This window comes from Oryzias latipes, chromosome 16, assembly GCF_002234675.1.
Source record: "Oryzias latipes chromosome 16, ASM223467v1".
Lineage (NCBI taxonomy): Eukaryota > Metazoa > Chordata > Actinopteri > Beloniformes > Adrianichthyidae > Oryzias > Oryzias latipes.
Window position 1 is genome coordinate 24,042,533 of NC_019874.2, and position 141,999 is coordinate 24,184,531.

Below are 141,999 nucleotides of genomic sequence, written 5' to 3' on the forward strand. Positions count from 1 at the left end.
CGCCGGCGAAATTCGTCCCGGTGTGAACAGGCCTTTAGATTTGAAAACATTTAGCATTTAGGACACGTTATCAATACTGCATGATAGTCATAGAGGCATTAGGCGAGTCCGACAGCTAAGTGTTCAGTGTTGGTCAAGGACACTTTGGACAACTGTCTCTACAGTGAGGAGGCAAAGGCTCTACCTCCTATCCACAGTACTAACACAGATGATATGATTAGTGTGAACAAAGCATGTATATGTGTATAAAAATGTATAAAATATTTTTAAAAAAACAGTTAAAAGTGTTAAAAAGAACAACAAAATCCTTCCTGAGTTAAAAGAACAAGAGTGGATTCTCAGAAATTGTCTGGTTAGACTCCAGTGCTGCACAAAAACGCCTGTAGGCAACCAGATTATGTCAATTCTACATTTACAAAGTCCCTGATTTAAAAAAAATAACAATACCCTGAAAACACAGTTTAGTTTCCTGAGTGGCAGAAAGTTCTAGGCAGCAGTTCCTACGGCGCTGGGGAGATGAAAATGTTGTAGACGACAGCAAAGAAGAGGAAGACTATGTAGCCCGCAATGCAGACCCAGAAACGGAAGTCCTTCAGCAACTTCTGATTGTAAGCACTGAAGAAGACGAAGCCAATGGTCATACCGGCCGCAATTCCTCCCAAGTGAGCCACAAATGACACCTAGAGAATAAAAAAGACGAAAAATGAACATTCACAGGTTTGAGTTTGTTCACTTGAAATGTATCACTGAACACTAATTGTAATTGGTTATGCAACAACATACACCAGGTATTGATGCGCATTCAAGAACACGCTAAGCTGGCACTCTAAAATGCGTTTTTATGAAACGACTTTCAAACTTGATTATAGGAACCCGATACTAGCACATGTACTCACAGTTGGAAGGTGGGAAATGTCTGAGAGTGCAAGTCTCGCGGTTGGTAGTACTGTGTTTTGAAAAAAGAAGCTACCAATACATCTCAACCAAATCCAATTCCCTCATTGGTCAACGTTCAACTGCTTTCACTTTTGATGCGTGCTCAACGGCCACACGCTTGGTACGCAGAGCCCAAAAATGGACTTAAAAACTTGGGTAGTCACGCGTGAACGTACTGAACGCGAAAGCCTGAAACACACATTTACATAGACTTTTCACTTGAAGCGGTCGCTTGAACGCACAATTTTCCAAGCCTGGTGTGAACGTAGCACAACAGTGGGGACTGTGACTCAGCAATATGCGATCAAGTAACCACTTCCAGTGAAATGTCAATGTACATACAAAACGTGCAACCATTAAACGCACGTTGCAAGATTAGATAGTGACGAATGCATCGTTCATACATCGGAATAACAAGAATAAAGAACTAAAAACTGATGTAATATTTATTTCTTTTGTAAGTGACCATGGTTCAGGCAGGACAGTGGCAGACAAAGTGTGCATCATCAGAAATTTATGCATGGCGTGCCCGGCGCATGGTATAACAGAAATGAACGCACTTTCCAGAAGCAACCGTCCTCTGCTTCGTGTAGGACGTTTCAGGCTTCTGTTCATTTCTGATAATGCACAATTCGTTGGCAATCTTCCCACTCATACCTTGGTCATTTATCAAAAAAAAAAAATTCAATCAGTTTTTATCCTTTTATTTTTGTTATTTTTTCAGTTTAGATGGCGTTTTTCACAAAAAGCTGACTATTTGTTATGTGGTGCGGCGAATTGACACGGTAACATGACTAGGCGCCACTGACCCGGCACCGACCTTGACTGCAGCGTCAAATGAAAGCGATATATATGTTGATTGTCAATATGGATTAAATAACGCATCAGTTCAGAGAGAAAGTTCACCTCTTACCGCTTGTTTTTGTCCAAATGATGAAGCCAGTGCAGTGATACAAAACATTAAGGCTTTGTGACTGGAACTTTTTTTTGGGTGTAAATTATCACTGTGGATTATCACTTTTTAATCCACACCCAGCAGCCAATCAGAATCGAGTATTTACCCGAACCGTGGGTAAGTGCTAGAAAACAGTAGAAAAAGAAAAAGAAGAAGCCCCTCCCTGCTTGTCCAATGTGAATACCATGGGCTGTACATGGTCTATACCAGATATATATATATGTGTATATGGCCATACAGGCTATGTGCCGTACACTCTTGCGTGCATCTGCAGTGTCCACTCAAACAAAGACCTGATCTGATTGTTGCGCCTCATCACTAAACACTCAGCAAAAGTGAAACAACAGTTCCCCCCCAAGGCCCCCCATACCTGCAAATTGTCGTGTGCAACAAATCTTCTGTAGAGAGCAAACCCAAAGTCTCCGCCCACTATGGAAAGAAAATGAAGTTTGATGGAACAGAATTGGATACAACCCCCTAAACTGCGGCACAAAAGCAAAACTCACCTATGAAGACTATGATGACGATTCGAAAAACTCGAAAAATAGGATTCATCTCTCTAAAATTCTGGTAAAAAAAATACAAAAGAAGGATGTCAATTTAAAAACAAAAGAGGCTTGGGTTTTTTTTGCACAACTTTAGATTGGTAGTTTCAAAGTCTTTCTAAGATGTCCTACTAAAATCATTTTTATTGTATATTTTTTTGTCAGCAAACAATAGATTTAGAACAACCTTCAATATCTCTGGTTTTTCTCTGTTTTCAAATCAGCCTGTGGAACCTTTTGAATACTTACCACTATTGCGTTCATGAAATAGCCTCCTAACAGGGCATAAACACCCCCAGAAGCCCCCACCAGGCCACTGAAAGGATCAAAGATGGAACTCGCCAAAGAGCCTGAAAAAAACGGTTTTATAGTCAAGCTTCTTATTCTGAATCAGACTAAAGGAAAAACACTTTCTCTTTGAAACAAATAAAAATATTGTTTTTTACTGATAGAGATCAACTCCACTTATTATAGCTGAGCCGTTTCTTCTCATGAAAAAATATTTATATGTCTTTAACCCTAAAGACCCTCTCCAATCATATTTTGATCTATAGTAAAAGTGTTCCCAGTGGTCTTTTAATTATGATTTAGCCATTTTTATCCAAACTTTAAAAAAACCTGTGTTTCTAGGGCGTAGTTTCTGCAGAGCTGACTCAGAGTTGTGGGCGGGACCGTTGGCACAGAGCAACCTCCCCCTTACTTCCCACCACCCATAACTGAGAGCTCTCTGTTTACATGCTATCCTGCCGGCTTACAGTCCCTCACACACCCAACCTAACATTACAGTTGCAACAAAATTGACGAGCAATATGGGAGCGATCCAGGGGTACAGTTTGGAGACAGATTCCAGCTCAGATGAGGAAATTGAATATTTTCAGAATGCACTTTGAAGCTTCATTTTCTGTTACAAACACTAAAAACACCATTTTCATTGGAGTGTGTCTTTAAGAAAAACCAGGAGAGAAAGAAACTCAGGAAGCCAAACAATTCTGACTCCAGAAATGTTTAATTTATAAGGAATTCAGAAGCACAGGTGAGATTCAAAGAGCAGAGAAATGACGCTCACCTGCAATAACGCCAGCCATGTAAACCATTCCCACCTCGAAGCCTTTGTGCACCATTTCCAATGGAATGCCCACCAACAGCTGCATCAACAAGTTCCCCACAATGTGCTCCACACTGGAAAGAGAAGAGCAGAGAAACAGGGTGTGTCTGTGCTACAGTGGTAGAATTCTGTAGGGAGTAGCCCCAGGCTATATGACTGTTTGCCTTCGCTGTCTCACTGTTTAGTGGAATCATTTTTCAGTGCAATCTTGCATGCTTTAAAAAAAAAAGAATCCCCGTCCGCTGTGTTCTGCGTCCTGATTGGCTGTCATCCTTGTCTTCGAAGCCCATCGAGACGACTGTTGTTGTGATTTTGGGCTATACAAATAAAATTGAATTGAATTGAATTGAATTGTCAATCAACCTCCTCGGTTTTCTGTCTCCTGTAGAGAATGCGTTCAGTTTGCAACATTTCCATAAATCTGCAATCGCGAACAGATCTTTGTTTTCCTTCTATAATACTGGACTTATATTTCTATGAAGGTTTGAACTTTGAGAGTTTAAGCAAGACAGAAGAGAGTGAAAATGTTTGTGTCTGTCTGAGGAAAGTGTATAAAGTGTGTAGAGAGGAGTTTTACAGCCTTAAAACATCTATAATCCTGGATTTCACCTATCGCAGGTTTTTTTTGTGTATCCCCCGGAATAAACAAGGGAACTATGTAATCTGATGATTCAATAGAATGCTTATATAAATGTAGAAACCATACCATAATCAGATAATTAAATTACATTTTTTAATATGGAATATGTTTTGTTTTAGTATTCAATTCAGTTTTATTTGTATAGTTTAAAATCACAACAACAGTCGTCTCAATAGACTTCGTAGTATCTGTGATATACTTTAAATTAAAACATTAAAGTTGTGAAGAGACAAATCTTTGCTATAATTGTTGTCCTGCTGGAGCAGTTACACACGTGATGAACCTAACATTTAAACTGGGATCCACCCGCAGCAACCACAGGGTTGAATCAGCACGAAAAACCCACAAAAATGACAGGAAGCAGCAAACTGAGCTGTAACTTCAGGGCTGTGGTGCCTTCCTTTTTTCCCTGTCTGGAGTTCTCATCATGCAGCTGAAGAGTTGGACCGACAGCACGGCTCTTACCCAGCGTGGACAAACATGTAGGAGACAAAACGCCACGCTTCCTGTCTGTGATCAGGTCGGTATGTCAGAGGGCTGTTCCAGATCCCTTCATCCAGGGTCACCCACTGCTTCTGAGGTTTCCAAACAGCGTAGTAGATGAACACTGCCAGCTGAAAGACAGAGGAGACAAACCCAGACTCTGATCATCTTTGGATCCATTTTCAAAGCATTCCAGAGTTTTTTTTAATTATGATTATGCCGTTCTAAGCCAAAATTTAAATAAATGAAAAATCTGTGTTGTTTTCTAGGACATAGTCTCTGCAGAGCGGCAGTAGTTCATTGGAAATTCACCTCAGAGTAAGCCCGCCCCCACTTCCTGTCACTCATCTGTTTACTGCTAGCTTACACCCCCTCATCACCCCAACTTAACAGGGAACAAAAACGGCGAACAGTATCGGAGCTATCCAGCCGTAAAGTTTTGAGGAAAACGAAGATGTACATAGATCTATTTATCTGCAAGAGGATGAAGAGCAGGGAGCTAGTGACCCTCACATCAATTGTATTTTCCACTACCGTTACACAAATACACTCTTTTTTTAAACTGCATTTTTTTCATCTGCTCCTGATTCACGATTCATTTGGTAATACTCAGATGCAATTTTAGGCTTGCTTTTCAGTATGTCCACCATCATCAGAGAAAAAAACCCGCAAACAATTTTCACTGGAGTGGTCTTTAAGGGCGAGGAGCTAAATCCAAACCAGCTGTAAAAGTAGAAGGAAGAAAATGAGTGCAGGAATTCTGCAGGAATAGCATTTAACTACAAAGCTGCACAGCGACATCATTTTTTTTAAAGTCATCTTTTTCTTTTCTTCTTTTAGTAGATGGGTTTTTTTCATCACATTTCCCAAAAACTGATAATCTGCCTCAATAAGTACAAATAAAGAAAAATATAAATCCATATAATTTTACAATTAAAGTTGAACATCCAGGTCTATTCAGCTGGGAAAGCCAACATTTTTCTCCGCGTCAATGATTCCGTTCTCATGGCGTTCAGCATTTCTGGTCCCACTAAACATGATCGCAATAAATCCATGAAGTAATTATCGCGAGCAAGCCACATGTAGGCTGCCGGTTTTAGAATCAGGTCAGAGGATCCATACCGATTGTCCCAGAGGTCCTACAGAGTGGGAGTAAAACGCAGGGCTACCTCAGCAATGCTGATGAGGATGATGAAGATGGGGGGTGGGAAGCAGTTGGCCTTCTCCAGATAAACGCTGTGCAATTCTTTTGGAAGCATGTACTGAGGAACCGACTGGTGAAGCTTTTCCCAACATCCCGTCTTTGTCTGGGTGTCCCTGGCTCTACTGCCTGGCTCGTCGTTCCGTTCTGCATTGAGGGGGTTCCGCTGCTCTATGCTGATGATATCCATCGCTGCGTTAAAAGTCCTACACAAGACAGACACGGTCAGAAAAGCAGCAGGATTCACATCACCAGCTACACTCACACTTTATTTAATGCTTCTCCGCTACACACCAGTATTTACTGCACTGCAAAACTGGATCTTAAGAAAGAGAAAAGACCTTGTTTCAAGAAAAACTGGCTTGCCGTGCAAGAAATATAATCTCATCAAGAAAGTTTTTCAATAGAATAGTCGTAGTTTGAGAAAACATGCCTTTGTGGCTAGAATGTTTTTCTTTTTTTTTTAAATTTATTGGTCTTCTTTCTGATTCCTGTGCTCTATGTTGGGAATAACTCATTTTTAAAGTAACATATTACAGCAGCATGACTTTTTGATACAACTCAATCATAACTGACGAGTTTTGAGTCATATTTGACTCATTTTATGTCTAATAACTTTGACAGATTTTGAAGCCAAAATGTGATTTGAGAATCACTTTTAGTTTCTATCTTGATTCATGTGGACTTCTGAGCAATCAGAGTGACTTTTGCTTTCAGTCTCAGTATGACTCGCTAGTTTACTTTGATGGTATTTAGTCCTGTTTATGTCAGAGTTGTTTGTTTTTTTAGCAGTGTGCATTCACTTGAAACTATTTTCATCATAAAGCTCCATTCACAGCTGATTCACTGAGGCAACCCCTCTATTATGGCTCTTTGGTTTAAAAGAAAATGCAAACAATTTGAATAAATACTGAATTTATAGTTTGATTTTTTTACTTCAGTTTTGCCAACTATGTTTAAATTTTTAACATATTTAACTGAGGAAAATGATGGTCAAAGGTTTAATCTACTGTCAAAGTGGTGTTTATTGAGAATAAGCATAAAGCATCTTATATATTCTGCTGACCAAGTTGCTCAGAGTATAAAAGTATGACATACATTTACATTTTAACCCTTTAAAACCTCAGTGACTGTTCGCCTCTCGTAAAGCTGCTTGTACTTGTGCTGAAAAACATTTCTGTCTAATGATTTTTCCAACTTGTCTCAACTGAACTCGACAGTTTTGCCAAAGCACGGAGGGATCATGGGGGCGCATGCGCAGACGTGCTTCCTCTGTCGAGGTTTTTAGTCATTGTCTGTCCTGTTGGTGGAACTTTAAATGTAGCTTGATAAATCTTTTTAAGGGTTCATAAATAAATTTGACCCACTTACCCGAATTTTCACCGACAGGAAGAATCCAGAGCGCAAACAGATGTTTTTCTCTCACGGATAAAAACTCGTTGACGCGCGACTACAGTGCAATAAAAGACTATAAAATACAAGACACATTATTTACTAAACTGTCTGTGTTTTCAGAGGATGAGCCTGCTTTAACCCGTGACAGTAAGCCTCGTTGTGTTCAGCGCTTTGATTATTCTTTCCAGATAAACACCGCCTTCCTTCCTTCCTTGGAGCAAACAAACCACCGACAACATCGACTTCCTGTTTGTGAAGCGCGAGGGGTCTCCAGCTCTTGAGGTCGTTCACAAACGCAGCAGCGCACTGTCTACCTGATGCAAATAACCACACCTGTAGGTCGTGACGTCACATGCAGGGTTCTACCTCCACAGGTGGTAGTGGAACTCTATAAGCCCTTCCTACTACATAACATACATCTACAAATATGAGTAAAGAAAAAAGTCGTGTTTTTATGACAAACACACGTTGAGACCGTGTCCAGCAGATCAAAGTGCGTTAGAGACAAACTTGATGCTGCAGTTACATGGAGGCACCACAAGGTGGCAGCAGATGCTCATAAAAAATGTCAGCGGCTGGTCCTGAAGAAAAGGCAGAATACTTAAAATGTTGCAACAAAAAGGACAATTTGGTATTGTTCGTTTCCATTTTTCCAAATGTCAATAGAAATCATGTTTATTTTTATTTTATATTGAAGTATAAGAAGCATACATTTATGGACTGATGCAACCGTTTCCCTGAGTTTGCATGTTCCATCTACCACACATGGATGTTCTCTAAAAGAAAGGCCCACCCGCAATTCCAACACTAGAATAACAAATATACCTGCTTAGTGGGTGTTTAGAAATATATTGCATGTAAAAAAAATTATTAAAGTATGAACTTAAATATGTACTTTCTATAGACCTGTAATAATTGCTTCTTTTAACTGTTTATCTTTCATGTAAAGTATAAAAAAAAGTTTGTGAAATACACATTTTAGTCACAGAAGTTTTATTTATTTTTCTTCAAAAGGGAGAAAAATCCACATTCTCGGGTTAAGAGCTGTGAGGAATAAGGTGGGGTGTGGGACATGGTACGAGGGGAAAAGCACAAGCTCCATTAAATAGAGCGGTTGGGGGGGTTATATTAGGATGATCACAAGCCAAAAAAAAAGAAAGAAAGAAATAGAAAAGAAAAGAAAAATAAAAAGCGTTTTTCTACAGCGCCAGCAAAAAATTTAAAACATCTGATTTTTTTTCAGTAGAGCTGGAATGAACCTATTGACAAGAAAAAAGAAAAAGTGGGTTTCATCAATAGTTTTCTTTTAAGATTCCTCTGATTTTGGCCAGCAGCAAAAGTGTGGAAAATTGAAAAAAAAAGGATACAAGTAGTTAAACCATGGCACCCAAACAAAAAAAGGAGAGGAGATGCATTAGGGGAATAAAATGTAAATCAACTCTGGAGGAGGAGGCAGTAGAAGAGTACCCATCTTGGAGAGGAAGCTGGGATCACGTTGTTGTTGTTTTGAGCTCAGGAGACATCTGTGATGAAGAAGACGACGCATCAGCATTAAAGTCAGACATTAGACCAACAGCAAACAAACGCATAGAACCTGCCCAACAGCACAGACTTGAAGGAAACACATTACTTACAACTCGCAGGCCGAGCTCCGTATCTTCGCATTATCTGGTCTTGTGTGAATTTCACAAAAGATTCATATTGTTCTAAAAAGAAAAAAGAAAAGACATTAAAAGGGTTTCTTTGCATTAGCGAGGTAAAGGGATTTTTAATTTTCATTTCGTTTAAAAGAGCTCATTTTACTGCCAATTTTATGCCACAATTCTTTTTGCCTCATTTTCCAATTCAATTACATTTTATTTTATTTATTACTTACGGTGTTGTGATTTATCTGCAAAAAAATTGGCAATTATTCAGAACCAGTTTGATTTCATTCTTCCTTTAAACTGAAATTTGGTGTAATTATTCAGACAGTGAAATAGAGCAGGGACAGCAATGCCTGGACTACATGAAGTGAAGCCAGCCCACTGAATCCCTGTCATGACATGTTCCCCCACATTTCCCTTCAGATACATTTTTCTAAGAGGAGCAGCTGTCTATAGGAAATAGGAGCTGGACAACAAATACCAGCAGTCCCATCAACAATCAGTTTTCTCCAAATCCACTAAAGATCTCACTCTTTGACAGGACGCTCATCATTACTAGACCAGAGGTTCCTATCGATGCGGTCCTGAATGCTTTCAAACTGCCCACACACAGACTCAGTCTTGTTTGTCACCTGCAAGTTTTGTGTTTAGGATTTGTTCGTATTCCTCCCGGATCTTCTCCTCGTGGTCTTTGAGGAGGCGCTCGCACAGGAGGCTAACCTGCCTCAGGGTAAACGACGGCTGGTCCTTCCTTGAGGCACCTGCGAGAACAGAGAAATGCAGAAATGCGGTGGAACCGTGATTAATGGACAGAGAGAAACTCGCCTTTTTAAAAGTTTATTCACGGCCTTTACGATTTTCCATCAGCCAAGAAGATGAACTGATAAAGGTCATACTGGTGGAAGGAGACGTAAGCATGAAAGCTCAGCGGCAGGTCCAGCAGATTTGAAATGTTGGGTTTGACTAATTTTAACGGAGGTGCTTTTTTGGCCCTCCAGTTTAATTCAATGCAGCCGCTGGTACGTTTTTGTACAGAATTCATTACAAAGACAAAAACGTGCAAAACTGATGAATTACAGATAAGCCAAGCACTAAATGAAGATTTGTGATGTCACTGATGGTCTTAAATCATACCATGGGACTTTTTAACATCATTTTCTTTCAAATAAATTTAGTCTTTTGATTGATTCTGGATACGTTTAACACCCTTTTTAATTTATGCACACTTTAACATCTAAAATGTCAACTAATTAAATTGAGCATAGAAATCTTGTTAGGAGAGAGTCAAATATTTTGGATAATGTCACCTGGTGGGGAGCTGGGAGCGGTGAGGGAGGAGCTGGGACTGGGGGCGTCACTGGAGCTGCAGGCCTCAGCCTGGTTGAAGGCTCCTTCCAGCTGCCGCCGCCTCTGGATTCGACTGTACTCCTGACGGAGGTTCTGGAAGATTTGCTCTGCAGGAGGCAACCAAAGAGCAAACAGAGAAACATTAGAACGTTGTATGTTTAAACTGATATTTGTGGAAATATGCTTAATGGAGCCAAATGACCAAACCTACAGATGCACAGAGACCTGGCAAGGCTGCAGAACCAACCAAAAAAATAAATAAAAGCTACCCAAAAATCAGATGATAGTTCTACATGGAGATTATCATGTCGTGGTGAATGGCCCCTCCCTACCCTCTTAATTCTGGATATTGTCCAGACTGAACAGCATTTTAAACCAGTCAGCTGTTTACAAAACAAAAAGAACCTTTCATTGTCAATGTTCCTCCTCATCCAAAAGCAAAAAACTTAAATGCAAGCACTAAAGATGTGAATTTAGGTAGAAGTTAGTTTAAAAAAAAAAAAAGCACAACCACACATGTAAATCATGTGATTGTATCACTTTCACTTCTTTCAAACTTTTCATTTTCCTTACAAAGCATAAATGAAATGTAATACTTTATGTAAACAACGCCACAAAACGATTCTGTGGGGGCGCGGTGCCTCATTTATCTTGGGTGGGGAGAGGCTGAGCAGCCATGCTGCCACATTAGTCTGACAGTGTCGAACATCTAAAATAAAATAATAAAAAAAAGGACTGGGATAGAGCTGGGTGATATGATCACAACTAAAATCTCAGATTTGTTCAGAACAAATTCCATCTCCAATTTTAATTGATTTTTTTCTCCCTCCTTTTATTTTGTCTAACAGAAATGACAAATGATAAAATATATTAACAAAAACGTTTATTTGAACATTTCATTCGGAAAATTAGCTGGAAAACAAAGTTCAGCAGTGAAATGTTTGTAAAATAAAGCAGTAGGCGTTTTGTGCGCTCCTGCTAGCATGAGCATCTTGTACAGAGGAACCGTCCTCACACTCGACAGAGTGTCTCTGTTTTAGGTGGAGAAACAAATGTGTCGGACTCCCACCTTCAAACGGGAGCGTGTGGTTTCATGCTCCAGTTTGAAGTCAACCCCAGAGGCCAAAATCCCATTTTTGACTCACATGCCAAGTTAGCCAGTAAGTTAAAAACCAAAACAGAACAAAAATCAACCAAAAACATATATTTTACCAGTAAAATTATCACCATAGCTGTTATTTTATAAATATATTTATTGAATGTAAACAGAAAGGAAGTCAACACAAAATTATTTTTTTCTAACTTTTATTGATTTCTAATCATTTTTGCTCTCCAAGAAAGAGTGCAGAGAAATTAAAATCCAGATTTAGTCAAAAATAAATCTTCTGAAAAGAACAAATTCAAATGAATAGATCTATTGCCCAACCGTAATAAAAAAATCTGAATTAGAGGTGCAGTTACAAATCTGCATCCAACACTTCAGTATTTGACAATTCCTTTTTTTTACAATATCTTAATTAAACATATCTGCTAGGACACAGATTGAATCTGCTCAGCCTGGTTGGTTTGTGTACGTTAGGTGTTGTTGTTGAATAAAACTGTACAACATAAATGACTCGAATGTTTTCCTGTGAGTCATTAACCTGAAAGCCTGCATAATGCAGAACAGCAGGTCACATCCACACAATCAGAGGGTAAACCCGTTTCTTCAGGTTGATGCTCCAGATTCTATGTGTGGCTGTAAAAATCCTCATTTCCTAAAGCAGAGGTTTCCAGATGTCCAACCAGTTCCAGTAGATTTGTACTTGTGTGAATATTTGACATTTCTATGTATATCTGTCCTTGATGTGTGCTGAAAATACCATAGAGACAAAAGTGGCTTTAAATAGATGCAGACTGAGCCGGCACTTCCTGGTTCATTTCAACATAATGACGAATTTAAAGCAACACTAGGGGGGATGTGGATACTGCTGCATCTACGAGACCGAAAGCCCAAACAAATGATGCCGGATCGTCTCCTCCAGCTCTCCTGTCTACAGCACTTCATCAGCAGGGGAGTCAACTAAGCCAAGCAATCAATCACAAGCCTCTTTATCATGCAGCTTCTCTCCACCTTGAGAAGTCTTTTACATCCTTTGTTCACTAAGAAAAAAACACCTTATAGTTAGCTCAGGTTCCAAAATGTAGTGAGAAACAATGCGACAGGCAGAAACGTTGCAGTTTGAGAGGGAAAGTGCTGCTGCAGAGAGTTGATGCCGTCACCATTTTCAGTTCTTTTTTTTTTTTTTTTTTTTAAAAGGTATTGAAGAGATTCCCTGATTTAGTGTCATCTATTTTTTCTCCTGTGTGAACAACTGCAGGTGAGCATTTTACAGACAAAGTCTGGCTGATCCTGCTTCAGTATTTTCCTCAAAAGCAGACTCAGGTGCTCGTCTCCACGTCGAGATCAAATAATCCAGAAGGTTCAATCATCGACATTCAAACGAGATGAAGAAAGAACCGGGTCTTTCCAGTATTAAGCTAATGTTAACCCAGAAAACCCAACACTCCCAGCCTTTTTGCTCTTCTGCCTCCTGCATAAAAGTCCCCTCCTCCCTACTAAATTCTGCAACAGTGTAACCCATGATGAATTGGTAAACAAGAGCAGGACACTTATGCCCCCAGGGGGGTCAATGTGAATCCAACAGGGAAAGAGCAAAGATGCAACTTGGTTGTGCTTTTTCAAAGGAGAGAACTGAAACTAAAAGCAAATATTAAAACAATAACAGAAAATAAAGCTTTGAAAGGGGATTAAAATAAAAAACAGTTTTTATTCCATCCTTCCTTGGTGAGAAAAATGATCATAATAATTAAAAGACATGGATTTCAAGTCTGCCCAAAGTTAGTGATGTGTGTTTTTCAGTTTAAATTACTCTTATCAATAATTTTTCATTACTATCAAGATGAGCACGAGTAATAAGACATCCAAATAACCTGACACAAGTATCAGATCTGAACTACAACTCTTTAAGGTAACATGTCAAGAAAACAAGACAAGCACTGCCTGAAAGGAACTGGTCAGACATTTCCCCTTCACTTAATATACGACGTTTCATAAGCAAACCTGAGGCATGTAAGGGTAGAACAGAGTGGACGCAGACATTGCACTAAATGAAACGGGCCGTCCTGCAGAACCACACCTGCCTGACAAGTCCGGTTCCAAAGAAGGTGAGCCAAACGCGCGTTACCATGAGCAGGTATTAGCACACAAAATCCTCAAATCTTCAACCATTATGTTGCCATTCAGCTTCACGGGCTGAAATGGAAGACATTAGGGTTCACCGATTCTTGACATGACATAACACGGACCAGACAATCAGGGATCCACCCGGGGTTCTGTAAAACCAACAGACTTAAAGAAAATCTGTTCTATTCCGTAAAACATTTAACACCATCAAAACAAGAACGGCACAAACAATAAGCACTTACCACTCACGCAAACTCATTTGTTGTAGTAAGCAAACAATTTTCCAGATTTTTCATATCCAGGTGCAATCAGATTATTGGTGTTAAAGGAAATTAATAAGAATGACAAAAATGGTTTTAGTCATGGTTTCTGATCAATTTAGAGAAAACTTAAACCTGACCTTTTTTCCATGTATAGCACATAACTTAATTTTAGTTGTGAGGTCTCAAACTCCAACACCTACATTTAAATGAAATTCAAGAGAAAAACAGGAAAATAGGTACTTAAGTATTTTATAATATAACGTATGCATGTGACAATCCAAATAAATTAGAACCATTTGCCATTTTGTCAGTGGCAAAGTGTAAAACCCTTTTTCTTTTGTCAAAACAATGTTTAAGCGCTCTTCAAAACATTTTACAGGTTTATATTCAAACTCCAGAGTGAACATAAATGATCTTCTCAAAATTTGGTTAAAACCCCTCCAAATATGTTGGTAGTAATCTACATAAACCAAAGCAATGATAAGCTTGTTCTCTGATGTGTAATCTGTATGTAAATACATCAACTGGTTCAAGTCAGACCTTATTTATTGCTATCTAGTGCTGTTTATTTTGGGTTGTATTTTCAAAGACAAAAAGGGGGAAACAGAAAAAAAGCACTCTTGCAAAGTCTAAAATAAAAACAAAATTTTAAAAAATGAACTGTTTTAAATACCAGATGTAAGGTTTAAAAAAAAAAAAACTGCACCACAACTGGACATTTGGGTTTTTCAACCCTCAACAGACCGTATTCAAACATTGTTGTTTCACAAAAGCAACTACTGAAATGAAAGAGAACGGAGTGTTTGACCTCACACGTTAAGAAAAGCAAAAACTATTTACAAAAAACTATAAAAATCAAACGATCATGTTAAAAACCATTTTTTTAAATAAGAAAAATAAAGTCCTAAATAATAATGAATGAAAATTTTGTGCAATATATGTGCAATGTATGGCTGCTGCTTTTATCAATGCAGCAGCTATATAAAAAAAAGAAAACATGAAAAACTGAAATGGGGATTCTTTTTTACATCAATGATCAAGTTTTGGTGAACTTTGGTAGACTCATACAAATGTATGAGCATTAAATGACAGGGCCCCCACCCTAACCACCATGCAATAATGTTTGTTTTTTTCATTTTCATTTTGCTTTTCTTTCTGTGCCAAAAAAAAAAAAAGAAAAATCAGGATTTCTGACCAAAACAGTAAAAGAGAAATAATCATGATCTGATAGTTCTGAGGTAGCACTGGACTGTGACAAAAAAAAAGAGAAATCCCGACTGCAAGACTCCTTTAGTATGTTTGCACAATACAATATTTTAAATAGTATTGTTGACTGAGTGTGATTTAAAGAAAAAAAAACACAAAAAGAGACAAATCAGACAGTCAGTTACTCTGTCTTGGGTAAAAATCTTGAATTGGAACAGCATTAAGATTCACTCCGGCCAGATTTCAATGATAATGAGATGGACTGCAGAGGAGTCCTCAAACTAATTATGCTTTTCCTTGGGGTCCCCACACCCATCCAACACATGCAGTGGAGCTGCATTTCATGCCAACGGGGGAACAAGAACTGAAGATAAAGACAAAGAACAACACATAATGATCAGAAAAGGGGGAAATGGTAAAGGTGCAACAAAGTGGACCCCTCCATTCCAGACTAAGACAATTGTAGCACAGGAGCTACAGATATCACCCCGGGGATTGATTCAATTCACCGCAATGGTGTGCCCTCTGCTGTGATACCATTTGGCTCCTGGAGAGTCAGCAGATAAAGCCTATAAATTATATGAATGCTCGTTTGGTTTCATTATGCCTGATGGGAAATTTGAAAAAAGTATGTAAGGCCATGATCGAAAACCATTGCTCTAAGAGAGTTTTCTTTGATAAGAAATCACGTTTATTCGACGATCATCATGAGGGTAAAAAAGGGGGGTTACACAAATAAAATCCTGCGTGGTGGTTATTTAGTACCTCGAGAAATCAACATGATTAGCCAGAGAGCAAACAGACACACTACGTACGAGGTTCAGGTTGTACGCAGACTTAAAAAGATCACGCTAACGTAACGGCTCTTCGCAGACTCGCTTTTACTTTACTACGTACAGTCAAATTGGGAAGACAGAAAAAAAAAAAAATCAACAATAAAAAATGTCGATGGCAAGAAGAAGCGACGATAATTCTTAGTCCTGCCGATAGCTAAGGGGCTAACATTAGCCTCCAACCCCCATTATGATTCTCTCAAGTTGCTAGCTATTGAATCCACTCCACCCAAACCCCCTCCCCCATAACACCCACCCTAAAACACAGAAAAATACGTCAAAATGGAGTCAAACGCATACCTGGAGTGAGCCTGTGTTCCCCTCCAATGGGCTGGGGTGACATAGAATGTGTTGGGCTGTCGATTGGGGGTCGGAGATTGCATCTTTGCGGGGATGGAGTACTCGGAGTCCCCGGTAGTGGATTGCACCTTCTCCGCTTAGGGGACTGAGGGCTGAGAAGGGCCTCAAACTCCATCGACCGCTTTAACGTAGCTCCACAAGCCATGTTAGCTAAACCACACGACAAAAAAGAGCTGGAAATACAAATACCCACAATATTAGGGGTTGACTCTGCTTTTAATAAACGATTACGTCCCTTAAATTTCTTGTTCGCCTTTCTTCCTCCCCACAACAACGGATTTTCTTCTCGCAGTAGTAAGCCAACTGCCGACAGCGCCTGCTGAATTTTTAAAACGTCACAATGGTGGACCGTGCCATTACATCAAATGGGGGGTTTTCAAATCTAAACAACACTTAATTTCCCAAAAACTTTAAATACAATGTCCAAAGACAAAACTTTTTTCAAATTTAAAATCATATTTAACTAGTTTGGAATATTAATATAGTTTATATTCCACTTTCGTCCCTTGTATATTTAGATTTTTAGTTGTTCCCCCCTACCGTAATTGTTGATAGCCTCTTGTTGAACTCAAAGTGGGAGTTCACGAGACGTCTGCTAAAAGGTAATTAACTACAAATAAATGGATAAATCCAAACAACACATGTATATATAAATTATTTTTGTGGTTAGATTATATTTTCTGATGTTTAACTGTAGTTATAGTGTTAAGCTAATACCTGGTCTTTGTAATTAAATCGGCCATCTAATAGTAACCAGATGAACAAATCATTTAAAATGACCTATAATGTAAAATAAATTGAAAACAAAAATAACACAAATATAACCACCTTACGTTAAAACAGAATTGCGAAATGCAGCTTAATATACTGAGGTAGTTTTAACACTTTCTCCTCTTATTAATTAATTATTTAAGAAAAATGTAATGTATATATTATTTTATGTATAATACTCCTAACTTTTTTGCCAGCAGTGAATGAACAAAAAGAAATTTTCTATCAATTTGAGACAACAACAAAAAAAAGTGGATTTTCTCAAATTTACGATGTGTTGATTTAACTTGATTTAACTTGATCGAATAAGGGGAACTTTAGGGCACGGACTAAGGAGTTAAAGTAAAAGATATATAACTAAACAAATAAATCAACCAGAAACCACTGGGCTGAATGCATTTGGTTTGTCTTTTGGGAAGAAAAGGTCATGTTTATCCTTTAGGATTAACTATAAGCTAAATGCAGAAGCTATCAACTGTTTTATTTTTATTTTTTCAAATTAATATACACTCATGTGTTTGTCATTATTCCCTTTTTGAAATGGGCAAAGAACAACTACAGGAAACACACAGGTTTCCCCATTTGTATCAGTAGTTGCTATGGCAACACTTGTTTATTTTGTTTGTTTGGTTATGCAGGACTGTTTAGCCTTAGATGCCAATGCTTTTTATTGACTTTTTCCAGTTCATAGCCACATGTCTGTGCAAGTCAAGAGCAGCAGTTTCTGTTGCAAAAGAAAGTTCTGGCCCCTGTGACAGCACTGTCCCAAACATGAGCCCCATTCCTGTTAGTCCACTGCTTTAATTCTTTGTGTGACTCGGGACAGGCAAAAGACTTTTGTGCCATTAGCATTGTTGACCCATACATCCTTTTTCACCCGCACACGTTCACATATATTTTTAAAAAAATAAATGTGTGAACAGATTATATACCTGCGTATTTGGTCAAATCTAAGGTTCTGCTCACTGGATATAACATTTTTTTATGTGTGAAATCATTACAACTATCATGAGAGGCAGAACAATGTTTTTTCTGTTGTTTCTTTCTATCTCTGGGGGCCAGGCAGAATTTTTTTCAGATGATCTGAGAAACTTCTGGGTTTTTGACAAAAGATCAATAGGATGCTTTAGTTAAATGTCCCTCAGTGCTCTTCTAAAACAGAAATGTTTTGGATTTTTTTGTCTCTTCTCTGAGATTCAGGAAGCCAGAGTAGATGCTTCAAGGATATATGATCAATGATTATGTTTTTGTGGCAGCATTTTGAACAACTACAGCTTTTTTAATGACAAATGTGGATAGTTATAAAAACAAAAGTCAATAAAATCCCTTTTATCCATTTTATAATGATACTGATTTGTGGTGATAAGAAAATGTTTAGCAGTCATGCAAATTTTTATTTACATATCAAATGTATATGACATGATAACAATTACTTTATTCTCATAATTGATGTCTACACCTAAAATATTTCAAGTGTAAGTAAAAAGTAGCTTATTTCTATATTTCCATCATTTTCTATTATTTTTAATTTACTCAAGCTAAAAAAATGACTCATGCAAACACATTTTCTCTATCAAATAAGCAGGAAGACACTAAGAACACTACATGTGTTGATGGCAAACACTGTTTATGTAATGTAAATAAATACATTGTAGAATCTTTTTGACATTAATCTTTACATTGTGCAGAAAAGATGGTATAAAAAGCATGTAATTTTTAAACATTTAACTTTGATGACGGTAGTTTTAGCAGTGCATTCATAAGGTTTTTTTTAAGTCCATAGTTACATAATTTATGCTCAAATCTTCATTTCAAAAGTCAGCAATATCTTCAATTTTTCCCATCCTGCTGACTTTCCACTATTTTGGAGATGGAGTCGAGCTCTGTTGCTTCTGCATTTGTCATCTTATTTTCGGAGAATTCCGAACAGTTGTCTCCAGCTGCGGTAACTCCTGTCCTTTGAGACTTCCTACACCTTCCAATCTCGCAAAGTCTCTGCAGAGAACGCAGCAGTGCCAGCCTTAGCTCTTTGCAGCGCAGTCCATAGAGGAGTGGGTTGACTGTAGAGTTGAGTAAACAGAAGGTGCTACAAAAAGCAAAAGCCCTCTGACCAGAATGGGTCAATTCCCTGGAGACATCGACTAACATGAAGGAGAGCGCAGGGAGCCAGCACACCACCAGGATGAGCAGGATCAGGCCAAAGGTGCGAGCCAGTCTGATGTCCATCCTCATGCGGGCCTGACCTTTCCCCGCTACCCCCTGGAGGCTGGCCATGGAGGATTCATGGCGGTGGGCCTTCCACAGGATGAGAGTGTAAGCGCCTAAAATGATGGCCAGAAGCATCAGTATGAAGCTGGTCCAACAAGCCAAATAAGCCCGGTTGATGTACGGGAACAAGCGAGAGCAGGGTGGGGTGAGGCCTGTGGGGCACCGCCACCCCATCAGAGGCAGAAAGGAAATGAAGATGGTGGTGCTCCAGAGAATCAGGAGACTTAGCAGAGCTCTACGGCGAGTCAGCACCACTTTGTAGCTGGAAGCCTGGTGTATGCAGATGTAACGGTCCAGAGCGGTAAGCAGCAAGCTACCAACTGAGGCGGTGAAGGCCACGGTGACTCCGCCCAGCTTAAACAGGTAGGCAGTTGGGCCATCGCTGCGGCGGAAGAGATGAAAGTCCAGGAAGCTGATGGTGAAAAAGCAACTGGCAAAGACATCAGCCAGAGCGATGCTGGCAATAAACAGATAAGAAGGGCGCTGCCGTAAACTGATCGAGCTGGCGATGACTCCCAGAATAAGAACATTTTCCATCAGGGTGATGGGACCTGCCAGGAAGCAGATGGAGCCGATGGCTCTCTTCTCCGGCTCTAGAAGAACCATGTAGCACTCCAGATTCTTACAAGACCCGTTTGCTGTGAGACACAGAAAAACACATTTTAGTGAAACGAAACCAAAGTTGAAGCCTCAAAATTGTGTAACCACGTTTCAGTGGTGCGTGCCTGTTGGGGATGAGGTTTCCTCATTGGCCGATCCAGAACTGGGGTCCATTTATTCAGCTGCCTATAACAGATCAGGAAAAGGAGATCAAAACATTCTTCTGCATTTATATTAAAAATATATCGTTTCATCCTTAATTGAATAAATACACCTTATTTTTTAAAAATGTAAGAACTCAAAAAGATTTTATCACAGTTTGAACTGAAGACAATGTAACCACAACTTCCATTGATGAGGTATTTCTAACACGTAACCTTGTAAAGCCTACATCAGTGAATTGATAGAAAATTCAAACTTTTTTTTGGAATGAACATGTTTATAAACCTTTTGACGGAACCCACAAAAAGGTTTAGCAATATCATTGTTATGACAGTATTAATTAGGATGCGTAGGGGGATTTAGTGCGTTTTTGCATATTTGTCAACATTCTCAAATATGTCACACATCTTTTTAACATGCTGTAACTGTATTATAAAGCAGTGTTTTTCAACCTTTTTTGAGCCACGGCACACTTTAACCTTGACAAAAATCCCGCGGCACACCAGCATCCCAAAAAAAATAAAAAAGCAGAAATTCATGGTCTGTATTGATCGACAGCCCCCCCCCCCCCCCCCCCCCCCCCCCCCCGCCTCCGCCACAATCTCACATGGATTTTTGTGATAATTGTGGTAGAAAAAGCAGGAAGTTGCTGCTGTTTTTTCTAAGAGATGAAATAAAAGTTAAATTAGAAAATTTAGAAACTGTTTGTTTGTTGTGGTTTCAAGACGTTTCACAAGGTCGACTCATTAGGCGCTGTCCCTTTAAGCCAATGCATCATGGGAGATGTAGTGTGAAAACGGTCGAAAAAGGGCAGAAGGACTCGCGTCTCTGAGCTTCATTGTTTTGTTCACTTGTTCCACGGTCTGACACCGGACTCTGTGGAAACCTACACCGCTAAAGACGAGCCGTAGCTGGTATTTTTGTTAGAACTGAGCGACTTTTCAGCAGAATTAAGAACAAGGAAGTGAAGACTTTAAGCACTTCTGATTGGTCAGACTGATGACATGTGATTAAGCCTTCAAAAATGATTGGCGGAGACAGTTAAAGGGGCGGGATTTTTCCGCAAACTGCTATAGCTGGAGGGTAATCGCGATACCGTCATTCTTATCAAAATGTCTTTAATAGAATTAAATAAACACAAAGAAAAAGTAATTTTAAGATCTTTTATATTCCTAATTACTCAGTGTTTTCTCAATGCCTGTTTGGATGAACAAAGAGCTGATCTCCTGGAGATGGAAAATGTTGTTAGAGCAGTTAATGAGGGCAATTTCCCACGGCACACTTGACCATCTCCCAGTGTGCCGCGGCACACTGGTTGAAAAACACTGTTATAAAGAATTAATTATCAACAGCTTTTGCTATCCTTCAATACGCAAAGTACGTAGTCTAAAGAAAATGAAGAGCAATAAATGAGTTAATCTCACCATAAGGTATTGAAAATTAGATAATTTTTCCCGCCAAAAGTGTTTCATGGACCAGGTTTTCTACAATGGGGTTTTAAGAAAAAATTGGATCAGGCTAATGAGGTAGGTCTCAGAAAAGTCAAAATTATTTATTCAATTCTGTTAAATTCAACTTTATATGTAAAGCACTTGTCCTGCGTCTCAAAGTGCTTCCCATAATAAAATAGATAACAGTAAGATATAAAAATAGTAGTTAAAATAGCAATCATATTAAAAATACAATAAAATAAATAAATAAAAACACATACACATCCCACAAGTACAATCAAAACAAAATGATTTAATTGTTAATAAGATTCCTAAAATCAAATGAAACCATGTGGACAAGTAAAAAGTACATGAAGGCTTTACTAAAAGGATGCGTTTAAGTTTTTTCTTAGAAGCCCTCACATCCTCTGGCAGACTGTTCCACAGGCGAGGCCCACAGCACTGAAATGAGGCCTCGCCGTGGGTTTTTGTTCAAGTGTTAAGTGAGCACAAAAGGCCATTAGGCTGAACGGGCAAAAACATGGAGTACAAGGTGAGGAAAGCACTGAGGGGACGGTTTCCTGAACCGAATTTGAAAATAATTAAACTGCTTTTTGTTGAAGAAACAATGCTCTCAATACTCTGATGGTTTGACTTAAACAGATGTTGTAACCATTTTAATAGACATTTATTTATTTTGTTTTACAAAAACTGTTTGACTCTGTGAAACCCATTGCAGTCCTGCATAGGACATCAGCTATGCAATACAAATCTGAAAGGAAGTTACTGTAAAAAACAAAAAAACATGAAACCGATTCAGTGAAGCTTTAAGACATGTTTTCTTTTCGGGTTTACTGCTATCTTTTATTCTACTCTTTTCCATCACTCTCCTTTTGGGAGAAAATAATGTGATTTTCCTCTTCATCTCCAAAACTAAAGTATTCATAGAATTATCATTTGTAGCTATTATTAAGTGTTGTTTGCAAATTGTTTTAACTGTAATTATTCCTTTGGTTTGTTTGCGTGCAGTTATGTTGTGGTTTTCTCGTCTGTCTTACCCCCTTCCTGTGGTTCTAAGTGGAGCAGTTATAGCTGACTGCACTGTGGTGCCACTAGATCCTCAGTGTCAGTGCATTTTATGTGTTTCCTCTTAAGCTTTGCCCCAGCACCAACAATAAAGAATTTCTAGTTTTCTTGAATTGTTTTGTCTTCTAGATTTTTGTCCCAAACCTGCGGTGATAATTGTCTAACCTACTTTCCCGTTTGGAATCTGGTTCTTCTTGCACTAACCTGCCTTTCCTTCTACCACCTAGGAGGACCACAAACAGGCAGATGACATAAAAAACAAAAAAGTCTTTTTTAAAAACATTTCTCAATTTGCCCACTGCTTACAGATTGCAAAACCTTTTTCCTGCCTCATGCTGAAATCTTCCAAACTGCAATAATTTGTTTTAACTTGTCGAAGTATTCAAGAAAGTTCCAGCAAGGGTAGTTTGTGATTCAAACTGTTTCTAACATCCAGCATTAAAAATGATTGCTTTCTGGTCAAAAGTAAGCTGAGAAGAAAAAAAATAAACGGTGTGACAATCACCCCATTGAGACACTGTTGCACTTTGCCACATTTCAAAATAGCACAAACACTAAAAAGAAAAAAAAGAGGTTCAATAGCTACAAACATATAAATTACATTAGTGCCATTAAATAAAAATGAACAGTACACGTACCATCAAGCTGAAGACGCAAACAGAATAAAACTAAAAATCAAAACGTTACTTTTTGTCAGCGTAGTTGTGTCTTACCTTAAAAGAAAAGGGGGAAATATACTTCCAACGGCTCACCTTAAATCAAATCTGTTGCTTGGCTTGACAGAGGCTGAGATGATGTGATTTACTTTTGTTCCCAGTGGCACAACAACTGCAGTGAAATCGCACAGACCTCCAGACCTGAGCGGTGACAGCGTGTGAGTGAACAAATGAGATAAGACGAAAGGATGTGACGCCAGAAGAAGGAGGGAGGAGATGAAATGCACTGAACAAAACAAAAAAAAGATATTTGAATTGCTTAGTGTAACATTGTAGTTGTCATTAAAAGTGCACCTGGTATATTTGCACATTTCCCTAGTGGATTCCAAATTATTTCAAGCAAACTGTTGATTTGAGAGATGCTTTCATCACTGTTAGTTATGTCAATAGTCTGAGCTCAGGGCTCATTTCTAAGATTTTGCATTAGTTAAAAAGTTGAGCTATAGCTGCGATACAAAAAAAAACATATCAAACAAACATAAAGATATCAGCTTTTTGAGTTCATTATATTTGATTATATATTATTTTGTTGTTTCTCATGTTTTCTTGCTTTATTTTGTTTTAAGATTTTTTTTTAACAAATAACACCTCCAATCATAAGTTCACCCCTTTTTTTTGGCTAACCATCTTGCTTGAAGTATTTAAAAAAAAATAAAAAACCACTCCTTATTATGGCTGTTCCAGAGGAGACTGGTTTGTTAGTCATATGCGTTTACAAAAACACTCTTGGATTTTCCGTTTTTATGCTTTGCACTGACATGTTTGGCTTGGCTTGGAATGAATTGTTCAGTTTTACTACTACATACCTAAACTATATGCAGTGACACTGACACACGTGCCACAGTTTCCCACATCCATTGGCATGTCTAAACCTGCTCCAGTAAAACGTGTTCTGGTTTCCAGTGAAACCCAACGGTAGGTCTGCGTGTAATACTGCTGTAGCAACAGCAGGGGGCAACAGTGTGCCCTGTACTTAAACACTGAACATCACACATTGATTATGATATAAAAACTTGAATAGTTTGTCAGAAGAAGGACTTTACTTTTTATTTTAGGTAATTTAATTTGGATTTAACGCCTTCAGGGGAAATCAAATATGCTTCTTCAATAACAATTTTAATGAAGTCACAAAGTCATGTATACCTAGGCGCTAAAAAGAATTAGCATGCTATTTTAGCCTCTTAATTTAGAGAAAAGTGTGTTCAGTAATTCAGTATTGGTCTTTGGGACAAAAAAACATTATTCAAGGGGAAGATTATAATACAAAAGGATTTTTGTTTTTGTTTTAACAAAATGGGATTCAATTATACTTATGATAAAACAGAAACAAGACCTTGCATAAACTCGATGATATCTGGTCCGCATGGGTGTGTCTTTTCCTCTTTAATAGATTAAACAGGCCAGAAAACAGGAAATGGAATTAGGGGCTGACTGTGCAGCTGCAACAAGACGCCCCTTCTGTCACTGGCTCTGCAGGTGCAGCCTAAAGAGAAAAGGCAACAGGCCGGGCTAAAAGCAGAAATGTTCAATTATTCCAGAGATTACATCATGGTGGTGCACAACATCTTTAGAAACCACAAAGGAGAGGAGTACAGCAGCTGCTCCAGACTGACTCCGCTGAAATCCATTAAGGACATTTTCTGCCCTCATTTCCAGGTAACCAGATCTTCCCAAAGCAGATTTAGATCATTAATGTAGAAGAAAAGAGCAAGTTATGTTGAACAAAAAAAACAACTGTTTTGTGATTAAAAACTAATCAGCTTTTAATTTTGTAGAAAGAGATAAATAAAAAAAGTAAAATAAAAGTAATATTTGCATTTGCTTTGAGGTAAATCTCTGTCATTCTTCTTCTCTGCCACATAAAAACAGAAACTAGCTTTCTGATGATCTTCCTGTAAGAGCACAGTTGTTTAAAAGACTTTGGACACTTAACACAGAACAAAGTCTAATGGGGAGATAATTTGCATGAGATAATGAGTGGAGAAACTCTGTAACAGCTTTGCATGAGGATGTTTAGACCGATTTCTTTAGTAGATCATTTTCTTTCTGAGTTACATAAGTACACCGTTTTTAATCACCAGTAAAATCTGTTTAATTGGTCCAAATTATTCTCTCTATGTTTTTTCTTCATCTGTTTCTGTATTTAAACATATTGCTGTTTGAAGAATCTCATTTTTCAAATTTAACTCTTTACCATAATTCCATATGTGATAGCAAACATATAACTTTTTTTTATTGTTGCAAATCTAAAATATTTCAGATTATTTCAAAATAACTTATATTTTTTGTTGATGTTAACAAGGTCACTTAGATTTTAGGTTTGTATTCCTGATGGTGCCACTCTAGTGATTCTTATTTTAGGCAAATTTTATGTTGATAGATGGTGTTTGAAGGCTCAGATTAATTGGCTGGTTGATGTTTTTTTTTAAATATGACATTTTCACGTAATATCTATCTACAAAAATACCACAAATTAATACTGCAAACTAGAAAGCAAAACAAAAAAACAAGTAATGGAGATAAAATTTGAGTTATGTGTGTGTCAGGAATGTTTTTTTGTTGGAACAAACTGTGAGGCAAAGCAAAAAAGTTTCAGTGCAAATACAAAAGCAGAAAAAACAAAACAAATGACGGAATTTAAAATTCAAGCAGAGAAAGAGAAAACCGATCAGATAAACAAAGAAAGTACAAAAACAATGTGTACAGAATTAGGTAAAAGACATAGAAGTAACTAAATACTGAGTGTAAATGATAAAAAAATAGAAATGTGCTTTAGTTATTATCAAAACACTTTGCAGAATCAAAAATGTTATCTGAAAGCAAAAAAACAACAACTATGACTTTAAATATGAATTCGAACAAAAAAAGAAATGGGTTGTATGTGTGATCGATGTATAATAAAAAGGAAAAGAGGCAGCTCTTATTCCTCCCAGCCTTTCTGCAACATGTTTACACGGATACCCTTTCCAAACAGTTGACATGTGGCCCACAGAAGCCTCCTAGTGACCTACTTTCCGTACAGAGATCACTGTACGGGCACGGCCCCCTCGACCTTTTTTTATCCTTGCATGGTCTGCCATCTGTGAAGATCATTGCGCAACAGTAAATTCCAGTCCATTTTAAAGGGTAACAGCCATTTATATAATAGTGAACATATATTAGTTTAACAGTCATGCTGGTTGTCTCCTTCTTTGAAGTTTCAACCTCTTCAAAGAGCTCTCTACCTTTTAACCAACTGGGACTTTTTTCTAGTAAGTGATGTGGTAAATGTCCTTCCACAGGACAATTAAAAAGTAGTAATTTTGGGAACATGCAAAACTATTGTGTTAACATAAGTATAAGACAAAAAGAAGAAAAAGAAAAGATGAAACTGTACGTGTTTAAAGTGGAGTGAGCTGTGTTAGAAAAAATAAATAATAAAAGGACCAAAATCTATTTATTATATACATATTTAAAAAGTAGCCTTCTTTTTAACCCTTGTGCTATCTTAAATAACCCCACCCTTACATTGACGTGTAATTCCTACCATGACAAAGGTGGATAAAGGTGGAAAGATTTCATGTAATCCATGGACACCAGTGAAGATCACAAATTGTTGAAGAAAAAAGGTTCAGAGCACTGTCTAGTGGGTCTAGATGACCCAACTCCCAATGTTAAATTGCCTAGGATAGCACAAGGGTTACATAAACTTTTGTCTTTGTTAATTGTACAATACGTAAAACTTTCCAAAGATTACGAGATAGAGGAAAGTTCAGTAATTCTAGAAAATGTTTTCCTACTTTAAACAAAAGCAAGACAAACAAAAAATCGAAATCAATGTGACCTGTCCTTAGCTTCCTCAGAGTAAAAACACAGACACGAACTTCTTTGTTTGGCTTTTAACTGCCTCTTTGTGTGGTATTTCCCCCTGTGTTTGTAAAAAAAAAAGAAAACGTACAGGTTACTGTTTTGGTCAAAACTGTGGCAGTGTTACCACGTGCACTTTGTTGACAAACATGCTAAAGTGAGGATTTTCAGTAAAAGAACAGCAGCTTGTTTTGTGACCACGCAACACAGATGGGGGATGGGCTACGTGATGGTGAAACAAAAGCTGAAACGCCTAGTTTCAGTTAATAAAGCAGCGTAAAAGCGAAACGTTTTTCAGAAATGGGCATGTTGTGACCTGTAGACATTAGAATCTCCCTGAGAAAAAACAAATAAATGGAAAGTATTACGCCACAACACACAGCATTACATAACATACATGTCGACTCGATATAATGTTATGCTGATTGTCATGCTGTGCATTTTTTCAGGACTCTTTCTTAAAAATACAGAGTGAAAACAAATTAATTTATCGGAAGCGTTTGTTTAGTTTAATTCCTCACTTCTCTCAGGAAATACCCGAACCATCTCCACCAAAGGAAATGGGAGGAAGTGTGGTTGACGTCACCCGTCTGGCAACAGGCATGACTGCGTAGGTTTGCCTACACGCTGATTGGTCACCTAACTCGTACTCGAGAGGTGATTGGTTCGATTTCTGCGAGAACAGACTACTTATCTCCTTGGCAGAGTCCATTTTGTTGCAATCGAGTGTCGGGAGGAGAAGTGGCGGTTATACGCCTCATGATAAAACCACCTTAGCCTCGACGGTGATGGGTTTGTAGGAAAAATAGCTTGCTTTGCTTCCTACATTGTCCGCCGAAGGATTCCAGAGGCTAAACTTGTATATTTTTTGACAAAAGGCTTTTCAACAACCAAGCCTTAAAGAAGTCGGTAAGGATAAAACTCAGATTCTAGTACCTCGGCTCGTCGCCATATTGAGTAGCTTCTTTGTTTTGGTTCGATGCCAAAGAGTGACACAGTATCGTAAAAGTACTTTTCTAGTCGTCTCGATGAAACAAGTATGTTATCTAATAACGTTTACATTTTTTTGTTATGTTATCGAATAAAACCATTTAAGCTTATGTTAAAATACATATACCGTTGTGACTATTATGTAATATGTGTGTAATGGAAAATGGATTTTATGGTTTATAAATGAGTTCAAAGCTAATTATAAGCTAGTTTTGGTAGTTTGTGTGTTGTGTAATGACGCAGTTTCTTACACGCCCATCCCCCGTCATTTTTTTCAAATCGAGTAAGACAGAAAATAATTTTAAAGTATTCTCATAGTCGCTTTCATTAGCACATTGTATCGTTACTCACTAATCCGCTTTTGTTTTCGCTTTTAGGAGCTCGACTTCGCGGAACAATCGTGTGCCGGGGTGAATTGATGTTCAGCTCGGCTTCACGGGAAAACATCGCTCATCATTGGCACATGAAAACCTCAGACCTTGCTGGACATAAATGTGCAGCGAGAAGTAGGCAGAAAACTACTTCGAGGACCTGGGGACCGACTGGTGGAGAGAGATTAAAGAAGGATCTCTGCTTCGTCAACATACTACCAGCAAAGAGGTGAGCTGGGTCTGTTTTTCTGCCGAGTGGGGGAGGGGCGTCGCTGCCCTGTCTGGCTGTTGTTTCTGCACGTAGCGCCTCAGCTTGTTTTTGTTCGAACTGAGCATGCGCAGTAGGCGCTTGTCATTGCACGAATATTTTTTCCTGAGTTAAGACTTAAATATGTTTACTCCTGTAGGTGACACATAGTACAGAAACATGGGAGGTGGCGAGAGGTACAACATTCCAATTTCCCACCCTGAAAGGCAAAAGAAGAACCAGCTTGTCAAGGCCAAACAGAGAAGCCGTGACCAGAATGGAGTCGCTGTCTCAGCAGGAGGATTAGGGGGCCTTCACAATCATGGCCACCGTAGGAGCGACAAAGGCGCAGCCTACCACAGGTCTCCGGAGGCGCGGCAGGCCGTGTCTGCAGACAAAAATGCCTCCATGCGTTTTGGCACCAACTACGATCAGAACTGGGAGGGTGCAGTGTCTCACCTCAACACACTCCTGGCCGCCCAGGGCAGCCCCAGCTATGCAGGGCCCAAGTTCAGTGAGCCACCATCACCCAGTGTGCTGCCCAAGCCCCCAAGCCACTGGGTTTCTTTTCCGTCAAGCTCCTTTGATCACAGGGAGATGATGGCTTTCCAGCTCAAGAGTCTACTGAAAGTGCAGGCCTGAGCTACGTCCACACTTCACTTAAAGAGCCAATATACAGACTGCGACCCTATTGAGGTGCTCATCTGCTTGGAATGCTTCAGAGCTGTAATACATTTGGATTTTTGGCTGAAATATTTGCAAAAGAGGCTTACTCGTGTTTAAATTTTTAATGGAATTTTTAATTACAGCTCTGCTGCCTTACTTGTCGGTGCAGTCCTTAATGGAGTCCATTTCTGTAATCTGTTAACTGGATTAAATGTACTTTTAGTTTTGTTGTTAGTGTTTGCTGTAAAAGCCAACAGAGTGAACCTTTTTCCACATAAGAAAACAGGGCTTGTAACATCCGTTAAGTAACAGTCCATTACTTTTATAGTCCATTTCTGTGGACAGACGCCTTTCATTCGTACAGGTTTTAACGACGAACATTTGGAGTGAACTCAAACGCTTCAGGTGCTAAATAACATGAACATTTGTAGCATTTTTTTTAAAGGGCCCCGTAATTTTCTTGATGGTTACATTCCTTGTTTGGAATAAAGACACTCAATAGTTCTGCAGGAGAAAAAAAAGCTATTTTGAGATAAGTGAGGAAGGAAGAGGTGGCCTCAAAGGGTAAGAGACAATGGCACATGGGCCGTAGACCCCAAACTCCTGTATCCTTTCTTTACTGCGCTGTGCGCACATGCACTATGGGAGTTTGGCGTGCCTAAGGTCTGCAACACTCTTATCAAAGCATTATTTTACTTTTGTTTTGGTTGAAAACCGTTTTAATCTCTGTAACCAAAGCAATGTGTTGCTGTATTTCGTTCTTTATCAACAACCTTGTGGCTTTTTTTCCTCCTAACTTCTTGTTTTTTGCCAGCCCCGTTGGTGAATGAGATACAGTCACTTGGCTACTTTCTGTTCCAATCAGTACTGTTACTGCCTTTAAGCTTCAGGTCTTGTCAGCGCAAGGCATGCTTCTAAACCTGCGGAAGAGGACCATGTCATTGACTTGTCCTGTTTGGCTGCATGCCTTAGCTTGGGACGAGGTGAGCTAAGGAGGTTTATTTTGGAGAAGTGGCTTCAGGGGTCCAACGTTAGACGGTCTTTGTGTTTACAAATTCTGCCTCAGAGACTGACTGTTCATGGAAGTGTTGTTGCCTGTCTTTTGTCTAACCCCTTGCACTGCAATCAGACTCTTACCCACAAGCAGCAGAGACGATTTTGTTGACTTTGTGATGCAAAAGGACTTTGATTCTTGTTTTTTTGTGCTTCGGACCTCACTTTAGGATCTTTTTTCCTTTGCAGAATGGAAGGTTTTTACAGCCAACATAAATAAGACAAAACAAAGAGTTGGTATTGAAGAGCCATGTAAATAATGTGTAAAGTACTTGTAGCATATGTACATTTACAGGCTGTTTTGATGCCTGTCTGGCAAAAGTATTTTTAGTATTAACACTGAATGTATAAGACATGCTGAAGATGTCTTATCTTCAATGCTGAAGAATATTTTTGTTAAAAAAAATGTTAAAAATACGGTCTTTACCATATGTCAGTACCCTCTGCACTGTCATCTTCACAGAGGTCTTGCACACATTTTTTATTGTTTTGTATTACAGTTTAAGGTGATCAGATGTTGAGTGCCAATCAAGAAAAAACTGTAACAAATCATGAATTGGATAAAAAAAATGAATTGGATAAGAAGGATCTACATTCATTCAAATTTAAATTATGAATGCGTCTAGCCTAAAAACCAAACAAACCCCTGTCTAAATGGAACAAAGATGGTGCCTGAGTAAAACCCATGCTGGAATAACTTAAATCCAGGTAAAGATCACACAAACAAACAGCACACTTCAGCTATTCTTCCGCTAGCTGATGGTTCAGTGCTGCTTGTTTCTTGATCCTCTCCAAAGCCATGCATGGTAAAGTAACCCAAATTTAAGAATTGGCTGGTTTCCCCTTTTAAAATATGTCACTTAATATGAAAAAAATGTGCCCTTTTTAAAGATTCGTGTCAATTAGAGTTGAATAAATTTAGAAAAATGTTCTTGAATTGACTTTTCAAAAGTATAAAAAATAAAATAAAATTCCCTCCCCTCCCCCTAATTGTGTGTTTGGTGATTTTCTTTGAAAGTAATGGTGAAGCTGTTCATATTTAGCAAGGAAGAAATGGTGTTTATATGATAATGATCCACTAAGTTATTTAGTCAAAAATTTACTAAAGTTAAAAAAGATTTCCTGATTTTTTTTTTTTTTTTCCAGTTAATTTTTAATTCAGGTTAACTTTAATTTAACTAGAAAAAAATGAAATCTGGTTGAAGCAGCACTTCCTGTCAAAATAGTGCTTTTACTCTGAATTTATTTTTCTTTTAACCCTCCAGTAAACTGAGCAGATGTTTTCCTTTTATTTATTTCTGAAAACCACAACCAGACATTTGGCTTCAAATCAAAGCTGTCGGAGCGCTTATAACATTTGGGTTTCTGTTCCAGTTTTTCATGCTCTGTCAGCCTTCCTGGAGAAACTGGATTTTAGTCTGGCTGCTTACTAGATTGTGAGGAACTTTTTTCTCTCATTCTAATCTTTATTTACATTTTGTTTGCAGATCAATGACACCAATCGTCTGTCTTTTAGCTTTATCATCGGAGATAGAGTTTAGCCGATTGCACGTAAAACGCAGAAAAGTCATTCTAACAATGTGCTCAAATGAGAGGTGTGTCATCTTAAAGAATATAGACAAGTTGTGCAGAAATATGTTTAGATATATCAATTCACATTTCACCTTCTCAAAGAGCTATCATACATGGAGTATAGGACTGCAGTAGCTTATTGTTTCAATAAAGCAACAAGCACTAAACCTTTGAGGTCATTAACTTTTGTGGCCCTGGAATAATTTCAGACGTCATAAAACTTTTGATTACAACAATCATCTATTTGTTGTACTTTTAAATCTCTTGAAATCATTTGCAACCCCAAAACAGTTCAAGGATGCATGACATCATTCTTCAAAAGAAATGGCTAAATAGCAAATATGGATAAAATAAATATTTGTCAAAAATTGAAGTTAAGGTAAATTAAGCACAATTTTAAAACTGCATTTCTGAGTCTATTTAGAAAACAAAAACTGTTGACAAGTTAAATAATAGAGACAACAATTACAGAATAAAAACACTCGTGTTTTGACAGGAAGTGCTGCTCCAACCACAAGTCTTACTTACAATTCGACCTGACCTGTTTAGAAAAACATTTGCCTTAAAGAGAAGATATTTTGTTTAACTTTTATTAAACGTGTTATAGATTTGGTTCAGTTTTTCAGATTAACCCTTGTGCTATCCTATGACCTCACCCCTGCATTGACGTGTTCTCCCTACCATGATTAAGGTGGAGAGGATTTCATGTAATCCATGGACACCAGTGAAGATCACAAATCATTGAAGTAAAAAGGTTCAGTGCACCGTCTTGGGCCAACTCCCAATGGTAAAGTGCCTAGGATAGCACAAGGGTTAACGGATCTTTGTGGATGTTGCTCAGTCATCCATAAAAACCAGAGTCAGAATGTTTGGTAAGCACATTTTTTATTAAATAGACATGGTGTTCTTTTGTTGTCAAATTCACATCTTCTTGCTTTTCCTGATGAGTGTTGTTGAGCCAACGGTCATAGTCTGGGAGGAATAATAAAAAAAAAGGTTGTAAAAAGGTTATAAAGTTAGCTTGTATTCAATACCAGTGTTTTTTTAATATTTGATTTAAAAACATGTTTGCTTGTGTGACATTTTGGAGCATGCTTTGTACCTCAACCATTTCTCCTCCTTTGATCTCTTGCACGTGGCAAAATTTGCCAGTTTTGCAGACCAGTTTGCCACCCTCCATGTTGACAACACACTGGTGGGGAAGAGATGCATTAAAGACACAGATTAAAAAGAAAGGCTATTTATGGAGCTTCATTATCTTTGGTGTAGTTTAAATTTGAATGGGAATTAAAAAAATTAGTTAAAACATTTGCATAAAGAACAGATAATGTACTTTACAGCCCAGCAGGGTATCAATGTCTCCCACAACTTATTTCATAATGTTTGCAAATCATTTTTTTTCTCAAAAAGGAGAGGATGAATGAAAATCGTGAACCTTCAGCTTCTTGCCATCCATGGTGGAGATTTCAGCCTCCTTGCCGATGGTGAAGGAGTTGGTCACTGTTCTTCCAGGTGTCTTGGAGGTGATGACGAAGTCGTTGCCCGTCTGTTTGATCTCAGTAACTGGCTTAACATCCTTGGCCAGCTTGATGATATCTTCTGACAACTCTGTTGAGCAAAACATCTGTATTATTTTAGACACTTTCGATGTTTTGAAGACAGAAGCGATGGTTAATGAAGGTAAATCTTCACAGGTAAACTCTTATTCTTACCCAAAGCCCTGAGGAACTCCTCGTAGTTTTCCTGGGAGTACACCTGCCAAGTTCCATTGAAGTCCATTTTTCTTAAAGAGTCTGGGCTTTTCCTTCACCACGGCAGCGAGAGGCTGAGACAGCTGTGTGAGGCGCAACACAACGTGGGGAACAAGCACATCCACCCACACCCTTTTATACCTACAAGCAGGGAGTTCAGCGCCCTGTCTAATGAGTAACAAAGTCCCCGAAGCAAACCACTGTTGTTTGAACAACCGAAAGTTCACTTACTTCTGTTTGGCCAAACCTCAGCATCCACTGACAGGAGTTAAAAGAAGTCTAAAATGGATTTGCTAAAAACATACATCCCACTTTCCCCATCCAAGACACCTGCAACCATTTCCATTCATGCTGATGAGGAGACGATGCAGGTGATGGAGTGGCAGGACCAGACCAACGGGGTTTAACGTTCAACAACGTCAGTGAGATTTGAGAATTGCAGGATTTAAAAGAAAACAGGAAGCCGAGCTGATCCACAGATAAGTCAGTTAATGTCTCAGCAAAATCTAGTCTTTATAAAGCGGTCAGTTAAGCCGACTTTTACTTGACCTTTCCTCTTCATAGTGTGAACATGGTGGACATGGTGCTAAGGTCACTGACACACAGGACTGTGTGCTTTTAAAGAGGAAGGCAAAAAGCACTCGTTGCAAAAGGGAAAAGTTACCAAACGCTCACATTTGTCACAAGACTTGATAATAAAATGATAGGAAGAGAAAAAGCAAGGATAATTATTAACCGGTTGGATTTTTCCTTTACTTAACCAATAAACCAGAATAAAAAAAAGCGCAGCAATTTAAAAACACGTGATTGAAATAAAAAACAGAGAGAAATGACCAAGAATGTCTTTTATTCACAGCACGCAGTTGACAGTTTTAGCCATCTTTGGTTTGCAACAGGAAGCACCTGAAGTTAGACCATGTTGCTGAAGAATCAAATACAGACACTTCATGCAATAGCGGCATTTCAAGAACTTTATATGTCAATACGCCTTTTTAGAGCGAACCTTTTGCTAAAAGTACGCTTGAAGTATACTTAAGTATGTATTGTTAGACCATGTATGTATTGTGTGGAAAGTATACCAACTGAATACTTCAGACAAAACATTTGAGGTTTTCAGTGTATAGATAGTATATAAAAAGTTAACTTTAAGTATACTGCCTCACTTTTAGTATAGAATAAGTATACATGTGGAACACTGTAATAGACTAATTTTGCTAAGGGAGTATTGCAGCTAATGCTTATATTAGACTGGCTAGTTTATCCATACTTATGTGAGCAAACATCCAGTTACACAACTACTTCTGTTTCTAACAAACGATTTCAAATCCCAGAACAATTTGAAATTTTATTGTATAACTAAATAAATTAAACTAAGGACTATGTAGAGTAATATATTTATTTCAAGCAAAAACTGATTTCTTATTTTAATATTTCACTTTTAATAGTGAGTCATGTCTCAGACACTCCCACTCTGCTGTCTTAACCCATCTCCACAGCATTGGCTGGAGGCTTATCCCCATGTCTGTATACACTCACGGTTACGTCAACCGTTTCCGATCCATACTGGTTGCGCACAAAAATGCTGTACTTTCCAGAATCTTCCATGTGGACCTCGTTGACTGTGATGGAGCTGCGTTTGGGCTCCTTGGTGATGGTAAACTGGGTCTGGTCCAAGATTTCCCGATCGTTTCGGAGCCAGAAGATCTCTGGAGCCGGTTCTCCATCGATGAAGCACGTGAGGCACAGAGACTGAGCCAAACAGACGTCCAGAAGACAATCAGCCTCAGAGATGGTTAATCATGATGTTTTAATGAGCTGATCAAGTCTCACCTTCCCCTCCATGATGGCTACCACATCAGGAAGACCTTTGGTCACTTTGGCTCGATCTGAGAAAACAAGGAAACAACAAATGAGCTAAAATCCAGGCAAGACTCTTCGTCACAAAGAAACTTTTAAAAGATTTGAACCAAATCTTACTTTTCTCAACAACGACCAGTTGCCTAAAACAAAAAACAAAAAGGTCACATTAATGATTTGTAAGAATAAACATATGATAAACTAGAAGTTTATTTACTATTTTTGATCTCTTATGCCTCTATAGTCCTTATTACATTGCTTGTGTGGCTTGTTGATGCTCTTATTGACCTGCTTTTGTTCCACTTTAGTGCACATTGTACGTCTAGCAAGTTAGCAGCAATTCAGCCAAATAATACAAGTAGTGGGGCGGCAGTGGCTCAGGCGGTTGAGCAGGTCGTCCAAAGATCGAAGAGTCGGCGGTTCCATCCCCGCTCCCCCCAGCCAACTGTTGTTGTGTCCTTGGGCAAGACACTTCACCCTCCCTGCCTCCAGTGCGGCTCCACTGGTGTGTGAATGTGCATGTATGATCCCGGTGATGGTCAGACGGGCCGTAGGCGCTAACTGGCAGCCACGCCACTGTCAGTCTGCCCCAGGGCAGCTGTGTCTACAACAGTAGATACCATCACCAAGTATGAATGAGGAGTGAATGAATAATGGACACAATGTAAGCGCTTTGAGCATCTGGAAAAGCACAGATAAATCTAATCCAATCATTATAAGTAAAAGAGGCATCTTGAGCGAAAAACCATTCCCCAGGCTCCTGCACGAAACGGATGTTTCAATCCCCATCTTTGTTGAAAAAGAATGTCCACACAGATTAGTTAGTGACACAGAAAGCCATGCAGGACGCCACCTTCAGTGCAAGCCTTACTTCAACCTCTGGTGTTCCCGCAGGGCTTCAGCAAAAGCTGAAACAGTTGGACATTTACAACATTATTAAATGCACTTTATGTTGTTTAAAAACTGTCAACGCTTTTTCCACATACCATCTTCTGAAAGTTCCAGCGTTCGTTTGTGCGTCTCTTTTCCGTCAAACATTTCTAAGGTGTATTTGCCTTTATCTTTCTCTGTTGGGTTCAGGATTTCAATCCAGACACTCTTCATGCTGCTGCCAGGCTTGGATCTGGTTTCCTGGTCAATATTCGTTTCACTGAGAAAAAAAAAAGAGCTAACTTATTTTTTTCAAAAACATATTTCTTCTATTTAAACATATTTTTTGGAAAACATCCAATAAGATAGAAAGATTTGGATGTGTCTGTCGTAGAAGATTTTTTTAGAGTGATTTCCTTAAAAGCTCCACTAGGGGGTGCTGTAAGCCTTTTTGTTCAAACCTTTTCCACATTATTCACTCATTTTATTAACTAATAACGTTACTGTGCATACACACACCTTAAGAGTGTATATTGATAAGCTTTGATATAAATTTAAGTTCCAAGATCCTGAAAAAAAAGGTGTACACAGCAGTACATGATGGTTTTTTATGTACTGTACTTTTTTTGATTAAAACATATCAATCTGGTGTTTACATCAATGCAGTAAAGGTTACATTTTAAAACAAAAACTAATAAACACAAAACCTTAACTTTTTTAAGGGACACTCAAATGAAAACAAAAAAACAATCAGAAAGTAAATGTATAGTATTCTCAGGAATGTTTTGCAGTTTTCTTTGCTTTTGAACAAATAGTAAACTTTGAAATCAATAAAACAACCCCTTCATACATGAACAACGTTCCCGTTCAATTTATTAAATACAGAGCTTGGACGATGATGTGAAATCTCTAGCAGATCAAGGTTTTTTTTTATTGACAGGTTGTTTGTGAACAGTTTCATGCTTAGGACTCACTTGAAGTGCCAGCTGGGTTTCAGGAAGCTCGTGTAGTATCTGAAAGAGCAGTGGAGCTTAAAACCTTCCGTGGAGCTCTGAATCCTCAGCGGACCAGCAGACAACGCTGCGCAGAACCAGGAAGCTTCATTAGTTTATTGTCTGCTTTGTGCATTTCAGTGTTTGATCCTCATTCCCACAGGAATCGAACATTTAACTCACCACAGTGTTTACTCAGCTGCTGCAGAAGCTTGCAGTACTCTTTTTTATGAAAAATGGGAGTTTCAAAGGAATATAGATTAGCATTTTTTCTTCTTATCAATGGAGCATTGAACACAGTGGGAGGTCACGTCTCACCAGCATCCAGTAACTCCAAAGTGCTGACATCTTCTCCTCTTCCGTCACACACCACCGCTCTGTAGGAACCAGCCTCTTTCTGCGTGACCTGTCAGAAAATATTTGACATTGGTTTCATATTTTAGGAATATGCAAAAATAGAATAAGCACATTTTGATCTTGCCTTTGTTAAAAAAGAATTTAACTCACAGAGACCTAGAAGAACTGCACGAAAGACCTGCTTTAAACCTGCACATCACTCTGTTTACGTGCAGTTTCTTCTCACTGTCTCCAGTGTCTAAATGCCACTTCGTATTCTGTTTTTATGGAAAGAGAGCCGTCATTTTCAGTACCTGTGGAACAGTGAGTGAGCTGACCCCAGACGACAGGTCATATTCAGCCTGTGGGATTTCCACGCCATCCTTAAACCACTTTAAAGAGGTCTCCTTTTTCATGTTTGTCAACTGTGAGTAGAGAATCACAGCAGCTTCTGAAGGTTATGTATTTTGATAATTGTATTGAATAAAATTTACATTGAGGACCTGGAGTGACAATAAAAACCCACACCAATTAAAAAACAACAACAACCCACCTCTAGATGACCAAAACCTCCAATTTGACCAGGACAATAAAAATCTAACTTTAAACTTAATTCAAACTAAAGAATCAGAGCTAAATTAATCAAGAGAATTAATCTAGGAAGGCGATTTTCAAGCAAAACATGAGAAAAAATAAACTAGAAACAGCTGTTGCCACTTCTGTTGTGCTGCACTTGGACTCATTGGGGGGCTTTAAGTTGTCACTTTAAGATTTTCAGAGTTTCCCAAAACGGCTCTTTCTGTATATTTACTTAATTTTTTTTACTTAAATTACACTTCTGAGAGAGACCAGATGACTGGTTTAATTAGGGTTCAATACATGAAGCACAGGAACTGTGTTTATGATAGATTCTGGTTTTGCATTTTGATGCAAAAGCAATATAGAGAGCTTAGCCCTGAACCAAAAAACTAAAGAAAACAAAAAACAACAGAATCTCAGCCCCTTGGCAGCAGCATTACCTTTGATTTTTTTAAATGACATTTCTGTGGTACCTCATCTACTTCGTTAAATGTTCACATAGCTGAAAGCTGGATCATAAGGTGACTGAAACACAATTAAACATTTAAAATGCAGTTCATCAAATTACTGCAGGTAGGAAATATAAAAGCATGTCAATCTAACATGTTTTTCCTCTTTTCTTTTCAGACAGCAGACGTTTCTATTGATGTCATCTCTGGGTCAAGACTGTATTTTCTCTTCTACTGACATTAGATGTCGTATAAAGTGACCAGCTAGTTTGTAATCATTTGCTGTAGTGATAAAACAACCATTTTGCTGTTTAGGAGCAAATAATAATTTAACATTCTGCAAATTTTAAAAATATTTTCCCCAATATGCTTGTAAGAATAGCCCATATAGTAAATATATAAAAAGACTATTTTTACCTGAATTAACAAAATAATGTTTTCTGAAATATCTGTTTTTTTTTTGTTATTGATGGTTTAAAGTTCAAATCAGAATTTAAAATATTACATTTAAATATGTCAGAATACAATACAATTTTTGTTTAAAAGAAGGTTTAAAACGTAAATGTACCTTGCATTTTATAATAAGCTCACAATCCTCATTCACACTCCATGTCAGGAATTCCTGGAAATATGGTCCTTTGAAAATAAACAAACAACAATAAAACACATTTTTAAAGAAATGCTCTTTGCAAAATATGGCAGTATAATGACTAAGGTGGTTTCAAATACAGTTACATTTTAAATTCAATAATGAAAAAGTGTTTCCCATGGTTGGAGACTCGCTTTGAATTTAAATGGTGACCATTATGTCAGATAATCAACGTGCACAAGCAGGAACTGGGGAGTTTGTCCTCTACACCCTAAGTCAGAACTTCTTAATCACATCTCAGATGATGAAAACATGTAGATGAGAAGCAGCAAAGACCTCATTTCTTCCACTCTGTTCTCCCTCAGGTTTAAAACTAAAACATTTGTGCCTTTAAATAGAAATGCTTCTTAAAAGTTCTGCTGCACAGCAAAACCTGGGTAAAAATAAGAGGATTTTTATCATGGATTGAGGAATCCCCAGTTTCTACTGTGAAATGCAGATGTTCTGTTTTCAGTTTGGAAGGATGCCTCACCAGCCTTCCTCTGTATGTCCCGCCGATTTGCCTCAGCCAAGGCCAGCGTCTGTCTGAACTCTGCCAGAAACACAGAGAAGCCAGAATAAGTGCAACAAAGTAGAAACCCAACAGGTGATTTGGGGTCGATTTCAGAGCAGAGAATACTGAGACAAGAAAAGTGGTCATGAAGGATTATTTCCTTTAAAAATCAACTCCAATGAAAATGGAGTTTTAACATGTTCTATTAGCATTTTGTTTGGCAGAAAATTTCCTTCTGAGTATTTCTTTATACAAATCATTGTGAATAAGGAAAAAACTTGAAGTAGAACCCAGAATGGCAAGCCACAAGCTCTCTGCTTCACTCTATTCTGATGCATCCACTTGCAGACAAATAGATCCATGCACGTCTTTGTTTTCCTCGTCTGTGCTGGAATCGACCTCAGAACTGTTGGACAGCTGCAGGATTGCTAACCATTTTTGATGCGCCTGTAATGTAAGGTTGGGGGTGTGAGGAGCTGTAAGCTAGTGGTAGAGCATGTAATGTAAACAAAGGGATGATGGGAAGTGGGTGGGGGGCTCGCTTTGTGTCAATGGCAAATTTTCTGAAAAACTCCTGCCGCTCTGCAGAAACGATGTCCTTGAAAACGACACCGTTTTTTTTAAATTTTTTGTCAAAAAAACGGCATTATCATAATTAAAAGACTAATGGGAACGCTTTGAAATGAGATCAACAGACGATCAGAGTGTTATTTTGAATAAATACTGATGTTAAATTGTCAGCATAAGCTGCCAGTCTGTGCATTAGTGTGTTATTTATTTATTTATGAAGCATCTCTTGTGACACGTCTTATTTTCTGTGCAGCCATGTTTGCTGGTTACTAGCTGATGCTTCACTGTGATCCATAATGCAGGCGGCATGAATATGACTCACTTTGATCCACTAAGAGCAACGTGAACTGGTTCTTGGCCCGGCCGTCCCTCAGCTGAGCCGTGTACGAGCCCTTATCCTCCTGAGAGAGCTGATCAAACAGTATCTCCAACAGACCTTTGGCCTTGTCAAAGTTGATTTTACGGTGCTGCAGAAAAAGCAAACAAATATTGCAACAGTACAAGTCAGCGCACGAACAGACAGATAATCTCACAGGGTCCATAGATGCACCCTAAGAGCTGCTGTGTAGAGAGAATAAGTTATGAGTCCGAGGGGCTGAAACAACATGTGCATGTCACAGAGAAAATATTCCCTCTTTTCACACACATAAACAAGCTTTTGAGCATTTTCCCGACTTTTATGCTCATCAAGATACATGTCTGCCTCGCATGTTGATAGGTGTCAGCAGCCTGTGTGATCTGTAATGCATGGCGAGCCTAAAGGCCCTAATGAACTAAACAGCTTTTGAATTCAAAAACCTCAGCTGTAATCACCAAGACGTAATGCATAATCAGTGCTGTTCCATTATTTCAGGAAAATAATGGAATGAATAAAAATGATACTGGCTGAAAGCTGTTCAATATGAAGCAGATGCACTCAAAAAGGCTCATAACCAACCCGGTCTCATCCTAAAATGTGTAGTAGCTACATTTGTCCACATGGAAATGCGTGAGAGTTTTACAAAAACGCCCCCTAAACTGTGAGGGGGATACGTTTCATTTTTCTATTCATTTTCTACGAGCCTTCTCAGGATCACGTGACTTTGGAGGTTTGGCCTGCCGTGAGCAAAAAACATGGCGGATGCACGTTCATTTTTCGGTGGAATATCCCATAAAACAAGATATTTTGAGGACTAATTTTTATTTTGACAACATTTCTAGTGAGAAATATACCATTTTCTTTTAAAATATGCTTTCATTTTGGACATACAGTTTGTAGTTTGCTTGTTTCGTTCAACTTTTTCTCCCAAAGGCTCTGTTACGTTGGAGAAACACGTTAACTTTCATTCATATCTGCAGACGTGCGCGTGGGTCACGTGACTAATATGATTCTCTTTTTTTCCGCAGAAAATGTCATAAAATAAGAGTGATTGTGGACTAATTTATTTTTGAAAACATTTCTAGCAGTATATATCCCCTTTATTTTCGTAATATTGCAGACATGAAGTTGTTTGTTTGTTACGTTCAACTTTTCCTCAAAGGATCTGAAAGCGTCTGATCATTTCCATTCATATATGCGGGCTGACGTGGGTCACGTGACGTGCCTTTCTCTTTTTTTCCTGTGGAAAATCTCGTAAAAAGGTACGTTGCGATTTACTAATTTGTTTTATTTACATTTCTAGGGACCCGTGTATAGGTTCTCTCGTTCCGTGTTGCTGTTGCGGCGATCAGGCTATGATTGACATGTGACAACAAACCGGAAAAATGTTGAGTTCAGGGACGGACCAAAGAGTTCTTTAAATTGATTTTTCTGCATTTTAATTTATTTACACTACGAGTCTAATGGTGTGTGATAAAAAAAACTATAAATATTATGATAAATGAGATGAAACAATTATTTTGATGGATTTTATAAAATATTAGGATCTATTATATTCTTTTTTCTTTAACTGTCAATTTTTTGACGTATCTCATATATTATAGTATTACAATGAAGTGCTCTAATTTATCTGTTAAAAAAGGTTTCATCACTGTTTCCTGTAGTAATTCTCAATAATGTTTTAAATAGGATATATTAAATAGGATATATTATCTAAAGTAAACAGGCTTTTAAGCCTTCAATTTGCCCCAATTGACATGAAGTGCGCATTTCGAAAAGCCAGTGAACGCAGCGTCATACGGGCACCCCCACCCCACTCCCCCGGAAACCCCCGGATGAACCCGCAGGAAGGCGCGCGGCTGAAGAACTCTTGGACAGCTGGAAGGTGGGCGATGCTTTGAACTTTTCTCTGTAGAAATGTAATGTTTAGATTTGGGAAACCAGAGATGGGTTTTTAGTAAAAACGTGTTGGCTGTTTAGGATAAACGTTGAATGACGAGGCGTTTTTCCATCTTAAATTTAAAAGGCCGCAGGATCACGGTGAAGGCCTCTTCTGTATAGAGGACGGGGGCGGAAACGTCACGTGGTCTCCGCAGAGGTAAGTTTCCTTTTGGGTCATTTAGCCAGAAACGGGGGTCTGCAGCCCTTTAAACAGCTAAGAGCATTTAAATGTCTCACTGTCCAGAACTCAGTAGGACACACAAGGTGTCTCTTCAGCCTTTAGAAAATCAAACACTCATTTGCATTTATGTTATTTTGGAAACTGGATAACTACTGGGGTTTACAAAGGCTTTTTTTTTTACACATTGTAGATTTTATGTTGTTAGTACATCTCAGCCAGTATTTCTTTAAGGGCCTATATCATGCAACATCAACGTTTTAAAATTTTAAAGTGTATTATAATGTTAATTCCTCACAAAAACTAATCCACAGCGGTATTTTGATCCATTCACGCATCTCTCAGCATTCCTCTGAAACCCTCTGAGCACCAGCCCCTCCCAATTCACAATAAGAGGGTCCTCACATTGTGACGTCATCATAAGTGAGGAGCAGCCTCTTCTAGGAAGAGCCTGTGCAGCTAAAACCGCCTCCAGGCTAACAGACACGCCCACTTTCTCAATGGAGCTAGTGGTGATCAGCAAAATGCTTTCATTGCACAATATTCACATCCATCTTTGCAAAAGTTTGGATGGAAGAAACGCAGAAACGCTGCAGACGCCGACTCTAGGTTGATGTCATGAAATAGGCGACACCCACAAGAAGAGAAAGGCGGAGCCTCAGAGATCGAGGAAATAGTTTATTCTAAATGGCTAGCATGGTATAGGCCCTCTAAATTGTGCGTCTTCTTCTTTCTCTTTCGGCTTTTCCCATCAGGGGTCGCCACAGCGAATCATCCTTTTCCACATCACTCTATCATGGACATCTTCTACCCTAACATTAGCCAACTTCATGTCCTCTGTTAAGACATCCATGTATCTCCTCTTTGGCCGTCCTCTCGCCCTCCTGCCAGGCAGCTCCATCTCCAACATCCTTCTACCAATATATCCACTATCCCTCCTCTGAACATGTCCAAACCATCTCAGTCTGGCTTCTCTGACTTTGTCCCTAACACAGGCAACATGAGCCGTCCCTCTGATGTACTCGTTCCTTATCCTGTCTAACCTGGTCACTCCTAAGGAGAACCTCAACATCTTCATCTCCGCTACCTCCATCTCAGCCTCTTGTCTCGGTCTCACTGCTACCGTCTCTAACCCATAGAGCAGAGCTGGTCTCACCACTGTCTTGTACACCTTTCCTTTGAGTCTTGCTGGCACTCTTCTGTCACACAACACTCCTGACACTTTCCTCCACCCGCTCCAACCTGCCTGCACTCGCCTCTTCACCTCTTTTCCACACTCCCCATCACACTGAACTGTTGACCCCAAGTACTTAAACTCCTGCACCTTCTTCACCTCAGCCCCCTGTAACCTAACGCTTCTACCTTGATCCCTCTCGTTCAGACACATGTATTCTGTCTTACTACGACTGACCTTCATGCCTCTTCTTTCCAGAGCAAACCTCCACCTCTCTAGCTGTTCCTCCACCTGCTCTCTACTCTCACTGCAAATTACAATGTCATCCGCAAACATCATTGTCCAGGGAGATTCCTGTCTTACCTCGTCTGTCAGCCTGTCCATCAGCATAGCAAACAAAAAAGGACTCAAAGCTGATCCTTGGTGTAGTCCCACCTCCACCTTGAACTCCTCTGTCTGACCTACAGCACATCTCACCACCGTCATACTTCTCTCATACATGTCCTGAACTACTCTGACATACTTCTCTGCCACTCCAGACGACCTCATACAGTACCACAGCTCCTCCCTCGGCACCCTGTCATACGCCTTCTCTAAATCTACGAACACACAATGCAGCTCCTTCTGACTCTAAATTGTGCGTATTGACCTCAAATTGATTTTTTTAGGGTACGTTGTCAGGTTTAAAAAAATTCTTCATAAATGCTGGAATTTCTTAAAATATTGTGCATCACCGCTTGATAGATTATTGAAGCATTATGGGTACTGTAGTCAGGAGCCTGGCACAGTAATACTTTGCTTCAACTGTTGAGTAGATCACCAAGTTGAGTAAAGTGTAAAGTTTGACTTATCTGACTGTTTTGTTTTGCGTGATGCGCTGTGTCGTCTGAAAAATAGGATATTTGTTTGAATTAAAAACATTTTTATTTTTTGTCAGAGAACCGCAAAGGAGCCACATGTGGCTGTGGAGCCTCAGGCTGCAGACCCCTGGTCTAAACAATTATGGCTGATTTGACTGACCACATTTATTTATCCTAGCATTGTCAACAAAGTTAAAGAGCCGCTCCAATGGAAGTCATGTTTTTAAGATCAAACATTTTTCTCTTTATTGAGAACATTAACAAAAATATAAACACATACACAATAATATAAGATTAAAACTGTTTCTGAGTATTTATTCAAATCTCAATGGATCAGGAGAAGATGAAACTGATTGTCTCAAAAAGCTTATAGTTGTGACGCTCTAACTGCCATGAATTGGCCAAAGTCTCTACTCCGCTCCAATTCTGATGCATCCACTTGCAGACAAATACCGGTAGATCCATTAATGTCCTGAGTTCCCTTGTCTGAGCTGGTATCTGGCTCAAAAGTGTACACATGGATAGCTCCAATGTTGCTCATTGATTTTTTTTTTTTTGCTATGCTAATGTCGGCTAGGGCTTGTGAGGTGCTATAAGCTAGCGGGAGAGAGAATCAACAAATGGTTTATGGGAAATTAGCAGAGGCAAACATCTGCACCACAGCTCTGAGGTGAAATTCTTATGAGCTGCTGTGCTGCAGAAAAATGTCTTAAAAAAACAAAATGATCGTAATTAAAAAAAACACTGGGAACGATTTTATACTAGCTAAAAATTCTGTTGGAGTGGGACTTAAAGTCCCACTCCAACAGAATGTCTGATTCCTGATTCTTGTATGTATGTATATACATAAAAGAACCTCATGTTTTTTTCCCTTTCCTCTCTCAGACTGGTCAGTTATTTGGAGACAACATGCACAAATAGTTCCTGGACTGATCTTCTGCTAACTTTGAGATGGAGAAGCTGTCAGGTTCATCTGTTTCAGGGTCCTGCATGCTCTCCCTCCATGTTGGCTGTAGCAGTGGATGGAACTTGCTAAATGTACTGTTTTGAGATCCAACTGGGTTGTGTAAAATTCTTTTCCACCTACATTTTTGATGGTATAAATGTTTTTCTTATGTAAACTTTTCTGTTCTTTTAGGCTCAGTGGTTATTTGGAAGATGCGTTTTTGACCAAAAACACTGTGGTGACCTCCTTTGTGAACTGCATTCATGGGGAAATAGAATATGTAAGGTTATTTTCATGGCCTCTTCCTTAAGAAAATGAACATGCCTGTATATATGTTTTATTGTATTTTGTGTCATATCATCATGTTAATTTACGACATTTATTTGTTTTGATAGAATCCTGGAGATGGGAGATGTGGAGCAGGTAAGTTTGTGGCAGCACCAGAGTCCTCCAACAAGTCTTCTGGCAAAGTAAATGAGGAAGGATCGCAGTCTGCCATCGTGGAGTTTTGCTGAAAGGCCTGAACACGTTCCATCCATGCATCCATATTCTTCCATTCATCAGGAACCAGGTTGTGAGGGCAGCAGTCTAAGCAAAGATGCCCACACTTCCCTCTCCTCCAGCTCCTCTTGGGGGACCCCGGGGCCAGCTGAGAGACGTAGTCTCCCCAGCGTGTCCTGGGTCTCCCTTAGGGCCTCTGCCCTTATTCCTGTTGGAGTTTTTTTCTAACCCCTTATGTTTCAAAAGTTTGCAAACATACATTTTGGTTGAAATGATGAGGATCCGAGGATGAAATCAAGAAGGGACAACATCAGGGAAAGGGACTGAACCGACTGAACAGCTTCCTCTCTTCAGCAGACACATGTTCCCAGTACATATGTGTCAAAAACTGGTAAATACTCATTGAAGATGCATCCTTTTTGTGTAGTTTGTTTTCTCAGTTTAATACATTTTGATCCTTTCATTCTGCACAGACATCCTCGCCGTTCAGGCCAGTGGCTGGAACAAGCGGAAGTCAGAAAAGCTGGAGCAGACGTGACCAGAATGATACCTCCAGGTAAAGACTGTGGTAATGTTGTAGATAAATGTTGGCTTGTTTCTTTCATGTTACTCTCATGCTGTTGATGTGGAATATCTCTTGATTTCTTCAGTATTATTAATACATTAATCTCTTCCCACAAGGACCAATCAAAATGACCCAGAGAAAAACACTGAAGGGCTTTGTCTGAGCATCAGGAAAACAAGAATCAGCTGTCATCAACATATGGTAAAAATCTTTTGTAACCTTTGTGCTATCTTGTGACCCCACCCTCACATTGACGTGTTCTCCCTACCATGACAAAGGTGGATAAAGGTGGAAAGATTTCATGTAATCCATGGACACCAGTGAAGATCACAAATTATTGAAGAAAAAAGGTTCAGAGCACTGTCTAGTGGGTCTAGATGACCCAACTCCCAATGGTAAAGTGCCTAGGATAGCACAAGGGTTACACTTTCTAAAGTTGTTGCATAACTGATCAAGCATGATGTGATGGATTGCAGGTTATGGTGCCATGGTAAAGAACTAAAGGCTCTATGATGTCATGCTGCTGACCAGACTGTGGTTGGTGAAGTCCAGCAGCACTGCAGGTCCTTGAAGTGTGGTTGAAGAGCTCTCCTCCCAGCTTTTGGATGGTTCTGCCCCACACAGCCAGGAGGTTTCTCTTTGTGATCTGCATGGATGTCCAGGGCTTGTGGCATTTATGTGTTTTCTTCTTCATTTCATTTTTAGGCAGCACAGAGTCATTGATGGAGAGAGAACATGAGGGACTAATTGTCTGCTGAGGAGGAGACTTTCTGCAGTTCAAGCCCCAGCTCCACCCCTAAAAAAAGGCTTATATAAAGGAAAACCTCATTTCATTTTTGTACCAATAAATGACTTTTAATTGAAATGAGAGATTTTTTTCTGAACTGCACCAATGAAGGGTTTTTCAACCTAAATTTCAACAATTACATTGTTTTTTACCTCCGTTCAAGTTTCTACAACACTAGCTAAACATTTCAGTGCTCACACCTGTGCTGAAGACACTTCTCATTTTATCTCAAACGTTTTTGCCTTTGATTTGTATGTCCAACACCTTAGAATGAAACACTGTCCTATTAAACTCGTATAATAAATGTGCTATGCATCTCCAAATCCTTTGTCAGGGTACAGACTACATTTTGATTGTAGCAAGGGTACAGACTACATTTTAATTGTAGCAAGACTGAAGTAAAATGTAGCAAAATGACAATGAGTTATCTTAAATTAGGGGTAAATGACATGAGAAATTAAGAATATTAGAAGTGTGGAGAGAAATGTGTGTTTATCAGTATGTTAGCTGCAGGAAGGGTGCTGTCCTTGACACGTTCCTTTACTCAGACAGGATGACAGGTAGGGAAGGGGGTAGCTGATGATCTGCTCCAGTATCTTCAGCACTGAAGCTTCTGTTGCTCTTCTTCAGTTTGATCTGAGAGCCAGACCATGATGCAGTTGGACTGGCTGAGCGGTAGGTTGCCAGCAGCTTCAGACGTGCTGATGTGCCTTGTTGATAACGTCCTGAATGTTAGGAAACCAAGTTAGATCAGCTGAGATGGGCATGCCCAGGAAAGGGAAGCTGTGAACCCTCCTCTGTGCCTACTATAGTCCAAGATGACTTTCATGGTCTTTTATTTGCCGATCAGCCTTACACTATACAGTTTCCGCACTTGTCTACAAAGTTCACCTCAGTGACCTTTAATAAGTCTTTGTTATTGGCAAGTTAATTACTTATATCCAAGACATGGAGATGTGGGTCCAGTATGAGCAGGATTTGGGAAATGGCAGTTGCCAAGAACTCACATGAAGTTTCAAGGTTTTTCCCTTTATTTGGAGGAAAAAAAGTTTTTGTCCTTTGTTTGTTGTGCAGAATTGCAAACCTAGAAAGAAATCAAGTTGAAAGAATTTATATAAATGTATTTGCCCTTCTTTTGACCCTTCTACATCAAGAATATTTGGTGGCTGTTGATTGGCGACTGTGAGATCTCTCCATAGGATTGACATGGGCTGGGCCTCTCAATGACCTTGATATGATTGTTCTTCAGCCATTCCTTGGTTGCCTTGGCTGTAGGTTCTAGGTCACTAACCTGTTGGAAGACCCATCCATGACTGATTTGAAGGGTCCTGGCTTAAGGAGGGTAGGAAGTTCTCACTCAGGATTTTCCATTAATGGCTCCATCAACGTGGTGACGTAGCTCTGTGCAGAAAAATAGCCACAAAGCATAATGCTTCCACCTCCATGTTTGACAGTGGGGAAGCTGTTCTTGGGGTCATAGGTAGCAATTCTCTTCCTCCAAACCCAATGGTTGAGTTGATGCCAAAGAGCTCAGTTCTGTGGCAAACATTCCATTATGCAGAATAAACTGATAAAGCAAACCCTATTTTTCAGTGTGTGATTTTCATTTTTTCATAAATCTTAGGAAAATTTAGATGATAAAAGTAATAAGTATATGAAAACAGTATAATACAGTAAATATGTAAATATTTGATGTGATGAACAATGCTTATCTGATTTAGACCCAACATGGAATATTTTATGACAGACACACATCAAGTTGTGTTATTTAATGCACGTAATTTAGACACAAATGATAGAAATGTTAGGTTTATATGTCAAAGAGGCCATGTGAAAATTTTAGTGCAAATACGCATGCGTGCGCGCCGTGCACATTAAGCCACCCCACCCCCACGTATCCGCGCGCCGGTCGGTGGGTGTTGGGCGTCAATAAAGGTAATCTGGTTGTCGCGCGTTCTGCATCTCTGCACGAGCTAAAGAAGTCTCAAAGGTAAGAAATGTAAACACAAGAGGCAGTAATGAAAATACTTTATGGTCATCTGAATGTATTTTCATCTGACAGATGAATGCCGCTGTTGTTATCACTGTGTGACGGCAGAGCGGTGCTGAAAAATACGGCCTCCATCGAGAGACTGAACGTAACACGACTGCAGGTTACTATGATCATCATAGAAAAATGTATTAATTATTTGTTTCGACTGTATAGTTATTGTGGTGGAGCAGAGGAAGGGAGGCTTTGTGAGAATCGGGGTTACATTAGCTAATGATTATGGCAGCGCTCGCGCCACCGCCGGTTTCCCGGCAAAAAAAGCAACAGTAATTTACTGATATATTAAAGTGTTATGATTGACCTATTTAGGGTTTTTCTCCAAATTTACACAAAAAACGTTGTAACAACGATCATCTGGACTTGGTTCTGTAAATATTTTAAAACAGTCTCTGTCTCAGAGACCTGGACTGACTGACTCCTCCCCCTCACGTTCCAAACAGGAAGTACCCGCTGGCTCCAAGGAGCCAAAATCCTGTAGACTTCTAAAGAGAAACAACAGCTGTTAGTTAGTCATTCTATGGGTCAGATTAACCATTCTTGTTGTGATACCCTTTTCAACATGTTTTTGCTAATTCCAGTTATTTGTTTTACAAAACTGTTTCTTTATCACAAGTTATTCAAATTATAGACTGACCAACAGATGCCTCAGTAATAGCATGTGCCACCTTGAATGTTTGTTTGACAAATTCCACCAAGCTCACTTTCAGTGGAAGCAGTGTGGACTTTCAACAAGCTTACTCCTGATTGGCGACAGTAGTTGCCATAGAATTGATACTCAGATCAATCACTGTCAACTGGCTCCAACGTGGTGACGTCTGTATCACAGAGAAACAACGACAGAATTGAATTTGTTATGATGGATCTGGAAGGAAATGGGTGACGTCACACTCGCTCAAACCTTTTCTCTGATCCAGTCAAACTGCTTTTTTACCAGTTTTATTCCAGAAATCATTTTGGATAAGAGGAAAGACATCTTCAGCTCAAAACCAAGTCTTCATGACCTTTTTTTATAACTTTTCTTTTTAAAATTCAGAAATAATAACCTGCACATTCTTACAAAATTGTTAGACTTCAATTGCTACCTTAATTTAATTGTAAAACTAACAACCATTGTCATTAATATGGCAATATTTTCCCCAAATCTTATCAGAATGGGGAACTGGACACAAAAATTCTGCTTTTCCTATTTTCAGCTGACTCTGCCACGAGGCTCGACAACGTCTTCCATCAACTGTGATCGCTGTGGCCGCCAAAACATCCAAATGTCAGGCGGGCTACAAAGATTTCAGGCCAAAAGAGAAAGCCTCACATGTGATGAAGTGTCTGTATTGGTATGTATTTACCATCTGTGACTCAGAGTCATTAACCAATTGTCGATCTGTTCACAGTGTTGTATGATAATTTAAATTTTGACGATGACGATACAAAAATTGCTGCCAAACCTGCCAAAAAGTCCCGCCTCTTACCACACGCATGTTGTGCCCCTAAGGTGCCCTAAGTTCCCTGATCAAGCACAAACGTGCTTTGACTGGATGAAGGCCTTGTATCAGGTATACTGGTAATAATAATTTTACATTCACCTCAGTCTGTTGTTGTTCCTCATTATTCATGGAAGCTTGATGACACGACATCTTCAATCTGCATGAACTCTAGTTTGATTAGAAACTTTCATTTGTGAACCGTCAGCAGAGCTGGTCATGTCTCACCAAAACAACCACACTCATCATTTTATCATTTTCATCCATTAAGGTTGGAAAAACCAGCAGCCCTCCAGTGCTTCAGCCGTCCAACCATCAACCGTTTCAGACATCCATCCTCCCACCACTTCAGCCCCACAGCCGTCCACCAGTGTGCCAACTTCTGACATTTTACTATCCTGGTACAATCTTATTTTTCTGCACAGTTAGCAAAAATATGTTTTTTAAGATATTCCTGTGTTTTTTTATCCTCAACAAATGTTTCTCCAAAGAAATGTGAAAATACAGAATTATTCATCTGGTGGTTATTTTTACACTTTTCCTCAAATCTTTAATAAGAAAGAAATAATTCAGTTCAAGTTTACTTTAGCTTTTCTTTTTAATGGGCATTACAGTTGATATAAAACATATAACATGCAATTAAAATGCTTTGTAGTTAAAAACATTTTACACACTATTAAAAGATTCTATAAAATATTATTTAAAAAGAATCCTTTCCAAGAAAATGTTGACTACCGCATATCTTCCCATAGTAGCCCTGGCGTTTATTCCATCACAGACAGAACAGTGATGGTTAATGGGTTTATTTTGCAGCAAAACTTCATCAAGAAATGTAGACAAACACCAGCAGATGAACATTTCAGGATTTATTCAAATGATGAGAATATTTGATTGTGCTCTGATCAGCACTGGCTGTTGACGTTTCTTTTCTCCTTGAAGCATCAGCCTCCGTATCAAAAATCATGTTGGTTGTCATGAGGATCTCTTTCCTGGAGACACGCCCACCTTTCCGTCTTTGTGCAATAATTCATGTTCAAACCAGTTCTTCTAAGTTGTCGCTTTTCTTTGCATTTCCACCAGTAAAAAGTAATACGACAAAATACTTGCAGAATTTGTTAAGATTTGGATTTTGTATTATTAATTTGCCTTTTTTAGTCTTTTATTATAAAATAACTATGCATTATTACTTTATTTTAACTAACACATTTATCTTAGTTTACAGTAGTCCTCTTAAACATCTCTTAAACAAGTTTACACTTTTCATCTTTCAGAATGCAGCCGTGTGATTGGAGGAAAAGATTAATATGCAATGAGGACATTTAAAGAAAAAAGGAGCAGTTTTTATTTTACATTATTACTATTTTAAAGTAGAACTCTAATGTATATAAATGCTTTTTTATTAATTTGTTTGGCATATTTACTGTGTTAGAGTTCTGATGATTGTTTTGAGTGGTAAACGTTTTTATTTTATTTATGAAACCCAGATGGAGTTAATGGAGTGCTAGTCATGTTTTATGTTGTATATATTATTAATGAATTAATTTATCTATTTTGAAGTGCCTATTTGCAAGTAAAGAAGCCGGGGTTATGGTTAAAATACGTGCGGACAATCCAGCAACGTGCCTCTTCAACATGAATTTCCATCAGTTTTTTTGCTTGGTCGCAAATAAATAAGTCCAAATAATAATCAGCCTAATTTGTTTTTTTGTTTATTTAAAATTATATAAATCTTTTCTAATTTTGTCAATAAAAGGACAAAAGGGGTAGATGATGGATGCATGTCCAAGTTTTATTATTCATGTTCTACAAGTTGTTAGATATTGATTATTTGATGCTTTTGTGCTATGCATTAAAAATCAATGTAGTAATGTAATTATTCATGAATATTTGAATAGTACTAATATTTCCTACAAAGGATAATTGACACTAATCAAATTAAAAACAGTCGTCCTGTAAGCACTGAGTGAACAAACTGTAGCCCATCGTCTATCACTGTTTGATTGAACCTTCTCTACTTTTCTTGCAGGGGGGGGTCATGGCCTCTACGCTGGATTCCAAAAAAGAGACAAAAAAAACCCCGACCTCAACCCCCACTCTTAGTCAGACATGTTTATTTTTTTTATTTACAATAATAAATAATATACTATGTACATTTATTTTGTTTTACTTTTTTATACTTAGTTTCCTTATTTCCTATAATATTTATTAGTAGTTGTTGTTTGTTGATGTTAGTTCTTTTAACCCCTTTTATGTTAAAATAGACGTAAATGATCCAGATGCTGATATTCTAATATATAGACAGATTTATGAATGAATTATTCTCAACAGAAGTTCAACGCTATTGTGGTAGCAGTTTGACTGTTTTACTGTAATCTGTCGTGCCTCACCCACTGTCCATCCCATAAAAAAGAACAATTCTACATCATTAACCTTTTTTTATTTTTATTCATATGGCACATTCATAAATACAAAGTTATAAATCATACCCCCCATTTTTCTAACTTTATCAATGAGTTCAAACAAAACATGAACACAATAAGAAACTCTGACAATAAGAAAGCATTTAAAACATTCAATCTGTGCGTCAGTTTCAATGTTTTTGTGAAAAATTTCATAATAATCCCCTGGTTTGTTTCTTTCTTGTTGCTTTTTGGAATTGTTTTGAATTGTTACAGTCAATAAAGTTTGAATAAAAAACAACTGCAATCTGTCACTTGACAAGGTACCTTCGCTCTGAAAAACATTTGATGTTTTGTTTCTTTAAGTACCTGCAAAACAAAAAGTTTGCATTAGTAATGGAAACATTAATTTCTATAAAAAATAAACACCTGTTTGTCGCTGGGCTTATTTTTAAAACTTAATCTTCCCGATAAACGTGGGACTGGGAGGGAGCAATCACAAAACCAGCTTAGAGCCAAACGTCTTTTTTTTTTTATTATTTACAGTGTATTTCTTAACTCAACTAGTTGATGTTGAAAAAATACGCTTGCATGGACGTTACGACAGAGTACATCGGTCCCTAGAAATGTTATTAAACGTAAATATTAAACCTCAGACGATCTTATTTTACGAGATTTTTTTTCCACGGGAAAAAAAAGAAACTCGCGTCACATGACCCCACGTCAGCCCACAGATATGATGGGAAAGATCAGACAAAGCATTTAGACTTGTAGTGTGAATACTTTAACATGTAAAAGAATATTGAATAAAACAAATCGCTAAGTAAATTTAGAGAACTCTCCAGTCCGTTCCTGAACAACATTCTTCCGGTTTGTTTAAATGTCCTTCAAAGTCGCAACTACACAGCATGAAACCTATACACGGGTCCGTAGAAATGTAAATAAAAATAATTAATAAATAGCAACGTACCTTTTTACGAGATCTTTTATATGAAAAAAGAGAAACTCAGGTCACGTCACGTGACCCACGTCAGCCCGCATATATTTATGGAAAAATATATGCGGCTGAAAGATCAAACGCCTTCAGATCCTTTGAGGAAAAGTTGAACGTAACAAACAAACTACGAACTGCATGTCTGCAATGAATGGATATTATGAAAATAAAGGGGATATATACTGCTAGAAAAGTTTTCAAAAATAAATTAGTCCACAATCACTCCTATTTTATTGCATTTTCTGCGGAAAGAAAGAGAATCATATTAGTCACGTGACCCACGCGCACGTCTGCAGATATGAATGAAAGTTAACGTGTTTCTCCAACGTAACACAGAGCCTTTGGAGAAAAAGTTGAACGAAACAAGCAAACTACAAACTGTATGTCCAAAATGAAAGCATATTTTAAAAGAAAATGGTATATTTCTCACCAGAAATGTTGTCAAAATAAAAATTAGTCCTCAAAATATCTTGTTTTATGGGATATTCCACCGAAAAATGAACGTGCATCCGCCATGTTTTTTGCTCACGGCAGGCCAAACCTCCAAAGTCACGTGATCCTGAGAAGGCTCGTAGAAAATGAATAGAAAAATGAAACGTATCCCCCTCACAGTTTAGGGGGCGTTTTTGTAAAACTCTCACGCATTTCCATGTGGACAAATGTAGCTACTACACATTTTAGGATGAGACCGGGTTGTCATAACGCAGTGGAATATTCTGGGCTGCATTTGTTTGTTTGTTTTTGTGGGCGCTTTAGAGCGTGGTTCAGTAACCCTGACAGCACTAATGACTGTTTTGAACTTGCCGTCATGACACATATTCATGCTTAATGAGATTTGTTTTGTACATTTATTTTGCTTTCTGTGGTCTTTGGAGGTTAAGCTGCAGTTTAAAGCAGCCCATTTCATGTCACATTTCACCATTTTGAATGGTTTCGTCTTTTGTTAATATCGAGAATGGATTTTTGTTTGTTCGTTTGGTTCTTTTTGTGAACAGAAATGATCCAGATAAGCAATTTTAATCGACTGAGGTATCATGAGGAAGGAAGAAGAAGTACCAAATAGTTTCTAACTGCTGTACTATTGTTTTCTATTGATTTTAATGCAACTACAGCTATTAATTTGATGAGTAATTGGTATTATATTAGTTAATGTTAGAGACTTTGTTTACACGTCGTTTCCCTGATTTTAACCAAAAACGACATTTTGCCAGATGCGGCTGCCGTTGTCACCATCACCTCATCGACAGACTTTATCTCCTTTGTGCTGCTGTGCACAGCTGCTCCTCATCTTTACTGACAACCTTCATTTCCTGCCCTACGCTGTTTGTTAAAACAATTATTGCCGCTTAGGATAGCTGTTGACTTTTCATAAAGGTGAATTCATGCACCTCTGAGCCGTCGACACAGAATCCTCTCTCAGTCGCAACGATTTGTTTTAACTTTAAAAACAACTTCAAACCTGGTAAAAAAAAAAAATCCTGAATGTCTTAAAATAAGGTTTTGAATTTTTGCAAGTACCAAATAGTTTGTAAATGCTGTACTACAGTTTTTTGTTAAGTGGACATTCTGAAAGGTACACACATGCTAATATTAAGCATCAAACACTTATAATAAGAAATCTGGGAAAACGTGACTGAGATAGGATTCTGTGTGGGCGGATCACAGGTGCATGAACCAAAATGTAGGTTTATGTTCTAAGATCAAGCTCTGGTGTTAGATTTTATGGGGATTTATTAAGATGACTGTTTGGTACTTGTACTGAGATAGTATTCTCATTTTCACTTATACAAATATTTTTCACGATAAACATTATGAACTAAAATTTGGCGAATAAAAACAAAAAATAAAACATTTGCTTAGAACTAGCAGAAAAATACACGATATTGGCCTGTATAACATTCAGTTTTAAGCAATTCTAATTTTTTTGTGCTTATCTTTCCCTTTTTAAATGCTTGTGTGGAACTCATTGTTTCTAGATTTTGAGATCTTTTTGTTAAGTAAAAATTACATGCTGTTTGGACAAAGAATTTTACTCCTTTCATGTGAGTTTCTTCATAATATTAGTATTCTTTACCTGTTTTTGCAGTAAACATTTCATAAATCTGGGAATCATCAACTGAAATAAGCAGAGGACAGTTGAATGCTTGTCTGATATTCTCTAATATTCAATAAATACTTACTGGAACTAAATGTGATAACAAATAGGTTGAAGTCTGGCAAAGGTGCTACCAAGATAAAATATATGTTTTAATATTGGTGTGTTACTTTTTACGACACTTTCTAAATATGCATTTTCTTATGAGAGTTTTTTTCTAATTTTATCTCTGCAATTGAAATATTGATCTTTTTTTTTTTTATCTGATTGAAAGAGACGTATTCATTTGTACGGTGGCCCATAGTATTTGGGACAGAGAAATAACCCAAAAACTTTACAAACGTCAGAGTTGATCTACATATAAGATGAAGGAGTGGTCTGATGATAGAGGGGTCTTTAACACAGGAATGCTGGTCCTTCTTCAGCACATAAAGCTGCAGTGATGCAGGAAGACCCACCGGAGTGCCGGAGATTTCGTGGTCGTTGCAGATGAGACGCAGCTCAGCAGCGTTGCTAAGACTCTCTGTCTGCAGCCAGAGACGAACGCCGCCTTTCTCTGAGACTTCCACCTCCCAGCCGGACTTTAAGGCTATCACTGCAAGAGGAATGAAAAAAACAACAGATTAATCAATGGACAGAGGACTGCATAGTTACCCAATGAATGACTTGACCCTAGAAATAAGTAACAAGTTCTTAAAATTTGAAATATCTTCTTTAAATAAGCAAAGAGATCTGTCAAAGTGGTAAGAACATTCATTTCATTTCAAAACCCACTCCAATGAAAATTGTGTTTTTGGTGTTTTTAACATGTTCCTGTAGCCCTTTTCTCATGATGATGGACATTTATAAAGAAAATTAAGATTAAAACTGTGTTTCTGAGTATTTTATTTACTCAAGTTGTTGTGAATCAGGAGCAGATAAAAAACATGCTGTTTGAAAATGATTGTAGTTGTAATGTAGAAACTACAATCAGCAGGCCACAAACTCCCTGCTCCTCTCCATTTTAATGCATCCACTTGCAAACAAAAAGATCCATGTACGTCTTTGTTTTCTTCGTCCGAGCAGACATCTGGCTCAAAACTGTACAACTGGATAGTTTCGAAATTACTTGCCACTTCGGTTGCACCGGTAAGGTTATGTTAGGTATGTGAGGGGCTGTGAGTTAGCGGGAGAGCAAGTAAACAAAGGGATGATGGGAAATGGGGAAAGGCCTAATCCGCACCAAAAGTCCCGCCCACAACTCAAAGGTAAATTTCAAAGGAACTCCTGCCGCTCTGCAGAAACTATGCAATAGAAAACGACACAGGTTTTTTTTTTTTGATAAAGAAAAGACCACTGAAAATGCTTTTCAATAGATGTTTGGAGTGAGACTTGAAGAGAAATATTGACATGTTCTCTCAAACTAAGGTTATTTTGCTACTGAAAAACTCTGAAGATTTAGGTTTTTGCATTGTAGGGTTACAATAGTTAAATTGGGATGTTTTTGTTATTTTGCTGCATGATACATCTTAGTCCCACATACATGGATTTCTGACTTGCCAGCTGAGTTCTTTAAGCTGTTCAAGGTCTGCAAGAAAAAAAAAAAAAGAGCAGAAAGTAGGTGAAGGTTAATTCATCGTTGATCTGGACCAAAGCACCAGAAAACAGAACACGTTTAAGCAGAAAAGTAAACCGGGAACATATGCTTTGTTCTGATGTGTGACCTTGTGGAAATGGCTGTGAGGCGTGTAATTACTTGCTTGGTAGGAAAGCTCATTAACCCTTGAAAGTGACAGCTCTGTATTTTTCTTCTGCCATTAGCTTCCTCAGTAAAATATGGGGGTGGGAGGGGAACAAATGAGATGCGATTTTTTTCCACTTTCACCAACTTTCACTCATGGCTTCCTCACTGCACTGTGGCTGTACCTTCAGCTGTGAAATCGTAGCTGGATGACAGGTGGGGGTTATCGCTCATTTCCACAGTATAGAGCCCCAGATCCTCCACTGACGGGTCTCTGAAGGTGAGAACCGACCTGACAGGCAGATTTAAAAAAAAAAGTGACATGCATATATGGAGCTTCTTGTTCATCTGTCCACCCTGAAGCAGAGGCTGTCAGCCAACACCCTCTGTGCTGTGATTCTTCTCTGGCAGATTAACACAATTACTGGAGATTGTCCTTTTAAATGAATGATGGCCTTTTTTGTTTAATTGCCTGTTGTTCTTTCTGGATCTTTAATCTTATAGACGTTAAAAAAAAAGAAGTACTGATGCTCACAAACTGCCTACCGATTGTTCTTGGTTTCTGTTTTCAGTCTGGTAGCATCAGTCGGGTCGGTGTAGTTTCTGCTCCAGATGAACTCGCTCTCGCTGTTTATCTCAGAGGCCTCGTAGCCCAGGAAGATAAAGCCATCATCATCCACTCCGATCTCAATGTCTTTGGTTCCTGAGAAGAACACACGGTTTTATGGAGCCGTTCCTTTGTCCTGCTATAATCTCGACCTTTAAAAGGTCTTTTAATCTTTAATTTTTTATTTTATTTCATATCTTATGAATCTTTTGTGATACAAACATAAGACCCTCCCCCAAACACTCACCTAAAAATTAAAATAAAAGCCCAATTTATAGAGTTTAAAATAAATAAAAGCAGGAAGGAAACAAAAATGTTCTCGAACATGTGTTGACTAATAATAATGAAAAGAGGAAATCCACACCCAATAGGGCTTTAGGTATTTCAATATATATATCTATATCTATAAAGATATATATAGATATAGATATATTCAAATTCAAGCTCTTCACTTTAGTGGGACATCATTGAGGGACAGAGTACTTTGCCTTCAAAAGAATCAGACTAAAAGAGTAGAAAAAGAAATAATTTTGTGCCCCCCCCCCCCCCCCCCCAGAACTTTAATTCCTCAAAAACAAAACCCCAAAAATAGCATCAGGTGCAGACTAAACATCATTCCAATGCCAAATGTAGCCAAGCAAGCTTCTTCAAGTTATTCTTTGAATTGTTTATTAAGAAGCCATGCTATTGCCACAAAGCTCATTTTAAATGCTGACATAATTTCAGCACTAAAGTGTCTAAAATCCTTTCATGATTATCTGGAACTTAAGGTGAGGTTTTTCATCTGAAACATTGTCCTAGTTTAGGTCATTTTGAACAAGGATTTGGTCATTTTATAGAGGGCGATTGTTTGTGCTAAAAAGAAAAATGAGCACAATGCATTTTATTTTCAGTAAAATACCAGTCATTGAAAGGAAAGGCTTGAAATTGTTCATGAGAGTAAAATGAGAAAACAGCTGCCTTTTGTATTGCCAGAAATCAGTTACTTCCAATCATTATGCTCCAGTGTTTTCACTTCAGTTTTACTCAATTCATTCTGTTTTCTCACTTATAATTAAACAGGGCATCTCTCGGCAGAATGCATAAGTTCCTTTAACGTTTTCCCAATGACAGCGGGCTCAGCCGGCAGCGCCTCCACGACCCTGAGCGGGATAAAGTCGATACAGAACTGCATGCTTGTCGAGCGGACTGACCGGGTCGAGTCTGAACGGTGACAGGCTCGGAGGGCAGAGAAGCACGGCCCACTCCACACTGATTAACGGCAGAGACGCGGAGGCGATAAGTCTCACCAGCCTGAAGACCTGCCACCTGAATGCCACGAGAAAGAAGTCAATTATTTAATCAGCCTGTGTGAAAAACTGTGCAAATGCTGATGGAGACAGTGCGTCTGTATAGTGGGGCTCACATCAACATACAACAGCAGACATGTGGCCCTGCTAATTCAGGTCTCGAACATGTATTTCTCACCTTATAATGCGTATCAGAGATTGTTTTTTTATTCACAGAAGTCCAGTCCTTTGACTGGTCACCCTGACTGATTTCCAGCAAATAGCCAGTGACAGGGCCCTGGCCTTCATACAGCGGAGTTGCCCACAGCAGCACCAAAGAGCCGTTTCTCACCTCCCTGATCTCCAGGTCATAAGGGCAACCTGAGGGACACAGAGTTGAATGAACTACAGGGCAGACTGCATCTGTGTCTGCTCTTTTTGTCACCGTGAGGAGTCAAAACAAAGCAGAAAAAAAAAGGAAAACTTTTATCTACAGCTGCCCTCTAAAGGGCTATATGTTGTAATCAACTAGTGCAATGATTTTCTTTCACATTTAAATTATTAATGGAACACAGGAAAGCCCATTTGCCAAGATTAATGAGATGTGCGGCAAAAGATGTCCATTTTTACTCAAACTGTCTCCATTTTCAATCATAATGGCCTAAAAAAACCAAATCTAAGTGGTACCAGACATGCTGGAACTTATGAGCTACCACAAAGGTAAAAAAAACCAAAACATCAAGCCATGAGCGGGTATAATTTTGAAATTGTAAAATACATCATTTTGTTCTCAGAAGTGTGGTTTCTCAGTCCTAATGAAGCGGGTATAACACACTCTGCAGCGAGCACAACAAGTAGCAGCATCTTATTCTGCTGGGATTTGTTCACTTCTCATATCATATGGACAGTTCCTGCAGACTTTGAGGTAAAAAGTAAAAACAAATAAACTATAAACATGTTCCCATAAAAAGTGTTTTTTTTTTCTTAATCCCCTCTTTCAATGATTATATTTAGAACATTTCACATGTGATTCTTTTACTGAATTTTAAAAGTTAATGCTAACTCAAGGCTGTTAGTGTAGACACCATAACAGCTACTTTATTATTCACTTAACTGCTGACCCCCACTGCTCACTGAGTATTTTAAAGGAACAATGAGCAAATCCTGAAGTCATCCTAGACTTTTTTATTTAGCTGGAAATGACCACATACAGACAACAGAAGAAAAGACTCTTTCAGCTTGATGGATTTGATTTCATTGTGAAGAAAGATAAACATGCAGGTGTGTGTGTGCTGGAAACATTTTTCTATGGTCCCTCAATTTCAAAATGACACAGTTGGTCTCTTTTAGTAACTAGACCAACAGTTTGTTGATGACACATAATTTCTCTTTTTATTCCTAATAATTTTTACTTATTTTTAACTATTTTTTGTTTCTATTTGTAAGATAAAGACAACGGACAAGAAAAAAAGGACTAGCATGCAGCAAATACACACAGATCAGGATTTAAGTTTCCAAATCGCCTTTGCAATACTTTAAACCACACTTTTTGTGTCACAAAAAAAAAAAAAAAAATGTAATCACCTGGTTGTGGCATCGTCCATTTCTCACATAGGAAAGCCTCACTAGCATCAGACGGTTTCCCCACGCCAGCGTGGTTGGCAGCAAAAACACGGAACTGGTAGAAATGTCCTTGTGTCAAGTTGGAAACCTGCAGATACACACCACACATCGGAATTATGACACCAAAAACCATACTTACTGTTAGATGAAGATGTAATCCATGAAGATTATTAAAAAGAATTAATTCAGAACAAAATAAAATAATACAGCAAGAGATTAGAGATTATCAGACAATTGTGAATAAAGAGTTAATAATCTGTGCTTTAATCAATTGAATACATCATGTTTTATGTTGGAATGCCGTTTCTATAAATTGCTTGTCTCCTCATTAACATACTTATTTAAGTAATGATTATCTTTATTGCAACGTTTTTATGTTTAATTGGAGGAAAAGTGGGATTACATCCTGTTCTCAGCATCCTAACGTTCTGAGGTTTTCAATTGATCTGTGAACCCATGATGGTTAGCAGAGCAGCTCCTTTTGGCTCCTAAATGTTATATTTAGTGCCATTGCATCGCAGCTAGAATCCCGGCTGGTACTTTTCTGTGTGGAGTTTGCTTGTTCTCCTAATGCATGCGTAGGTTTTCTCCAGGCAGTCAAAAAACATTCTTCATTAAGGTTAATGTGTTTTTCTTAATTGTTCCTAGGTGTGTTACCCTAGGTGTACCCCGCCTTCGCCCAGCAGTAGCTGGGATCGGCTCCAGCATCCCAAAAGGGGTTCAGTTCGGTCTGAAGATGGATGTACCTCACTCTCCCACTAGATGGCGATCAAATGGTGTGTAAAATGTTTTCATTTTCTGCAGCATCAGATTTGTCAACTGTTTTATGAGGACGCCCATATAAAAAACACATGAACAGTGAATCTTCATTTGCAATAACCGAAACATTTTTAAGCAAAGACATAGATCTTCTCTAATAGATTGGCAACTTTAAATGATTCACAGCTTGAGTGCATCTTTCTGTGCAGATTATAGCCTAGGTTACTGCACGTAATTACTTCTTCAGATTAGAAAGCTCGAAACGCCTGTCCTGTGTTTCGGTTGTTTATGACCCATTAGCTGTTTCAGTGAAGAGTGATGTTTATTGAATCTGATTGGTTAATTTAGGGTTTTGCATAAAAGCTTGGTTCACATTCTAAATGCAAAAGCAGCGTTAAACCCATGCCTATGTGAACCCAATGGAAACGTATTGATGAATATTAAAACAATGAACTCAAGCTCCTCCAGCTACATTAAAAAGGTGTTTCAATGCATTAATGCATACAATTGACATTGGTATCAATATTACATAATTTTGGAGCAACACCTTTTTTGCAGAATGTGCTCTCGTCTCTTTACGCTCTTGTGTTTACACAAGCTGTACTCAGTTTAGGTTTAAAGGTTTGCTAATTTATTATTCTAATTAGAGCAAGATTAGTAAAGTGTCCCTGACCACAAATAGCAGAGTCCAATCAATATTCCAATAAGTCTAATTTGCTTCCAGGAAGCCAGAAAGTTGATTTAAATAAAACCTTTAGTGTTTTTTCAATGAACAGTCCTTACTTTGCTGCAAGTTTTCATCAGAAAACATCTGTCCGGCGAGGTGACCTGCAGCGCTCAAGACGACACACGTTTGCACACCACAACTGTAATTGCTATCCGTGGAGTTTCTCTTTAAATAAGCTTGTTTTTTGTTTTAATGCAGCAGACAGAAGAAGCCAGTCACATATCTGCAATATGTCTAATTATGGGGCACCTGTACTCGCTGGGTCAAAGATTTTATTTTCCACTGGGTCTCCATGGACACTGCTTGTTGCCTAGTGACACAGCCAGTGTGAGTGAAGGAGCTTTAGCAAATACTGTCATGATTGGAAAAAGAACAGTCTGCTTTGTATAAATGTATTTTTTAGCAAATAAAAATCTGGCATTCTTACATTTGGACTCTTTGTGAGTTTTGTAAATCATTTATAAAGTTCTGACAATTTGCTTATTATTGTTTTTGTTTTTTAATTATATCCGTTTTGATTTCCTTTGCAAATCAAACTTTTATTGCATTTGAGCTTCCCTTCTCTCACTCTGTGCTGCTTTCGTTTTCCTTTGCGTATTTGCCCCATTTTGAAAATATTTCAAACATTCATCATTAGCTTTAGCTGCCTTCCCTTTTTTCGGCATTTTTCTTTTAAATCTCTTCTTTTCTGCTGCCTTTCAGGACCACCTCACATGACACATACATGAGGCAAGCTTGCCATTTCAAAAGACTTACATTTTCCTCACAACAGTAGAAAAAAGAAAAAGTTTTTCTTCCTTTGTGTTAAACCATCATAGAAACATGCTGAAAATCCATAAATTCTCAGTATTTCAAGTTATGGGAAACAAACCCCAGACAATTTTCTAGCTCAATTACAGATACTACTCCATCTAGGTCAGGGGTCGGCAAACTTTTTTATTCAAAGAGCCATTTGGGACCGCCCCTAATAAAAAAGAAAGCTCCCGGAGCCACAACCCGTTTTGACATCATTATATATATTATGCATGTATATATTATTCAAAGGTGCTCATTACGTCGATCGTGATCTACTGGTCGATCTTCAATGACATGAGTGTAGATCGCGGGCCAGAAAAGAACTTCTTTAAAATCCACCAGCCAATCAAATCCTCACTGAGAAGTACGGGACTTGATTGACATGGAGATTGGCCAATCGGAGATCGTCTGAAGCATACGTCGCTGCAAATGCACATTATGTTCTTTAAAAGATGATACCGCGGCCGCGTTGGGAGGAGTTACTGGTTCTGGTCTGATCGCTGCATGGAGCGATGTGTTTATCAATGCATGGTAGACACTGAGAATGTGGAGAGATCAGGTTTATTATTTTGAAGAGTTCTACTTGGTAATCATGTTTCCATGTGTGAGTTCATAAAATCATCCCAGAGAAAGTCTCTTCTTCAACTCCTGCAGGGAAAGCTGCGTCTGAATCTGACGCCCGTGTTTTCATCTCTCTGACAGAGTTTGAAGCCAAAGCCCCTCCTCCGCCTCTCCACCTGCTTTTCCTCTCTACCTGTTCACCTGTTCATATCCTCTGCAGCTGAGAGTTGGTTTCCCCCGCGCTCCTCAGTGTGTTCTACACAGAGAGCGCTAAATACGATAGTCGGGTCGCTCCAGCGCAGCACAAGGATGAAAGAGCCGGACGCAGGTTATAGCGGGGATAGAGCGGGTTAAGAAAATGAATGGAAGAAGGCGGCCTGCTGAAGAAATATTCAATATTGTACACATTTTATTTTTAGTCTGAACTATCTTTTATTTAGAAAAATCTTTTATTTTATCAGTCCAGTATGAAAAAAAAAACATCATCAAAAGCTGTGTTGGGTGGTTTTTGGCTGGGTCTGGCGGTTTTCAGATGACTTTTCGGCTGGAAACCAGTGACTCTATCTGGCAACGCTGGCGCGAACTCTCAGTCTGTCATCAGCGAGTTGGTCTCTGCCCCGCGGTACGTCAAGTTCCCGGCAGAAGATCGGAGTGTTTATTGAAGCCGCCCCGCGTGCCTCTCCCTGCTATCAGCTCTGCAGGTCTCGCCCGATAAATACGAGCTCATTACAAGCTGTTTTTTTACGTGGCTCGTGCTTCGTGCGGAGCTATTAGCGCCTTTGAAATGCCATGAAAAATGAACAAACTAAAATAAAATTTAATTATTATAAAATACTCATTATTTTCCAAAGTCACAGGGAGCCACAACAGATGGATGAAAGAGCCACATGTGGCTCCAGAGCCATGCGTTGCCGACCCCTGATCTAGGTCATAGATCTTCAACCTTTAACACTTAAAGAGCCATTCGGGTTGATTTCTCACAACCCAGTAGAAGCCACAAAAATAAGACCCTGCTACATATTCATGTTGCAATCCTGCTAAATATAAATGAACTATTGTAATGTCGGCATAAATAAAACATTAAGAGAAAAATTGCCTGTTTTCAAAAATATGAAATAGTTTTCAACTTTTGGCAGAGGGTCACATGACCTTTCAAAATAAAAGACACCCTATGGTATAGGATCATCTCAATGCAACAAATGTTGTAGAAGGCAGCATAATGTAAGCAGTGAATAAATAGAAATATACATGTAATTTTACCACTTTTGTTAAACATCAGCCATCAATTTATAATTAACCTAAATAAATCTGAGGTAATTGAGTGACCTTTTTTTTTTTAGAACCATAAGGTGTGCTTGAAATTCTGAAATTATTTAAAAAAAATCTTTTATGAGGCTTTTACAGGATGTCTGGCTGTGCTAGCTGATCTCAAATGGCTTTCTGTGGTATATATGACACACAAAAATCTACAAAAATGTTCCAGTACGATTTTGGTCAACTACATAACCGCTTGATGGATTGTTGGAGCATTATGGGTACTGTAGTCAGGAGCCAAGCTGTGTAAAAGAGTTGACTTAACTGTCTCTTTTGTTTCACTTGATTGACGTCGTTAAAAGACATTACTTTTTAAAATTAAACTTTTTCTTTCTCAACCAGAGAGCCACAATAGAGGGTAAAAAGAGCCGCATGCGACTCCGGAGCCTCAGGTGGCAGACCCCTTATGCAGGTTATTAGGTAATGAAATGACCTCTCGAAAAGGTAAACCAATAATTCATAGAACCAAATATACACTTCTATAAAAAAGTTGGAAAAATTATTATAATAGGCTCACTATATGATCTTCAAACTGGAAGTATTGCTTGTGAAATATGTCATCTGTTAAACTTAAAAGAATTCAATTTTATGGAGTTAAGGGGCATCACTGACCTTAAACTGCCGTTTTTTGGCTGGTTTGACATTGACCTCCCGCCAGGTTTCCATGCCCTTCTCTCTCTGATCCAGGTAGTATCCCTGAACAGGATTTCCTCCCTTACAGGAAGGAGCCCTCCAGCCCAGCACCATCTCTGATCCAGTGCACAACAGCAGGCAAATGGCTGAGGGAGCAGAGGGAACATCTGGACAGACACAGAAATTACAATCAGGAACAAAAGAACGACTGCTTGGCTGTAAATCTGCGCCGTGAAGCCATCTGAACAGAAAAAAAGAAACTCGAGTGACTCCCCGAGAGACTTCAGCTTCTGTCTCGATTTGCAAGTTCTTGACTGTCAGCCCACACAAAGGATTCTCAGATGAAGGATGCATTCAGCTTGTTCTCAATTTGATGAAAATGTATTTCTCACAAGGAGCTGGGCTGGTGCCACGCAACCCCAGGTGATGCCAGAGCAGCAGAATGGATGTGAGAATTTTGCCCGGAGTGATTGGCAAGCCAAATGAGTCATCACTGTACTGTTCCGCAGCCAGCAGGAGCACATTATATTATATGAGACGGCACAGAAAGTCAGAAGGGTCGGCCTTACACTGACTGATAAGCCACTTGGTGGAAGCTGCATGACAAATCAGATGCAGTGTGGAAGGCACACAGCCTAAGCAGGGTGCTGATGTGCTGCATTAGTGTCTTTTTTTGTACTTACTAATCGCTGATTTGACCATGATGGGGCCAGACTCATCTGAATATCTGCTGTTTCCAGCTCGGTTTACAGACTTCACCCTGAACACATATTCCCTGCGAGTCTTCAGGCCATGGACTGTAAACCTGAGAACATCCATTCAGTTAGGATTTTTTTCTTCCCAGCACCTGCTTTTATCCAAAATGCTAAAAAAAAAAAAAAAAAAAACATATCAAAGATATCTCACTCTGACCTGGTTTTAACCACAGGCTTGTTGTTAACGGTCTTCCAGTCCTGTTTAGCAGTTTCACTGTAGTAGAGATAATATCCCAGGATGCCATCTTTGTCTGCGGGTTCCTCCCACTGCAGCAGCACAGAGGTGTCAGTGTCTCTGATGGCAATTACTGAGTGAGGCGGAGCCGGCACAGCTGAAAGAAATTACATCAGTCCTTCACCAACAAATAAAACTCACCATTTATGACACAAAAATGAATCAAAATTGGTACGAGATCAAGCACGTTTCTCCCCAAACTTTGTTTTTCCCTCACAAAATAAAACGGGAGTTGAAATGGCCCCAACCACTAAACAATATAAATAAAATTGTAAAATACTCCTCGTCACATGAATTAACTAAACTTGTATGCACTTGGTGCATCTTTTGAATTTCAGAGGTTTATGTCAGGTGCAGTTGCAGGTCTGTTGTGCTCCTATTTTAACATGCAGCAGGGCTCTCACAAAGGAAGCCAGATGGGGACACATGTTAAGAATTTAACTATAATTACTCTGAATTATAAATAGATCTATCAGCACTTATTCATGCAGTATAGGGAAGCCACTATTCTTGGTTTAAAACTGAACTGTATGTTACACCTTTGAACCAAATCGTGGGAAGTGAATTGCTGCATCCCTACTGCATACTTTTGCATAACTTTCTTTTTTCAGTTAATAATTTCCGGAAAAGATTTTTTACATTAGATTCTTTGACCAACCTAAGAGCAGTTGAGCAAAAATCTAATTTCTTTGCTCAGATTATTTAATTTGAAGCTCCTTAAATTATGCACAAGTGACTGACTGCTATATTTTAAAAACACGTGCAGATAAAGTCCTTAAAGACAGTATCACTTAATTGAAGTGAAATGAGTCAGCTAGGAATCTATATTCAATTACAAACCTTTTTTTAGGAGCCAACAGTAAATTACAAAAAAAGGTAGCCTAAATTTTGATAAAAGGACAAACGATGACCTGTACAGTAAAATAAAACTGGTGTAAACTGGCACACATAAATCCCCTTAGATCCACCAGATTATGTGTAAAGCTACTGCATCAGCAGCTCATGCTACAGGGAAATGCTGAAAGTGATGTTCCTCAAAAAGTAACTGACCTTTGCAGAAGGCAGAGTAATGAATGGGTAGCAGCAAGTACAAAAATATCCTCTTACCTTGTGGTTTTGCGAGGGAGACGGGCGCGCTCGGTTCAGAGGGGTCGCTGACGCCGTACTTGTTGACGGAGCGCACTCTGAAGCAGTACTGCTTCTCCTTCGCCAGGCCAAACACGGGGAACCTCGGAGAGCTCACCACCATGTCCAGGCTGGCCAGGCCCCAGCTTTTCTGCCCTGCCAAGGACTGACCAAGGCGCAGCATTAATAAACACAAAGCATGTCTCCATGGTGTCATCTATTCCAAGGGCACCCTCATTATCCCTCACCCTCTCAAATATTTTGCAGGGTTCAGACTAACAGCAGATAATCAGGAGTTAATTTTTAAGTTTGTGTGCAGACAAAGGAAAAAAAGAGCATTACCAACTAGCTGCTTCATGCATAAACAAATACGGAACAGAAAAACAAAAAGGAAAGGTTTGTTAATTTTTTATGTACAGTCTTTGTTTCAGCTTCAGGTGGAAAACAACAACAGAATGAAGACTCCAAAAGTGATTATAATGTTTAGACCTGAGGGCAAATAGGGTATTTGAATATTCCCCCTCATTATTTAAACGACATGAGGCAGCTGGTTTTCGTCATTTCAGATACATTTGACAGGTTTATTACCAAAGTGACTTATAAAACTTCAATTAAATCCAGTTCCTGTGGCACTTTTGTGCAAATTGAAGTCAGTAGATATTGAGATTCTGATATTAGAGAGTCAAAGCAGTTTTTTTTAAGGGGGAGATCAGGTTTAAACTTCTAATAATTGGAAAAATATTTTTTATTTGGTAGCCTATTAATTTTAAACTGTAGTTAAGAAAAAATATCTAAAAGTTATAACTAAGAAGCTAGAATTAAGTCACTAAAATGAGACAGTTAGTTCATTAAATAAAACTTACAAAACTTAATATTCTTTTAAAGTTTATTTTCCCAAAATAACAGCATCTAGATATATGGATTTTTAGTATCAGAAGTAAACTTTTTTCTTTTATTTTTAACCTTCATCTGTTGAGACTGAAGCCAGTTTCTTTGGGATTCTCAACCTGTGCCTACTGTTCTTGTGGAGAAAGCTGGTTCAAGTGTTTTGCTCAACACCACCAAGGTAGTTTAAAGACCCTCTTCAATGAAAATGGTGTTATTTGTGTTTTCAACATGTTCTCGGAGCATTTTGTCTCATTATTTAAGAACATAAAGAAAATGTATCTTTAAATTGTGTTTCTGAGTATTTCTTTATTCAAAGCATGCATCAGGAGCAGATGAAAACCTGCAGTTGGAATAAGCCTATAGCAGTGACACAAGTGCGACAGTCGACCGGCTACAAGTTCCCTTCTCCGCCCCATTTTGATGCATCCACTTGTAGACAATTAGATCCATGTACGTCTTTGTTTTTTCTCATCCCGGCTGAAAACTGACTCAAAACTGTATGGCTGGATAGCTCCAATACTGCTCGCCACTTTTGTTGCACTGCTAATGTTAGGTTGGGGTCGTGAGGGGCTGTAAGCTAGAAGGAGAGAGTGTAAAAAAATAGATGGTGGGAAATGGGGGAAGGCTTACTCCATGCCAACGGTTCTGTCCACAACTCAGTCAAATTTCTACTGAACGACACAGGTTTTTGTTTTTGGTTAAAAACTGTTTAATCCTAATCCAAAGACCACTGAGAATGGTTTTCAATAGAACAAAATATGATCAGAGTGCGATTTAAACGAGGGTATGTCAAGCACTGCTGGTTTTGATCTGTCATCACTGGGAATAGAACCAGCATTCCTTCAGTTAGAGGTTCATATTACTAATCTCCACTGGCAAAACTGCTGGTTTTGACATGGTTTGAACTGGTCAAAATGCTTCTTAGTTCCTTCACAGTTCAGAATAGCTCTAAAGGACAACCTCTAAAAGGACAACCTGCTTTGGCAATAATTGAAAAATACACAGTTCAAATGATTAATACAGCACTATATTTTAAAAGAAGTAGAGTAGAGTAGTACTACAATTAAGACATCAGTATTTCACATACATGTAAGTCTGTATATGTTTTGCTCTTGTACATTGGGTATTGTGAAATTTGATATTCTGCGGAAATTCCCATGCTCAAAATGTGGCCATTAAATAATAGAAAAGAATAAGAGGAACCATCTCTGGAAAGTTTTCTTTGACTGTATTATTTTATTTTTAGTAGCAACAAAATAAAAATATTCAAGTTTTTCTGCACAATGATCCAAATTTTCACTCTTGGATTCACAATGTCAACCACAAGCAGATCTTTTTTTAAACATTTCTTTTGAAAGTGTTGCTCAGTGATATGATTTGCATCGGAAGCAGAATGTTTTGCATGTTTGTGCATCTTTGGGAGTCTGTGGAGAAGAGCCTGACCTGCTCCACATAGAAGGTCAGCGGTTCTCTGCCTCGGGGCTCAGGCTCGGTCCACCGCAGCACTACGTAGGAGTCGCTCACCTCGCAGGCATGGACATCGGTGGGAGGAAAAGGAACTCTTATCTGACCTGCACGGCAAAAGTGTGGAGAGGAAGAATGAAGAGAACAGAAAACAAGACAAGAAGGTGCTGCTGCAGCTTTTCCTCATGCTTAATCTTAAAGCGTTGAAACTCCAATCTTTTGGATATGACACAAACACAGATCTAGAGAGATGAGCCTCACCTTTTCAACACAGTTTCACCTGAGTAAAAGATGATTCAGCAAACTTATATTTGATTCAGCACACTGCAAGGAGATCAAGGACCGGAGCAGTCTTCAGATTCAGCTGGAATTGTTCATTTTCTTGTGCTGCAGGTCTCTGTGATTGCATCCCCTGAAGAGTTAGCAGTGCAGCGGTGTGGATAACACCGGAGTTCCACAGCAGAGAGCGCGCACTCATTTAAGAAATGCTGATCTGGAAGAGGCAGGGGGTTCATGTGTGTGTGTGTTTGAGGGGCTGATTGCATACAGAGCAGACTAAACTCCAGAGAGCTTGTCTTGAGCTTTTTGCATCAATGTCGTTTCATCTACACACCTTCTTTTGTCCGTTTGTCTTTCTCAGTGTTTATAGATTTGTCCTTTCTGAACTTTGCTGCCAAGTGTTGTAAAAGTGACTCTTTGTTTGCTTAATTTCTCTAGACCGTGCGTTCTGCACGCCATCCTCCTGGAACTCATTTATCCAGAACCACTTTGTAGGCGTGTCTATGTATCAACAATAAAAAAGATTAATTTTTTCAGCCTATATGATGTTAAAATATTATAACAGTAAGTGTGTTGTTCTGATATAACAAATTCATAACCCAGATGAGGTGATTCTTTTTAACATTTCTGATGTTTTTACAAAAACACAGGAATACGCCAATCAAGAGATGCTAACTTTGAAAAGCAGACTGAGCGTGTCTGAGCGTACTCGTTTAAGGCCTGTATGTGTGCAATACTTCAATTTGCAAAAAGTGTTTAATAGTTCAGTTACATATTTATTAAGACTTTATTGATTTATTTGTTTTTTTTTTTTGTATTTTCAAACTCACAATGGCAGTTGTACAAATAATTATCCAAGAAGTTTACAAGAGATTTTTACTGATTAAAAAAAGGCATCTGACAATATCCCCCAAATATGAAGAAAACTTTGGCAATGCCGTAATGTTGCATAAAATAAATTAAAAAATTTAAAAAAAGTTACATAATGATAGTCCTCAAGGTTCAGTCTTCAGTCCTCTTTCACTGTGATGTTTTTAGATGATTATTTGTGCTTCCTATGCAAATTTTCCAGATTCATTTACCATCAAATTTTCAGACCAGAATTAAAAAATGAATAAGAAAAAGGATTCATAAGTTTATGGTTCAACAGTAATAAAGATGATACACTTTATGTAAAATAAGGAGTGGTATTAATAATGTCAAATCATACATTTTTGATTCTGTTTGTCATAAATTAGCTTAAAAAACACAGAAAAGTGACTGAATCATTCCATAAAGTAAATATACGTATATTTAGGCTTAAGACACAATAAATGTAACTGTTACCACAAAGCCTCAAGCATGCATAATCTGGAGATATAGACTCTTTTTAAATTTTTTTTACAAAACCAAAAACTAATCATCCTCCTATTCAATTACTGAGATACTTTAAGAATGTAATATTCAGACTGACGATAATCCAATTCAAGAATTCTTTTAGAAATTCAATCTTTTTTTTATTGAGAAGTGTGAAAGAGTAAAACCTTTAGATCCCCAAATTCCTTAAAAAAGGAGTGAGACTAAATAACAGAAATTCGTTGAACTGTGTTCATCTATTGGAGATGAAGACATTGTTTTTTTATATGGGGCTCATTTTTGGGAAGCTTGTTCAATAAATGTCCTGGAAATCTTAGTTTGGATTTCTGCAATGTTTCTTGAACCTGTAATATTTCTCAAAACTGCAGCTGTCAATTTATTTACGGTACTAAAGTAACGTTTGCTTCAAACGACATCACAGCTGTCAGCATTTTATTTTGAATCGTTTACATGTATGTGTGTACAAAACTTTGAAATGGAAATGAAATGAACAAACGTTCTAACAGTTGCAATGAAATCTGAAGCAGCTGTTCAGTCTTTGCTGAATTTCTCCATGTACATTATGAAAATATGTAATATGCACTACAGAAGCGTGTCTAAATGTGTTTCACCAATCAGAAAAAAGACTCCAGCCCACATCTTATTTTCCTCTGGCCTCCTTGAACACAAATTCCCTCCCTGCTTCCTTTCTCCTCACCCCATCTGTGAGTCTCATTGTCAAGGTTATCACTCCCCCTCACAGGCTTTCACTGTACCCCGGGCCATTATGTGCTTTACCACCACATCAGGGGGGAGTCTCCTCACTTTTTGTGCTTCTGTAAATGTATCAGATGTTCATTGCCGCAGCTATGCATTTACTCCAGCTCATTGTGAAGCTGCGACATTGACACAAGCCGGCGGCAAGCTATAAGAGGTGGCGTGACATTTGCCAGAAAAACATGCTCTCTGAAAATGTCCCATTTATACATAAGAAAAAAATCATTTGCTAAACGAGAGTGGAGCATTCTCACCTTCCAGTTCGTCTTTGGTGATGGTGATGGCCTTTCCTCTGCCCACTTGGACCACTGAGAGGAGGAGAAAAAAACAGAGAGAATTAGACAGATGAGAATGGCCTTTTTGTGTTGTAATATTAAGAGGCAAATGAGGGGAACATGGGAAGATGAAGACGAGGCCAGAAGCAAATCAACCTCCTGCCTGTCCTTCATGTGTGTTTAATGATCCACAGCATCTGACCACAGTCCATCTGTCCACACACACACACACACCATCCACTCTATAAAGATTTCAAACAAACCAAAACATCTTGAAAGAAAAAAAATAATGCATTTCAGTTTACACTGTCACTGCCTGCGAACAGCGAGCCTTTATTTGGCAGCACAGATTTATTCGCGGGTCCCTAACAGGGGTGACTGTGGGAAATGAGGTGGATAATCACACCGCTGATGCTTGTTGTAGCGCAGAGATGATGTAGGTGACTGACAAATTAAAGTAAAGCCTTTCAAGATATAGAGTTTGTGCTCCCCATCCTGACTTTAAGACACCTGTCTTCTGAAGAGCGGCGCTTAGATTCTTTAAGACAAACGGGCGATGAAGTTAATAACAGTGATCAAAGGAGCTCATCGAGATTTCTTTCTGCTCTAATAGCAGGAAAAGAAGGAAGATAAAAGGAGGAGAAGAACATTGGAAGCCTTTAATGACAACATAGATTCAGGTGAGGTACACAAGTCAAATGAGATGGTTCAAAGGGTGTCCTATCTTGCGCACTTTAATTTTATGTGCTAATTTCACGATGGAAGTACATCATTGGTTCTATATGGAGTAAAACGAAGGCCAAGTTATGTTTATACTATCAAGAAAACAAAGATAATATTTTTAAGTCTAAAGTTTTTACCCCTCATTTGCATTTAAGCGTTGTGTGGTTGTTTTTTACTTACTAAAGTACTAAAGATAACAGTGAGACTTTAGCTGTACCACATGTATGTGACGGAGCAGATGCTGGACAGAAATATACAACTAACCATCAGAGACAGATAAGCTGCACATTTTCATGCGCGTTCACTCCCCTTCACCAGACGTGCATACCAACCCGTGTACTTCCTTTCCTGCAGCACAGTGTGTCAGGGGCTGCACACCTGGCTGCTTACCACTTTTTCCTCACACTTACATTCCTAATAGATTCAGCAGACACTTCTATTGAGTGCCTTTTTATAAGAACACGAACAGGCAAAGCAACCCCTTCCCCCCTTCCCCTCCCCATTGCTGTGAGTTCTCTGTTTACATGCTTTCCTGCTAGGTTGAAGCCCCTCACACCCCCAGCCTAACATTACAGGTGCAATAAAAAAATGACAAGCAATATTGGAGCGATCCAGCTGTACAGTTTTGAGCCAGATACCAGCTCAGACGAGGAAAATAAAGAAGTGCGTGGATCTAATTGTCTACAAATGGATGCAGAATGAGGCGGAGCAAAGAGCTTGTGGCCCGCCATGCGTATTTTCTACGTCACAAATATATCAAATTTTTTTCATCTGCTCCTTATTTACAAAAATCTGTATAAAGAGGATCTTAACTCTCTCTCTCTCTCTGTCTCTCTGTCTCTCTCTCTCTCTCTCATCTGTCATCAGAAAATGCCACAAGAACAATAAAAACACCAAAAACACACGTTTTTATTAGAGCGGGTCTTTGGTGAATATTGTGGGTAATTTATGCTAATGTTTTTGTAAATGGATTTCTTTATGCATGGTTTAATTTGTGTCCTCTGTGATGGTTTATTGTCTTGATGTTCATGGCTGTAAATTGAGGGCAGCACTCATCATCAGAGAGCAGAGAAAGAGCAGAGAAGTGAGCTGGAGCGATGATGTAGAAGCCGGGGGATGACAGCTTAAAGTGAAGCAGAACAAACAGAAGACTGTAGGAAACAACACAACCCCATGATAATGTACAGACACATTCATGGTTATTAGTATTAATTGGACTTTTGAGGGTAACTAAATACAAAAACATTCCAAAGAATTAGTGCTCTGAGCTTCACCCTCTTGCTCAAGGACACTTCAATGCACATCGGCAAGCAGAGCAGGAATTCAACCTGTGACCTGAGGTTGACCGCTCTCCTTCAGGGCCACAAAAAAGCTCATGAATCAGGATCACTTCCTGAAGAAGTCTATTTGACATTTTTAACTTTGAAAGCACTGTAAGTACTGCTTATACTGTTAAAAGACACACCTAAATTCCAGTCTACACGACAAAAATAAATAGGGATGTGGAATGAAAGTGGTTAGTGAGGCGGTTACTGAGAGCTAATGGTATCCCAGTCTCCATAGGAAGAGATAAGAAAATAGAGTCGTAATGAGGTGAAAGGCAGATTTAGCCCCCCCCCCCCCCCCAACCCCTCAGTTAAACCCACCAAAGCCAGTAAAAGAACAAATACAGAAACATATGCGTAGCTCAGAATGTGACAATGTTACAGCTACAGCAGGTCACAAATGGCAAGAGGCAACCCAGCTTAGACATTTAGATAAGATCATACAGACTATTTTTTCTGACACTGCCCCACACAGCAACAAGAACTCACAACAGGCAGTTCAGAATCAGCTGTTCTCCTCTGAACTGAGACCAGGAGGAGAAGCATGTCATCTTATGTTTCAATTTATAATTTCTAAATATTCGAATGGTCTCAGCCTTTTCTACTTTATATTTCAGATCTTTAACTTTACAGATCTCAAAGACTCTAAAGTTTTAAACTAACTTAAGGTTCATTTGATATGTTACTAACTTATTTTAGTTATTTTTAAACCTGAACTCTTAGTAGTCTTTGGCACTTAGCCTCTTTTTTCCTACTTTACAATTTGTTCTAATAATTTATCTTTAAAAGCTTCATTTTTTATCAATATTTTACACCATAACTACATAAGGAACCCCAAACTAAATCCTGAGTAGAAAATGGTCTTTTTCTACAACAAAAATCCCCAAAATTGAGATTCAACAGTTTTTAAGGTACAAACAAAAAAAATAACCACATTTAGACAAAATAAAAATGTATGAATCCAAAAGCAAAGCAAAGACAAGGTCAAACCAATGTGAAAAATGTCTGAAGATAGATGCCACCAAAATGTTTTAGCATTTGGTCTACTTGTTGAAAAGCAGTGCAGCATATTGTCTGTGTTTTAAAGAGAGTTCTAGTAGGCGTACGTTTCTTGTTTTTCTTTTTAATTAGACAAGCAAGTGACGACACGTATACATCATACCCGTCGTCCTGGTGTGCTCCAGAGGATCTCCGGTCAGGACGGCCTCCGTGGCTTTGGATGGGCGTCCTGCCCCGGCTTGGTTCACAGCACGAACTCTGAACTGATACAAAGTTTTCTCCTTCATCCCAAACACCGGGAAGTGGCACATCTTTTGAATATGCACATTGCAGCGCACCCACTCATCCTGACCCTGTTCACATCTGAGAGAGAAAGACATAAATCAATGCAGCAGAAATAATGTTTATGCCACAGCAGAAACAGAGGAAAGGCACATTTGAATAAAAGGTAAACAAGAAAGCAAGCACACGATGTTGTGAGCAGCCTTAAAGGCCACAACATCATAAAACAAGCTGTAAAACATTGCAGCCCACACAGCACGTCAGCACAGGCACTGCCAAGGCTGACAATTGTGAAGGATCATCTCCTGAAAATCTCAAAGCAAAAAAGATTTTCAAAGTTAAAACTCAGCTCAGATTGTTTTGAGCAAAAAAACATTTTTTTTTCCCTTTGTAGAAAACAAAGACAGAAAACGGTGCAATTTTGTGTCCATTAAAGGGGTTGCTAGGGAACTAGAAGGCATCCCACGTTTTATAACTACCAATAATGAGAAAAAACATGTTTTTACAAGGTCAAACACACACAAAGATATTCTCAGAAATGTACCAAGCAGAATGAAAACGGATCTGCACTGGAATCCTGAAACACATGAATGCAGAGATTTCATTTGTCAGTTATCAGCCAGTTATCAGCCAGCTCCCACAGAAGCCAGAAGACGCCAACGGCTTATTTATGTCCTCCATCATTAGAAAATGCCACAAGAACATACTAAAAACTCCCAAAGTTGTAAGAAGATACAGTGAAAACCATTGAAGACCCACTCCAATGAAAATTGCGTTTTCTTTCAAAAAGATGATTGGAGTCGGACTTTAAAGCTTTAAGATCCATAATTAGAACGTTTGCACTAAATTTCCCCAACGATTTAATAAAATAATCCTGTTGCGTGGTTAATTTGAGAAATACCTTTCCACAATGTAACCCTGGATAGGTGATGCTCCATCTGCGCTGGGCGGCTGCCAGGTCAGGAAGACGTAGTCTCTGTTAACATCAGACACCTGCACGGCCAGAGGAGACGCAGGACTGCCCAACGCTGCAGCGGACGCATCTAAGGACGTACAGTCCAGAGACATGACAGAGCTGAACAAAATGCAAAACACACACAAAATAGAATGAGAACGTACAAGACAAGTGCAAATATTTAGAGAAAAGAGGAAAAAAAGCATTAGAGGATGAGAGGAAATGTCAAAGTGTAAGATTTACAGATCGCGTGAGGTCAAATGTTGGGGTTGATAAAAAATCATCAGGAAAAATGAAATCATTATGAGTGGATATATGTGATTATAAAAAAGTACTTTTGGAGATGGTGGTTGTGACATTTTCAGATGAGACAGAGTGAATATATTTGTAGAAAGATGCTGCCAGGTATGAGGTCTAGAGGATGGAGGTTTATGGATGCAGTGAACAAAGACATGAGGGTGTTAGAGGAGAGGATGCAGAAGACAGGGTTAGATGGAGGAAGCTGATTGGCAGTGGCGACCCCAGATGGGAAAAGCTGAAAGTAGAAGAACAGGATTATAAAACAGTACTTTAGTAAAAAGAAAATAAATGAATTCAACAAAAAATGCACATTTTATTTGCATTTGTTTTTGCTTTACTGTCATCCCAGTTAGTGATGCAAGCTGAATAAAGGGGAAAATACACATGCAGAAAAGTTCCCCGATTTACTAATTAGTGCCTCCATGTGTGACAAAGACATGGCTCCTGAATGAGAGCCAGAACTCAGTGTTGAAGGAGATTCATTTGCGTGGTGTTCTTAAAATGCTATTTAATGCTCACTAAGCTCATGAATGAGCCACAGAATATCATTGGGTTTCATCAGCACCAGTAACATGCAGAAACTGCCTGAGTCCCTGTAATACTGAGGAGATTTGAAAAGTGACAGCTTTTCTCTGCTTTCTATATTCGCTGCAGACAGCATACAAAAGGAACACAAGTCCATGAAGAATGTATACTTTCACAGGAAAACATTAACAAGCCCTCAACTGCAGAACACTTTGATTGATGGTGCAATTTCAGCATATGAATCCCCGCTGGTTGCGGACAAGGAGTAAAAGGCAGAGCCGGAATACAAATGGTGTTTGGGGCAGAGGATTTGCACAAAACACTATTTATCCAATGTGACGTCACAAACAGAGATTTCACCCTCAACCATTTCAAGGTCACTCCTAAGCACATGCCAGATTTTTAAAGAGATAATGCTACAACTTTAAACAGCAGGTTGCTTTGAGGCCTGACATCATTTTCAAATCATACTGATCTTTCTGGCACGCCAACAAAGACCAGAAGATATTTTTTTTTTTTTTAGAAAAACAAAGTGCATGAGCAAAAACTGAAAACTTAGATTATCACTGCACAGGCAGCCGCTTCTTTTTCTTGCACTTTTGGCGTTTCCAAAAACAAAGTAATAATTCCTAATTTCTTAAGATTATGGCGTCTTTTTGGGATTCAACAGCAGATTCAGCTACATTCAGACATTGCAGATGTGGCGTCCATTTTTATTTGGAAAGACAAACATTTCCCTTACCCATTTACCCACTTTTTATGGTCCATTTAGTGAATTTCTTTTAAATCTCATTTTTCAGTAACAAGTTTTGTCATCTGCTGTGTTAGTCTGAATTGAACATCTGCAACAAACAAACTTTCATCAGAATGCCTGTTAAAGATCCACTCTGATCATCTGTAGAGCTGTTGTAAAAATTAAGTCAAAAAACATGTTGTTTTCTTGTTTCTGCAGACCGGCAGTGGTTCATGAGAAATTCTTCTTTTAGTTATAGGTGGGGACCGTTGGCGTGGAGTAATCTCGCCCCCCCCCCCCCCCCCCCCCTCCCATCAACCATAACTATATGAGTTCATATGCTCTCCTGCTAGCTTTCAACCACCCTTACCCTGAACTTAATATTACCCGTGCAGCAAAAATGGCAAGCAATTTTGGAGCTATCCAGAGTGGAGCAGGGAGCGTGCCACCCACTTAACGTGTTTTCTAGATCACAAATACATTCTTTTTCAAACAGCAGTTTTTTGTCTGCTCCTGATTCACAAAGATTTTAATCTAGAAATGCTCAGAAATGCAATTTTAAGATTAATAATTATCTTTATATATGTCCTCTATCATCCGAAAAAGTGCCACAAAAACATGTTAAAAACATGTTTCTAATCAGATTGGGTCTTAAAAGTTAAAGTAAACTGTCGGCAAAATATATAAACAAAATTTTTGTAAATGTAAATTTTGAAATGGAGTAAAATATCATCCAGAACATCTTGGGTCTTACCTTCAATGTAGACAAAGGACTTGTGTTCTTGGACTCCATCCTGGGTCCTCAGCTTGGCTGTATAAACCCCCTCATGCTCCTTGTGTGCAGCTTTTATAGTGATGGTGGCCTTGTTGTCACATGTTTTAATATCCGTGGTGCTGGACTGATGCAGCTGTACACCTGGAAAAATGCATAAAATCCCTCAGAATGAAAAGAAACATTTAGAAACATAAATCAGGCTCCTTGTTCATTGTACTCACCATCTCTGAACCAGCTGACATCCTGCTGGAAGGGCAGTAAAGGGGAGGTGAAGGTGCAATGCAAGGTGAAGCTGGAGCCTTCTTTAGCCCAGGTTGGAGTGAAGGTGGTGTCAAACTGGGCTTCTGGTTGCAGCTGCACAGCTAATAGAGACAGGAGACACTCAGATTTAAGGGGTAATATATAATAATAATAATAATATGCAAATCAGATTGTAGAGGAAATACGGCAAATGCAGAAACTGGCGGAAACTGTGAATGGAGTTGACATGAAGTACCTGTTTGTTTGTACACATGTTTAATTTACACTTGATTGTCTTGAAGCAAAAATAAAGAATATCTCTGAGTCACTCTGGTTGAATTTCTGGCTAAAGATGTCCTGGATCCATTTTAGGTCAATGAACTGGATTGTTTAAAATGAACTAATATCAACTATGAATTGTATCAGCGACCAAAAATTATAATATGAATCCAACAATTGTTGTGAAAATGAATCGTTACACCCCTAAAGTTTATTTAAAAAAAACAGTGTGTATCCAAAAATAATACATCCCGAATAGTAAAAATACAATATTTCCATCACAAAAGGTTTTGATCTGATTGCTTTGCTGCTGGATGGGAAAGGCTAGAAATAAACTGAAAGAAGAAAACGATTGGCCAAAATCTATCCCAGCCTGACTGGTACAGTTGTGATAAAGGATAAAGGATGACCGTTCGTCTATGGGCATAAATGTGCTGGTAGAAGTCCTCTGAGGACATGAGCAAAAATAAACCAGAAAATCCACAAGGCATTTTTTCCCTTTTTTTTTTCTTGTCCACTCCGTCATGATTTTCATTTGACAAAGAACCAAAAGAATAAAACTTTGTGAATTGTGCTTAGAGACAGTGATATCCTGGTTGTAGTTATGTGTTTTACTCTCCAGTTCAGGCCATTGCAGCAGCGTACACAGCATTATTAAAACAAACAGCTCAGGTCTGTGCATCATTCAAACCCACTGCTTCTCTCAGCAGGACAATAACACATTTTTCACACTTGTGCTTTTGTTTATTGAGAGATTTGTGTTGGCAAGAACGGCCTGCTTCATTTGAGATAATAAAGTGTCAGTTAGACAAAAATGGCTGCATGAAATTCCTCAGCACATTTTCACAGCAAGCATTCCCTGATGCCATTACAAGCTGATAAAGCTTCGTTCAAAGTGATTGCCACTTAATTTTTTCGTGTGAGGGCTGTACCGTATCATGTTTCACCTCGCAGTACTTCTCAGCAAAAGTGCAGAGACATCATCTGTTTGAACACTTTTCTATAAAACGGTTTTGTCTGTCTCTTTTATTCTGTCCTGCTGATAATTTGGAACAAAAACAAGAAGTTGGAATGGATGAAACAATCCTTCTCACTTGATTTGAGTTCTGTGAAGAAAATGTGCAATCTATCCATAGTTGACGTCTAATTCAAATGCGTTATGTAAACTTTAGGATGCAAAACAAAAATTGCAAAACACCTGAGATATACAAACATATTTAAATAAAATGGGAATATTATTAGTCAGATTTTCTACAACCAAATAAACTAAACTATGTTTGTTTATTAGCAGGAAAAAATAATGACATGCGCATGTGAAATAATGCTTTGAAAAAGACATCTTGTGGATGACAGAATGTTTTATGAAGTTGTGTAACGTAACAAATGCAGACGTTTCAACTATAAAACAAGTTATGCCCTCCCATATAGACAAAAAACATGTCACCTGTGTGTTGCACAAGATTCAGCATTGAAAACTGGGTGTTTCCTATAAAATAACATGAAGCTCCCCCACTCCCATGACAGATAGCATTTTAGCCATTTTTGGTTGTCATTTTTCATACACCCACAAGAGGTCCTTGTCTGATAAACCATTAACCCTTGTTTCTTTATACCAAATAAACAGACAGCCCTTTGTCTTTAGAGGAACAGTATCATTAACATTGTTCCATCAAGTCAAAAAGCCAGAGCAGACACTGAAGACTCTACATTTGCATAATGTAGTTTTTGCCCTCCTCAAAGGATGGAAGAATTTTGGTCAAATAAGTAAAAAATTACTCTGAATGTGAAAATATTTACTTTAAATAACTTAAGGTCTAGCTCAAATTAAAACAATCTAACCTATTGCTCTCTGTTTTGTGTCATTGTTTTTTTGCAATTGTGTTGTTGATATGTGTGGGATTTATTTGTTTCTGGAATTTCCTTTCGATTTCAAAATGTAATACTTTTTTATTATTTTGCTTTTTATTATTATTGCTGTTGGAATCTTTAATATTTTTTTGCTTTGAGGGATTTGCACTTCCAGGCCACCGTAGACACCCATTAAAATCCAACCAAAATTCAAGGACATATCATTGCAGCACTCCTTTACCATCTGAGTCTAAGAAGAAGAGACAGTATATGCAAGCACTGTATTATGCCACAGTCTTCAAAGTTACCGAGTCATGCCTCATTTAGTAAGGGAGGGAGCTATACATGAAAGAGTGGCAGTGGAAATGAAAGGGGACAATCTTTTTCGGGAAACTTACCGGTGGTCTGCGAGTGCTCTGAACCAGCCAGCGCTCCGTGATATGCTTTACCACAAAGAGGCAGCGCAAGACAGATGGGAGAAATGCAGGGAAGATCAGAGATGGAGAGAAAAATGTCATAAGTAGATGGAGAGACAGTACAAAAAAAAGAAAGAAAAAACAAACAGGGGGTAGCAGTCACAGTCATTATTCTTCTTAATCCAGGCCAGAAAAACCTTTCAAACCCTTTAGATAGGGCAATAACTGTACATGATGACATTCTAAATTACCAATAGTTCGTTTTTGGTCTGATTTATTTGGTCTTTTGTTCAATAACATACTGGACAAATGTAATTCATCACCAATTTGGTCACTTTAAATAAACAAATAATTATAGAAATGTAACCATGTCATGCACTCCAATAATAATAGTACCCATAAACCATTTTGACAGCTGTCTCCATGCATTTTATTACCCATGGCTGCTGTCACTACCCCTTGTTTTACACTGTAAAAACAGATCTCCAAGAGAAAAGTTAAATATGCGTAATATTAGAAAAAAATGCTTTCAAATAACCACAAATATCTACCAATGGGGTAAGAATAATTGTCTTACGAAGTTACAAAGCCATGTTTTCTTAAACTAAGATTATTTTGCTGCTAAGATTATTTTGCTTGAAAAACAGAAGACAGGACGCTTTTTCTTGAGAAAAGGGTTTCATAATGATTCCATTTTTGCAGTAGCTCCTATAGATCCTAGCATTACAAACATGGATGTGAGCAACATCCCATCATGCATCACTCATACCCAAGATGCATCTTGGGTATGCATGACGGGACATTGCTCACATCTTGCACTGTAATGAGACACACACAGACAGAAATGTGAAGGTATCTGCTGGAAATCTATGACGTTAGTAACAGGATAAATGATCAGCTAGTTAGCATGTAGCCTACTAGCCTGCGAATGTAAAATGTATTCGACCCTAAACTACAATATGAGCTGTCTGTCTGTCTGTCTACTGGCCAGCCAGCTGCCCGAATGTCGGCATGACAAGCAAAAGAGCTCCGCGGTGGAGCTAGTATGTCCGGTGAATCGTATGGCAAAGCAGCAAGCCTAGGTATCATAAATCTTATGATATTTTTCTTATACTCATTGAGATGATAATAAATTGATCATTCTTGTTTTTCTTTTTCCTTTCTTGAACGAATGAATGTGGGTCACAGAGACACGGAGATTACCGCTGAAAGCGGCTTTTGCGGCCGAACGGAGATCATACCCGTGTTTATGAATGACTTATGATGTGAATAATTATTTTGTTTGCATGAATTAATTCTTTCGTTCGCAAAAATTAATTATTTCGAAGGAACGAAATAGTATTTCGAGGGAACGGAATATTATCTTGTCGGAACGGAATATTATCTTGGGGGAACGAGATATTAATTTGTGGGAACAAGTTATTAATCTGTGGGAACGACATATATTTTAGTTTTTTAATGTCAGGACACGGGCTCCGTAGCCTGCCTTAAAATCTCAGCTGAAAATGTATAGAGTATGACTTCCTTATCTTAATTACACACCTGTGGCCAAGTAGCTTGTAGCTAGATTACTGTAAATAAAAATAAATCTGTCATACATTTCTGTTTTTGCTACTTAGTTACTATAGAAATCTCAGCTTTGTTTAAACCCGGGAAAAAGAGTGAAAACGTGTTTGACCTCATTCTTTATGAATCCATTTAGCTACTACACATATGAACAGGCGCAGCCGAGCTTTTGCCAGGGCCTTGGTAGTTAGTTAATCTATGAACTGCTTTTAGTAATGTTGCTCCGCTGTGAATGCACCAGGGCAAATTACTGCAAGGATGTGTGATTATTCTTAAAACGGATAATGCTTATTTTGGTTTCAGTGCTGCTGAAGGAATGTAAACGGCCAATTCCTTAATGACCTTGAAGATGCTGCAGGAGCACAGATGACTGAAGAATATCAACGGTACAGGCTTCAGTCAGCGGTGAGCCAAGCTTAATTTGCTTTTTAAACACTGCTGCGGTTATCTATCCATCTCACGCAGCTGTGTGCTCCTTTGACTCCTGGAAGCATGGTTGCTGTCAATCTAGTGCTGGCTCAGCCTGTTTTTGCTCACTAAAGTGTTGGGTGTTCATACTTCTTAGTGATAGTTGTGAGCTTTGATTTAGGCTCATTTCTTAGGTGCGATTATTATCAGTGATGGAACTTGTTAAAAATAAATATAGGTTATTGACAGGGTGCTTTATGCATCTTGAATCTTGTGTGAAAGTATTGTTGCTTTTCCTCTCTGGAAACGTTTACATAAGCGGATAAAACACAATTAATATTTCAGTCTCCTGTGGTTCAAGTGCATTTAGAAAAAGTCAGAAGAATCTGCATAATTTATCCAAGCTCCCTAAAGCCTCTTATGTTTTTTTATTATTTAATTATACATGGCATGTACTTATACTAAAACACTTAATCAGATCAAATCTGGCTGAGTAACAATTCTGTTTATAACTCACATTTAATGCATGCTTTTAAAAACAGCTTTAAACAGCTTTAAAGTGCCTATGAAGAAAACTTTCTTCACGCAAGCTTAAAAACACTAAAAAATCTTTTTGGATAAACCTGCGGATATGATAGGTGATATGTGTCCCTTCAGAGAAAGGCTCGACATATCAATAATCTTGTTTAGACTCTGCTAAATTTTCTTACATCCACATCTCAATGACATCTGAAGTTTGGCCACAGTTTATACAATGAAACACATTCTAAATCTATTTTTGCATTAATTGCGATATTCGATCTAGGTTGGACAACTTACAGTTCACCACTAGTGTTCCAAAGGTCATAGCTTCCCCCAAGGGATTCCTGGCTATCGCTTTGTAATCGGCAGCATCATCAGGAGAGCACCTTGGTAAAGAACATAGGATCCTATAGTTAACTTATTAGAAAGTAGAAAAGTACAAACAAAGAAGTTGCACTATTATTATTAGGGATGGGTATCATTAAGGTTTTAATGGTACTACTACTGTTATTGATACTGCTTATTGATCCGGTATTTTAACGATACTTTAATCGATACTTTTTGAGGATGAAAAATAAATAAATAAATAAATAACAAATTAAGAAAATAAAGTGTTTCATTTCCTCATTATGGAGCAATGGTTTTTTTTAACAAAATATTTTACCTTATACATTTTTCCAACTTGAAAAGTAAAATACATGAAAAAAGAAGTTATTTAAAGAAAAATAAACAGCAATGTTTTGACGTATTGCTGTCATGATGTAAATATAAAACAAATTAAATAAATGTTTGAGTTCATAAAATCATCGCAGAGAAAGTCTGTGCTTCAACTCCCGCAGTGATAGCTGCGTCTATATCTGACGCCCTTGTGTCCATTTTTCTGACAGTTTGAAGCCAAAGGCCCCCCCCGCCTCTCTACCTGGTTTTCCTCTCTACCTGTTCACCTGTTCACAACCTCTGCAGCAGCAGCGAGTGGTTTTTTCCTGCGCCCCTCCACTGTATTCTACACAGAGAGCGCAAAATACGGTCATCATAGCAGCAGGTTGACACGATAGTCGGGGCGCTCTGGCGCAGATTTAATAAAGCGTGCTGTCTGAACAACAGCCCCGCCCCCTGTGCACACAAATAGCCAGACAGACCTCTCCTCTTCAGCGAGAACTGTGATATTAATATCATCATTAATTAACGGACAATTGACTGACTTGGTGAGTTAAATATGGCAGATAACATTTACATCTTGTGGGACACAAAAAAAATGTGACTTCTCCTGTACTGATAGCAGAACCGTTGAGGTCAGATCTTAACGATACTGCGGTCTTGAAGAATGTTGCCCAGGGTTCAATACCGGGGCTCGGTACCCAGCCCTAATTATTATGCAAATTCCTTGGGATGCTATTGTTTATGGAGGATAAACTGACTAACCCCTTCCAGGTTTTTAATTTTGATGACCTTTAGAAGATGGCACTTGGGGAGTCATAGCTCATCTCCTTAGGCCTTTGTACAATTCTGCACTTCCGTCAGTTTATAATTGGCAAAGATGTCTAAGGTGCATGTCTCAGTTCTAGCAATCATCTCTATATGCATTAAGCTTAAGGTGGTAACCAACCTTCTGATCTCTAGGAAATTAAGACCATAGCTTTGCTGGAAACTGTACTTCCATGGTAGGTCGGCCATTATGAGAGGCTTCCCATTCTTGTACCTAAGAGAAAATAAAAAAGACAGATTTGTTTCTTTATTGCATAGGAGTGTTACAGCCACTATGAAAGAAAAAATATGTTCATATACAAGAATAAAGTCACGAGAATCATGAGAAAAAGTCACAATTGCACAAGCTAAAACCATGCTTTTTCGACAACAAAGTTGGTTGTGTAAGCCTCAATCCACATCACGTGCCGACTAAATCTATCAAAGCACCCATTTATGGTGATGCCATAAGACTTTAGTTTTTCATAGGAATCAATGCGCCATAATGGATTTAGACCTCTCCAACTATACAGCCAACAATGTTAATGGTGCACCTTCTGGAAATCCACTCCTTGTGGGTCAAGAATCTTCTTCCGAAGATGCTTTTGCTAATTCTTTTCAGTGTTCTTTTCTTGCAATGTTGACTCACCAAAAGACTTTCTTTGTAAAACCAATGCTGAAGCAATCACTTAAAATGTGCTTCATTTCTCTATACTGAAACGCAACATTGGTTCTTTTTTGTTGTTGTTTCTATTGGTCTTAGTAAACAGCATTTTGCCAAATACATTTATGACTTTGATTGTGTAAACTGTCAATTTATGACACATGAAATTACAATCTTCTCATCGTAAAGCATGGACTTTTTTACTCATAATTACCCAACTTTATTCTCCTAAAATTACGACTCTTGTGTCATGATTTCACACCTTTTTTTCCCTCTCATTTCTCGATTTTATTATTCTAATTAAGGTTTTATTTTTATTTTTATGGTATCTCTAATACTCAGTCAGACTTGTTTGAAATGGTTTTGACAAAGTTTTTACTCAGATCTTTTTTACACACCTGGTGACATGATACTAAGTTATAACTTTATTTATTAAGTGCTCAGATAAATCAGGGATTCATCTCCCATTCTGCCTTTGTTTTGGAACAGCTCTTAGTAGGAGATGTAGTTCAAATGCTCCCATGTAGGATGGTAAAGTTCATGGATTATCTACACCCAGCTCAAGTGTCAACCTTTCCTGATTTTACTCAGGTAGTTTCTCAGTAAAATGAACAGTGACAATCCCTAAGCTCCAAAAACACTTTGCCAGTTATTTTTGTTTCAATACCAATGTGGACTACTCCGTTTGTGTCACTGATACAAAGTTACAGATTTATAAACCTTTTTTTCTGCTGTTTCAGTAAAAGAAATAACATTAATTTTCTTTCTGCAATTCATCTAACCAATGCACTTTCTTACCATTCAACCTTTGGAGGTGGGCAGCCCTGGACAGTGCAGGAGAGTTTCACTGTCATCCCCTCCCAGACTGTGTGAGCCCTCAGAGGGACTGGAAAGTCTGGACTCCTTTGACTCAGTCGCTCCAGATACGTCATCTGTTGAGTTGCCTTCTTTTGAGCCTGAGGCATAAATAAATATTAGTAAGAACTCTTATTTGAAAAGAAAACAGATCGGGGTTTGTTATACAATTTTTCCTCCAAATCCCAATAAGTTTCAGATAATAGTAAAGCGAAACATCTCAATGCTGACTTAATGTTGCCGTAACTTGACAACTTTATGCAGAAATCTGACTCTGATTTCATTTGAAAATGAAATAAATCTAATTCTATAAGATAAATACCATACCTGCCTGCGAAGATCCATTTTGTCAACACGAGTTCGCAGTATCTGCTGGTTTCTAATCACATCCAGCTCCACTTTCTCAACCTCATTCCCAAACATTTTCCACGATTCTCTGTGATGCTCTTCATCAGCAGTCATAGTTTCCTGGAGGATTTCCCTAAACAAGAGCAAAAATTAGAAGCTGAGGATTGTTTTAAAAGCCACTTCCCAACCCATCCAAAGGTGTAGAAAATCCCATTTATTAAAGTCCTTATTTGCTCTTAAAGTAGATTAAGTCCAATTAAGTAGTTGAAATGATAATGAAATTAAATAATTTAGGCTAAACTTTATTTATAGTCATTATATTTGTATCAGTTTTTTTGGGACGGGACAGAAAAGAAAAGGAGCAAAGGTGGGCAGAGGAAATCTGCCCACAGGGAATCATGTCTGGCACCCTGACAAGGCCCAGCAGGACCGCCACAGGGGCCCCCAATGCCAAAGAGCAGGGAGGTACAGGAGCACAGCCCAACCAGAAGAATAGCCCCATCCCCAGATGAACAGCCCACCACCATTTGGGAGTTCTGACATCCCCCAACCCAGCTACGGTACCAGGGTCCCTCAAGGGAGACTGGCTCCATGCTACTGGCAGCCACCCACTCAGCCCGGGGAAGGTCCAGGAGAGGCGTCCAGGAGAAGAGAAGTGGGGGTCCCTGAAAAGATTCGTAAACATGGCCCAACCAGGCTCACCACTGTTGGAATTTTGGAGAGGCCCAGCACTTGAGGGCAAGGAGCAGAACAGAATCCTAAAATCTTTGTTTTCATACCAAAACCCTGCTGGTAATGATGATTTTATCTGAGCTATTCCTTTTGGTTCAGCTTCTTTTTGTGTTTAGTTTTCCAAAACGCACCTTTGAATTTCTAATATTTGGCTTTTAATGCCAAAAATGTATATTTTTGTCAGTAAAAATTTTCATATTACAAGGGCTATCAGTGTGTAATGATATATATTCACACTCTCACTGCTGTTCATAGCAGAGTTAAATTGGTCCTATTGGTCTCTTTGGTGAGCCACCTGTTTTAATTTGGAACAAAGATGGAAATTTCCCTTGAATTTCTTTGTGAATCTATGGAGATTTCTAACCCTTTTTAGTGAATGTGAGTGAGCTATTTCCTGCTGTGATCAGAGTTCATTTTAAAGGCTTATAAATGGTAAAAGTTTGAAGAACCAGTTAAGGCCATTGGCAGTCTTTTATAAATGTGTGTAGGGTTCTATAGCTCTGAACATTTCCTGTGTACGTGCCGTTCATCCATATGTATTGATTCATATGCCCTATAGCGCCCGCAGTCCTGCATGTTGTCTGCATTTTAGATTCTGAGGTTTAATAATTCCATTTCATCACAGAAGGGTGTGCATCCTGAGCCATTTTGATTGACAGTCCTTAGGGCTTAATTATGAGAGAATATTTCACACGTTTATACACTTACGTCTATGGGTAGCAGAATAACACGGAGGCAGATTCTTTAGTATTCACACACATTCTTTCCTTGATGGCCACTAGAGCATTAACAGCCTCCCACCTGACTAAATGATTTTTTTAAATGCACAAATTGTGTATATCAATATGCAAATGAAAGCATTTGCTTTACTTTAGATGCCACTGGTTGACATAGCGTTTCAGTTTTCAAGGGCTAAGAGGTTTTAAGCATTGAGGGAATGGAGTCTGGGTCTTCTCAAGTTAGTTTGAAGGAAAACAGGCAAAGAAAAGTGTTGACTCCACAATCCATGGTTTATTTTAAATCATGGTCAATACAGAGGAAAATCAGTTAGTTGGAAATCATTTTTTCCCCCATAGATATTAAAATTTGCTGTCTCATTAAGTCTCGGCAAAAAATGGGACATTTTGCCCTCAGGAACTTTTAGCTTAATTTATCACTTCTGCTCTTGTTATGAGTAAATTAATCATTATTACTTACTGTTCTCCCTTCAATTTTAAGTATTTCCTGGTATAGTCTTCATCAAGTGAAAACCCACTCATAATCGTTTCTCCATCTTTTTTAAAATACATTTTTTGGAACTTTAATATTGCTTTCATTTGAGTGTCACTGAGAGCTCAGACCCTAATATGTGGCAGTCATGCGGCCTCTTAAACTATCATTCATAACCAAACCTTGTTTTATCCTTAGCCATGATCATGAAGTAGACGCTTGGTGACGATGCCCTTTTTGAGACAAAAGTGTAATCACATTTTCTGTGGATTGGAGAACAGAAAAGTCCATTGCTGTGAAGTCTACAAATATCAAAGCACAAAGATTTGACTCACAAAGGACAAAGTGACCTCAGAACAAAAGGCCTTTTTTGTTGCAAATAAATCCACAAGGGGAATTAATTCCCTGTCATCTGGATCTGGGGCTTATTTTAGGTCTTATTTTCACTTTCTGACATTTGAACACTGATACTGACTCAGCTGGATCATTGTAAGGAAGGATAGGTCATACATCATATGAAGAAGGATCTCCCGAATTCTGGCTAATTGATGATTAAAATTATTTTGTTAATTGGTGTGCAACCTCCTAAAATCTTTCATTGAAATTGTTTTAAACCATGCAGACTTGCTTATACTGTACTTTAAAGGTAAAAAATAAAAGATATGTAAGCATGTTCATTTAATGCACTGTGCAGGTAGTGGCTGTGTAGCAAGTTTTTGTTGCTTCATGCATGAGGAGGTATTTTATGTAGTCTGGAAATGTCTTGGCGTTCCTCAGGTGACACGTGCAGCAAATTAATCTTCTCTTCAAAATGAGGCGGAGCTGCTGGGACAACTGAAGTAAATCCTCTCAGTTGTTCAATGCAAATGAAAGCATAATTAAACATCACTATTGAGAAAATAGCAGCCTATGAGCAAATGCAATGCTTGAACATGTGCAGGCCCCCATATGTTTTCTAAAACTTCCATCCAATTTGATTATTTCGTAGAATAAACACAAAGTAGATTTTTGTGTTTGCTTAAAGTGAAATTTCTCTTAAAAGTATCTATAATATATAACCAAACTAATGCTTCTACCCTTAAACCCCGAACTCACCGGTTCATTTCAAATCACATCAGCTATTAAGAACAGCATACTGACACCAGCCCCCCATTAGCATAGTTTTCATTCAAAATTTAACAAAAATTTTTCAAAAAGGTTTAATTTTTCACATTGGTTACAACTTTTTCTTTGCTTTGTTTTAAGATTTATCCATTTTGATTTGTCTCGACACGTCTGAACTTTGTTCCATAACATAAAAACAGTTTGATCTCAATTTAGGTAATTATTTTGCAGTTAAAAAAAAAGACAAAATCTAATTGATTAGAATAGTAAACATAAAACTGTCCAAAAGTGATTTCTTTTGGACAGTTTTATGTTTACTATTTCATTGCTGTGTAATATAATTACAAAGAGAAGCAAGTTATTAAACAAATAGGATAAAAAAACCCTCAAAAAGGCCTAAGACTATTAAGGGTTAAGACCCATTGCAGTGAATGTGGAGCCAAGGTTTTCCATGTGTGACAGGTTGGATATCTTCTGCTTAGTCGATTGATCTCAAATCTATTAGGATATTATTTCTTTACAGCCTAATGATAAAAGGTAACTTATTACATAATCCGATAAAAGTGTTTAACCCTTGTGCTATCTTAGATGACCCCCCCCTTACATTGACGTGTTCTCCCTACCATGACAAAGGTGGATAAAGGTGGAAAGATTTCATGTAATCCATGGACAGCAGTGAGGTTCACAAATCATTGAAGAAAAAGGGTTCAGCGCACTGTCTAGTGGGTCTAGATGACCCAACTCCCAATGTTAAAGTGCCTAGGATAGCACGAGGGTTAAACTGGCTGAGTTATACTTCCATTAAATGCATTTGAAGCTAAAATTAAACGTTTTGATAATACAATAATTGTTTAGTTTAATCTGTAAAGGTTCACAGCTCTGAGCCGTTTTGAAATTTTGTGTTTTTATGAGCACAAATACAAACCAAAAAAGAAGCACAGTCCTAATAATAAAGAGAAATCATAACACATCTGTTGGGAACAGTTATTTAAAGCATTGGGCATATTTATACTCTGCTGCTGCTTTTCCATGCTTTTTTCTCCATAGTATTATTAGAATGCATTTAGCTGTGTGACTCGTTTGAGGGATTTTTGTCCTTTTGGTTTTTCTATCAATGAAGCGATCCAGTTCTCCTCATACACGAAAACACAAAACGAGCAAAGGGTGCTGATTTCTGTTTATTGACATGTTTATTAGAGACCAAGCTTTTGTTCTGTGATGGCTAGAAAAGGGAAACAGCTAGTCTGTGAACTGGGCCCAGTCTTGTTTCCTAAAATGAAGGGAAAGTGGATGATGGGAATTCTGAAAGCTTTATGCCAGGCACCTATAATTTAGGAAGGAAGCACTCAACATAGAAGTTGGAGCCTTGCTCATGATCTTTCATTCAATTTGAGCAGTCTTTGACACAGTTGGTGTCACAAAAAGATTCATCCGGCGTGAAAAATGAATATAATCAAGCATAGAGAGCTGCAGCTGCCTGTCTGCAGTTTCTGTGTGGTCATTTTGTCTTTTGATGATTGCAGAGCTTCTAGCATCTCAGACGTTTTTGTGTTAAAATTTGACTGCAGTGCCCTCTCAGGAACGATAATTATAGAAAAACTTGTCATTTTAATCTGGTTTAAGAATGACATTTATCAAGGGGGACCAAATTTTGTTAAAAATCTCGAAATGCGAGGTAACGGTGATGTGACCTGCAGTTTTGTTTTTCATTCTTTAAAGCAAATAAGCTTTTATTAAAGGTTTGCTTAAATCCAGTTAAAACGTTTCCCGCTTAAGTCTTTCTATGCATTTTAATGGTATTATTAAAACAGTATTAAGGTAAGATTCCACACTGAAATCCCTGGAGGTGCCTAGAATTTCTGTCCATAAAAGTCATGAACTGAATGGGTGGACACATGGATGGATAGATGGATGGATGGACAGGACACTGAGACGTATATTGTGCATACTATATATAGTGCTACTATATATAGCACAACCCTTTAGAAGTGTTAATATAATAAAAAAGAAATAACGTGTATTTGCAGGTTGCAAGTGCAGCTTCCTTCTGGCTGACAAAAGTATTTGTCACAGTTGTGTTGTGCCTTACCAAGTCCTATGGCGAGGGAAGTTGCTTATGTTGAGGATCTCTTTAACAGACATCAGATCTGCTGGTATGATGGGATGGAAATCGGAGTAGGAGGCGCCGTCATCATCACTAATTTAATGAAATAAGAAGGAGAAATGAAAAAAGACGGGTACAAAATAAAATAAAAATCTACTTTTTTTTTAACCTTAATAGAGAGTTTTTATTTGCAGTCTTGTTTGCTTTGTTGTGGACTAGACAAAAACGTGTATTTTAAAAAAAAAGGCTTTTCAGTGAAAATGCCACTGACATGATTACACAATGAATGCTGGTGTGTATATTAGATATAACTATAAAAACAGACATTGTGACTTTGCATTAACCAGGATTCTGTTTTCAAATGACCAGTTGCTTCTTACACATTTTTTATTGAACCTTATTGGTTTGGTAAAAATAAAAAGGCAAACAAAAGCAAAATGTACAAATCAAAGACATGAGAAAATAGACAATTAAAAAAAAATCTGTCAGGAATGCTGGTCACACTGATGAATGGGTCATATTTGTGGTTCTGAGCTCCAAATATGGTTTATTGTGGTTAGTTTAAAATAGGAAGTACAACTAAATTTACTGATTCATGTAGAGCAACACATGAATCACAACAAAAATCCATTTTAATACATATATTATAAAATTGTGAACCCCTTGATGCCTGGATTTGCTTCAAGCTATAAAAAATAAAAATGTACTTGTTTTTACTTTCATGCTAGGTAATTTTGGAGCTAAATTGGTTTGATGCGTATGCATAAAGTTTCAAATAGTGGTAACAAAATTGTGAGTTTAAAACATTCTTTTTGGCGTGATTACAGTTGGTTTAATTCTACTGTCCCCCGACACACACATGCACACTTGTGACCTACATTAATGGATCAGTTAGCCACCTTCTGTATCTTCAATCTGGCTACTAAAGCACGTCGGCATAATTTTTGACCTCTTTTTGCTCAAGTGTGAGGAATGTCATCAGCACAGTCAGCTCTTTCTGGTCCGTCAGTGTTCCTCTTTTCCTCGCTGGTGTGCAAACACTGTACACACTATTGTCTTCAGGGAGCTTATGTAATGAGGAGGAACTGCAGCTACTGATGTGAGCTCACGCACATGCTAACAATGTGGACCGTGTGCCAAGGGGCTTTGGATCTCCAACGGATTTTTATGCTACAGCAACGATTTTATTCGTCGTGTCATTATTGTATCCAGTCATCCAACCACAGTTTTGCGCTCGTGTAGTGCTAGCTTGTAATCGGTCTGTTTTTATGAGCTGGAACACATTTTGAACATGATTAGTTGAACAGAAGAACACGTCAGTGACCATGTGCAGTAAAGTAATTGTGAGCAGAAAAAAAAAGTTAACAAGTGACTATACATTTGTTGTTTAGGCCACAAAACAACTATGCAGTCATGGAGGTATCTTCAGAAGCCGAATGCTCACACACTTCTAACAGCAAGCCAAACTGAGCATGGGGTAATTTAATTGGCCCTGCAAGTACATTGAAGTGTTTGAATCTTTGAATACTGAATAACACAAGAGGATTTTGCTTGAGTAAGAACTCAAATGTCAGTTGATGATTGGGTGACTAGGGCTGTTGTTACGGCTGTGGCCGTATTTACAGTTGTTCTGGGTTTTATGTACTGCAGCCTGTCTTCAGTTCAGCTTGGCTCTCTTCTCCAATTGATAAGTAAACTTTGTTGAGCAGACTAGCGTTGCTCTTTTTTGAGAACTGCCATGTTCTTGTATTTGGGTTCTCCTCTATATGTTAGTCTAAGGAGGTTAGTGTTTTGTCATTGTTTTCCCTTTTCTTTCATTTGCGGGTGAGATTTTTGAGTTCAGAGAGTTGGGGTTTTTGTTTATTTCGGCCTTTGGTTCACCCTGAAGCCTTTTGCTTCACCTTGAAGTCATTGTTGTTTGTTATTTACTATGTTGTAAATATACCTTTAATACTTTTTAGAGAGCTGTTCTGTCTGGGTTAATTTTGTTGTTATTTTAAAATCTTGGCAAATTATACTTTTATGTTATACTCCAACGGATCCCCCAAACACAAAGGGAAATAGCAACGAGTAATCCGAGAACTCGTATATTTGCAGCCTTTTCTTGAAAAAACAAGTTATTGCAACGTCTGAGATCACTGATACACAATCTTTATAAATCTAATGGAGTGTAGTAAAAATACACAGAAGGTTATGTACTTATCACTCTAAAATAGAGAATAACATTGAGTACATAAACTAAACTAAACTGCTGTGATTGGAAGTAAATTACCTTCAAAGTAAAGTGTCAGTGACTCTCATTTTCAAAGAAAAGCTATCGAGTTTTTTAATCGTAGATTCAAGAAAAGACATACGTTCTGGAAAAAACACATCTGTTTTAAATATATATATATATATAATACATATTAAAGAATTAAATATATAATTAGTATGAATTTTGCAATACAGTAATCCCCCCTTATTCGCCGGGGTTAGGGACCAGAGACACAGCCGAATACGAAGAACCACCCCCCTCGACATAAAGAGTTTTATTTTATTTTATTTAAAGCAATTGACTGTACCGTATTGTACTTTAAAACGTACATTAGGAGTGTCACTCTGTGCATTAAAACCAGAAGCCCGTGCTTCCTCCTTCATCAGGTAATTGCAAAAGATCCCACAACAGGATTCAAGTGTTGCTTCTTCCAGAAAAGGCCGGTTTCATCCATCATTCATTCATTCGGATGATAAATATTCTCAGCGATTATCTTCCTCTGAGTCTCAGGATATTTTCCAGCCACTTCTGAGTCATCTGATCCCAAATTTCTCTATGCAGGGACACAAACTTTGGTTGTAGAAATTCAGGAACTGGTAGAACCAGTTGTTGCTGCTGTGAAATATTCTTTAGCAGCCGGCAACAAAGCCAACAGGCCGGCGTGCTCTTCATCTCCACTCCCCTTCCTCAGAAATTGGCGCAGCACCTCCTTGCAAAAGTTTCATACAAGCGTCTTGGTTGTCTGAGCTTTCGTGATGAACCGGAGGATTCACGTGACTGAAAATAAATTCTGCGAATATGTGAAACTGTGAATATTGAAACGCGAATAAGCAGGAGAACACTGTAATACAAAAAACTTGTGATTACTTTCTTCTGGATATGAATAAAGTCAGTACATAAAAACAAATCTGTTTAAACAATGTCAGTTTAGATGAAAAGGCTGCTTTCTGTGAAAAAACACATTTAGCATCCATTCACACAAGATATTAAACAGTAAGAATTGCGGCTCGATCTGTAAATCGTTGGTCTTGATTTGTGAGTGGAATCGGATCACCACCTAAATAAGGATCCACAGCCCTAATGGTGACATCAGGATGTTATCTGGAATACTTTTATTTAAACCACAATAAAAATGCATAAGGTGTTGTTGCAACACTGAAAGATGTTCATGTGAAAGATCCGTTGACCCAGGTGTGTGAGAAAAAACCCCTCCAAAACCGTTACAGCTAACACCCCCCACCCCTACCCCAGCATTAGTTTCGAGCAAGCGGCCGTACAAAATTGCAATGCAAATTACCATAACTTCTCGTTTTCTTTTGTTTAGGAGCGGGGAAATTTCCCCATGTCACGAAGCTCGAAGAACGACTTCTGCTTTCCTTGGCTATTTTCCTTTTTTTTCTCTTTGTTGAGCTTCCAATCAAGTGTTTGTTTAGAGGCTTGCACAGTTGAATGATGTAGTAAAGAGCCTACGGGTGGATGCTATCAATGCAGATGTACGCAGTAAAGTACACAAACAAGGAGAACATAGATATGCATGTGTTCACGCCAGTGCACAGGTGCATTGAGGATGTGCCTCCATGGGGGTAACAAACAGACTTCCTCAAATAATTAACAGGAATAAACTAAAAAGGAGAAAAACTGGGTAGGTGAGTTACCTGAGTAGTAATTCTGTTAACTGTACCACAGGGTACCGTGCTGTTATATAATGAACAGTTGCAAAAAATAGAGTAGTTTTCTTCATGCTGGCTAAATGTATCCAGATCCCACACAGTTGAATCTAACTGAAATACAAATCTATAAAAAAATAAATAAATAAAAAAAATGAAATACAAATCTGGATGTCACATGTATACATTCACCTGCTGTCTCTCCTGATTGTTTTTTACACAAAGAGAAAATGGTCTTCTAAGTCAAAGCTGAGTTGAACTTGATAGAATAATTGCTTATTTTCATCATCCCTGAAGAGAGAAATGGGTCCGTTTCCTTTTATTCTGCAGTGCAGATTGTAGCCCCACGGGTTGGCCTAATTTAATAACTCGCAACAAAGCGGGCCTTAAAACTGAAGGCAAATTTGACTTGAGACTAAAATGGTGGGCCAACAGTGATTTCTGTTGGACCTCACTGTAAAAATTTTGGTTCACTGGTTTTCCTTCTGCTAGATAGTTTTCCATGTCTGCAGCCACAGAATACATGGAAATGGCTTGATGCACAGAGTTATGGTGAAAACTGGCCATGTTAAAGTGAATTAGGAAATTCAGAAATGTATAATATTCTACAGTCACAAGTGGAGAATACAAGTTAGCTTTAAGTCATCTGAATTAGTTTATTGGAAAAATTACATGAAAATGATTCCACACCAGGAGGTATGCATTGTTTTTTATGTTTTTGATAGATACTATTACCTGCTTTGTATTGTTGCAAATTTTGCTATCATGGATTTTTGAGGGTATTAGCTGTAATTAAATCAAATTATAATTATTCTGCTATAACATGTAATTTAATGGAAAATATTTTGTATATTTGAATTATAGTTTTCAACTTTAAAAGACAGCAAATATTATGCAATATGTTAGGTTTACGGTGAGGGCCGGTTAAATGTCAGTCAATATTGCACTATTTTCACAAACAAGGATGAAAAAGGCATACGTCTTTTTTTTTTTTTTGGCCTCCTGTTTCCCTTAACTTTTGTGGGTAAAGTGTATAGTCATCCTCTTTAAATATCTGCAGCTGGTTGAAACTGTTTTGTACACTAGATTTCCTGTAGGAATCATTAGCATGTGATGTAGATTATTCCCCTAACCCATTACTGTCAAAGTGGAAGCTGACTTCAGACTTGTCTGACTTTTAAGACACAACGGATAAATACGAGAAAAAAAAATGTCACCAAAACTGTTATTCTAAATATATTAAATGTGAATCAAACCACCATTTTTTTTTCAGCAACATCATCGCGTCGTTGGACAGTCGATTGCTGAATATTATGCAGATCGGGCGTAGTGTGTGGTCAAAGGGTAAAGACTCTTGGTTTTTGTCTGTTAATGCAGCTTTCTTTTATTTTAAAGTGAAAAGATCTTCTTCTGTTTCCTCACTGGATCTCTTCTGCAAAAAATGTTCCAAATACGTTTGATTTTTGTGAACTTGGCTATTTTTGGAGTTTTAATTTAGCAGCTGGCAAAGGTAAACTTGATATGCATCAAAACTGAGTTGGATGTGGTGGAGAGAATCCAGTAGTTTTCCAAAATAAAATTCCTTCATCATCAGATTTCACACAAAATTGAAAAAAAAATGGTTGTGTTTTTTTCTCTGTTGCCCGGTACCAACTGTCCCACAGACCCGTACTGGTTCACGTCCTGAGGGGGGTTTGGGGACCACTGCTGTAAAATACATTAAGTGAATCTCATTTGAGTTAAGCTGGTCTTGGAAATTCACAACAACATATAAGGAGTGTGTAGTTATGAATGTCGAACATGGATGAAGCTCATCTGATGGACTATTTAAAACATGTAGTCGTCGTGTTAAATAAGATAGTTCTTCTCTAAGAGTTCTGGCACATCGCCTGTCCATCCTGGGGGAGGGTCCCTCCTTCATGTGATGTTCACTCCCAAGGTTTTGTTTTTTCCGGAAGCCGTTTTTTTTAGGAGTTTTTCCTTACTGCGAAGGAGGGTCTAAGGGCAGGGATGCCCAGTTTAGTTTAGTCTGATTAGTTTAGCAATCAGCTATCGAATTCTATGACTTTATGTTCTTTATGATTCATGTTTATTACACAATCACCGGCATTAAGCCCATTGAGATGACCATTGTTGTAAATATTGGGCTATATAGACAAATTAAATTAACACAGCTTCACTAAAGTATTGGGTTTCTAAAGGCCACACTTTTTTGTTTTTTTATTATAAACTCTATCTTTGTTGCTTTAGGAGTGAGACTTATGAAGAAGCACTTTTTCATGTTTCCTGAAGGCTAATCTCGCCAAGAAAATGAATAACAGAATAAGAGCAGTGTGTACAGTTTAGTCATTCACATAAAATGAAGTATTTTTGAATTAGGGTAATTAATACATAAAAGGCATTTTATTTTTTAGAAAAAGAAAAACGGTTTTGTAACTTTTTTGGGGGGGATTAAAGGGAGTAATCATTCTGGAGACTCTTAATTGCACAGTAGGGTGTTCCTAAAGGAAGGTTATTGAAGCTGTGAATTTATCTTTCAGTAAATTGTTTTTATGTCACCCAAAGTAGCAGTTTGGCTATTTTGGATGTTGTAATTGTATTTGGGCAGGAAATGGATTAGAAGGACTGCAGATCTTGAGAACCTTAATGGTACCTTTGGGATCAATTGTTTTCTCATTTGTTGTGAAAAATACTTAAAGCTACTGAAGCTCATCAGTTTTATCCATTCAAGTTTAATAACATCAAACTAATATCGTCGCTGTGAACCAGTTTCACCTGGAAGCGAACGTCCTCTTCTTTTTCTGCGAGGACAGCTGCATGCTTTGACGCATTTGGGACGACTGCTCCTCCTGCTCTCTGTGCATCACCATCTTGGTTTCCATAGTAACCTACCCCAACTGGCACCTGGGGGGAGAGGGATGGAAATGGGTACAAGTCAGGTTATGTAGGATGCAGAGATGGTGACTGCCTTTACAGCAGGACTTCACTTTACCTAACACCGTATTAAGGGCTGTATTTGCTGATTATGGTGCATTTTCCACAGATTCCTATGCAACATATGCACATACCCAATGCCCACCTAATCCAGAGGAGTGGGATTGTGACTGTAGTATCTTGATATTTATCACTTCAAACTGTAGTTTTCAGTTACTTTTTTTTATTTTGCACATACTCTGAATTAGCAAACCTGTTGGCCATTGAGAGGTGTGACTTCATGAAATTATGTGAGAATTTATAATTAGAAAGCCATATTTGGAGACACTAAGTGCTATGGCTAACCTTTTGGTTCAATATAGTTTCACATGTTTTTTATAATATTACTAATATCATTGGAATAACTTGCAAATTGAAGTGAAACTTAAAGGCAGAATTTTAATTATGCAGTAGTTGTTTTAAGTACTAATAAATCAGATTGACTTTGGCTACAACATTTTCTTTGAGTAATTGAGCATTTTTAATCTCTTCTTTAATATCTAATGAGAGACATATTGTAAAACTTAAATGAATCACTATAATTTCAGATTAAATTTCAATTATTTCTGACACCATATTCAGATAAAAAAAAACTTGTTTTTCTGTTTTTCTCAAAATCTCAGGCTCAACCTTGGTAAGGCCTATAAGCTGTAGTTGTCTGTGGTCATGTTTATAAATTAAAATGGTCCAAATACAAGTGAACAAACATTGAAAAGTCTGCTCTTTTTTCCTTTGTTTTATTTCATTAAATAATGTAATAGCATTGTATCAGAAATATTTAGGTCACTTTTATGCTGTTGACTTGGCTAATAATGGGATTGAATTATGTAACTTGTGTAACAAAATTAAAATATTTACACACAAGGTGTTTCTTTTTTGTTTTTTTTTGCTATAGACATGATAAATGCTGTCCTTGTCCTGCCTAACATGGTTTCAGGTGGTGTTGTCTTGACAACCTATGATGCAATCCAATGTTAAATGAATTACCCTTTTGTGGGTCACTGAGCCACTAATAATCCGTCAGTGGCAGACTGAAATGCTGCTGCTCACACCCTGCTTGTCATTAATCATGTGGCTGCTCTCCGAAAGTGATCGCAGGAAGCACCCAACAAACAGAATCAGGCTGTGCCTAAATGATGGCTTCATTCATCTATTCCCAACAGCATCCACCTGTGCTAGCACCATGATCAGTTGTTTCTTCTCATCTCCTTTGATTACATTGTGGACAGATAATGTGCAAATATGATCCTATGCCAGATGGTTTTTCATGCTTTTTACATTTTTCTTTTTTACAAACATCGGTTCGATACATTTTTGGGCCTTGCTAATGACCGGCTACAGTGGCACATTTAAATTGATCAGGGTCCAAAAGAGGATCACCTGAGGGAAATAAGTCATGTTTTTTTAATCTCTGGGTAAAAACAAGGTTTGCAAGCACCATGTAAGCACAAAAAGTAATAACCAAATACCAATACCTGACATCGCCAAAGAGATATGAAAAAGACATTTGCTAAGGCTACCAAAAAAGAGGTTTTTGTAGTTTCTTGAAGAAATGTGTGAACACAAAAATAAACAATATGTAGGCAATAACAGTACAAATGATGAGTTTTGTAGGGTTACAGTGTGAATCTAGTGTGGCATGCTGTTTTTTTGTGCGATGGTGTCCTGTCCTTCAAGTTCTGCTTTAAAGTGCCTTTTACACACAGGGGTTCTCTAAAATACACATAAGCATGTGCAATAAAGCCCTTTGTTTTTCAACTTTTGAACCAACCATAGAAACCAGACAAAAGCATTTTGGAGGTTTTACTTCTTGCTTTCATGGTCTTATTGTGAAATAAATGTTTGCTGTATTTCTGTGCAAAAAACATCTATTTCTTGAAAAAAAAATTGACATGGTGCACATGTCCCTTTAGATTTGAAAGGGAAAATCTTCCAAAGGTTTGCTTTAATCTGTTAAATAATTTAAAGGCAAATCAGTTTGTATCAAGTTAACACTAAGTCTGAATAAAAGAAGTCCTACTTACTCTTCACAAAAACAAACTGGTGAAGTCCTCTGGGTTTCAGAAATGTAGGACGGATATATCCCACTTCCTTTTCTGTCTGTGTCTCACCTTGAAGATGTTTAGTCTGATTGGCCTAGCTCTGTGTACTACCTCTCCGTCTTTTCACGTCCACTTCCTTCTGTCCTTTGCGTCTCTCGATGAAGCAACAAGGTGACCCTGCACACAAAGTGTCTTTTGGTGCCAAGTATGCAGACGACACAATGCTCTTTCATTTTTAAGTTGGTAAATATAGACCAGTGACTCGCCCCCGGTGGCACACAAGCTGAACCTAATGCTGCTCTTAGTCTTAAATGGACCCACAAACCAATAAGGACACATGCGCTCCCACAGATTATCACCGCCAGCCAGATCAATTTAGTGACATCTCTGTGGACAAGCAGCTCAGGGATGACACAGTAGCCCCTGTATTGAGCAGCTGAGAGGAACAGCTGGAGTGAACTGTGCTCTGCATGCTGATACTAGAAGAATGTACACATGGAATTCAGCCTACATGAAAGTTAAACCACTTTAGAACAAATACTTGAAAAGATTAAAGATCAGAAAAGCTCAGTCAGGAGAGGATTATTCATCATAAATAGAGAACTGAAGGTGTTATGGTGGTAAAGCAAGGAGAATGAACCAGTCTGACACAAGTCCCACTCTGATCATTTTTCAATCTATTTTAAAAATCTTCCTGGTGGTCTTTTAATTATGATTATGCCGTTTTTACAGCCCCTCACAGTGCAACAAAAGGGCGAGCAATATTCAAGCTATCCAGCTGAATAGTTTTGACCCATATGCCAGCTAAGGAAAAGAAAGACGTAGATGGATCTATTGGGCTGCAAGTGGATGCATCAGAATGGAACGGAGCATTGAGTTTGTAGCTTGCCGTAGTAGCTTTTACATCACACTTAAAAGATTTTCCAACGGCATTTTTGCATCTGCTCCTAATTCCAATTCGAATGAAGAAATACTCAGAAATGCAATTTTAAGCTTGTTTTCTATATGTCCTATCATGAGAAAAATACTATTAGAACATGTTCAAATCATCAAAACACAATTTTCACCATAGTGGGCCTTTAAAGCGGTTTTCTGTTTTAATTAACTAGATTAGAAAAGACTCAACTAATAGCAACTAATTCACAAGTTGAGTTATTAACATGGTACATCATTTATTATACACAGTACAAAAGATATTGTCTTGAGGTTTGAGGAAATGCATGCAAAACAAGGTAAACACTAAAATGGGAAATACATGTGTTTGTTACCATAAAAAAGGTTTATTGCCTTGTGAAGTGGACCGGTCCACATGAGGAACTAGAGTACTTCATCATGATGCTTTAAAAGGATCCACAGCATTTTATCATGTTATGATAATAGGGATGTACTGAAGTGGTAAAGGTTACATTAAATGGTCAGAGATGCATGTTTGGAACTGAAAATGGAAACAAGCTCTGGTTTCAGTAGTACAGTCTGACATTTAGACACACAATACAAAACATATGCTGCAGGATTTGAATGCTCTGTTTCCTTGTGTCAATGTGCACACTATGAGGGAAAAAAGCCAAACAGTGTTACTGTTAAAGTGACTTTTAGTGTTGTCATACTTTTTGATACATTTCAGAACTTTAATAATCTTTTTAAGAAACTTCTGTGTTCCGAACTCATTATTAATAAATGTGTTATATACATATATACATTATTCTTGCATATTCTGGCTTTAAGAAACTTCTGTGTTCCGAACTCATTATTAATAAATGTGTTATATACATATATACATTATTCTTGCATATTCTGGCTTTTAAAGAAAAAGGTAGGAACTGTATTGATGCTTCACCAACTTCAGCACAAATGATACATTTTTATTTAGTAGAAGGTGTTACAAAGCCTTTTCCTTCTCATGTAAATGGTGCTACATCGTGGTGAATATGCATTTGTGGAATGAGGAGCAGAGCTGTGGATGTGGGTTGCAGTCATGAACTTTGTTTTTCCAAATCCTCTTTGCCAAGGCCAAATGGCTCATATTGCTGTTGCTACTGACTCCTGTTTTGAACTTGTAGTCCCTCATGTGCTGAGCATGGGTTCTGATACAGTGAATGCTACATGGTAAATGGTGTATACTTAACAGTATTTAGCGCTTTTCTACCTTCCTCAGAGGCCCAAAGCGCTTTACAGTCACAGCCCCATTCACATACTGATGGCGGCTTCGCTGCCGAACACTGGGGCCAACCTTCCACCCTAGGCAAGGTGGGGTTCAGTGCCTTGCCCAAGGACACTTCGTCATTTGGGCAAAGTGGGAATCGAACCTGCGACCTTTGCCAATCAGGGTCGACTGCCCTGCCTGCACCACAGCTGCCCCCACATGAATGGGACATTTGAGTGATCTGAGCCTGTGTACTTCAAAATCAAGGGGTGGTATAGGTTGGAGTGAGCCCTGCACCATTGTGTAATTGAAGGCCAATTTTCTGATGTCAGAGATAGACAACAACGGAGACGCCTCAAAAGACAACACAAAGACTGTAGCCTCACTCTGTCAGCACTGAACATATGAAGAAAAAGTTTTATTCTATGACAAGACCAGATTTTGCCAATGGCTAAGTAAAACTCAAGGTTTACTAAAGAACCAATATGACAAACGGTGGTTGAAGAGCAGTTAGAGTGACTGATGGGATTCCATTTCACAATAGTGGTTGGCTGGTTGGGAGAAGTTTTAGAAAACCTAAAGTTCTTGTTATGGTTATGAAATAGATACAATATGTCATTTTTGTCAATGGATTTGTATGATTCAAGTCTAATTTTATACATTTATTATATCACTTTAAGTTTAATTGTATCTTTCTTTTCCCCAACAATTTTTCTCTGTTGAATAAAGAAAAAGATCAAAAGAGCTCAGATTAGTTATTCTTCTTTCTTTGCTCACAGTAAGACTTAACACGGTCAGAAAGATTCTTCTGATTTTGGCGATAAAAGACAGAAAAAGTTCCTTCACTGCGTTTAGTTCTGATTCCAAGCTAATAACATACTTGAACTGAAAAAAAAGCAGGAGGCTTTAAAGGCCACCATTGTGTGGAAACATGAGAGTTTATTTTTAAGTGTTTAGAGGCTACACCTGCCATTGCAGTATCTGTGCACAATACAAGCTCGGGTTGCCAGGCCCTTTTCTCTCATCATACAACAGCAGTGACTATTAGACTAAGAATAACTGGAACAAAACAGCTGAGAGACATCTGTATTGCTCCCTCTTTATTTTAAAAACTTTCTTTATCTACACTGTCAACCACAATCTGATTCTTTTTTTTTATTAGCTTTTTAATTAATTGTGCAGGGAATGATCTAAACAAAGATATTTTAGCTCCCATGTTTGTATTCTTTTGACTATCATACCTTATCAAACCGTTTAATTAACACATTACCTACTCTTTAGTGAAGTGCTTACTTACACAATCAATCAGCTAATGCAGATAAAAGCGAATTTGCGCTGTTATGCAACACTTTATGCTACTGATGTGTTGCATATTGGTGCAAAGCCTCACATAAGTGGTGTGACCAAAATGGCGAGCAATCTTAGAGCCATCCAGCCGTACAGTTTTGAGCCAGATGCCAGTTCGGACGAGGATCTAGTCGTCTACAAGTGGATGCATCAGGAGGGAATGGAGCAGAGAGCTTGTGGGTTGCTGTAGTAGCTGCTACATCACACCTACAAGCTTTTTTCAGCTGAATTTTATTGTCTGCCCCTTATTCACCACAATTTAATGAAGAAATACTCAGACATGCAATTTTAAGCTCAATTTTCATTATATTTGTCCTCCATCATCAGAAAACTGCCACAAGACCATGTCAAAATCACCTAAAATACAATTTTCATCAGAGTGAGTCTTTAGAGGGTTAAGGAGGAGGCAGTCAACTGTTCTCTAAACTGAATTATGCAACATTATTTGCAGCCCACAGTGGGATTTGTAACTTTTCTTATTCTTAAATGTTAAGAGCATTTAATAGAGTAAGAAAAACAAAAAATCTACTAAATAAAGGGAAAAAAACACCTATTTGTATCTAAACTTATACACAAAAATCAAACACAGCTAATAATAAAGACAATAAATGTAAACTTCTCTGTTAATAATAATAATAATGGATTGGATTTATCTGCGCTTTTCAAGACACCCAAAGCGCTTACATTATGTCCATTATTCATTCACTCCTCATTCATACTTGGTGATGGTAAGCTACGGTTGTAGCCACAGCTGCCCTGGGGTAGATTGACAGAGGCGTGGCTGCCATTTCGCGCCTACAGCCCCTCTGACCATCACCGGGATCATTCATGCGCATTCACACACCAGTGGAGCCACACTGGAGGCAAGGAGGGTGAAGTGTCTTGCCCAAGGACACAACGACATTTTGGCTGGTGGGAGTGGGGATCGAACCGCCAACCCTTCGATCATTGGACGACCCGCTCAACCACCTGAGCCACTGTCGCCCCGACAGTGGCTCAGGTGGCTGTTATCTCAGTTAACTTAACTTTATGACTTTCCCTGGCTATTTGTAGCTGTGTAATTACGTGTTGTCAAGTCTTACTGTTGTTAAAATGTTATCTGCCAGATTTCAGTCATTTTTGAAGAATTCTTCATGTTACTGATTGAATTTCATTTTTTGAAAGAACTTGCTCAGAAATGATGTTGAAGAGCCGAAGTGCAGCATCTGTCATTTTAGTGTCTGATTTATTCACATCATTTATGCAAATCAGTTTGTTTGCATGTTTACAGTGCGGCTGAAGCTGAAGCACAACATCTATAATGCATTAAACCCTAAGAAGCACGTATGGAAATCCAAGTGGGAAATTCTCTGCTTTACCTACAGATGACTGTGAATGTCACATTAAATATTCAATAATATAAATGATTAAATCTTGCTTTGTTTTTTACATATATTAAATTATAAATGACTCCACGGGTCCACACAGAAAACATTCATGCTGCGTTTGATGTTCCTACTTTTAATGTTTTACTCAGGAACAACTGAATGCCATTTAGGTCACATTTTAGGAACATGAAAGCACTTAGTTGTGTTCAGGGGCCCAGAATAAGATTCAGGGCTTCATCAGCATCTTTATTCTCAAAACTATAAAAAGTCTGTTGTTGGAAAAATCTAAATAAAAAACTATATAGAAGATAAAATTGGATTAAAGACAGAAAGTTGCTGTTGAACACAAATTATATGGCCAATATTTAACAATAAAAGTGTTAATTTCGCCCTTGTTTTTTCTATGTTAAAAATCAGTGCATTTTTAAATTTGATGACTGTAGATGAAAATACCCTCAGTGAGTTGCACTTTAAGTTTCAAAGAAAATATGCGTGTGTGGAAAACCTTTTATTTTATGTTATTGTTTTAACACCACTTTAATTTTCTATGTATTGATAGATAGACAGGATAAAATAAAGGAAAATCTCTACTAAATTTGCAGACTTACCCATGTTTTTCAAGCTTGCCCTTTTGTGGTAAGCTGCATTTTAGTTAAAAAAAAAATCTGTTCATTTTAAGCCAAAAGGGGAGAATTTAAGATACATTTTTCCAATGATGAAGGGGCTCCGATGAGATTTGTGCTAAACATAGACTCAGTATAGTGGGATTTGATTATAAGTAAAACAAGTGGCAGAAGATAGTAGTAGTCAAGATTTTAGCACACGATTTTCAAAATGATCTCCATTAGTAGACTATGTTCCCCTTGACACTTGGTTCTACTTATGGAGGTTCGGTTGATTCTGAAGTCTTTGACGATAGCTCTAAGTGGAAAGTTAAAAAAACATTTTCTCTGTGTCGATGTTTCTGTGTCATGTCACCAGAATTTAATTGCAGTTTTGCCATCAGAAATTTGTTTTATAGCCACATATAATTAAAAATGCAATGAATCATTTGGTTTCTGAGAAAAACATGTTAACTGTATGAGTGAAAATCTAATGCGGCTCCGCTCATCTTTTATGATTCATAGTAAAGGTTTTAACACCACATAGACTTGTTATTTATATTTTAGAATTAATAATACTGACGTTTTCTTTTCCTCTCTGTCCTCTCATATTCTGAAGAGTGGGCCCAGAATAGATGTAAATGGACACTAAGGTCTCTGAGATGATCAATCATTTCCTGGCCAGCTTTTGACAGCTGTTTCCATGCCTTTTTCTAATCAAGGCCCCATTAAGAGACCATTAGAATGCAAGAGAGGAAAGGGAAGGGGCAAAGTGATTGCATCCAATTACATGCAGACTTCAATTTATCAGGTAATTGGGTTTGGGGAAAAAAAAAAAAGAAACTTGGTGCCTTTTCAAACAGGATGGCAGGGAAAAGGCTGCTACTTGTGATTTACTTGTGTCAAAGTAAAAAGGCCCTATCAACCAGAAATAATTGAGTATTGACAGCAGCTTGGTTTGTGTTATTAATGTAATATTTTCTGTTTAATATATAATGTTATCAGTGTCTGTTATTAGATTGATAAATGTATGGTGCAGTTTGGCTGAAAAGATTGTAAAAACTTACTGTACAAAGGCTGTTAACAAATTTTGTTGCACTAACAGACTACATCAGGTGTGATTTTAATCATGATATGATCCAATTTTAAGGAACCTGCATGGAAAAACTGTTCTCCTTGTGACAAAGCAGACCAAGCCCATACCATGCTGCATCTTTTCTTAACTGTCCTTTCACAATAACCATTTCATTTTCCATCTGTAGGCCTTGTACCAATAAGTGAACACATGTAATTGAGTAAATGTCAAAAATGAGGAACAAGTTCTGCCATGTAACAAATATTATTCGGTTCACAGCATGCTTCTTGCCTTTGTATTTTTCTGGAACTGTGCTACATGTCTGAACAATAAACAAGAAGGATTTTCCTATGTCAGGTTTAAAATGACTTTCTGGTATTTTTGTTTTGCATCAAAAAGAGTGTGATCGTGTTTTTTCCCGACAAAAGCAAACAAAGTAAAGCTCTGTTTCTTGGAAGGAAAGAGAAAAAGAGCTGGTGGAAATATGTATCGTTTGAATAAATGTCAGCAAAACGTGCTTTTCTCTGTGTCTCAATAAAATCTTAACTACTGATAAAATGTTAAACTGTCTAACTTTTGCTGATAAAAGCGAATTTTAAGATCTATTAAATTAAAATTTCTACTATTATAGTCCAAAGAAAATGTTTTTGGGGTGTGCTAAGAGCCCTTTGCTGTCCAATCTCACTTATTTATTTAGTAGAGGACAAAAAAATCAAACAAAGTATTTTTTTGAATTTCCAAAGAGCCATGGAGTCTTCTGGCAGTGATTGACATGAGTATTTCCAAAGGTCGAACTTGGTTGCTTCTCCTACACGACTGAAGTGGCAAAGTGTCCCAGTCCATCAATGTATTCATTGATCCAGGGCCGACTCACACACGCAGAAGTAATTGAAATTCTCTCTGTGAACAATTATTGCCCGTCCATTGTTCTTTCCTGACTGCGACTCTCAAGAGTTTTTCTGATTTGATCTTTCCTTTGACTTGGAGATTTGAAAGTGGAAAAAGTTAGCCGTCAAATGCCCAGAATCCAATCCATCACTGCTGCTAGTCAGACTAGTACCCGCTGTCTTTTTTAACCCTTGTGCTATCCTAGGCACTTTACCATTGGGAGTTGGGTCATCTAGACCCACTAGACAGTGCACTGAACCTTTTTTCTTCAATGATTTGTGATCTTCACTGGTGTCCATGGATTACCGTACATGAAATCTTTCCACCTTTGTCCACCATGGTAGGGAGAACACGTCAATGTAAGGGTGGGGTCATCTAACATAGCACAAGGGTTGCAGACTCACTTCAATAAAAATTGTGTTTTTGGTGTTTCTAACACACTCTTGTAGCATTTTTCTCATGATGGAGAACATGTATAAAAGAATTTAAGCTTCAAATTGCATTTCAGAGTATTTCTTTATTCAAATCATGACATGTCAGGAGCAGTTTGATTGTTTATCTTTACATGAATCCATTTTTTTTCTTCTTGTTTTGTTTCCTTGTTCTGTTTTATTCTCCTAAAGGGATCCTCTCATTTTCGTTTTGCTTGTCTATTTTTATTTAGTTGTTTTGGTACTTTGAACTTTTCCAAAGCTCCGCCAACTTTGACTTTCCTCTCACAGGGCCCAGCATTAACTCACTACGGTACCATCCTGTCCTCGGGCAAAAAGCCCTTCTCAGGCCTGTCAAACCTCTGCAACACACCTGTTGAAATGGTGCAATACTTTGGGAAGACTATAGGGAACAGATGTGTCTGATAAAAATAAAAAAATGGAAATGTTTTTCAAAATTATTATTCTAATCTACAAAATCTGAAATTTCAATTGGTGAATGTTCAAAGCTAAAACAGAACATCATGGCCTTTCCATTAATATCTCATGTGTTCGGGTTGGGTATGGGGAAATTGAGTTTTTAGGGAGACAAAGGATTTGAATTAATGGGCTTGTTCTCAGGAGGATAAAGTTACTAGAGACAACAGCCTTTTTATTGACTAATGATTTCAGCACATTTTCTTTTTATTTGTATTTTGAGTTTTGTCTTGTTTGATTCTCTGTAACCCTTGTGCTATCCTAGGCACTTTACCATTGGGAGTTGGGTCATCTAGACCAGTGTTTTTCAACCTTTTTTGAGCCACGGCACACTTTAACCTTGACAAAAATCCAGCGGCACACCAGCATCCAAAAAAAAAAAAAAAAAAGCAGAAATTCATGGTCTGTATTGATCGACAGCCCTATATATATTCCTAACTACTCAGTGTTTTATCAGGGCTTGTTTGGATGAACAAAGAGCTGATTTCCTGGAGATGGAAAATGTTTTTAGATCAGTGAATGAGGGCAATTTCCCACGGCACACTTGACCATCTCCCACGGTGAACCTCACTGGTGTCCATGGATTACATGAAATCTTTCCACCTTTATCCACCTTTGTCATGGTAGGGAGAACACGTCAATGTAAGGGTGGGGTCATCTAAGATAGCACAAGGGTTAACCCAGCCCTGCACTGATATTCAACCCTTTTTAGTAGTGAAGTGCTTATGCAATCAATGTAAATCAGCTGATTTTGTTGCAGAGAAGAGCAATGTGACGATGAAAAGCCGATTTTGTCAGCGTCAGAATCAGTCGATTTGTGGTGATTGAGTCAAAGATTTACGACATGTCAAAAACGTGTGGTATTTGGGTGACATCGCTAGTTTTAAGGGTTGAAAAAAAATATCAAATTTCTAGTTGGGCTGAAGTTTCTACCTCTTGGCATGTGTTCGTAAAAACCTTTGGAGGTCAGTCTGCTGACAGAAGAAGATCATTCTACATTTATGGTAAAATAAAATTGGGAGCAGCGGGATATTTTCTGATTAAGTACACTTTATTGTTTACTTCTTTTTCAGCATAAAGCATTTTTATATTTAAAATATATTAATTTCTCACCCTTGAAAAAAAACTATACAAATTGATTATTTTTCCACCTTATCTGTAGCTATGTAGGGCAGGCTTTCACTGAAATATCTCAGGGTATCATCTAGCATTTGCCTAACAAAGCTAACAATAGGCGTTGTTCCTATTATTTTCAGAATGATGTAATAGATACAGAGACGCGAGCCGCTGTACTTTGCCCAGTAGTGTTAGACATTTACTTCATTTTTAACTACAAATAGTAATTATGAAGAACAATGTCCCAAACGCATGTAGCACATTTTTAATAATATCATTTTCAACACAGCTTTTAAAGTACAAAGTTCTTTTTAGCATTTAGGTAGAATATTTTGCATTTCACAGGGATTATAAACTACTTTGAATGTTATGGGCTGTCCTTAGATACATGCACTTTTGTACATAGCAACTTCACATGACTCAATGTACATGTCATGACTTTATAGCTACATGTGGGAAAAGCCATTAAAACCCAGACAGCTGATAATGTAACAAATTACCACACCTTTGAATGCGTTTACTGTGTGCTGTTTTTTTCCACAGCTAAAAAAGCACTGCGAACTATAACAGCAAAAAAGGTTTTTTAAAGACCCACCCCAATGAAAATGGGGTTTTTTCGCATATTCTTGTAGCATTTTTCTCATGATGGAGGACATTTTTTAAAGAAAATTAGGCTTAAAATTGCGTTTGAGTATTTCTTTATTCAGATTATGGGGAATCAGGAGCATACGATGAAATGTAGTTGGAAAAAACATGTAGTTTCTACGTACAAACTACAATCGGTGGGCCACAAGCTCCCTGCTCCACTCCTTTCATGCATCCACTTGTAGACAAATAGATCCATGATCTTATTTCTCTCTCTGAGCTGGCATCTTGCTCAAAACTGTACGTCTAGATAGCTTCAATTTTGTGTTTTGTTGCACTGTTGATGTTTGGTTGGTGTTGTGAGGGGCTACAAGCTAAAAGGCGAGAATAATTAACAAGGACAAAGGGATGATGGGAAAAGGAAGAAGGCTTACTCCTCCAGGCTTAGTTCCATTCACAACTCAAAGGTAAATATCTGATAAACTCCTGCTGCTCTGCTGAAACAATGTCCCAGGAACTGACCCAGGTTTTTGATTTTCCCTTCAATCTGTATAATCATAATTAAAAGACCATTGTGACCGCTTTGAAAATATATCAAAATATGGTCAAAAAGGACTTCAATGTTGACATTATTTTATTTCTTTATTTTCAAAATGTACAGATATTGCTAGTAATAAAGTTTTTTTTATCAGCACAGTGATAGGGATATGTTAATTACAGGGAATATTCAGTCCTCTTATCCAAACATTTGTTTTGCATATCATTAGACTGAATAAACACACAGGTTGGTCATTCATGATTAATATTTTTGGTTTCTTGAGTTTAAAAAGTGCTACAAGCATCGATTAAACTGTTGTTTCAGCCATTTCATTTGAATGTTTTCGTTTTTTTTAAAGGGAAACGTTTCTGAAAACCCACATTTCTTCATACACTTGTGTTTTGTTCAATGTGTAAATCCAACATTTGCATTTACGTTACTGTTGCAAATCAAGACACTATCCATATTTTTTTTTCTATTACAAGTGTGTTTTAATAAATACAATCTGAAATATAACAAAGATTAATATGTCAAAAGTACTCAAATCTAGGTTCTAAAGAAGACCTTCAGTAGTTGTAGCTACATTTTGCTCAGCTGTGACCCACCTCCTGCATTTTTAACTAAACAGCAAAGCCATTCATATGCTCACTTTTTGCATTTTATCCAAAGTGCTTGTCACTTTTTGTGCCAACTTCCTCTTCCTTCTATGTTCAATAAACAACGTAGATGGACACTTCATGAAATGTATGGAAAGGCACATTTTAAATCAGGCATCTTACATAAATTCTTCAAGTACATAAAGGAGTTAAGGCATCCAGTTCTGTTTGTAACGGGATTCAAAGACGGTACATGTTGTCTGGCATCTTTGAAAATATGAAAGATCAGGTGTGTAGTGCGTGTTGCAGTACGGGCTGGTTGGTGTGTTTACAGTGCTAATTTCACACCCAGAATCCAGCCCCTCTGAGCTCTCTATGCTCTGCAGGGATTCCAAAGAAGCTCCATCCTGGCACTGTATGAGGTACGGCAGAAGAGGTTTTGTCTCGGGGTTTACCAGAGATACAGCGTCATCACAGTCGGTCTGGAATTGGAATTCAAGGGAAGGCAACACCAGTTGTCCGTTGTCGTTCCGTACTGTGTCCAACACCAGCTGGTTGTTCCCACTTGCCTCCATATCCGTAAACTGCAGTGCTCCACCTTTATCCCTGCTCCTTTTACTCCTCCTCAAGCTAAACAGCAGTGAGTGATTGGGTGCACTTTCTTCAGTGCTCGGCTGGTAAAAATCATCACTCTTCTCAGGTTCCACCTGGGCAGCAACTGCACCGTAGATTTCAGCTGACTGGGCGGTTGTTTCTGCAAGATTTGGACCCACAGAGGAGTTTGCGCTGCCCTGGAAAAGGTTGCTGGATATCCTCTGTGGGGAATAACCTCCAACCGAGGGCACATGCAGCTTCGCTTGGTCGACGCAATCGCTGGGATGGTTCACCTCCACCTTAGAAATGATGAGATTCTTATCCGGGTAGTGCTGGACTTTTTGGGGTGTAGAGCTGTGTACCTGTTGATGATGGATCTGTCAGTGCAGAGAAAAAACATTTGCAATTCCAAAACAAACAGTAGATGTCTGCCGTCACTCTCTTCACATTGTGCTTTTCAGCCCTGACTAAAACAAAGACTTGATATTCCTGTAAGGCAGCATTTCCCTGTGCCATTCAGAAGCAACTGTGATGAAAGAATGATCTTACCAGTGTTTGTGGCATTGTCTTTGTCTTTCCACCCTTCACATAGTTGCACATGCTCACTGCCAATATGATAGCCACGCCTGACACAACAGCGACACTCAGGAGAAGCCATGGCCAAAGTACCACAGGATCTTCTAGAGGACAAGAGTTTTTGTCACAAATAGACCTTTGATACCTAGATGCTCGTTTTCACCCATCATCGACGTTCATTTTTTTTTTTTGTTTTCTTCCTCTATAGGAATAAATGTGAGGCAGGGGAGGGAGGCAAGAAAACGGCAGAAAAGGGAGGCAGAAAAACAAACATTGCTGTAGGAAATTCCCCACATGCTGTTCAGGCTGTTGGGTATGTTGTAATAGTGTCACAGTTTAGTTCTTATCTCTGACATGTACTTCTATTATCCCCTTGACACCTGCATTTTTTTCCAGCTATGGAAAAAAAAAATCACTTTTGATTTGAACTAGACGCAAAATAAGGGTAATTTAAGTGGTTTGATGCATATGTGCATCAATTGGTGTCAAGGTGTTGAGTATTTTAGCCCAAATTGGTAGGGCTAAACTCCCTACCCAAACTGATTTCCTTTTGGTTCACAAGTTTATGATATAATTTTCTACTTAATTTGATAAAAAATATTTTATCAATTATTTGGTTTAGGAAATACAATCAATGTTGACTTATCAATGTCTAATCTTATTTTGAAAAACTTCCAAAAAAAGAAAGTGATTTGATAAAAATAGAACTAAAACATTACTAATATTCTACTCATAGAAAAAAAAAAGATCTGAATAAAAAGTCCCATTTTACTGGAGGTCAAAGTTTTGACCTCCAGCCTCCAATTGGGTATTTTTGTATTTTCTCCTTTGCTGAAATCAATGAGACACCTTTTTATGGCACCTACCAGTCCCTTAAATTAGTCTTAAGTATGAAGTGTCTAAACTTAAACATAAGCAGAAATTACATTCTTTTGAAATTACATTTCAAAAAAAGTTTTAAATAAGCTTGAAATATTTTAATGTAAATTTATATCACTCGGATAACTCATTGATGTTCAAATTTATATTAATGTGTAAGTATCCAAACATGTAGGAAAATATACAGGCTTTGATAGAGTGTCCTAATTTTTTCACGACAGTACATTTTTCGTTTTTCTTTAGTCAAATCAGTGACAGTTTCGGCTTACTGCACAGCCTGAAACCGCAAAACATCAGGAAAACATGCAGACAGCCCCCTATTGCACTGGCTTGAGTTTAGGAGGATTGGGAAAAAATAGGAACAGTTGTAGTTTCCCATATAATTCATGGTAGTGCCAACCATTTGAAAATTGATCATGAAGGAGAAATTACTAATTGCAGTTTGTGCCCGCAGCCAGAATTTTAGGACACCAAGTTTTTCATATATCAGAATAGAGCTATAAAAGAAAAAGCCTGGAGCAAGATACAGGAGATTTGCACCGTTTCTGCATTTTGCACCAAGCCTCTTCCAACTGTAGTTGATGGACATGTTCCAGTAATTCAGTAGAAAAAGAAGTTCCTTCCTTCTCGTCCGGGCATACTTGAACATGTGTCATGTCTGGTGTGAACATAGCATCAGAGTTTGAAATTGATGTTGCTAAAAAAACAAAACTTTGGAACCTTGCTTTGGATTTCAAAAAATGTCAAATACATTTCTATGAGCTTCTATGAGCTTACATACCTGGCAAAGTGACACAGAAAGTGGCATTCTGACTTGCGTGACCAATCTCTGGACTCTTGTTGTAGACCACATAACCACAATATGTAATGTTGTTCTTTAGTTTTATTTTAAACTCTCTGGTGGTGTTTTTCATTTCCTAGAGATGCAAAAAGGGGTACAGATGATAAATTATCAATTTCTTTCAATGCAAGGTTTTACAAGTTACAAAACAGTCTAAGACTGGAAGAAAACTTGAAGTTCAGTGTTAAGTTCTGAAAATAACCTGCGACAAATAAAATCTGTAATGTATTATAGATGTTTTCAAGCTGGTAAAGCCCTTATTACACACTTTAGTCACAACTGTCCTTACGGCTGGATACGGGCTGTCTGCAAGTGGAACATAAGCAAATATGTACAAGGCACCAAAAACCTGTTGCACCCGTATGGGTCAACCCCCCGTAGTGACAGACATTTTTACACTTTTCTCTCTTGTTTAAACTCTAATAGTTCAACCTTTCATAGAAAAATAGGTCCAGTATTATAGAATGAAAACAACACTGATCGTTATCTGAGATTTATGTAAATTTGGGAAGTTGAATGCATCCTGTACAGGAAACATGTCACGGAAAAAACTGATCGACAAGGTGACCACAAAGGTGAAGTGCGACATAGCTAGGGACCACTAAATACTATACATACTAACCTAGTACAGTGACACAAATCCTATCTAACACTAACATTTTTTTAAATTATGAATTAAAAACTCACCCGAGCAGCCCACACTGGGTGGGTGATCTTCAGGATATACAGCACTGTAACTCTGGAGAACCCGGTTTTACTTTGTGTAATGATGTCTCCAGTGGAGACTCCCTTTGGCCCCTTAGGCAATGCAACTTTGACATGCAAGGCGGACTTTGAGGCGTGTGTGGATAAAATCGGTGGTCCAAGAACAGCTGAAGACATGAGGAGGAATGTGTGAGTGTTGTGACAGAATACAAAAGGGGCTGAAAGAAGACACCTGTAAGAGTGAAAGGACTCACTGTCTCTCAAAGGCATAAATTTTGTGGTGATGCCAATGGTGCTGCCATTAACAAACACTTTAGCTCTGTAGCGCACGTCATGCAGTGATGGCGTTTCTGCCGTCAAGTTGCAAGACAAGTAAGCAATGTTCTGACACTCCATTTTTTTCCGGTAAAGTACCTCATCATCACTGTAAAGACAAGGATTTCAGTCAGATTTATGGATACACTTTCATAATAATAGGCCTGTGCACGTCTACAAACTGATGTGTGAATATGTCATTTTCAACTTGTCCAAAACATTTCAATTTAAAATTGAATTGCAATAAACTCAATGAAGGAAATATCAAAAATGTGATCGCTCACAATTGTGTCTGTATTTTACAAGTTATTCTTAGTCTCTCATTACTTTTAGTGTTGCAGAAGAATAATAATGGTTTCGTTTTAACAGGAAATGATAAAAGCAGTTTGACTCATCACTTTCAATGGTTTAGTCCCTGCATGAATCACTAAGTTTGAGCTAAAACTGACTGATAGATGTGTAATGCTAATGGAGCTGTACAAGCATTTTCCTGTGTGCATTAATGTGAGCAGAAATAAAATTCTGATTGTGTCGAGGAATTTAGAATGAATGTTAAACAAAAGCCTTTGAAAGACTTAAATTAAACCTCTGTGTAAAATCTCATACTGAAGCTATGTCTGAATTTCCCCCCTAAACCCCTAACTAATAAAAAACAAATGGCGAATATGATGTAATTGATTTCACAAAGTGAAAATCTAATTGATATTGTTCGGTGACTATATATGAATCTACTGTGTTCTGATGATGATGATATTATTGATTTATTAAAAAAATACATTTAAATACATATTTTTGCAAAAAAAAAAAAAAAAAAGCAACACATTGTTGTATATATTCACCAATCACCACTGGCTTTTCATAGCAACGTTTGGGAAATTTGTTCCATTTGTTGGGCACTTAGTATACATACTTCAAAACATGTGCACGGTCTATAGTGGAATTGGTATACTTATCCTCAGGTGATAAAATAAACCTCAAGTGTACAACTTTTGCTAAGGGTGGCCAAACGACATTTCCTTTTTTTTTGTTGCTGGTTTTTGTGGACCTGAGCCCCACATTTAGTTCATGGGTGTCTAACACACAAAAAAAGGGATGTAAAAACAAGCATTCAGTTCTGATTCTCTGTCTCAGAATCTTCCTTAAGGGCAGATAGTTTTTTTTTTTTTCCGGATAATCAAAGTTCAACTTGAACAAGATCTGTAGTTAAAGGATATAGAGTTTAAAAAACAATCATAAGATATGAAATTAGTTTTATGTCATTCCTACCGCAAGTATTGCACACTGTAAAGCACTTCTTCTCCAGGAAAAGACGGTTTTACTGGCTCCCAGTGAAGGACATTGTAAAAGTTTTTGGAGACAAAATATACTTGCCCATTTCCAGCTGGGAGACAAGCTGATGGAAAAAAGAAAAGTCAGTTAGAAGTTCTGTTAAAGACATTATCCTTGTTTTTAAGCTGTTTTCTTCAATTATTGTTAACTTCAATTGTTAAATATATTTTGTTTTTTATGTAACTGTAATTGTTTGTGTCCAGTTCCAAATACTCTGCTTTGTGTTCACACCTTAGTTTAGATGCATTGAATTGTTCTGTTTATATTATTTTAGCTGCAATAATTAATTTCATTCTGGTTTCTTGAACACATGAAACCTGATGTAACTGAACTTTGCTTCTTACAGTAAAAGGAAGTTGTCTTTTTTATTTAGCTACTTTTTTTCCCCTTTTTTTTACAAACTTGATATCCGTTTTGATGTTGCTGGAAATAGGACATCTTACATTTTCATGAGAATTTGAGATTCTTGCTTGAAACGTTTGTAAAGAAAGTCTAGATCAGTTTAGATGAGAATGACATTGACAAAGACGGGCTCAGCTATGACCACAAACTGCAAATTTTATTTGGCCAAATAAACGCTTGAGACAAGTTTTAAAAAAAATTGATAGTCGTTTACTTATTTTTTGTTACTTATTTAAACAGCAACATTTAAATCCAACCTTAAGGTGCAGGTCCTGTACTCACCATAGCAAAGCAGAAAAAGTTTCATTACATCCATGTTCCACATCTTAATTAGGGGGAAGAAGATGAAAAAAATGCTCACTCCTAATCCTCAAGCCCAAATGGTGGGTTGTAATGTCCAAAGTGAAAGCGCGTTACAATCAATCAACCCCAAAAGGCAGTGTTTAAAAATGTCAAGTTAAGTCCTCGAACCAGAAATCCTTCCAAACAGAACCAGAATCCATTTGAATTCAGTATTGGTTTCAGAGCAGCCACTTATCCCTGGGTCTCAATAATCTCTGATGTATTCTGGGAAAGGAGCAGGTTTTACTCAGGTGTGCAGGTGTACTTTGGCACATGCAGTCACCGGGTTCCTGTTTTTCTGCTGTTATACTCCACCCTCTTGTATATCATTTGCAGAATCTCAACTTCCTTTTACCTCACAGTCTCTTCTGTCAGGGAGTCTGTCTCCCTCTGTAGTTGTTTTTCAGGTCATTTCAGTTTTTGTTATTTTTTTCCGCAACGTTTTACTGGTAAGGACGTACATCTTATCTAAATTAGATATAGTTATGTACCGTCATAGTTGTTCTCGTCAGTTGCATTTCTGGTTCACAGGTAGAAAGTTCAGTTCTGTTCTTTCCATTGATACAACGAATCCCACACAGCAAATTTATACAGTTGTATTTGCAACTAACTTAACTTAAATTCACATAAACCGGATTGTTGCACAAGACTTATTAGTTTTATGTCCACAGTATTTACAAATCAGAAAGATGAATGGATATTCACTGGTATCCTATTGCCGAAACAAAAAGGCATTTTATATCGCAGCAGGAAATACTGCTACAACCTACAACATGCATGTGCTCAAAAGGGCCTTTCAGTCTCAGTAAATGTTAAAAATTTAAACCTTGTGTGATCAACAAAGTATTTTGCTTAACTTTTAATTGGTCATATCTAATTTTTCAGTTATCAATAGATTAAATAATATGCCAGAACATAAATGTTGCCCAGATACTCAATAGAATTGTATTATACCACGTGATACCGCGCAGGAGGGTCTGAGGGCAGGGATGTCCAGTTTTAGTTTAGTTAGTTCAGTTTAGAATCTTTCTATTGAATTGTGTGTGTTCATGATCCTTTTGATTTTATGTTTTACCCTACATTTATCTGCACGAAGCCCATCGAGACGACTGTTGTTGTGATTTTGGGCTAAAGAAATAAAATTGAAATTGAATTGATAATCTTTGATTTACGGACTATGAAGGGTGACAATGATATTCAACGGTTGTTGTTTATCTAATAACTCCATGATCTGCATAATTGAATAATTGATTTTAGTTCACTCTCTCACTCTATTTCAAAACTAAACAATTAGGCAGAACCGTAGATATTGAGTTTTCTTGGGTCCACCCACATCCAAATAAATAAATAAAAAATGCCTTACTCTGATCAAATTAAAACGGTAAAAAAAAGTTTTTCTTTTTTTTTACATCTGCCTTCCCACACTTCAGAAGTGTTATCGCAAACAGAAAATAAATCAATAAACTTTGATCAAGGTTTTGAAGCCAAGCCAGGCCGTTTTTTCAGTTTACGTCTTACAGTTCACTTAATGACCTTGGATTGATGAGAAAATGTAATAGTAATATAATAATAACTTTTATTCATATAGCACCTTTCGAGATAAAAATCACAAAGTGCTTCACAGTAAAACACGCTAAAACAACAGTAAAACATGGTAAAACAGAATATAAAAAAGAATGAAGAAAAAGCTATTTTAAAAAGATAGGTTTTTAAAAGAAAGCACTTAGTTTGCAGATCTGAGGCTGAGGGGAAGGGAGTTCCAGAGGCATGGAGCCACTGCTGCAAAGGCTTTGTCACCTTTGGTCTTTAACCGGGTTCTCTTAACAACCAGCAGGCCCTGGTCACATGAGCTTTGGGGACCTGTTTGGAGTGTACACCTGCAAAAGATCTTTTGTGTAGGCCGGTGCTTGGCTATTAAGAGCTGTGTATGTTAAAACCAGGATTTTAAAATGCACTTGGTAGCGGAAAGGGAGCCAGTGCAGATGGATTAGTAACAGTTGACATGTAAAAACTTGGATGAATTAGTTAAAAGCCTTGCAGCAGCGTTCTGGACAACCTGGAGCCATTCTAGAGATTTTTTGCATAAACATGAGAAGATGGAGTTACAATAATCAAGACGAGAAGATATTAAAGTGTGGATAAGCATCTCCACCTCAGAACGTGACACAATTGGACTCAGCTTTGCAATGTTTTTTAAATTATAAAAACAAGAACGTACAAGTGACCCGAAATGTGAGTCAAGGGATAAAACCGGGTCCAGAGTCACCCCAAGGTTCCTGATAGAGGGTTTGATGGAGGACGCAAGTGGACCGAGCCACTGGACTATCTGGGGGAGGCAACTGTCAGGAGCACAGACTAGGACCTCAGTTTTGGCTTCATTTAGTTGGAGAAAATTATTCCTTCATCCAACACCTGACTGAATCCAGAAACCTGCGTAAAATCTGTATTTTAAAAACATCCTGGGGTTTAAAAGACACATAAAGCTGAATATCATCAGCATAAAAATGATAAAAAAATTTCATTGAAAGAACTTAAAATATGCTGCAAAGGCAGCAGATATAAAATGAACAATGGTACACTAGAAGTGAGGGATGCAGAAGAGGACTTAAACTTAAACAACAGAAAAAGATCTACCAGTCAGGTAAGAGAAGAACCAGTTTAAAGCAGAGCCAGATACTCCAACCCAATTTAGTAAAGTAAACATCTCCTCTCTGAAATGAGACTGAAGCATTTCTTATTTCCAAGTCAGCTTGAAATGTGTGAACAGGATGTTGGGCCTTGTCCTTTTTTCTCCAGTGAACAACAAACAGACACTCAACATAAACAAATAAAGACATGTGTGTACACACATTTAAGCCACAGATTCCTAATTTTTGTACATTGCACAATTATACAGTCACAGTCTGTAATGGAAGTGCATTTGTTTGATGCAAATAATTTGTAAAAGTCAGTTGTCTTCTAAAAATGCGATTTCATTAGAAATCACTTTTAAAAAGGACAGTAAGAGAGTCATTTAGATCTTCAGCTCCTGCTTCCAGAATTTTTTTTATTCAAGTTTGCTTGACTGTTTGCGTAATACTGTTTGATCTTATAATTGTTTGTCTGTTAAATCACACAACAAACATTGTGTCTAAGAGTGAAACTTATTCTCTATCTTAATAGGTTTCCTACCGCTTCGGCTTCTCCCTACTTCTGCATTTATCCCTCCAAGCTGAGAGATATGAAAAAAAACAACGTCTTCAAATCCAGACATTACTACCACTCGATGATGTCTTCAATGCTTGCCAATTATCTACGTAGCTGCCAGCGCTTTGACAAAACTTGACATGAGTTTTATAACTCTAACTTTATTACTACAGTTATATAAATATAACTGTAACATTAACTTTTTGCAAAAACATAAACTCAATACTTAAATATAAATGTGAACTATTGTGCCTAAGAGCACACCCAAATCCGTTTCTCCTCTGCATATCGTGGCTCCTTCATTAAAAAAAACTGAAATAAATAAAAATAAAATAACTTTTGGATATCACTATAGCTTTAAACGCCCCTACAAATGGAGCAATAGGGAGGCGCCTAACGGGTAGGGAAGCAATTCGGATTTGGCCCCAGTGCTGTATTTTAAGTTAGTTCTGTTTATTTACTACAATTGTCTCAATTGACGTATTTTTGAAATGAATGCATTGGCTAAAACTGTGTTCATCCTGATGCATTTCCTATCATTATACTTCAACTAATCAGTGTGGCAGACTAAGAACAACCCACAGGAGAATCAGACAGTATTGTCTAATGATCTGTCCCCCCAATAGTGCCACGTTAATTTACAGTAAGCCTTTGATGTTGGGCATCAAGTGGGGAGATGTCATTTTCTGTTGGGGTCTCGCACTTTAGTGAATCTTCTTAGTTGTTTCACATCAAATCCATTTTCTCTAGCATCTCTTACCTTTTCATTCAATTTTGAGAAACAAAGACGAGCAAAAGCTTTGATCTAATTCAATTATCACAAATTGGACCGGACGGATTCTGACTCTGTGTGAAACTGATCAATTTCAGTAAAAAAACTCTGCAGCTCAAACAACATCGACTGTTCAACTTTTGTTTTTTTATTTATTTTTGTCAATGAAATATAAACCCAGGTGTTCTGACGAAGAGATATAGAATGTTTGCAGTATTTTTGTTATAATGCTAAAAATTGGATTTTGATTTGATCCTCAATATTAATTTCAAAAACATCTGACACGATTTAGGTCTGCCAGGTTTTTACAGTAAACCAACATCAAAAGAATTTTTGAAATAATTGCAAATACACACAATTTAATGGGAAAATTTTGAGTAATTTTTTTACAAAAATCATTATTTATCTCTGTAACTTGAAATTATCTTATGAATGGAGTTAATTAGCAACAGAGCACATGAATATGATTTTGTTTTGATCATTTTGAAAACGGTATTTAATGCTCAGTTGCTGAATATGGAAAGCAAGTGGAGAAAAAGGCTCAGGAAGGGCAGCATGTCTGCCCCAGACAGTCGGGGTCAGACTGGACAAAAAACAAAAAAAGATAAAATTCCAAAAATCTAGAAAATCTGCAGGATTTTTTAAAAAGCACTTTCAAAATATGCTTTACAGTTAAATGGGTTAAGATTTCTATCTTAAGCCCCATTTTTGTGAAATAGGCATATACAAAATAACTAGTAATCCAATCCAGTATCTTATGTAGCTCATTTTAAAGATGTAAATAATGCTGTAAAGATTTGGATGAACTACATTATCTCACAAAAATCCATTTCAATGCAAACATTTACAACTTTTTACTCCATTAACCCTTGTGCTATCCTAGGCACTTTACCATTGGGAGTTGGGTCATCTAGACCGCACAGCACACTGTTTAGTTTTTTTCTTCAATGATTTGTGATCTTCACTGGTGTCCATGGATTACATGAAATCTTTCCACCTTTATTCATCTTTGTCATGGTAGGAATAACATGTCAGTGGAAGGGAGGGGTCATCTAAGATAGCACAAGGGCTAATACAATATTTTCTTTAATTTCTGACAAAGATGTAAACTAAAATAATGTGGATAATAAATATTTTGTTTTGTGACACAGAAAGACATTTACTTTCTAATGGCAGCATATAAAACCTAAAAAACCTTTCCTTTGGTATAAGTTTGCACGGATTCATTTCTTCTGCTCAAAGACTGTGCTAAAACCATTCTGATTGCTGCTGTCTTTTCTTTTGCATGTGTCTTCTTGTTTTTTGTTCTTCAGCGTCTGCTCTCACAGCAGTCTGCTCTTTTTGACAGCCTGGCAGGAATGAAGGGTTTTGTTGTTTCATGCAGATGTGAAATGGTTCACTGCATAACTTGGTGTCTTGCGGCTACAGTAATGCATTGCCATATGGGTGTCCAATCCCAGTCCTAGAGGCTGGTGCTTGTATTTCACATTACCAACTGCTGATTGCCTAATAACTTCCACCAATCAAAACTGAAAAGGCTCGACGTGCAGGGAAAAGAAGCAGCCCTCAAGGTCTGGGATTATACATCCCTGCACTACCATAAACTTCTAGAGAAAGCAAGTTAGTTCTAACTTTTTTACAGTACTTGTATATTTTTAATTAAAATAGTATTTTAGGAGAAAATGTTTGCTTGTTCCTGTCCAGAAGGTGTGAGATTACATGGCTGCTGGTTTCAGCTATCTTGTTCAGGGTGTAAAGAGCCTCTTTCCCTATTTCAAAGGCAGGATGCTCTTATGTTATTTAAAATAAGATAAAGAAAACTTACTTATAATGACTAATTTTGCACTTGTGGCAAAAGTGAAAGTGGGGGAGAGGTAACATGACCTGGAGGCCCAACAAACCAATATTCCAACTGCATTCTCCAGGCATAAGGGCACAGTTCCTCTTTATCACTGTTTAGCAAGCATGAAATCTCACCTGAACCTTAGTATGGACCAAATGGGTGAACCCTGCTCTGCCTTAAAACCAAGGTGTCAGTTTATAAGCAGGCAAACTCTGGCGCAGGTGTCGTCCTGGTCAGATTTCTTATTTCTGGAAGAAATAAAAAATATTTTCTGGAGGAGCAGCATTCAACTTAAAGTCGTTTAACGACAGTTTATGCACAAAAATGAGTCGTATAAAAAGAACAAAACAAGTCAACAAACTGGCAGGATGGCAAAAGGAAAGGACATTGTGATGATACAGTCCAAACTAGATGGCAGTTTAACAGCTCACTGCTGTAAAGACCCACTCCAAAGAAAATTTTGTGGCATTTTTTTGATGGAAGACATATATAAAGAAAAATGAAGCTCCAAATTGTATTTCTGAGCATTTCTGTATTCAAACGTGAGAATCAGGAGAAGATGAGTGAACTACTGTCACTCCGCAGAAACTGTATCCTAGAATTTGAGCTAAAAATGGCATTATCATAATTAATTGACTTCTGAGAAGGCTTTTTCAATACATCAAAAGATGATCAGAGTGGTTCTTTAAAGAAATATGCATTAAAATTGTAATGTGAATTGTGAAAACCTGATGTTTAAAAATATGACAAAAGCCCCAAACCACCTAAAACACAAAAAATGGATCAAACTCATGCTTGTATAAAAAACACAAACCCTCACATTTTTTTTGTTTTGTTTTCCTCAGGGAAAACATGGCACCTAAAGGGCACACAAAGCTGTACAATGTGTCCTTTTCAGAAATTAATAGGGAATGATGCTTCAGAGTGAACTCGAACACACTGTGTGTCTAGAGGCCAATACTGTTGATTTGAAAAGTAATGTGATTTGTGTTGTTGGCTTTGTCTCTTGGCATTATCTAAATCCATTAATTACCATTAGATCATTATGACTCCAGTATGGATGTGTTTGTGAGGGCAGAAGGCTGGGGAAAAACTGACTGATGGAACATCTTAAAAAGATGGATGACAAAGACACGCGTCAATGAAAATGTCTGTTGAATTTATTTACCATCTTAGATGGCGTTGTTGGCAAGTACTCGAGTTTATGATTACTGAGCGCAGCACTACAACAACACATCACCGAAACTGACAGATTCAGGCTTTTCTGTGGACTTTATAAATGCTCTAGACTTTATTAAATCTTATTAATAGAAATGTTTACCTCAATTAGAATAAATATAAACATAATCATTCTTAATATTGCATTACAGCTTGAACCCACCAGAATATCATTCATTTGTTTTCATTAATTCATTTTCTATACCGTTTTGCCCTTTCGGGGTCACGGGGCTGCCAGAGCCTATCCCGGGCACTTATGGGCAAAGGCAGGGGATCCCCTGGACAGGTCGCCAGTCTGTCGCAGGGTAGAATATCCACAATCACACATCCATTCCCTCTCACAGTCATACCTATGGTCAATTTAGAGTTGCCAATCAACCTATGAAGCATGTTTTTGGACGGTGGGAGGAAGCCGGAGATCCCGGAGAAAACCCACGCATGAACGGGGAGAACATGCAAACTCCACACAGAAAGGTCCCCATTGATGTTGACTTGAACCAGGGGCCTTCTTGCTGTAAGGCAAGAGCGCTAACCACTGCGCCACCGTGCAGCCCACCAGAATATTGACAATCGAAAAACCCACTGCACCTGTACGGGTCAACCCTCATACGCATGTGACCAAGGTACCTTTGAAATCAAAGTCTGAATGCAAAAAGAGCAATTTAAACTATCAAGACCTGATTCACTAAGATTCCTAAAACCGACTGGTACTCAAATAACACATGCTGTTTGTAAAAGACTTGCATTTGGGTTTGTAAAGGAGTCTTCTTAGCCATACTTCAGGGAAGTCCATCAACCTCCAGAAGGATATTCTGATGGGACAGGTTGACAGCCACTCTCTGTAGCTGCTTTGGAAAGCAATGGGAATTATGGTTTGGCAGATTACAAAAAAAACCCAGAAAAATGAAATGAAGAGGCAGAGTTGGCATATGTGACCTTTGGTAAATAGATTTTGTAAACTTGCTATGCCCCTTCCTGGCCTTCCCCTCCTTCTTCCTGAGAAAATAAAGGGTAATGACCGTGGCATTTTGATTACAGAGATTATTTTATAAATTTTTTGAAGATGAAGCATGCTTGTATATATTCATAAATATTAACTGTAACGCTTGCACTCCACACATTCAGACTGAAGGGAGTGCATGTGGGCCCATTTTCAAAAAAGGTCAGTCTTGACAATGATTTGAGGCCCCTTCACTGTCTGCCAGCCATAAGAAATACATGACATTACTAAGCGCTGACAGGTTTAGGAAACATGGATAAGAAATGTAACAGTTTACCCCATGAATTATTGTGTTGTAGAACAATCCCTGCATTGTAGTACCCTTATATGGGTGGATTGTTGGTTATCTGCTCCCACTAATCACATTTTTGAACAATAAAATCAGTTTGTTATATATTGCATTTCAATGTAACAAAAAAGGATAAACAAATTACAAATTAGAAGAGATTCAGAGCTACAAAATAGGGAATGGAGGAAACGCTGCACACTGGAGTGGGACTGTAAGGACTGAATTGGGTAACACGGCCACTCGTTAAAGGCCAAACTTCTGTATCTAACATACAAACACACTTTTCTACTCAAAAGGCTGTGCAACAAAAGTGACAGAAGACATCAACTATGTCCAACTCGGCCCTCCTTCATTTTCTTTAACTTGTCCTGAACAGCTGATCAAACAGAAGGCCTCTTGTGTTAGACATTTTTTACTCTTACAACAGGGTGTTTTGTATCTTCTGACAAACAAGGTGTGTATTTGTATGAAGCCCTTTTGTAGGTTTCCATTTTTTTGAACAACATTTTAAAGGCATCCTTTGATTTTTGCTGGTTAAATATTATTAAATTTGATCTATTTTTTGTCAGTGTCAAAATATTTTTGTGGTCTTTGTACAAAATGAACAACAATTTGTTTTTACTTAAGCATCTTGGCATATCCAAGAGATGTAACCAAATGATGTCAGTCTGTTGTACAGAAGCATTAGAGTAATCTCTTATCAACAAAGATGATTTAAAAAAATTTAACTTTACAGCAATCCAAGCAAATTGATTAAAAAAAAAAATCCGACCTCTTTATTATAGCTATATTGTGTGTTCATTTTTTGGCAAATACAGAAAATCCTTTAGCATTTGTCATTTTTAACAAGATATTAATTATGTTTGTGCTCTTAAAATCAATCTCCCGCATTCTGTTCCTAAATGTGACAAACCCCGTGCCAACGTTGAAGTTCCTTAAATTAACTCTAGAGGCTATTTTCCAAATGGTATTTTTTATTGATAGACATTTTTGGGGGTCAATTAAAATAAATAAATCTGAATCTTAGATTTTTTTTAAAATCAAATCAAAAGAGACTGTCTTTGGCTGGGAAGTAGATGAACGTTTGGGCGAACTGAACTAACTTTTTAACTTTGCTCTGTTATATTCATTTCTGAGATGGGCAGATTTAATTTTAATGATCAATGTGTCATCAGAGATCATCAGTCCAATGTCTAAACATCTATGCATGGTTTTTCAATTGCTGGCAACATACAGTGCTGAAAGATCTGGGAAACCAGGGTAAAACCACAGTTGGTTAGGATAAATCATTACTAATATAAAGAAAAGCACATCTACTGTTACAATGTTATTAATATAAGCTCTAGCAAATCACCTGGCAGCTACCAGTCATGGTTTCCCATTTCCTAAAGAAGATGGAATTGCTTGCTATCAATAAAATGTTGTGCTGTCTGTAACAATGGAAACACTTTTTTTTGTACAGACTTATTAGAATCCGTGTAAATAATTGAATTTTTTGTGTAATTACCAACACCTGCTAATGAACCCTAAAAAGCTAAATAAATGTTTTTGTTCATGTTTGCTGTTCCACTTGTTTTTCCTCAAATATGCAATATTTGATGTGCCCTGGCCTCCCTTTCTTTGTGCCTCTTCAATAGTTTCAGGACTGTAAGTTCCCGCTGACAGATTCCACCATGCTCTGCTGCTTTTGCTGTTATCTGATTAACTGGAGCGAGAGACCAACCAGGATTCATTTCACTGCTGTCTCTCTTAATTTCATTCTAGGTCGTTTCCCAAACATTGGTTACAAATCCTAAGCTACGCCTCACACATCTTCTGCAACAACACAAAAAGCATAGGGTTTGAACTAGTTATGGGGGCTGTACCTCTAACTTTTCACGCTATGAGACATCAACACTCAAGTGCGTCTTTGCTGATCACAATTTAATGAAGAAAATGCATCTAATTGTTCATCTTAAAATTACTTGAAAGGAACAACTTTTTTCTCTCCTATGTTGTAAGTTTTGAACCAAACTAAATCAAGCTTTATTCATAAAAGATTTTTATACCCTAATAACACAAAGCTCTACAGAATAAAATCCTATTTCAAACTTTAAAAAAAAGCATGACCCAAAATTTCCTTAAAAACCTGGTCCACGTTTTCTGCCCTATAGTTCATCATCATTCCACTAGGAGCAGTAGATGGTCTTTTCCCGCTTTTGTCAAAATGGCTGCTTCCGTGGAATCTCTAACAACACTTTTGGCGGTAAAAAGTTTTGATATTTTTCAAAACATTATGGTGAGAATAATTTATTTTGTTTTTCATAATTCATAAATTTACATTGAGTTAAACATGTGTGGATCAAATTTGAGACAGTAGGTAAATAAGGTGCTTTTCTTCCTGAACACTCATGTCAGTCTTTTTGCAACTTTCAACTAAAATTATTGTGAGCAAGAACTTACCAAATTACCCAACGTATTATAACCGATACTATTTATATCTCATTAAAAAATGAGATTTCTTTTCTTGTGGATTACATCATATGGTTTAAAAATACATCTAAACTCCAAAAATTTGAGGTTTCTGTCAAATTTCTTTAAGGTAGTTATAAGAGCCATAAATGTGATTGTAGTTCACCTTACTGCCAGTAGGGAGATTCTGTATGTAAGGGAAGACATCACAGTGTTTGTCAGGTGTTTTGGCCCAGAAGGGCAAAGGGTTTTGACCGCAGTACCGCACGAGCGTAAGAAGGCAGACTGGTCAATGTCACACGCAAGAATGTATGCAAAATGACAGCAAATAAATGTCAATGTGTCGCCATACAAAATGGGAGTGGACATTAAATGACTGAAGCAAACAGATGCGGGTCAACCTCACCTGGGTTAAAACAATCTCAGTAGCTGAGTTGTATAGGCTTAGCTCCTTCAGTAGTAGACTTTACAGAGTTAAAAAAAGAGATAAAACACAAAGCCATAAACCCCATCCATATATCTTACATAGTGAGACATAAAGTGACAGAGAAATTACCTTAATTTTCAAACTATTTTAGAAAGATACATTTATATCATCCGATTTTTTTTAAAATCCATATAGAATTATAATTCCTTTTACACTTGGTTTAATTTAAAAGCCCTCTTTAGATAGCTAAAGGACTTCAGTAGAAGGCATTGGTTGGGAGATATTCAGGTTTAGAAATCTTCCACAAAGAGGACAAATTTGCATTGCTGGTAGTCTGGATATTATTTTTTAGCATCAGCCCCAGGTATTTGAACACAACCGACTTTACTCTATTTAAAAAAAAAGCTGATATGTAGATCAAAATCTGCTTTATAAATGAGCACAGAGACTGCCAGATTGTGCACCAAGCTGATTGTTTTTATGTAAATATGATTTTTCTGGCTCTAAATCCAGAAAAATCTGGATTTCTGAATGAAAGTTAGATGTAAAGGCTTTGTCGAGTTCTTTTTTTTATGCAAGTGCTTTGGTCTGATCACGTGGCCTCAATAGTGACGCACACTTACGAGGCTCTAGCGAGATAGCTTCATTACTCATGAAAGCTCTGTGGATTAATTGTCATTCTGTGACAAAGCTCTTGCTTTTATTTGCTTTCTATGGGATTTCCATGCATTTCCATGCAACACATGCCTAGCTGTCAGAAATGAAAAAGTCGTGATGAAAAAAAAAGAACAGTAGAGCCATCAACCCAACAGCAGCATGCCTTGTGTTTCATATTGACTCTACCATGGGGTGCCCACGAGTGGGAACACTCGTTGAGTGGGCTTGATGGCTCAATCAGCGCAAGTTAATTACAGTCTCAGCTGGTAAGAAGTGCAGAAAGAGGAGCCTGGCTCGGTTAAAATTGTTGAGCACGGTTTTAGGGGCTCCTGAAGGGGAAATTATTTGAACTGAGAGAAGACTGCGGCAGTGATGGACTGTTTCAAAAAAAGCAGCAGACAGAAACAGAGCTTCTCATTAGCCTTTTAGCTCACTGGGACATAATTGATGAGTCTGACAAAGTAAAGGGAAAAAAAAAAGATTTGAATCAAAGAAACATAAAAGGAAATGGCCAGTGTGGGTGACCAGAAAAAAAAGTCGTAATTAAATTGTGTTTACAAAGTCTGCTTGGTTAAAAGGACAACTGGAAAGCCAACACTTTTATCTGTGTGCTGTCAGTTAGGAGAAGCACAGGGAAAATGGTTAATTAGTTTCTCCTGGGCTGTGTCAATGTGCTGCATGTCTCAGAAATACTACTTTGATTCTCCTCTGATAATTGAGCCTGCTGCTTTACAAAGCTTTCTTGGTTCAAAAGAGCAGTAACCCTAATTAAAGGTCAAAACCATAAAATACAAACATTTTCTTTATTATGGTGAATAAGAATCGAATTAAATCTGTTGCACTGATGAGAAAAACATTTCTTTGGTTATTTTCTCCTATTAGTATTCAAGTTAGATTTATTTTGCAGATCTGCAGGATGGTAATCTTAAAGTATAATTTTAGAAAAAGAGCACAGACATGATATGGTGTGGAGCTGTTCAGGATTTGAACCACAAATTAAATAATTGGCTTGATAGTGTTTCTGCATTAGTTAAATTGTAGCAGATGGATGCAGAACCTTAAGAACCCAAAAGAATGGAATTAAAATGCTGTTAGAAATCTACCTATAGGTCTGGCCTTGCTTAATAGTTCATGCAGATTTCAAGCTACGGATGCTGTCAGGAGATATATATATATATATTACTCTAATAGCTTTTTTTGCAAGATGTTTACAGCAAATAACATTGGGGAGGTCCCAATCAACATCTACAGCAAATAACACATGCCGAATCTGAATTAATTTCCTACCCATACGGCTTCCCCCAACCGCTACATTTAGCCCTCCAAGGGGAGGTTTATGGAAAAATAGTGTCTTAGAATCCAAATGTTACTACCACTCGATGACGTCATGAATACTCTCCATCATCTATGTCAGGTCATAGCTGCCGGCGCTCGTAAAACACACATTGGTTTTATAACTTTAAAAGTCATGTAAAAACAAAAAGTCATTACCTCACTGCTGTGGTGTCTCGCTGGACTGTTGATGCTCCCAATCACCATCTGGTTGGTGATGGCGGTCAGGCTTGCTTGGCGCCCATGGCATTCAATCACCCTTTATTTTCGGTGTTTAATTGGGTGGGTTTTACTGTGCGTTATTTTACTGCTTCTGTTTCAGGAGGTGGAAGGCCGAGGTGGTGGAGTGCTGTCTGATGGGTTCCAGTGTGCTGTGTGGTTCTCCCATCACGCGACAGTGCGTCACAACATATGGTGCTGTTGTTTGCTTGCGTTTCCATGTAGCTCACCTCGGTAAGCTCCCCCTCAAAAATATTTCCACTGGCTTAATAAGGTATTGTCTTAATGCTATTTTTAAACTAGGTTCTACGGTGGCCGACAGGGCTCACACTACATACAAAAGAAGCAACGCAATGGCATTACCCGAAGCGCACAGAAATTACTTGCAACATAATTCAGTTTCACACTATTCGATACGACGGAGTTTTAGGGCCACCAAAAAAAGTACAATTACGACATTTTAAACCGTAAATTTACGAGAAAAAAACTCGTAATTTTACGAGATTAAAGTGGAGGTAAGCATGCAGAGCAGCAAGTGAACGCCGCGCAGCAGCAGAGCACACCGACTAAACTTAGTTGAACAGGTAAGCTGAATTTTTATTGATAACATTCCAAATGTTTGGAAGCACATTTGTTTGATTTATAATTTATCAAAGTTTTATTTATTAATGGGTGGTTTGCACCCAAACGTGTTTCGGAGCTCCTTATTTTACATATGAAACACCAAGCCCCGGAAAACCGGCTCCACTGAAAATAATCTGATTTTGAGTCGCCAAAAGGTTCCGAATCTCTGTTTAAAACCTATCCAGAAATAAAGCTTCCCAAAAGGCTCCATATATTTCATCTTCAAGCTAGGCTCCAATAAACAAAAAACTTTGGTGTTTTTTCCTCGTAAATCTATGACTTTTTTCTCGTAAATTAATGAGATAAAAACTTGTACATTTACAAGTTTTTTTCTCTCGTAAATTTACGACTTAAAAGTCCTAACTAAAAAAAAGACAGCGATATATGCAGATGTCACTATGTGGAGAGCTGGGTAAAATTCTACTTTTAGACAAACGTATATTTGTAAGAAATTATGTTATCTAGTAAGAAAACACCCAAATCTTGTCCAAATATCACATAGCTCTCAGGAGCGCCGAATAGTTTGAAACTGAATTATTTTTTTCCGCCGGTAGGAAAAAAAAGTCGTTATTTCAGTTGGGCTGCGGTTTATGCTGTTACTGCGGTTATGTTGTTGTGTTGCAGGTAATTTCGTTGTGCTTTGGGTTATGCTGTTACGTTTTTTCTTTTGTATGTAGTGTGAGCCCCATCAGCCCAGACAGGAGAGAGGCGTCTTTTCCTGGGGGTGAGCAGTTCTAGGTGCTGTTGTTAAACCTCTGTGACTTGTGTTGCCACATCTTCACGACTAAAAAATGTTACGTATCAGCGCAAGGCTGCTTTTCTCCGCTTTACAATCTGATGGAAATACTTTAATTGCATAAACGGTTGAAAAGTTACAGTATTCAAAACTGTAATTGCGTGTCAGAAAACACTGGGTTTAATGAAGAGTTGTTTGGATAATCTGCTTATTTTGAATGTAAAGTAGAAAATCAAAATACTTCGGTTCCCTCCCTTCTGTTCCTGTGAGCATTTTCAGGTTTTAAAAACAATCTATGCAATAATTAGCATTCATTTGAATAACAATGAACAGTGAATGACCTAATTGGAAAGTGAAAATGCTATCCGTGTCACCAGTTGCACCACCATTATACGTGTCATATGTGTCCTCAGTTGAACATGATGTCTGGTACATGCAGCTCTGGTTTGAAAAATTTGAGTCATTACGGTCTGAACCAACCAGGAGGACTGAGCTCTGCAATCATTTGGCATGAACAGGCCATGCTCTGAAATGATTACATCCGCAGATGGTGAGGGTGCATGAGCAGCAGAGTGGGGAGTATTATTACCCAGCAGGGTGAGCTATGCACAAATGGTTCCCTTGTTTGGCTTTGGATCGTCAATCAACACAAATGGCTCATTGCACAAAAAGCTCAGGCTTTGCTTAAGTATTTAACATGTACACTAACATTCATTAGAACACAACCATAATTTAATCATATTTCGTTGTTGCTACAATAAACAAACTTGAAAGAATTTGACTTGGAAAGTTTTCCTGTAGTTTTGGTTAAACCAATCATCACCGCTTCCACTGTGATATCAAGTGTGGTGCTTGTGAGGTACTCTACATTTTTCTTGGCGGTCCTTGACCTACCAACTACTTTTGGGGACCTCTACTTCTCCACCTCCTCCCAGGTTGTGATTTGGGGGTGGTCTTTGCCTTTGCTCTTCATTGGATTTACCACTTGGCCTGCTGCTTACCTGACTGTAGCATTGCAGGGGCTTGGCTTTCTTGAATGGTGGCAAGTGCCAACGTCTGGAGCTGGTGGAGCAGGGTAACCTAACTTTGGCCAGGACTAGATTTGCTTTCCCTATGCTAGTGTGCTCTCTTTGATAGTGGAGGCTCCTGTGGTGGACCCGCTGTCCCTGTTTTTGGTGGCGTTTTCCATACGGTGAGATCTGGGGGAGCCTGGCTGTCCTTTTTGGCACATTTTCTGCTTTGGGTCCTGGTTCCCTTCTTTCTTTCTACATTGTGCAACATTGTTATACATTTTAGTAAATGTACACCCACCCGTGCATGGGTGTCTGCTCACCCTTACAACCACATGTATCTCTCCAGGGATGATAAACTATGATTAAGGAGAAAATTTACTGTGGGGACCCCTAAAGGGAAAACTTAAAAAGAAAAGAAGTTGTGTGAAAGTTGTTTGAACTTGACCATACCAACCCAACCACTAAGTGATGAGTATCAAACAGGAAAGAATTCGATTCCATTTTCAGTCTTTGGTACAACCCAGCTGTGGATTCAAACCAACAGTCTAGAACTGGGCCACTGTTGAAATGTATGACATGGTTGTATGTGTATTAGGCCTGCACAATATACCGCAAATTTATCGTTATCACGATATCAAGCTGTGCAATATGCATATTGCAAAAGTCATCACAAATCGCAATAGATTTTTACCTTAAATATGCTAAAACAATCTTATGGCAGCTTGAAGCATTTAACGAATCAAATACTTCCATTTATGCATTTGACCAATCGGATGGACCCTTTTATGATAGATGTTTGCATCCTACCTCGCCGAGGGTCATTTGGAGTATACATTTTAAACTGTTGCAGGGAAATGGGAATGATGCTTTTAGTTGTTTTGCTATTTGTTTATTTACCGCAAATTATATCGTTATTGTAATATTGATCACTCATATCGTATATCGCAAGTTTTCCTCATATCGTGCAGCCCTAATGTGTATACAAGTTAGTGCAGTAATAGTTATGTGTGTTAATTTTTCTTCATGTAAAATGTTTGAGTGTGTTTCTGCTAGAAAATCTGCCATTTAGGAAACATTTACACATACTTTGCAATAATGATAAACATTGAGCAACTGTTGGCCTCGTTTCCACTGACCTATGTGGTTCGGTCCGGTCTAGTCTGGTATTTTGAGCGTTGCCATTATAAAATGGACCCATTGAGTCAGACCAAACAGTACTATTTTTGGGCCCCATTTGGTTGTAGGTCCATAAAAAAAATAGAACAAACCAGTTAGGGTGGAGCTACAGTTGAAACCCGTTGATTGGCTGAAGGCCATTATGATAAAAGAAAGCAGTTGTATTGTATTTCTCTTCCCTGTGTCTCTGCTCCAAAGTACAGTATAGCAGTGGCTTACACTACTAGCGCCTATGCTTTGCATTACACTTTGGGATGTGAGGCTTGGATGCAGCTGCCATGGAAACCTCTTCCATGAAGCTTTCTACACTGCTCTTTGTCTAATTTAAAGACCACATGACGCTTTGAGGTCAGTGGTAATTTACTCTGAAGAAATTTGGTGACCTCTGATCCCCAGCATCCACTGACCCTCTACTTTGTCAGCTAACCCTAAGAAGCATTGACTGTGGAATAGTTAGTAGCTATGTGTTGGAATTCATTGATCTCCTGAAAAGGGTCCATTCTTTCTTGTACACGGATTTGGTCTGTGTGTTTTAAATCACCTATGGCCATTGAAGGGAGAGGAACCTTAAACCTAAATTTAATTATTTGTTTAGCTGGCGTATGTGTACCTTGCAAATTCTCAAATAATTGGTGTTGCTATAAAAAGTTGAACATCTTCGGATTATTATATTCATGTTTGGTAGAATTTTTTTTTTAGGAACCATTGAAAATAACATGCCATGTAGATGTACTTACCTTAATTGGGACAAAATGGTGAAGGGTTATTCGAATAGAAACAAATATATTCACATATATTGTATCAACTAAATGACAACAGTAAAAGGAAAAAAACAAACCTACAACAGATGAAGAAACAATCTGACTAATCTTAAAAAATTAGGATTGTTCCAACAGTACAGATGGCCTTGGCAGGGGCATGATATCATCCAGAAACCCTTCTGTTTCTCACAGCCTAATTCACCTCCCACTTAACATCACCGGCACATGGACAAGATAATGAAGTTGTTCTCAGTCACTGGAGCAGAGATTCTGAGCATGAGCGTGTCCTATCTAATTCAAAGATTTAAAAATAGAAACATTTTATCACATATGACTCGGAAAAAAAACTCAGTGGTAGTTTCTTTTCATGGCTCTTACTCTGACCAAGGTCATCAAAGAACCAGGAGATATAAAAGAAGAAAAATTGTGTTAGGGTCTGGGACAACAAATATAAATAAAAATCAGCATGTACTTTTTATATAAAATACATTAATGAAGCACTGAGAAAAAATGCTTGGCTTGTCCGTTTCTGGCATGTAGACAGCCAAGGAAAGACAAAGAGGGTCATGAGTAATTGGATGAAGAAGGGTGCTGTGGGCTCTGACCATGTGATTAGTTCGATTTACCAGACTTCAGATGTTGGGGTGTCCATATTTTAAAAGCAACTATACCACAGTTTACACCTGGGTGCTGCAGCATCTTCAAAGGAAACAGAAGCCCTGAGAAAACTCACTTCTGTCGGAAATGTTTCATCAGTCATGGAAATGGAGAAGTTTCTCCTGCGCATGTGGGTTTCCAAAGGCAAATCAATTATAGTTGTGCAATTTGGAGGCAATGACTGCTGGGAATCTGCAGTTTGGGATGACGGCCTCTAGAGGGTATAAGAAAGCCTAGAGCTACTCAAACAAGTGAGGCTGAGACTATGTTTCTTAATCCTTGTGTTGATGAATGCAGAATTATGTTGCTTAAATGTAATTAAAACTGCAACCTTTTGTAAAGCTCAATAGTTCCAAATCATTTTGAGTTTAAAAAGTCATATTTGGGGTGAAATTTTTTTGTCATACAAACTTAAAAATTTACTGTTGGTATTGAGACAGTCTAGTAGATGAAAATAAATAAATAAATAACTTTGAAAACTTGTGTTAAATGATCATGTGGAGAATACAAATGCCTGCTCCTAGATACATCTGTGTCAGAATCATAGCTGAACTACTGCCCTGTTTGCCCATCAGGCAGTCTGTGGTGTGAGATAGTGAGGAGTAAAATGCTTGGAAAAGGGAACAAACTATAGGCAGCTTGCTACAGGGTTCCATCAGTGGTGTCCTAATGGTGTCTTCATGTTCATATCAATCAAACCTGTCTGTGCTGCAGCAGGAGCTTGGAGCTTGGAAGAAAATGAGGAGACAAAGTTCAGAAATGAATGCTGAGCCGTCTTCTAAAGTGCTGTCTGAGGATTATAAAAGAAATATTGCTTAAATGAGGGCTTAGCATTTCCTTATTTATTAAAATACACCTCAAAATGAGCATCTGTTTAAACAATGCTATAAAAATCAATTCTGATGTTAACACGAATGACTCTCTTCTGTTTTGTGTTCCATACTTTGGGGCAGGAGAGTATAATCTGTGGCACATCTTAAATCATCCATTTTGTTGATCTTGAGAACTTTGTTTTTTAATGATAATTTGTATGTCATTTGAAGACATTTTTAGTAAAAAAAAAATCAAACAATTGCATTCATGCTTATGTGATGTTCTACTAAGTGAACAGTTACTAACTCAGCTCACATATTTCCTCTTAGGATGTATTCAGACTGGAAAAGTCAGTTGGTCCAAACCGAATCCACTTAATTTGGTCCTAATCAAGTCCTGAACCTTGTGTTTGGTCAGTTTTCAGCCTGCCGTCTACTGGACATCTCTGCTCTGAACTAAAGCTTGTGAACAAAAGCATGTGACTCAAGGATTTACGAGGGTGGGACATTGGGAGTCCTAAGCTTTGCAATCCTTGTCTGGATAGTTCACTGATTCAAACTTTATATTTTGCTGACCAGTTTTGAACGTCTATTTAATGTCAGGTACAACACTTTGGACTGGTGGACACATGCTGCAAGGCTGTCAAAGAGGGCATGACACCTGCAAAAGTACGCTGATAAGTGATTATGACACATAGATTGTCAGGGAAACAGTGAGAAGCAATGTGTATTACGTTCAAAGTTGTTTTAATGAGCCTGCATTCATCAAAGCTAATTTCAATAAGTTGCTGTGTCTCCAGTATTTTGTTTCCATCCCTCAATGACTGGCTACAGTTGCTGTTTTGGTTCAGTTCTTCCGCTCTGACCACGTATTGTATTTTGACTGAGGAATCACAGAGCAAACCAAAGCTCAGTCCGATTGGAAACGGACCGCGACCACCTCAAAAGATGGGTCCGAAAACGTTTCCAAGTCCTGCACCAGAGTCTACTTGAGTGTATTCAGACTAAAAATTAGTTTCAGATTATCTGGGGGCAAACCAAATGTGTCCGGCCTGAATACACCCTTAATTTGAAAGGAGGCTGCAGGAGTGATCTATGTGAGGATCAGTTTGACAAACTAAATGCTGTTCGTTTGATGCACACAAAAAAATTACCTGAAGTTTTCCTAAATGGTGAACTATAAACTTTCACTATCCTAGTTTATAGTCCAATTAGTTTATTTTTATAATATGCCTTTTATTTGTTCCTGCTGTTGATGTTTTACTTAAAGATTTATTAAATTACAAACACTACTTTTGCACTTTTATATTCTTTGTAACAGTTGCTTGACCCTATTTGTCTCTCTGTAATCAGCAAAGTATCGGATTGTTTTTAGACCAATGGTTTTGGACCTTTTTTGAACTATGTACCCTTTGTGAAATATTGTTTTAGCCAAGTACTCTCTTAACCAACATGAGAGGAGCTTCAGGAGTGTACCACCTTTCAATTCAAAGAGCTTTGCAAACGGATCAAAGGCACCAAAAAAAAACAATATAACTGCTCAATAATTCTAAATCAGTTGGCCGCACAGATGACTAATAAATTGATATAAGAGAAATAACTTAAAAGCATTAAAATATTTTTTTGGTAATAAATGTCCTTTTTTAAACTCAATAGAAAAACATCTAGACTTATAAACGACAGATATTTTATTTCTGAATATACTAAAGATGACAAAATAAATGAATCTCAAACTCTTTAGGATTATATTGACTCTGCCTTTTTGTACAAAAATAAAATAATTTTTACATTTAATTGAAACTAAAATGTACCCAGGACATTTCATGAAAAAGTGTACGTCTATCCACAGATGTGTACGTTTATTGCATGCATATTTGTATATGTGCCAGGAGAAATAAAATAGGGTGGCTCTATATGTATGGTTTTTTTTTTTAACAATTATTTTGGTTTGTTTTTATTTGTAATAATGTCTAAAATAGATCATTTTTCCATATTACACATTTTTACTTTTTCCATCCTTATTTCTCCGACTGCATCTGTGAGCGGTGCTGCGAGCACTGCAGTGATTGATGACGTTAATCGATTCCAGGAGATTTAGACAGGAAGTTGTGCAACATATGAAATAAGACAAAATTAAATGCACCTTTGATGTATCCTTCTTTGTAGACTCCTGGAAATCATTTTAGGAGGTACACTTAATCATTAAGTCAGAATCACGAAGGATCCCAGACAGGAAAAAAAAATTGGTTCTTGAAAAACATCAATTATGAGCTGTCATTAAAACTTTTATTTCTGGCTATCCTGCTTCAAAAACGCCCCCCCCACTCCCTGCACTCCATCTTTACAAGAAGTTACCAGAAGAAGCTGTTTATTAGTCCTTAATTAAAACAGAAAACAATAAAACTAATTATTGTGTTACTCTTTTTACGTGTATG

General features: G+C 38.0%; 7 protein-coding genes across 12 annotated transcripts; 1 reads left to right on the plus strand and 6 right to left on the minus strand.

Moving 5' to 3' along the window:
* Positions 1 to 38: 38 nt before the first annotated feature.
* On the minus strand, positions 39 to 7,927 carry rhbdl2 (rhomboid like 2). Of its 2 annotated transcripts, XM_011485657.3 has the most exons (9): positions 7,237 to 7,927; positions 6,160 to 6,187; positions 5,834 to 6,071; positions 4,647 to 4,795; positions 3,503 to 3,615; positions 2,686 to 2,786; positions 2,398 to 2,458; positions 2,262 to 2,320; positions 39 to 680 (listed from the first exon to the last, which is right to left on the minus strand). In XM_011485657.3, exons 3-9 carry the CDS (start codon positions 6,053 to 6,055, stop codon positions 501 to 503), a joined length of 885 nt encoding a protein of 294 aa, XP_011483959.1. In that variant the 5' UTR covers positions 6,056 to 6,071; positions 6,160 to 6,187; positions 7,237 to 7,927; the 3' UTR covers positions 39 to 500. The 2 variants fall into 2 exon arrangements, with proteins under 2 accessions (XP_011483959.1, XP_004078351.1); XM_004078303.4 differs by lacking the exon at positions 6,160 to 6,187.
* Positions 7,928 to 8,236: 309 nt separating this feature from the next.
* Positions 8,237 to 16,477, minus strand: akirin1 (akirin 1). Its single transcript, XM_004078305.4, has 5 exons — positions 16,082 to 16,477; positions 10,214 to 10,360; positions 9,539 to 9,667; positions 8,895 to 8,966; positions 8,237 to 8,783 (listed from the first exon to the last, which is right to left on the minus strand). Exons 1-5 carry the CDS (start codon positions 16,284 to 16,286, stop codon positions 8,773 to 8,775), a joined length of 564 nt encoding a protein of 187 aa, XP_004078353.1. The 5' UTR covers positions 16,287 to 16,477; the 3' UTR covers positions 8,237 to 8,772.
* A 1,804-nt stretch (positions 16,478 to 18,281) lies between these two features.
* Positions 18,282 to 23,513, minus strand: LOC101168736 (cannabinoid receptor 2). 4 transcript variants are annotated; one of them, XM_004078443.4, is made up of 3 exons: positions 23,211 to 23,513; positions 19,906 to 19,962; positions 18,282 to 19,818 (listed from the first exon to the last, which is right to left on the minus strand). In XM_004078443.4, the coding sequence occupies exons 2-3, from the start codon at positions 19,952 to 19,954 to the stop codon at positions 18,743 to 18,745; spliced, it is 1,125 nt and encodes a 374-aa protein (XP_004078491.1). In that variant the 5' UTR covers positions 19,955 to 19,962; positions 23,211 to 23,513; the 3' UTR covers positions 18,282 to 18,742. The 4 variants fall into 4 exon arrangements, with proteins under 4 accessions (XP_004078491.1, XP_011483960.1, XP_020565975.1 ...); XM_011485658.3 differs by having other exon boundaries at positions 19,906 to 19,966; XM_020710316.2 differs by having other exon boundaries at positions 23,172 to 23,513.
* A 4,213-nt stretch (positions 23,514 to 27,726) lies between these two features.
* Positions 27,727 to 31,330, plus strand: pnrc2 (proline rich nuclear receptor coactivator 2). Its single transcript, XM_004078306.4, has 3 exons — positions 27,727 to 27,929; positions 28,388 to 28,610; positions 28,789 to 31,330. The coding sequence occupies exon 3, from the start codon at positions 28,809 to 28,811 to the stop codon at positions 29,268 to 29,270; it is 462 nt and encodes a 153-aa protein (XP_004078354.1). The 5' UTR covers positions 27,727 to 27,929; positions 28,388 to 28,610; positions 28,789 to 28,808; the 3' UTR covers positions 29,271 to 31,330.
* A 1,457-nt stretch (positions 31,331 to 32,787) lies between these two features.
* On the minus strand, positions 32,788 to 33,818 carry LOC101155461 (fatty acid-binding protein, liver). The gene is made up of 4 exons (XM_004078308.4): positions 33,632 to 33,818; positions 33,355 to 33,527; positions 33,022 to 33,111; positions 32,788 to 32,891 (listed from the first exon to the last, which is right to left on the minus strand). The coding sequence occupies exons 1-4, from the start codon at positions 33,696 to 33,698 to the stop codon at positions 32,841 to 32,843; spliced, it is 381 nt and encodes a 126-aa protein (XP_004078356.1). The 5' UTR covers positions 33,699 to 33,818; the 3' UTR covers positions 32,788 to 32,840.
* Positions 33,819 to 34,500: 682 nt separating this feature from the next.
* LOC101168984 (myomesin-3) lies at positions 34,501 to 103,593 on the minus strand. The gene is made up of 37 exons (XM_023964567.1): positions 103,226 to 103,593; positions 101,004 to 101,132; positions 94,293 to 94,400; positions 89,138 to 89,291; positions 88,754 to 88,911; positions 87,434 to 87,526; positions 86,125 to 86,213; positions 83,314 to 83,358; positions 80,770 to 80,910; positions 80,528 to 80,689; positions 78,162 to 78,303; positions 77,142 to 77,341; positions 73,911 to 73,964; positions 71,245 to 71,372; positions 68,896 to 69,079; positions 67,711 to 67,885; positions 67,482 to 67,603; positions 66,778 to 66,965; positions 61,971 to 62,097; positions 60,586 to 60,767; positions 60,312 to 60,426; positions 59,058 to 59,214; positions 58,697 to 58,803; positions 58,314 to 58,358; positions 57,250 to 57,386; positions 40,788 to 40,932; positions 39,875 to 39,934; positions 39,322 to 39,389; positions 38,040 to 38,150; positions 37,708 to 37,795; positions 37,573 to 37,611; positions 37,372 to 37,477; positions 36,514 to 36,677; positions 36,399 to 36,435; positions 35,648 to 35,670; positions 35,501 to 35,556; positions 34,501 to 35,419 (listed from the first exon to the last, which is right to left on the minus strand). The coding sequence occupies exons 2-37, from the start codon at positions 101,108 to 101,110 to the stop codon at positions 35,150 to 35,152; spliced, it is 4,287 nt and encodes a 1,428-aa protein (XP_023820335.1). The 5' UTR covers positions 101,111 to 101,132; positions 103,226 to 103,593; the 3' UTR covers positions 34,501 to 35,149.
* Positions 103,594 to 112,933: 9,340 nt separating this feature from the next.
* LOC105355996 (interleukin-20 receptor subunit alpha) lies at positions 112,934 to 120,674 on the minus strand. 2 transcript variants are annotated; one of them, XM_011485662.3, is made up of 7 exons: positions 120,332 to 120,674; positions 119,585 to 119,711; positions 118,258 to 118,427; positions 117,986 to 118,170; positions 117,239 to 117,374; positions 115,552 to 115,679; positions 112,934 to 115,364 (listed from the first exon to the last, which is right to left on the minus strand). In XM_011485662.3, the coding sequence occupies exons 1-7, from the start codon at positions 120,372 to 120,374 to the stop codon at positions 114,618 to 114,620; spliced, it is 1,536 nt and encodes a 511-aa protein (XP_011483964.2). In that variant the 5' UTR covers positions 120,375 to 120,674; the 3' UTR covers positions 112,934 to 114,617. The 2 variants fall into 2 exon arrangements, with proteins under 2 accessions (XP_011483964.2, XP_011483963.2); XM_011485661.3 differs by having other exon boundaries at positions 115,552 to 115,682.
* Positions 120,675 to 141,999: the final 21,325 nt, after the last annotated feature.

Bases quoted from the DNA above. Each gene is read 5' to 3' on its own strand.
- rhbdl2 (XM_004078303.4), bottom strand. From the start codon at position 6,055: ATGGATATCATCAGCATAGAGCAGCGGAACCCCCTCAATGCAGAACGG. The intron at 2,787-3,502 runs GTGAGCGTCATT...CGTTTTTTTCAG, and splicing joins CATGGCTGGCGTTATTGCAG to GCTCTTTGGCGAGTTCCATC. The intron at 2,321-2,397 runs GTGAGTTTTGCT...TTCTTTCCATAG, and splicing joins CGTCATCATAGTCTTCATAG to TGGGCGGAGACTTTGGGTTT.
- akirin1 (XM_004078305.4), bottom strand. From the start codon at position 16,286: ATGGCTTGTGGAGCTACGTTAAAGCGGTCGATGGAGTTTGAGGCCCTT. The intron at 9,668-10,213 runs GTGACATTATCC...CTGTTCTCGCAG, and splicing joins CGCTCCCAGCTCCCCACCAG to GTGCCTCAAGGAAGGACCAG. The intron at 8,967-9,538 runs GTGACAAACAAG...TTTTCTTTTTAG, and splicing joins CCTAAACACAAAACTTGCAG to AACAATATGAATCTTTTGTG.
- LOC101168736 (XM_004078443.4), bottom strand. From the start codon at position 19,954: ATGGACCCCAGTTCTGGATCGGCCAATGAGGAAACCTCATCCCCAACA. The intron at 19,819-19,905 runs GCACGCACCACT...TGTGTCTCACAG, and splicing joins GGAAACCTCATCCCCAACAG to CAAACGGGTCTTGTAAGAAT.
- pnrc2 (XM_004078306.4), top strand. From the start codon at position 28,809: ATGGGAGGTGGCGAGAGGTACAACATTCCAATTTCCCACCCTGAAAGG.
- LOC101155461 (XM_004078308.4), bottom strand. From the start codon at position 33,698: ATGGACTTCAATGGAACTTGGCAGGTGTACTCCCAGGAAAACTACGAG. The intron at 33,528-33,631 runs GTAAGAATAAGA...TTTGCTCAACAG, and splicing joins GGAGTTCCTCAGGGCTTTGG to AGTTGTCAGAAGATATCATC. The intron at 32,892-33,021 runs GTACAAAGCATG...TATTCCTCCCAG, and splicing joins AAGGAGGAGAAATGGTTGAG to ACTATGACCGTTGGCTCAAC.
- LOC101168984 (XM_023964567.1), bottom strand. From the start codon at position 101,110: ATGGAAACCAAGATGGTGATGCACAGAGAGCAGGAGGAGCAGTCGTCC. The intron at 69,080-71,244 runs GTCAGGCTCTTC...CGCCTTGGTCAG, and splicing joins TGACCTTCTATGTGGAGCAG to TCCTTGGCAGGGCAGAAAAG. The intron at 58,804-59,057 runs GTAGGCAGTTTG...TCTGCCTGTCAG, and splicing joins ACAGAAACCAAGAACAATCG to GTCGGTTCTCACCTTCAGAG.
- LOC105355996 (XM_011485661.3), bottom strand. From the start codon at position 120,374: ATGTGGAACATGGATGTAATGAAACTTTTTCTGCTTTGCTATG. The intron at 118,171-118,257 runs GTGAGTCCTTTC...TCATGTCTTCAG, and splicing joins ATTTATGCCTTTGAGAGACA to CTGTTCTTGGACCACCGATT. The intron at 115,365-115,551 runs GTAAGATCATTC...CATCATCAACAG, and splicing joins AGACAATGCCACAAACACTG to GTACACAGCTCTACACCCCA.